We start from the raw sequence: 118,444 nt of genomic DNA, 5'->3' as shown, positions 1-118,444 counted from the left end.
CAGCTCTCTCTAATGGTGTCATGACATTAACCATTCTTTAACTAGGTTTGTAATGAATGAGGAGAAAAGCCATTTAACTTCTGGCCATTATTAAAAAGGGAGCGATTTGAGTAAACCCTTCCTTTTAATATCACACAGCTTGGCAGTTCTAGGTGTTGGCTCCTTTTTCAAAGGGTCAAACAGTAGCAGTGCATCAATGCTCAGGCTCATCAGGCAAGTGAAGGCTTGTGCATATCACTTGGCTCAGATGTACTGAAACAAGATTTTTTTCATTCTGCAATCATGAAGCAAATTTCATGAAAATTGAGCAAAGCAAATTTTATAGGAGATCCTCTTTCAATTGGAAGACAAAAGCTGTGGTAGGTCATCTGTTCTCTCAGTGGACTGTCTTAACAGCTACTGCATGAGGTAGCATCGGTAAATCTGGTTGATTAGGTCTGAATTTTACTTATTCCAAATTCTGCTTGGATGGTTATTTGTTACCTTGTGTACAGCCAATCGTCTGGTGCAAAACTTGGCGCTTTTTTTGGCAAACTAAGTGGAAGATGCATGAGAAGTGTGAGAGGACCAGCCCTGCTATGTTTGGATGCTTTCATTCTCCCGAATCAGATTGCTTCTCAGGCTCTTTTAGAATGTAACTCAAAATATGCAGCTGGGCAAAAGTGACTCTTAAGACGTGGCCCAAGGGTCTGAACATGGAATCTGTGACTTAGGCTGAGTGACTCTACACATCTCTTGTCTTCTCTGCAGGTCAATCTACCTCCTCTCTCTTGCAGAATGTGGTCGAGGTTTGGTTTGTTTGTTCTGAGTTTATTATTGACTCCAAATTTCGAAGAGACATATAAAAAAGTTCTTCCTCTAGGTACTGTTAGCAACCAAGTAATAAAATCTCAATGGGCCTTCATCTGATACACTTCTGAAACCTCCAAGCCATCTGAGCTCTCCCTCTAGAATCCCAATGCCATCCTATGCACTGCTTTGCAGTCTTCCCTTGCCCGTCCCCTTGTGGTTCTCAAATATTGCAGTTGCCTTGTTCTTCGTTGTTTCTCTAGTGCAGATTATCAGGGAGTTAGAGGCCTTATCTACTACTCCACCCTGTTTGCTGTTTTATTCAAACAGCTATCCTTAGACTTGCTCAGGTTCTTCTTCATTTTAATTTTCCATTTCATCTGGGTGAGATACCTTACCTCGTCATGCCCCCACCAAAACGCGCTGCCTCCCAGGCGCTTTGTTCCACCACGTCTCTGTTTTCACAGGGCATTGTTTCTCTGGATCCGTTCTGAGAATTGCAAGGTGGCATCTTAATTGTGCAGGCGTAGAAACACATTGTGAAGTAACTGCTTTTGTAGAGCTTTCCATTAGCAACGTTAAAGCATGTTCATAGCACAAGATGGAAGCCGCTATTCAAGTTTCCTATAGGATATGAACCTCTTGGTGTAAACTCTTGACATGTAAATCCAATGGCAGAGCTTTTAACTGTTTAGTAACAAGGCAAAACTTTAAGTGTAGGTGACTGTCTCAACTTTCCTTTCCTTTTGTTTTTTTTTGCTAGTGCACATCTTAGACTTGTACTACTGAAGGATATGTCTAATCGAAAGGAGTATGATCCATATATATTTGGTTTATATGGAACAATAAGCTAAAATCTTCCATGAAACCGTAATTTTGTTGGAAACTCTATGCAGGCATTTTAAAATCTGGTTAATCTGCTAAAGACTTCCAGGACTGCTTAGATCTCCACTGTGAAATGTTGAATTCTGAATTTATGTCATTTGGGAGAAGGAAGGAAGAATGACGTTTAGAAAAATGTGACCTTTTCTCACAACCTGCCAGTACAGACTATTCAAAAAATAACAGGCTGGGGAGGTAGCTTTCAAAACTTCTAAATTTATGGATAGGATTCCCCAATGTTTTTTAACAGCTACTAGAAATCTAAAGCGCACAAACTTTTAAATCTACCATGCTTTCTGTTGTGGAAGGGATGTGATGTGGTGTTAACCTTTTTAATCCTGGAATACAAATTGATTTTAAAATGTGTTGAATATTTAAAGATGACTTCATGCAAGTTAATAAACCATTTGTAAAGTGTTTGTATACAACCCTTTGTATCATGTTGTTGGTACACCTTACCAAATTTTTTTTGGGCATGTATTCCATTCTTAACTTCTGTACAATTTCTATTGTTGCTGTAAATATTCTAAAAGAGAAAAAAAAAAAATAATCCTGTGGTAACCTTAATTATCAGCATGGAAATGGTTAATTTTTACTGAGCACAATGTATTTTTGAATGGGCCTTCCAAAATATGTCTTTAATAAAAATGCAGATTTTGCACTAGAACACTGGCACTGCTCAACGGCTGATCTTATTCCTGACACATCTCCTCCAGCGCACTTCCCCGTGCATTAGTGTGGCTCGGATGGGCAGAACAGGCCAGACCCGCACCAGGGCTCCTCTGCCCGACGGGTTGTGGCCAGGTCCTGGCTAACTCCCAATCTGAGAAGCCAGCTTGTATCTGTCCACAAGCCTGATGTTTCCACGGGAGCACAGACAACACAGGTCTGAAGCACCTTGTTGCCCACCATGCCTGTAGTCTCATTGCAGACATGGGGGGTTTTCTTCCTTTCAGGGCAAAAATTTCTGCTGTTCTCTCTTCTGAACAGTATCAAACCACCAATCCCCTCAGCAGGCACTACCCAGAAATTAAAAGGCCCTGAAAGTTTCCAGCCCTGAAATTGTCTTTGCTGCAGAAGGAGATCCACCCTTTGGGTAGCATGTTGGCATCTCAGCGCTGCCACACATAAGCTGAGACTCTTCTAGGCAAGCGTTTGGGTGTCAGCAATACACTTTTTGATGGGTTCCTCTTTAGCGTGTCCTGACCATAACTTTTTTTGTCATTTTGTACAGCTTTAAAAAACTTTTAAATATTTCTCTGCTGGTCCCTCATTCTTCAGGGTAATTGGAAACAAACTGAGGAGTAGGGACCACTTTCCTGGGGCCTCCCTTCTTTCCCTCTGTGCTCCAGCAGCAGACTTGCTGGAAAACAGGACTTGCAGTCTGTTCAGATCCTTCGGAAAAAGTCGCCTGATGGGTTGTGCCACAGCTGCTGTGAGACCAGGCTGCTGCCTGGTGCCTTCACGGAGCTGCACCCATCATCTCCCAAACAGGGAAACTGCCAGCCTAAACTAGTGGCTTTCACTTCCACCAGCATTTCAACAGTCCCAGCCAGAAATGCCTTTGAAACGCCTTTTTCCTTGAGGTGCCCAGCTCTCTGGGGACTTGGCTTTACTCCTACAACCTCACTTTGCTCTTACTTTTTCAAGGATCTCGTCGTAGTGACCCCAGGCGCTCGGTGGCCTTTTCTGTACTCCCTGCAGGGCTTGAGAAAATGAAGTGGCCACCTCCTTGAAGAGGTCCAGTGTAGTCAGCATTGGTCCCCCGTGGGACAGGGAGCAGAGTGGGTGTGAGCATTTTTCTCTGACAGCTGTAAAGGCATAATTCCTTCGTGTACCCATTATGACAAAGGGGCTATTGACTTACAAATGGTGCCGCTGGTCTGGAGGCCTGAGGCAGTCTCTTATCACATAGTTTAGGTTGGGCAAGCTTGACTTGTCAGCACAGTTCCCTCACTTCTCCCTGTAAGCATCCCAGGCTAAACATTCAGGTCAAGAAGCTGAAGGCAGTTCTTGGTCCTGCCTCCTATTTCAATCCTGTTGTGTTTTATGCAGTTGCAAAGCCATGCATTGGTCTCCCTACCTTTGCGGGTAAAGACCTGCAGGATTTTCACTCCTAGAAGATAAACGCTAGAAGATAAATTCAGCACTGCTTTGCATCACCTCCTGCAGCCTCAGTTGCTGGCTCTGTTCTGATTAATTGTCATTGAAGGCATCTGTGCTGGTAAATTAAAATAATAGTGATATGCTAGGAAAAGTTAGGCTTTATGAGGAAAAGCTTTGTATTTTTGTGATTGTATTTTGGCTGGTTCTATCCCGCTTTCATGACGCCCTCAGTTGCACTGTTACTCCAACATGCTGTATTTATGCAGAGGTGGAAGTCAAGTGCAATTCTGAAAGCATTTTAGGACCACTTAATTAAGCCTCTCAGCACCCCTCTTTTTAGATAAGAGCCAGAGGTTAAGTGAATTTCCAAAGGTCAATTAGCAAGCAAGCTGCATAGCTAGGATCAGAACAGAACCTCCTGCTTTAGCAGCAACCATTTAGACATTGTAGATGAAAGCCAGAAGTAGGTGTCTTCCCCGTGCAAGCTGGAGAGGTGAACTGAAGGCAAAGGCCAGGGTGAGGCAAGAAGCAAATGAACTGTGAAATTCAAGGGATGCCAGTTAGTTCCACCTTATTTATCGCTGTACATTTTAATCTGGAAGAAGAGTCTAGTGATTTCTTTGAAGCTGGGAGGCTGGAAGAGTGATAGCACCTACCTTCTACCTAGACAATATTTTCTTCATCTAAGGCATTATTATATCCCATGTGTAGGATCAGCCATGTGAAGATACATTATTTAGTATGGTGTCTTGATGTATGATGGTGTGTGATCCATCTACTCAGACTGTGTATTAAGCTTGCGAGCACTTGCAAATTACGCAGGAACTCTTGGCCCTTGCCGTAGGGTGCATTTCCAATATAAGACAACTTGCAAAACCCTGGACTGTGCATGGGAGCTCTTCAGAGGCCAGTCACAGACATGGCTTTGGGTGGTTACAGTCAATCTTAACTCCTTTGAGGTGCTATAGATATTCATCAGCTGGCGCCCATTCTGTCCTTTTACCCGTCCAACCCCGTCCAACCACTCCTCAGTCATGCAACAAAGCAACAGCACCAAGACTCCTCTTCTCTAGTTACCATCACATGGAGCAGAGCTGCCCATGATACTTTTAGGGGAGAGCAGTGTGTTAATGCGATGGCAACTGTGTCCAGGGACTGGAAATGCTTCAGCTTTCAGTGTTGATATTACTAACGCAAAAGCTCTGACCACTGGTGGAGAGCCCTTGTCTCCCTGTTGTATGTGCAATGCCTCCAGGAGGCTCTTACCCCATGCTGGTCCCACAGGTGGGCTACACAGATGACTTGCCTCAAACTCAGCAGACCTTCTCAGTAGAGCTTGCCTGGACTGATACATTAGCATTAGAGAACCACACAGATTCACTTATTTCTTAAGAAGACCTGTCACTGGACCCATTTGTGGAAAGGCAAAACTCATTTGGGTTGTGAGGGAAGCACGGGAGTGATGGTCACATAATAACAACCACCTCAGCAGGTGGGCCTTCGTCTTTTCTACATCTCAGTTGACTTCATACTGTTAGTATAGTAAAGCAGAAGCTTTCAGACTTGCCAGAACAGCATATTTTCCTGGCAGTTATTACTTGTCTCTATATACAGGAAAAAACAAGGTAGAAACATCTGCCCTTACAAATGAATAAAATGTGATGAATTGCACAGACATCCAAAGGCTTTTCTCATGGTTTTGGTCACATCTCACTTTTGGTTTTAGCCACATCTTGTCTCCTGCCCTGCTTACCAAGTGTTCGCCTCTGCCAGTAGGGGTAAGAAGAGGGCATGAGAGGCAGATGGCCTCCCTTGGTGCCATTGTCTTCATGCCTCTCCTCCCTCCACTGCCAATGCCACAACTCTTGGGATGGATGTATGGGTTGTTAAAAAATAGGAAAAAGGCCTCTGGTGTCTGCCAGGTTGCTGCTGCAGATGCGTGGGAAGCCAAGCAGTGGCTGCCACCCCAGAGCCCCACACAACCCTCCCACAAGGGAGCTGCAGGGTCCATGATTCCTGCCTGGGGCGTGCTGGGTTCCAGCTCCTGTGCAGGGGCACAAGCCATAACCCCTGGAGGATGGTCTCCCTGGGGAGATGGGTGCACCATCACAGCTGCCATGCACCCCAAATTCCTCAGGCACTCAGCACCCGGCGGGGAACAGGCCGTGGAGAACGAGTCCCTGTTCCTGTGCCCAATAGCCAAGGGGAGCGATGTGCCCTGGGCTGCCAGGGATGTGTCAGTGCAAAACCCAAGAGGACATGGAGGGGGTTCAGCCACATAGTGCACAAAGGACCGATGCCTGTCCCAAAAACAGCCACAGCAGCTCAGGCCGAGGGGACCTGATACAAGGGGACATGAGGTGATTTCAGAATGTGAGACACAGGTGGGGCCTGTCATATTGGAGGCTGGCGAGATCTGGCCCCAACCCTGTCTCAGGGATGACAGAGATCAGCAGGAGGAGCATGAGGAAAAGCAGGATGAGATGTCTGCCCCAGTGTGAGAGCTCTCCCTGGCCCCGGTGGAGTGGTGGGGTCTGCCCCGACTTGGGGACAAATAATCAAGCACAGACCTGCCCTCCCCGAGAGAGCCCAAGCCCTGCCTTTGGACCCCATCTGCATTTACTTTGGCCTCCACAGCATGCTGTGATGATGATTTCCCCAATCTAACACCCAGGGAGGGCCAGAAGCACCACATCTCACAGGATCAAAGCTGTGGCCACGAGCTGACTAGACTTGCCCAATGTGTGCCCCATAAACACCCATCATCTCCACAGCAGGGTGTAGCTTTATCACCAGGCACAGTGCGAAGCAACGTTTTATTCAAGACAGCCCTTCCCTTTGCAGGCTGGGCATTTACACCGCAGGACCACGGCTGCAGCAGGTGTCGGTGGCGAGGGGGGGTGGCAGCACAGGCAGACACCTGCACGTCCACCCCAGGAGACAGCGCTCAGCCGCACTTGCCCAAGCACTCGAGGAGCTCCATGCGGATGGCGATGCGCACATGCCAGCCCAGCGGGATGAGCCGGATGTAGCGGGCCACAATGGGCGGCCGCAGCAGGTTCTGCACCGAGGACGAGCGGTCTGAGTTGCCGTAGAAAACCTGGGGAGAGAGGTGTGGGCGGGCGATTAGGGGGCTAGAAATCCTGCCCCATGAGTTTGGGGTGCTTGTGCAGAGCAGAGCCGGAGGAAGGTCCCTCTCCCCTACCCCCAAAACAAAAAACCTGAAAATTATCAGGATGCAGATGGTTTTTGTTACACTAACTGGATTTTCTGAGTAAGTCCCTTTCCCCGCATTGTTCCTCCACTTTTTCTGGTTAGGCTAGACTTAATCTCTGCCCCACTGTCTCTCATTTGCCTTCCTCCAGCAGGGCACCGTGTGTTTGGAGTCAGTGTGGCTGGCCTTGGCTGTTTGCAGTTCACAAGTCAGGCTCCCAGACACACCAATACAGACAAAAAAAATGTATTGGGGGGGCCCTTCCCCAGTGCCTGGCTGTGCTGCCATGTCTCCCGCTGCCGTGACCTGTTTTGGGGGGAAATTTCAGCACCTCCCCAGGGCTGTGGGAACCCTGCAAAGCCACCAGAGCCTCCCATACTGGGATGGGGCCATCTCCATGGATGGACGCCGAAGATGCCTGGGAGGCAACAGCTGTGGCATCCCCCAGCCCAGCTCAGTCATGGCTGGGGTTGTGAGGCCCCAGCCAAGAAAGGTGTTTTATCATGGAGGCGCCACTTCCCCTTCGATGCCAGCTAATGCCTCCATCCTGCTGAGTTTATTCTAAACGCCACCATCATCATTAGCAAAAAAATGCGTTTTGTACTTCTGTTGCTGGTCACTGTGGCACTTGCTCTTAGCACCAGCGGGGAACGACACTCCCCTCCATGCTGCCCCTGGATATGCGGTGAGTGATGGGCCCCATCCACCCCGCTTCTCCCACAGGAGCCCCTCTTGGGGCACCTCCCCACTGGGACCCGATGCTTTCCTATCACCGAATGTGCCCCGCCTCCTCTCCAGCAGTGGCCAAAGTATGAAGTCCACCAACCCGGTTGTTCCCGGTCTGATCCTTGTAGTAAACCCAGTTGAGGTTTTCATCGGTGCGGTACTGCACGCTGTACTTGGTCATCCACTCATCAGCATCGCAGCGCCCTTGTGTGAGGATCCCCGAGATCACCTTCACCTCCTTCAGGTCGATCTGCAGCCATTGCCCATTGTCCTGGTACTTGGAGAGCCATGCACACCTGGGGGGACACCACCAGCCCCGTACATCCTCCATGGCTGCCCTCCCATCCTGCCCCTCCTGCCCCCATGCTGCCAGGGGACCCCCAGCCCCCCTCCCCCCCCCACCCCCCTGCCCATGGAACCTCTCGGGGAGGTATTTTCAGACTCACCCAAAGCCTTGGCCATTGAGGCGGGCCTTGTTGGCTGTCCAGGAGGAGTACCAGCCCGTGTACTGCTCAGGGTTGGAGCAGCTTATCTGGTCAGGGGTGACGGCGCCGGACTCGAAGCCCAGGGGCTTGTGGTAGGGGCACTCTGCAGAACAAGGGAAACAACATGTTACCATAAGGCCACAAGTGGGTTTGTGTCCTGGTTGCATTTGCACCCTTGTTGTTAACACCCTCTGTAGTTTCACTGCTCCCTGTCCTCCCTGGCTGGGATGCTGGGGGTGCTCTTAAACCCAGGCCACAAGCCCTGCAATATTTGCTGCCCAGGGGCCATGGGGCATTCGTTTCTAACTCTTCTCTTGTATGAATTTCTGACTGTCCTCTCTATCTCAAACTTCCTAAACCTGTGCTGCCTGCAGCATTTGGGGGGAAAGGTTTTATTCAGATGTTGCAGTCCAAATCTCCTTCTTGCAAGCACCTGGAAGCAGATCCAGATTGGATCCATTGACCTGGATTCAGCCTTCAGGCTGTCAGCCTCTGCATGGTCCTTGAGAAATGCCTGACATGGCTTTTCTTGCTGGGCTTTATTTCCTTATGCTCCTCCATTCACTGTCTTGATTTATGGCTATCCCTGCAGGGAAAAATTGGTGAGCCTGCTCTGATCATCCCTCCACAAGCACCCTCAGATCTTCTGCATTTTCTGCTATAGGGACTATCTTTGTATCTGGAGATGGTCTTGTCTTGTGGAAAACCTGCAGGTACCCTGATGCCAGTGAGGTGTAATGCTTGGCCCTGCCGAAGGCTCAGGGATCTCCATCTGAGTTTTTTGTCTTTAGATCTTCAGGTTACCAAACCTGACCCCGCAGCTGTCTTCTGTGATAGCGAGTTCATCAAGACTCCCACTGGCTGCAAAACCACTAGGGGCAGAAATAGTCAATCATCATTAAAATTTTTATGTGGTGCGTCACCACACAGTGCTCTGGAAGGCAAGCCTTTGGCGATGCTTCTGTGCAGAGCACTTGCATGCTACCTGGACCTCGCTGGGTTTTTTTATTGCAATTTTTTTATATATATATATGTGAGCCGATTATCGCTACATATCTAGATACACATAAAGAAGGTGCTCACAAATGTCAGATGGGAATTGCCTGGGCAAACTTGTATATCATGGGCAGTTTTTTTCTAATTTTGCAGCCTGTGGCCCATGTGTGGTCCCCCAAGGGTGACTGTCACATTTTCCAGTTTAGTGTAGTTCATTTCACGGGTATCAGCAATAAAGGAGAAAGCAAAGCTCTGCGTAGCTTCACACGTGGGTAGGACGTTTCCTCACCATAGCCATGCCTGACTGACCAGCGTGATGCCTTGTGTTAAAAATGACCAACACTTGGGGAGCACCAGCAGGTGCTCAGGGCCAGGTGTAACCATGGCCTTCCTGGTGCAATGCCCCAGCACTGCGGCAGAACGGTCAATGTCTCATTAGCAAGCTCCACTAGGTCAATATCATACACATCAATATCTCATTAACATATCTTGCTCAGTTGGTGCATCATTAACATGTTTTTCCCCATGAAAACACGTAGCCACTGTCCCACCTTCCTCCAGGCACGGAAACATCACGTTTTTCCACCCTTCCTCCCCTCGTGCAAGAGGGCGGCCAGGCTGGGGTGGCCCTGCGTGTTTACTACTCGGCAGGCTTATCTCGAAGAACATGTAACTTTACTTTTAGCAACACTAATCTGCAGACCAAACAACTTTAATGCAATTAGCAGGTCACCTTCTGGCGCGTCCGGCTGTGCCACATGCAGGGACCCACAAAACAGATGCCTGGTGCCCGCCTGCCCAAACCGGCTCAGCCATTTAATGCCGTTACCGCCAACCTGGAGAAAACTCATGCAGCGGCTGCGAGGCCAGCTGCTCCCCTCTGGCTGTGCCAGAGACAGCTCTGCAACACCTCAGCACGGCTGCTCTGCAAACCTTCCCTGAGCAGCAGAGATGCCGGGCCACACTGCTGTGGCTGGGGTGGGTGAGGAGAATGCAAAGTCCCCCCTGCCTGGGGAGAGAGACAGCTGGGAGATACGGTGACAACATTCATTATTCAGGAGAAGAGCCTTCATTAAGCAAGGAAGATGCCTTCATTACTCAGCTAGATAATGCTAATGCGTGAGAGCACCCCTCATACCTCACCTGGCCAGGAAAACTAGAGCTGCTTCTCACACACACGTGTCCCTCAGCCATGGATGGATCAACCAAACCTGCCATGTCTCCTTTTCTTCCCTTCCCTTTCAAGGGGCAACAGTTTTAAACAGAAAGAGTGTAGGTTTAGATTGGACATAAGGAAAGAATCTTTTACAATGAGGGTAGTGAGGCACTGGAACAGGTTGCCCAGAGAAGTTGTGGATGCCCCATCATTGGAATTATTCAAGGTCAGCTCGGACGGGGCTTTGAGCAACCTGGTCTAGTGAAAGATGTCCTTGCACATGGCAGGGAAGTTGGACTAGTTGATCTGTAAAGGTCCCTTCCAACACAAACCATTCTGTGATTCTGTGATTCCTTGGTGCAAGCAACAGCAGGGTGGTACCAGGCTGTAGCAAGGCTTCGGATGGAGAATTATACACTGTTAAGGTTGTTCAACAGCAAGAAAACATTCAGTAGGACCAGGCTGGCATGCCAGGCATAGGTGCTGGTAGGGAGCCACCATGAGAAGATGGACTTCCCAAGGGTTGGTCAGGAATCTCTGCTGGGCCAGCTGTGACTCAGCATTGCCATAGGGCTCTGCGGTGCATGTGGGTGTGACGATGCTGCTCCTTGCACATGACTTCAGGAAGCTGCAGGAAGCAAGGGGATCCTACCTGGCAACCTGGAGTGTGCAGTAATCTCCATTTATCCAAAATACGCTTTACTGCAGCTCCATGCAAAGGGATACAGTTACAGGTGGAGGATGTGCAGGTGGGGCACCTTCTGAATGGAGAGAGATTCAGACAAGGGTACAAGGACTGTGGGGACCTGCCCATGCCAGCTCAGACTCATGCCTGGGGCAGTGCATACGGGTTTCTTTCATAAGAGACTAGAGAAAACTCAGAACAAGAGATATAAAGTGTCATTTCTGGAGCACCTATAAGCACTTCTGCATCACAGGGGCTGTGTCCAGCAAATGCCTTCTTCCTCTTCATACCTCTCCTGTGGAGATACCGGTTGCAGAAACTGGAAGGACAGAGCCTGAGAAGCCATGACCCATTACTGGGGATGTTTGGGACCACTCTGCCCCAGGGACGAGACACCACTCATGTACTGTGGATGAATCCTCTCCTTGTAGTTTCTCTGGGCAGGGAAGAAGCCTGCGGGCAGTGCTCAAGCTGGGTGAGCCCCAGGTGGACATGGCCTCCACAGGAGCAGGGTGCATGGAGGGAGAGCTCAGGGGAAGCAGATGGCCCAGCAAGGATGGCTGGAAAGCTTCTGCGCTTGTCAGCTGCCCCACGCCATGGGAGGGAAACCTTCAGGTCCAACACAAGTGTGGGGTAGAAACACCTGGGATATCTCCCCTCTTATTTCTGTTTGTGTATGCCTGCAAGCTCTGCCAATGGTGTCATATCTTCTTGTCAATACACATTTTTATTTGCTTTCTAGCCTGTCCTGGCTTCCACTCAGAGCTCTTCCAGGGTAACTCATTTAACCTCCTCCCCCTTCAGGGCAGCCAGGCCAAACTCTGAGCACTGGGGTGACGATTTCTCCCATGTATCTCCCCTGGGAAACCCGGGGCAGCAAAACACACCTCAGGTTGTTGCACAACCTCTGGCAGGAGCTGGGAAGAGGTGGTTGCTAGTAGGTATGAGGAAGCACCCAGCCCCAGAGGGGGTGAACACCTCTGAACATCTGCTTGACAGAGGTCTGAACAAGAATACAGCTTCTGTGGGACACGTGTGCTAAACCTGAGGGTCAGCTGGGCACCGATAAAATCTTGCTGGAGTAATACATCAGGGAAAATGTGGCAGTTGCAGAGAATAACAAGGAAAGAGCTTGATCAGAAACCCATAAAACATGATCTGTGCAGAACGGCTGAAGTTGCTGAGTAGGGGCAGCCTGGAAAAAAAATCAAAGGATTGTGGTCTTTTACTTTTTAAAATTATTCTGCAAAGAAAGAATAAACTGTTTTCCTTGACCTCTGGGAAGACATGGACATGTCATAAACTAAACTGCAGCAAGTGAGAATCAGCCTAGCCGGTGCAAAAGGTTTCCTACAGTAAATCCTACACACAGAGGCAGCTGCCGCAGGCAGTTTCATGGAGCACCAGGCCAGGGGCTGTAGGGACAGGGCAGGCAAGTGCCCACTGGCACTGGTGAGCCTAGGCCACCCTGGGTGACCTCCCAAGGCCCACACACGTCCCCCGCTGCTGCTGCCCCTCTGCCCAATGGTGCAGGGTCACCCCACACCTCCCACCAGCGCAAGTCCCCCAGCCCCACCAGCAGCTGGGTTTGGAACAAGTACTGCCGCTGTAAGGTGCCACCTCTGCAACACAGGGTGCAACCGGGGAAGCTGCTGAAGATCACCAGACAAACACGACTAAAAGCACACTGTCCCATTACCTGGCATGCACTCTAAGCTGTTAGTCCCGCTGGACCACACCGAGTTAGGCCCTCCTTGGCAATTGCATTTGCAAGCCTTGCTGTGCCACAGCTCCAGTCTCTCATCCTAAAGGGAAGGTAAAAAAACCAATAATAAATCAACATAGTCATTGGCAATAGTGACATGAGGCTAAATCTGTGTCCTGAAGCTTAGACAGACACTCGCGCCCTCCCGGGCTGCTACACCTTCTCTGAGCCCCTTTCTTCATGCCAAGCCAGCACAAATCATGGGATGACACTCCCTTGAATTTAGAGGTCAAAGCACAGGCCTGGGCTTGGTGTCCCAGGTACGTTCCTTCCTTCATCCCTGAGGCACCAGAGCCAGGCAGTGCCGGGCCCCCAGCATTTACCTAGCAGCCAAACCAGCCGGAGGGACTTACCTCTCCCGGGGAGAGGGCCAGAGCAGCTGCGGCAGCAGGCATGGAGGGAAGAAGAGAGAGAGATCAGAAACGAAGATACGGCAAGCAAACCTCAGGAAATGCAATGAACATTTATGCCTGAGCTGGGGACAAATAAATTGAGGACGAATTGACAAGTCTACTGTGTTTGCCCAAGCTCATTGCCAGGGGAAAGCAAGAGGGCATGGGCAGGAACAGGGCAATGCGTGTGCCCATGCTGGTGCTACTCCCCTACCGTGTTTTCTTTTCGATGTCTTTGGCATCTCTTCTTTCTCGTCAGATACGCCTGAAACTTCCTGAGGAGGAAACCCATGCCGGCCCCTTTGGCCTCTGCTTTACAGCTAATTTTGCCCCTATCCCTTTTTGCTGTCTTCCTGCCTGCGCAGTTTCCCTTTCCCATTTTGCTCTTAAAATGTGTGAGCTGACGAAACCCAAGGGTGAAATCCCAACCTGGCACTACCGCAAATCCCTGGTGCCTTCCAAGGAGATGCAAGGTGTCTGACCTGAGATCAGTCCCTCTGGATGGCATGGAGGAAAATGGAATGTAAACAGGTCTTCCCAATCCATCTTACATACGAGACTCCCTTCTGTTTCTTTCTTAGAGAAAACTAGTTGTGGCCATAGAGGAAAGCTGCTATTTTTGTAACATCTGACCTGTTTTATCTCCTGCCTGTCACAGAGCAATGGCTTTTTTATGAGCTCTTTCCTTGCTGAAAGGGCTCTCCTGCTTCCCAGTGAAGCCCAAAGCAGACTATGTTAATAGCATTTGGACTGGCAGAATAGTGCCCAGACAACTATGGAAATAAAATAATTAAAAAAAAAAAAATAGTCCCATGACTGCTGATAACTCATCACCACAAGTCAAATGTCAAACCTCGTGTTTTCAATACCAGTTACGAATCTGCAAGCCACTAAGGACCACGCTATTGAGCAGGTAAAAACTTGCATAAGAGGAGCCGTGAGAAACCCACCACCTCCAAACAGAGGCTTTGTGAATAGAAAAAGAAGATCTTTTCATCAAATGAATTAGACTCTGAATTATTCACTGAAATTTAGTTATGATTTATTCATTCACACACTGTCACTTTGCTGAGCCTGGGAAGCTCCAGCTAATGCTGGAAATTTACATCTTGCACTTCTATAGGAAGTTTCATTTCAAAAGACTCCCAAACACTGTGCAATTACAATCAGCTGAAATATAAACTATATACAAAGCTCTGTTTATTACTGAAATGCAACTGCTCCTTCTGTGTAACACTGAGCCTGAATGTATGAAGGCTCTGAAAGAAAGACCCCAGAAAAGAACAAAATTATAAAGACATTTAAAAAAAATAATAATCTTTTCTTTAATGCAGAGGTGGTGTCCTTTGCTTCACTGTCCCAGGGCAGCGTTTCTGGCACCAGGAACTTATCGCATTAACCCAAGGCAACGGCCCTTGCAGAAGAAGTAAATGTCGGTCTACAATAAAAAGATGTGGCTTCTGGTCAGGCCCAGGAGGGAGGCAGGGGGGCACCCAGACCTCATCAGGCTCAGCAGGAAGATGTGGGTGCGCCTCTGCAGATCTGGCCTCTTGGAAAGCACAGGCTGGGGGCCCTGCACAACACTGTGCTCCACCTTTCCAGCACAGATGTTTCCTAGCCGAATCCTGTGACTTCTTGTGCAACAGGAAAAGCAAGGCGGAGGTGCAAGCCCAAGGCCACACAGAGCATTGCCACCTCTGTGCTGTGCCACACAGCATGAGGGTGGTTTAAGTCAATGCTGTCTGCCATCAGATCAATACGCTACAAACCAAGACATTATCAACTATCAAAACTGTACTGCCTTTGCCAGTAATAGCAATGTGGCGTGTCTCCTGCCCGCTTGATGCTCTGACGCCGATGCTGGAGCAGCACTGGCACCAGGGGTGTGGGACCTGGGCCAGTGGGAGCCTTTTCTGCCTCTCCAGCCCACGCCACGGTGGCCTTTTGCAGCAGGATGAGTGCCCTGCTCTGGAAGCACTGGCTGCAAGGACTAGCTTCATTACCCTGGGATTTTGGAGCCTGGCTCCCCAGCCAGCACAGCCCACCGTGTGTCCCCACCGCCCAGGTCTGAGCTCACGGGCTGCAGCCTCGGCTCCTCCAGTCTGCAGGCATTCAACTTTCATTTAGAGATGTGCGCTCACTACGTGTTTCTGAAGCTCCTTTGGAAGACTGATTTTTGTGGAAAATCTTTTGTGGGACATTGGGCATTTTCCTCCTAGTGGTTAAATGAACTTTTGCCTGGCAATGACCTGACAAGTGGAGCCACGCAGAGGTGAAAACAAAGGTGCCCTCACCTCTCTCCATAAACACTTGCCATTGGCACCTTGGGTACTGCGGGGAGACTTTAGAAGCTACAGAGAAAACCTCGTAAACAAACTAGCAAATGAATATTTTTGTATAGGAATAAAATATTTCTCTTTTCTCTTCCAGTGCATACCAGCAGCCCACTTACATGTGTCAGGTACATTTGCCCAGCATGAGGAAGCCTGCATTGTGGTGAAGTCTACTCTTGTGTGCTGTGTGCCTGTGGTGGGGAAAGGGGATGGAAATTACCAGGCTGATGAAGGGGTATTGCTTTGGGTCCATGCTGAGCCCTTCAGCACAAATCCTGCTTCCCTGCCCGGGTATTTCAGAGCCAAGATCAAAGTTTGGCACCTCATTGAGAGATGCAGCTGGAAACCCAATGGCTGTGAGCAAAACAACAGAAAAAAAAAAAGGAATTGTTTTCAGGTGGGTGGGTGTACGGTAGCACCTACTCAACCACCAGGAATAAACCCTCCTTCCCTGGCCACCCTGGTGTGTTGCTTGGGTGGCTGCAGCTGGCCAGTGACACCTGCTCCTGAGTTACAGGAGTGGCTTTTAGGGTTTTTTGGCTTGTCAGCCAGGAGACATCACTGCAATTCAAGCAAGGGCGTGGATTTCAAAAGCCCTTATCTGAATGCAATGCGTTATTTGGTCAGCCCTGCGACACACAGTGGTGCAAAGGCAGTGGCAGGGCAGGGGTGCCGGCATGCCACCCCCCCGGCTGTCCCTGGTGAACTGGGGTCCTCCGCCCCTCGCCTCATGGCTCACTGGTTTAAACATCTCCAATAGAAGGTCAGCTTTATTTTTTTGAGTTAAAATAAGTTAACTGCTAAGGGCTCGCTCCTGCAAGCAGCTCGGCCATCCAACCACCAGCAGCAGCAGCCTGTGGCACAGGGGAGCAGCAGGATCAGCTTGGGGTAAGTGGATGGGACAAATGTCCCACCTGGGCAGCGCGGCCCAATAATCCCTGGTGTCGGGAGAGGAAAAGATGCCCTTGCCTGCAGTCGGCCGGAAAAAGTAGTAATTGATATATTGGTGTGTTTACAGCTGTGACGGGCCCTGTCCTACAAAGGAAATGAAGAGTAAAGCTGGCTGCCAATAGTCTAAAAATGTGATGGGGAGCATGCTTTTATAGTGAGCATGTTTGCCTTCAAGGAAGGTTACAAAGATAATTGGTAATTGTAGGTCAGACAGAATGAATTGCTGCAATTCGTGGGAGAGTCATAAGTCCTGCACAGCCGCCGGGGGCTGTTGTTTTAAAAAAGTACATGACTGAAAAAAAAAAAAAGACCCAACATTAAAAAGGAAAGAGACCTATTTACAGCCCCCGCAGCACCCCAGGACATTCAGCAAACCATCAGTTCAGTGAAATAAATTATTACCTGTGTGTGCTTGTGAGAAGCAGGGAGATACAGCATGCACCCTTCCTGTCCCTCCATCCCACCCTGCAGCGTGGTGCATCCAATGCAACGCCATGCACAATTGCCACCCTGTACTGCAGGATTTGGGGACGGGGGCTTGGACAAACATCAGGGGATGATTTTGTGCTGCAGCACCCATCCTGGTGGGGCTGGGCTGGAGCACAGACCCCGGGGCAGCCCCGCTTGTCACCCACCGCTGGGCAAGATGGAGGGGAGAGAAACCCCAGGGACTGGCCTGGGTTTGGGGCTCAAGGAAAAGAGCTGGAAGAGGCAGTGCTGGGGTGCTGGGATGGGGAGGACATGGGTTCTCTGAGGTGGAGGTGGTATAAATCAGCAGCCACAACTTGGGACTTGCTGGGGAAAGGAAAGGGGAAGTAGTATCAAGGAGGCCTAGTTGCTGGCATTTTAATGACAGGAGCAGGTAACTGCATGTGTCCGAAAATTTGAGGTCATTAAGAAAGTGGATAAACAAGAGAAAGAAAGCAGGAAGGTAAGTGTGGGCAGAAGTAACTGTCAAACACTGAGCACATTTTGATAAGGTCACCTCTGAGAAAACATATTGAATATCCTGCCTGTAGGGCTACGACAGCAAGCCATCTTTTTTAGCGGGGCTAGAATTAATGACAGATGTACAAGCACGAGAAAGCACATTGTAAAATAAAACAGAGAAATAAAATATAACACAGAATAAATGTCAATCACTTCATTTACCAGAATAAGTTCACATAAACCTGATCATTGCAAGCAAAGTATGCGGAAAATGTTAATGACTCTGTTTATTGACTTTACGATTTCGGTGGCCTAGAAGCTTCAGCTGGAAAATAGTTAATTTTGCCTCTCATCTCTGCAAGCAACATCTCGGTTTAACAAAGCCCAGAGAGATGAGCAAAATTATTTTCTCTCTGCCTCTCCCAGTGGAGAGAACTCCCTCCGTGATGCAGTGCCTTCCCGGCATGGTGGCTCCTGCTGCGTAGCTCCTCACCTGCTTCCCTTCTGCACATGTGGGCCACAGGGCAAGGGAAAGAAAAAAAGCTTAAAAACCAGAAAAATGTCACTGGAGCACCAGAAAAGCTGTTATAGAAATGAAAGAGGTGGCTGGAATGAATGGCACTGTTTTCTGAAAGGCACAGCATTGCAAGCCCGTGTTTTCCTTGAACGCCACATTAGGAAGCATCAGGAAGCAGAGTTAGGTGAGGTGGTCTGTAAGCAACACAGAGGGTCGAGACACTGAAAAAAGCACTGCAGTACCTCCGTGCCCATAGGGTGCCAGTTTGTGGGTTGCTATATTATTAACCTAGGCTATTTTTACATCCCAGCCCTGGAAATCGTGCCAGGCATGCGAGGTGACTCACATCAGGCTGCACCAGCCTCGGTAGCAAGGTGCATTTGGGGAAGCTGCCACATCCCAGGCCACCATCGCACATGGCATTTTCCCCATCTCTCCTTGCCCCTGTGCCAGTGGCGATAGCCACAGGGACCCCTGCTGCAGCGGTGGCCAGTCCCCGGGTCCCCTCAGCAGGCATGGTACCCTAGCCCAGTTGTTTAGTGAATGCTTTTGCTGTTTTTACCCCAGGGCTTTTTCCATGGCCATGCTAAGCAGGCTCCACGGGGACCTGTCATAGAAACAGTGGCTTTATTTCTAAAAAGTGCAGGTTTTAAATGGTCCTTGGGAGCTATGCTGGCAGGCAGAGACCCCCAGGGCCTATGCAGACCCGTGTCCACCAAAAGATTTTGGGAGCCAGGCTGGCCTGGTGAAAGTAGGGCGTTCATCCAGGGATTCTCATCACCTAAAGCCGCACAGAGCCAAAAGCTCAGCCTTTTCCCCCCCTGTAGATGATATTCTCACCCTGGGACCCCCCAGCAGGGCTTCACCGCCCCGGCACACATCTCTGTTGATCACTGACAGGCACGGCCAGAGCCAGAGATTGAGGGCAAGAGGACCAGCACCAGCATTACCTGCGGAGGGGAGAAGGGCTCACACTTCACGTTAAGCTCCTCTCTCGTCCTTTAACATGGCTGCTGTTTTCCTCATTCACATTGTGGGGATTTTTCATGGTTTGATTATTTTCATTTTCATTTCATTTTTTTATTTGAATGATTTTTATTTTGTTTCCATTTTCATTCATTTGCATTGTGTCTCATTTAATATTTACTGTTATTTATCTGAAAGTGATAAAAACATATTTAAATAATGACAATTATTATTTAATCCATATATATTTCTCTTTTATGCCTGCTGTCTCCATAATGTTTCTACAATTTTTTTAATGTTGTGAAAATATTTGAAAAAAACATAAATAATTTGAAAAAAATCAACCTTTTCCCCTTTTCTTCTTAAGAGATGTATAATTATCTTTTTTCCCAAAGTGTTCCTTTGAAAATTTTTGGCAATTCCTGATCTCATTGACATGTTTGTTCCTTCCAGCTTAGAGCTATGCAGAACATTGCCCACATAGTAATTTCACTAGATGTATCGATTACGACAAAGGGCGGCACTAAAGATGTTATTTACTGTGATCCGAAGGTGGGTTTGGGCCTTTGATTTTGGTGTTTGTTTTTTTTTTCAAAGCTGCAAAAAAACAGAGAGGGAAAAAAAGAAATCCACTCTTTTAAACTGCTGAGACGTTCTTATTCCCCGCCGTGTCATGAGCATGGACGGAGTAATGTGGCGCAGGCATGTCACATTCAATGTGCTAAAAGCATATTCGTGTCAATCCGGGCGGCTCGGGGTGCTCCCCCTCACCATATGGAGGGGGCCCGGCAGCTGTTGCGGCTCTCGTCACCGGAGCCTGCCTGCTGCACCATATGCTGCTGCTGCTGCTGCTGCGGTGGTGTCCCCGGCAAACACGAGCCCAGCCAAGGCGCGGGGGCTGGGGGTGCTCCTCTAAGCCACCTGCTCTGCTGGAGAAAATAAGCTAAGGAGCTTATCACGGCATCAGTGCACGTGGCTCGGAGGACTGACCTAGTGGCACCTTCTCCCTGGTGGGAGAGGCAGGAGTGTGAGGGGGACCCGGGCAAAGGCTCGTTGCTCACTCTTCAGCCAGAAGAAGATACTTGGACCACAAAGCAGTGAAAAACAGTAAACTAAGAAAACTGTTAAATTAAGAAAATAAATTAAATACTGAAGGAGTGATGCCTGGAAAGTGATCCTGCAAGTAATTTTTCACTGCAGGCTCTCCAAAAATATCCTGATGTGTGGGTGTCCATTAAAAGCAAGCTGTGTCTGGGATTCAGAGCAAGGTATGAACTCACTCTGAGGACTAATTGCAGTTACGCCACCCATCAGGAAAAAAATGCTGGGTAAAACCAGCCTTCCAAGAAGCTCAGGCACCAATAACCTTCCCAGGTGAAACAAAGGAGAACGAAGAGATAAGGAGAACGCACAAATATTTGCTGGAAGATTAAAAGGAAAACCTATTAATTAGACAGAGCAGGGTACAGCCAAGCATAACGGGACGAAATGAAGGCATGGCTAGTTGAGGAACACTTTCCTATCCATGAGATTTGGTAGACCAAAATATTCAATGGAAACAGAGAAGAACAGAAAAAAAAAAAAAATAGACAAAGCCAAACACCGAGAATTTAACATCCATTGGGGAAAAGCTGGACTTTTTGATAAATCTGTCCTACACGCTGACAGATCATACTCTATTTACATGTTAGTGTTGGTAGATACTGCCTAGCACTTAGCAAGAGCAACCCCAGCCTTGTTCAAGATAATAGCAGCTTTGCCATTGGGTTCGATGAAGCCAGAAGTTCAAACACAACCCAGAAAATTATCTCCTTGTTCCACAGCTGGGTTAATGAAAATGGAAGGAGACCATGACCCTGAATTTCCTAGCTGCTTCTAGTTCCCGTTTACCTGCTATCATTGCTACTTTTCTGAAAAGTAAAAAGAGAAAGCCTCAAAATTGAGAAAGCCTCAAAACTGATAAATACTTTTCCCATTTTCTTGACTTATGATTGCTTTTTGTTCTTAAAGTGCCTTTCGAAGTTTTTTCCAGGCCAAAATACCTTAAAAAGCCTTTTAAAAAAGGCAGATCTCCATCAGCAATGTCTTGCTGCTAGAGAAAATGAACAGTTTTTGATTAATCAAGAGTTTTGATTAATGAAGGACCAGTCTTTCATGTTATACTGTACCCCATTTTTCAAATCAGCATTATTATTTACTCACTGGCTCAGCTGCACTACAATTTTCTTTGCAAATTCATATTTTGACAAATTATATGGCAATTTTTTTACACTGCAATTACTTTGTGAAACAGTTTTACTACTGAATATTCATAAAGCTGTAAGAACGCTGTTCACTCATATACATAAATTACACGTCTCCTCCACAATTTTGCCTTTCCCCGAATTATTTTGCTTCCATGAGAACGTAGACAAGAGCTTGCTTTGTACCCCACAGCCCCTGGCAGAAGAAAGAAGTGTGGTTGAAACAAGAAATACAAAGAGGGAGATCTGAAAGTGCCTCTCAGGAGGCAACGTGCATACCTTTGTACCAGAAAAGAAGAGACAGCAGGACGCTTCCCATCTTGAACTGCATCTTTTCCTTCCACTTTCAGGAATAGCTCCTTAGTGTGCTGCTCAGCTTGCTGGGAAGGCATGGGATTAACTTAAGCATTGCCTAAGCACCTTACTCTCCTCCATTCTCATGATTTCATCAAGCACCATCAAGCCAACCACACAATTATTACTGTCAAGCTCCATCCTAGAGGATGTGTCATGCGTAACACTCTTTAAAAGGTAAAAAGTACGGAGGTACCTACACTCTGAGTTCAAATCTGATTGTGTATGCAGACATACATCCAAATAAACAAGGATACACCTACTCAGAAACCACATATATCCCCTATACAAATGCAGAAGATGACTAATGCTTATAAAATATATGTAGCGCATATTGTCTATTGTATGTAGTATGTATTAATTATCTTCCACCCCAATTATTTACCTCTACACTGTCAATGCCTTTCCTAATAATAGCTGTGTGTAGAAATCTGCCCTGGCCTTACTGCTCTTTCAGTCTCCTAATTGCAAGGGGCTGAAAACTGCAATTAGTAGATCAAACAGAAATAGCACATTTCAGTTGCTTACTTGCTGAGCTGTAAAAACCTCAAACCAAAAAAGTAAACCTCCCTTTGCTAACAGTTCTACCTATAGCATCCTCTCAACCAGTTTACATCAGAGAGAGTTATACATTTGATTTTAAAATGACTCAAAGATCCAAGACAAGAGCAGACTTCTAGTGATTCCAGTGGATCTTGCACCTGTTCCTCCAATCTCTGTTAATTACGTGCAATTAGCAGTGTATTTTTAATGGAGGTTTATGAAAGCAATGGCTTCGGAAGCAGCTTTCTTTGTTTCAAAAGATCTCGGACTGTATGCACAGGGAATAGATTAAAGCGCTGCATAGATCACGTGGAGCTGCTGTTGAATTAAGCTAGACCTGTCTCTAGTCTTCTGGTCTACATCCATTCAAAAAATGCTGTGCAAACAAGGATGCTGACTTTTCGGAAACAATCCCCTGGGGCAGGATTCATCTCACCTGCCTTTGGATACCCACAAATTTGGGATGCGCTGTAAATGGGGTGTCAGGTATGGCATCCCCCTGCAGTCACACCTCCAGTGCTGATGCATCCCTGGCCTTGCCAGGGCACGTGACATGGATGGGACAAGTCTCCTGCCAAGGGGGCTCGCTGCTTTGCTCAGCCTTGAGCAGTTTAACCTCCTCAGCCCAACACTTTTTCCACTTTAATCTACCCTAAGGGAGAGGGTGGGTTATATCAGGCAGACCCCTGCATGGACTCGGCCATCCTGCTTCATGAACCTGGGCCACCTCACCCCAAACACTGGGGAGCATCAATGCATGGCAGGGCGAGCAAGCAGGGCGGCTCGTCCCAGGCACCAGGAAGGGGGTCATTTTCTTAAGGGCAGGAGGCTGCTCTTGATTTTTTTCTCAGAAGCTTCACACTCATATGCAGCACCCCTCTCCAGGCAGTGAGACCCACCAGAAAATCCAGCCAGGGTGTGAACAAGCGTGAGCCTCACTGAGGGTACCAGGGTTGCCTCTGGGCATTCGCCCAGGTGCATCTCACTCCAGGATCTACACAGTATCCAGGTAAGGCTCTCTCTCTCTTCCTCTCTTTGCTGTCCGGTCTAAAATGGGCTGCCACAGAGACAGATATTTCCAGAGCTGCTGAAGACACTAAGATAGCTATTCCCTCTCTGCATTGATGAGCACCTGGTATCTAAATCCCACGGGCTTGAAAATCCTGGCTTAAAAATCCCCAAATACCTTCATCCACATATCTCTTGGAAAACCAGACCAGGGCTTCAGCCTCTCGCCTTATGTTCTCATAAGCACAGGTCACCAGGAGCCAGAACAGCCCACCCAGAGAGAAATCACCTACCGTATTTTAAAAAAGTGAAATCAAATTCCTCCCCCATCACCCCAAGCAGTTTAAAATCAGCTCAGTTTATGGTCAGCTTCACCCTTCAAATAGGTCTTGATTTCTTGTAAGAAATGCAATAGCTCAGGGATCATGTTCAGAAATAGCACAGCTATTATCAAAGAACATTTCATCCAAAGGGACACCCTCCAGACTGGTGGGTCACCAGTTACAAAATTCCCTCCCCATCAAAAGAAGGGCAGCCTTTGCTTAAAAACATGTCTGTAGTGTTCAAAAACCAAAAATGGTTCACAGGAAGAGTAGAAGAGCCTTAAAATTAAAGTCTCCGTATACGCAGTTCAGACCCTCTGCTTTTAATGTTGATGGTCCTTCATTTTAATAACTGTAAACAGCAAAACTGTGCCGCCACTGCAGACAGCATTGCTAAATGAATCACGTAGTTGATTCCTAGCAGGCATACAAATACTTTCAGGTAGAGAAGACAGAAAACATTTTAAAGCCAGTACACAATACAGCACCAGAAAGAGCTACATTTGCCCTTTATTAAACAAACAAACAAAAAATTTAAAAAGGATAAAAATTAGCCTGGCATGGATTATGGAACAAAACTGTGCCTGGTACAAACAGTCCAAAGCAGGACAGTTTGATGACATCCACACTGCTTCGTAAAACAGGGGCAGAAACTGGTCGGGCAGGTTCACTCTTTTGGCCATGCATCTCCTCCAGGTCCAGCTCATGTCTCATTGGTCCTAAGACATTTTTGTATGATTGTACGGCCCTCAGATATTTTGGTGTGTTTTCTTCCCCCAGATAGTGGGAAATAACACAAATGCCACCTGCACCATTGGGATGCTTTTACTGCATGAAGCTGAGAGCACAGCTTATATTTCCAGGGGTGTGATGTGAGGGTGTGTGGGTACGTAAAGCTGCAAATCCCCTGGGATGGCAGGAGGGGGATCCAAGCTGAGCAGAGGCTGTTCGACACCCTGCCTGGGGATGCTCCCTGGCACATGTCCTTCCTAGCTGGGTTAGCTGGCCTGAACCACAATTTTCTCAGTAGCCATGAATTAAACAGCATGGATGACCAGAGGCCAGTGCTGCAGTCCATACCTTGGCATGGTTTTATTAACAGATACAGACATAGCTGGCCACCATTTGAGGAGCCCATGCCAGCATCTTATGCAGACTTAATGCTTTCTGCCCATAGCTTTCTCCTTATAAGAAAGGAATTTGCTTTCGAGCATGGCAGAGCTGTGCATCCACAAGCTCTCAAAACGCACTCCTAAGCACAGAGCCCTCCCTGGTGCTTGACAGACCAGCAGCGTGTGTGAGCGTGTGCCCCCAGAGGGGAATCAGGAGGTAAAAGCGCTCACGTGTGAGAAAGAAGCGCAATTCCACATAGCTATTTTGTGTTCCTCCCAAAGAGTGCCAGACAGCTAAGTCAGAGCAGTGCGCACGGTTTCATGCGTCTGGGAGCTGAACACACACGACACGCAATGTCTCAGCACAAATGTGTGACTGGCGCGCTTTGGTTTTAGCACAGTTAGGGAACGTGCACATTTGTACATGTACGTGTGAACCACAGGCATCTCTCAGAAGTAGGATACAGACGTGCCGAGAGAGCAAGACTGCCAACACTGTAAGAGCTTGAGTCAAACCGTCAGGAGCTGGATCCCCTTGAAATGGATGGATCTGTGATGGTCTGCATACGCTGAAGATCTGTCTTTTGAAATAAAATATTCTTTCAAGGAGTTTGAAGTGTTAGCTTAAGTCCTTTTCTGAAAAGAAGCCTTTTTCCTAAATGCAACAAAACACAATGCAGCTCGTTGCCTGGTGCTGGCCACCAGGATCAGGCCCACTCCCTGTAACGCATGCACCTACAGGAGCTGTGGCTCTCATTGGCAGGGCAGGCACTGTGGGATCACCATTGCAATTAGACGGGAAGTACCTACACCAAAGGCTTGCATACACTGCATTAGGAGAAGTCTGGCTATAGCTGATTCACCTTTGAGCCTGCATCCTTGAAGGAGGCCGGCTGTGGAAGGCAGTTTACCGGAGAAGTGGGACACATCAGCTGCACCTCCCGTGGGCTGCACGCACACTGCTAACCAAGCTAAGCAGAGGAAAGCCAGACCTGCGTATGCCTGCACTTTCTGGCTGCAGGATACACAGGCCCTTAGTGACATTACAGTGCTTAATGTTATAACTTTATCCTGCTAGGTCTCACTATGTGATACATGGGTGCTTTCTACCCAAAAGAGCTTTTACAACCTAGCCCAGGTATCCCTGGATTGTGCTGCAATCTCTAACTGCAGCTTGCCCATACCCCGGACTGTGTCTTTAGTAAGAGCAAGCACTGACAAACACTAATGGTTTTCTTAAGATGTTGATGATTAAGGTAAGTTTCTTAATAAGATCCTGATTAAAGTAAGTTAAGTCAGTTTTCCTCTTTCATCTTTAAGATAGGCAAATCACACCCTCCTGCTCTGATCCTGCAGAGACTCAAGAGCAAACTCCAGCTCAGCAGAGCTAAGGGACTCTCCTCCTCCTCCTGCAGATATGTCTTGGCCCCAGCGCTTGTTAGGGCTCTCACGCGCAGACAGATGCTGTGGCAGTATCCATGCCCAGAGGTTACCCTTTTCTAAAGGCTTGCACGTGCAAAATGAGACAACACGTTATAATTCAAAAGTTAAACTGCTCCAAGGCAAGCTGAGATGTTTTTTTCTTATCCGGTTAATAAAAACAATGATACCCACAGTACAGGGGAAAACAAGGACTGAATTAACCGTGCTTGCTAGCTGTGGGCTGTGAAAGCACTGGCCTTTCCCCAGTGCTCAAACACTTCTCCAAACACAGAGGTGAAACCAGTCTGCCCTGATGAAACATCTCCTTGGGAACACATCAGGCTGCAGCCTTTGCCACCGCTGTGTGGACGCTCATGCGCCCTTGGTCCCGCTTGGGCGGAGGCACAGGCCGTGGCTTCTACCCGCTGACACCATGGCTACCTCTGGTCTCTGCTGTCTCTTGGTTAGGCAGCTGAGGGACTGCGGTCAGGCAGGGATCCCTCACCCGCACTGGCAGGGAAAGGTTCCTCTTGCAGGCAGGCGTCCAGCCCCGCTGAGGACAAAACCTCTGACCTGCGGCAAACAGAGGCCCCACCTGCACTTAGCCACAGCAGCCAGCCTAGGTCTAAGCTGCACCCATCAGAAGGGGCCCAGAAGAAGATGCAAAATGGCCCCAGATGATGGCCCATAGGTCAGACAGGCTTAAAGGGAGCAGCAACACTTTTATTAGGCTTCCAGCTGCCTGTTCCCCCACCTGGGCGACCCGTGGCTCAGCAAGGCTTTGGCACAGTCAGGCCCACAGCCCCTGGGCTGCCTTGGGCCTCCCCTCTGCAACAGAGGCACTGGGCACCACAAAATGGCAGCCAGGGAGTATGATATGGTGAGTGACCACATTAAAACCTTGTAAATCGTGACACTCAGCCCCGTGCTGGGCAGACGGGCGGAGAGCCCGTCTTGAGGGATGGGGGGGAAGCAAAGCAAGACTCAGAAATAAAGGAAATTATGAAAAACTCCAGCTGAGCCCAAAAATAGCTTGGAGGCGCTGGTTCCACTGGGGCTCGAACCCAGGACCTTCTGCGTGTAAAGCAGACGTGATAACCACTACACTATGGAACCGCCACGTACACCCAGCGCCCCGGCACTGCCCCTATCGACGAGACATGCTGGCGCGCCTCCTTCCTCCGCCCCGCCCACGTAGGCGCGGCGCGCGGGCGGGCAGCCGTTGCGCGGGCGGGCCGCCAGCAGGGGGCTCCCTGCGCTCGCGCTCCCCGCCTCACACCGCCCCCCGCCCTCGAGGCCACCGGGCCGCGGCGTTTGGCCGTTGGCAGCTCGGCCTGTGGTGGGGTAGGTTGTTTTTTTTTTGTCGTCTATGACGTCAGACAATAACTGCCTTGTTTCGTCTGTTACGTTTTAGCGGGGGGGTTCTGCACTCCCTGCATTACCTCAATCCTCACCGTACCAAACCCTCACATCCCAAAAGGAGTGGCTTGTCGAATGTACAAATTAAGGGGCCTGCCTTAAGGTACAAGCAGAAACTGTCATTTGGAATATAAAAGACAGGTTTGTTAATTTTCAGAAGTGTGCGGTGCCTGTAAGCAAAACAGTGTATTGTTTGTTGGTAAATATCATCGTTGCCTTCACTCTTGAAACGAATAATACTATTTTGCTGAAGCAGCAGGTGGTTTACTGTTATAAGGCAGAAAAATTTGCCTTTTTGTCATTAGAAGCAATTTCATTAGGATAAGGTGAAATCAGAGGTGAAAAACATTATTTCCGTAGACTTTGCTGACCCCTTACCATGTACGTGCTCCATGACTGCTCTTAGTGGTTGGCAGTTCCCAGTCTTTAAAAAAACAATAAAAAATAATTTAAAAAATCATTTTACATACTGATCATTAGTGTGTGAGTCAAATCTGTGTGCCCTCCTGACCTGGAGAGCCTGATATAACCCAGAGGCACCTTTTGGGAACAGACAGTCTGGTGGGCTTGAGGCTTCCAGATGTCAGTTTTGTACTGTCTGTGCAGCTTATGGTTCACCAGAGCAACAAAATGCAGATCAGACTGTCGTTAGGCAACTTTTGTGTCCATTTCTTTTTCCTTGTGTTGCTTTACTAAGATTTGGCAGAACTCGAGTGCTGTAGATAGCTGTCATCTCTATAGGCTCTCAGTGGAGGATGACGCTAACTTGTGAGGGAGGTAGAGTGTGCAAATTAGGTCATTAGTCATTGCTTCCCAGAATAATTTGCATTCATCTGATAATTTGGGAAATCTTCCTTTTTTTAAAAAAGTGTTCTCATTTTTCAGAAGGTATCCTGATAATTTTCATAATGTTCTGGTCTAGTTTCTTGGCCTTCAGGAGTTTGGAGGCCCTACAGCTGCCTTTCTTTCACATTCCTGATTTTGTGCTCTTTTTGACAAGGATGCTGCTAGTTTTGGTGTCTTCTATTCATCATTTCACCCAGAAATGTCTGGGGGGGAGAGATTTCTATTCCTGTTCACCCAAATTAACCTACTTCTGATTTGTGAGAACAGATTTCTGCCATCTCACTGACTGAGACAGAGTTTAAAATTGTTCTGGACATTTATTTCTCTCTTCATTTCTTCTGTTCTTTTTATTCTTTCTGCTTGTGACTGGACGTCCAGGTCTCCCAGGCAGGGACTTGTCCCCTGGATAGTACTTTAAAATACTCCATTGGGTCACATGAAAATCCTTCTTTGAGCTTGGAAGGGTAAGAGGAGGGGAACCATGGCCAGGGCTCAGAAGCAGCACATTCCCTTCAATTATGGTTATCTTCAGTCTTTCTGAAAAATATCAGTTACATCACTTTGTAGTGGGTGCTTCTGAGAAACAGGCCTGAAGCAGAATTTGAATTATGTATGTGGAATGCCTGCATGGAGGCTTGCTCAGGAGATTAATGTTTCCAAAGTATTTGGAAAACAGAATACGTGCTATTGCATCAGGAAGGGCTGCTTGTAAAGGGATTTCCCAATTTCTGTGCTAACAACATAACTGGGGTTTTTTCTTGTCATGCTAGACTGCTCAACAACATATTGTCAGATTTTTTTGACCTACTTTCTGTTGCAGCTGTTGATGCTTGCTAAAACCCTTTTCAGCATCTTAAGCATGTGCATGATACCTGACTGCTGAACAAAAAAGCAGTAGTATGTGTGTCCTTGTTGGTTGAACTGGTATGTTCTCTTTGCCCTATGTAGAAAGGAGAATAGTCTTGTTTGGTACAGCCTACGTCCTTGGACTTGAACAGGAAAGGTTAATTTAGAAAGCACATTTGTGTTTCCTCAAGTTGCATGTTATTTTGATCCCCAAACGTAACTGGAGAGGTGGCTCGGTCCAGCAAGACTGACTCTTTATCAGGTTGCTTGGTCACGTCAGACCTAGAGACAGAGGATGAACAACTTCCATGAATAACAAAACACGCAGTGGAGGCTTTATGTCCAACAGAACCTAACAGCTAAGGGTTTGATCCCTCTCCCATTGATCTTGGATGAAACATCTTTGATGGATTTGTTGGCCATTGGAACAAACCTTATAGCCTCTCATTATGCAGAGTAAATCGGTAAATGCCAATATAGATGAATTTATCAGGTACAGTAAATGTTTTATAAATAACGTGTATCCCCAGAGTGCAGTGGAAAGAGGTTATGATGTATTTTTGCTTGCATGCATTTTGGCAGAACAGCGTGATCATACATAAATGATTAGCTACTGTAACTCTGATCAGGGAAAGTGCATCCTGCCAGAAAAACAAACATCAAAACTCTTCTGGGTCATGCAGAATTATCACGCCTGGTATGTATTCCATTTACTGTCTTGTCTCACAGGAGAGGAACAGCTCTGAAAGTGGAAGCTTGTGTCTGGGACTCCAGAACCTCAAAAGGACTAGCTCAGTCAATCAAACCAGTGCATTCACACAGTGCCTGCTGATTTGCTGGTTTGGCACTTTAAATATCTTTTGCACATTAATAAATGTATCCATTCTGTCACAGTAAAGGCAGTTGTCTGTTTGTCCCAAAAGGTGATTTGATCACTCTGTCCTTCACAGTGGTGGTTGATGCCTTTAGAAGTGACGCCAGAATGATGGCAAAAATTTCATGAAAATAAAACATTACAGTGTTATTAGACCTTTGGGGCAGGGACAGGAGGGTGAAGATCTTGCTTTATTTGTCTCTCTTCTCAGAAATCTTTTGCTCCCTACCCAGTCCTGGTGGGACTCCATCACATGGAGAGGCTGCAGAGCAAGGAACACCCCACAGAAGTGGCTGCTGTGCTCTGTTCTATCACTGCACAGCAGCAAGCAGCCCCTCCTGGCTTTCAGAGAGAGGTGGAAAGACAGACTGGGGGTCAAAGTGGTGTATAGGTGCTGAGGACTGGGCTCAAGTCTATACTGGTGATATTACAATACCATACTTCTACTGACAGGTAATATTTTTGAGTGGTTTGGTGCTGTGTGTGTTCAAAACTATAGTGTTCCCACACTATCAATATACTGCCCCATGCCAGAAGCAGCAGATTCCTCAGGGGCTGTTGTGGTAGCAGTGGGCAGTAATGAATCACCTTGGGTGTGACAGCTCTGCCCTTCCTTGCGCACCTGTGTAGTCATTGAGAGCCTGTGTGTCCTGGTTTGAGGACACTGTGGTCAGCAATAGTGAGGAGCTAGGTCAGAGGTGCGGCCCCTGCTGCCAGGGGTCAGGGTTTGATTTCAAAGCATGCAGTGCCATGGATTCCTGACCTCACAGAGGAGCAACGTTGCAGTGTTCTCAGCTTGTCTGATCCTGTTCCAGTAGTTGAACGAGGAGCAGATGAGACAAACCGTGAACCAAGTCCACTGAATTCCAGTCACGTGTTTATGGGGATGTGCATCCACAGGAAGAAATTAAATGTGCAGGCATTAGTGCAGTGCTTATGAGTGCAAGATTTGAGTGCTTCATACTTGTTCCATTATCCGCGTATGACAGTGTTTTGGAGAACACCTATATCACTAATATGCAGATACAATGTCTCGTAGTAAATTCAGTATTTCTTTCCTTAAGGGCTTTCATAACCATGCCAGTTACATCAGATAACCAAATACCTGGACAGCCCTTCTGTTTTTTTCCAGTGTGCTAGATCTGCTAAAATGCAAATCATTGCCTCGACACAGCAGAAAGGCTGGTCCACTTGAAAGAGATCATGTGACTTCAGATGCAAAGCCGATAACTTCAGCCCATCCCTTTCTCTGCCTGAGATTCAGGAGGCATGGTGACAAAACAGCTTTTCAACAGCACACGTACAGCACAGCTGTAGGGCTGCAGTCATGAGCTTTCACATCAGGCTGGACGATGAAAACGCCGTTTTCCCCTGACTATTTCTGAAGAGCAATGCTCAAGAAATTGCCTCTCAGGAAGCTGTATAAATAGGTGGAGAGCAAGTGCATTGCAGCTTCTGAGAGCTCCAGATCCCCAGAGAGAATTGAAGCACCTGTTCTGCAGAGCTGCACCCCTTATTGTGCAGTTCTGCTTCCAAAACGGGGCTGCTTTCTCTTAAAAAAAAGAATCTTCTAAAGGTACTCTTGTGGAAAAAAACTCGGTGTTGCTGAAGCAGAAAGAAAAAACAGGTAATATCTTTGGGTGGGGTGTATATATATATATTTAGCTTGCTTTTAAAGAGCAAATTTACTTCATCCTAAGTCTGTGTAGGGCATGACAGATGTATGTGGGACTGTTTATGATTTTACGTTGAGAAAAATCAGTGTGCTTCAAGCTATAACGTTTGACCTGGACTGGATCACTTATCCAGAACTTCGGAATACAGATGAGGTCAAATAGCTTTGAGACAACTGTATTTTATGTAGTATTTGTTTTAGGAAAAAGTATTTTTATAATGATAATTCTGGACCTTTTTCTGATACTTAACAAACTTTATTAAAACAAATATGAATTTTAGCAGAACCATGAATTTCATCTTTAAACTGGCTCAGATTTCAACACATATTTACTCTATTCTGGAGCCTTGCTTTTTCATCACTTTCCTCTTTCAAGTAAGGAGAATTAAATGGCGTGTCATTAAGACCCTGCTCATTAACTGCAGGATGGTGCGTGATTTGGTTTTTCCTTTTCCTCCAGGATAATAGGCTACAACAGTTGCTGACTTTTATGCTCTGGTTGGGTACAGTGTACTAGAGCTAACTTTGCTTCAGGAATTTTAGTTTTCTCCTTGCTTCCTGAAGGAATCTCCCCCTAGAGGCGTTTAACCTTTCTGGAAAGTAATATGATGGTTTTGCTTATACTTCAAGGTGATCTTCACCCCATTTGTGCACTTGTATTTGCTACTCCCCCTCTCTTTTAAAAACATTCTCCCCAAAGTCTTGCTGCACAAACAATGAGGCTACTTGCTTTGTTTGTTTATTTTCTGCCCCCAAAAAAAGTGTAAAAGTTTTGTGTAAATGTGTCCTTTATTGATTGTAAACAACATGAACTGTTGTTTACAATCAATATCTATCATTTTTCTACAGATCCTCTTTGGATTTGCATGCTGTTCCTGAATTCAGTGATTGCTTGAACAATCTCTGCCTGTTCACACCTTTGCAGCTCTTGCTTTCATTTCTTTTTGCAGTGCATTCTTGTGCTCAGGAATATGAGTCCACCTTAATGAGCTGGTCCATCTTCATCCTATTCTCTTTCAGGCTTTACTGGCTTCCAAGTATCTTACTACATCCATTCCCTATTGATTCCTGGCCCAAACACTAAGATCTATCAACACAGCCATTGCTAGAAATGATTCCATCAGTTCTATATTGAGTTTAGTCATGCTCCTCTGAGCAGGCTGAAGAAATTATCTGTAAGAAAAAAGGCTTTCTCATTTCTTTCTTTCACATATAATTATCACTGAAGGACACTAAACAGAAACGTCAGTTTGTCCCATAGATGTAAAATAACAGAGACCTAAACACATACTCCATTGCCTATGTTTGATGTTCTTATATCAGCCCCTTGGTAGACCAAATTCAGCATTAGTGTCAAAATTACAGCTCTTGTGTGCCATAGCCAGGTTCTCTTTCACTTTGTTAGTTGACTGTGGCTGCTTCGTCCCACTTTCTGCAGGGTGGGTCATTTAGCTAATGAAATCTTTAACTCATCTCTAGATTCCTGTCCTTGACAATCCCAACTCTGGCAACAAGACAGCTTTGAAGACTTGTCTCTCCACAGCTACTAACCTGAGGGTCATGGTTTAATGTCTGGGTTCTCTTCTCTAGGCTATTTTGCTCTTTCCTGTGTCATTCCCTCAACAATGCACAGAAGCAAATCCATCATAAACTCATGTTATAGCATCTGTTTCTCAGTTCTCTGCAGTCCTTATTTCCAAAGGAAAACAACTGAAAAGAAAGTCTGTGAGTCACAAAAAATGAAAAAAATGTCAGTATGAAAGAACACCAAAGCCCCTGTCGTTGGAAGCATCCACCCATCCATCCATCTGATCTTTATGGAGAAAACTCTCCCTTTCTCATCACGTCTCCAACCACATGTACCTTCTAAAACATGTTATGGGAGGAGATTGTAACTATTTGTTCACAAGTACTTTTGAGAAAGGGGTGAGTAGGGAAAGGAGGCACATTGCTGGAGATAGCCATTGAAACAACTTGTAGGTGAAGTAGCATAATTGTGGAAGTCCCATCCCAACAAAAGTAAAGGGAGAAGCCTTTCATTCTTTGTTTATCAAAGGTAAGAAACAAATGGGACAAAGCCGGATTAAGAAGTTAAAGCGTAGTGGCTCTTATTCATATGGCTTCCATATCCTCAGACTTGACCTAGCTTACACTTGTCTGCCAGAAGCACAGCTCATCTAATTTTAAAAGATAAGGTATGCTTGAAAGGATGGCTGGCTGCCCAAAGGACCTGCAGCCTGATTTCATTAAAAGTCAGCTATAAATCTTTACAAGATTTCCATTATTCTTGAGGCAGCCTGGTCTTTACGTGACTGACAAACTGGAGGCCTGATTGATTTTGGGCAGCACCTATTATGTCCAGATCAAATGGTGCTGATTCATTATCTCTGTAAATCAGGCTCTTGACAGCTCAGGTTCTGAAACCTAAATTTCTGGGCACTTGCTGCAGTGTTACCTTCAGTGACTCCTATCCAGAAAAAGAGCAGCATGTGCCACTCCGGCTTAGCTTGGTGCATGTCTATTGGCCTGGTTGGAATGACATTTTATTTTGCTTCAGTGAATGGGCTGTATATTCAATACCTGTCCATCACAAAATTGCCTTTTTGCTGAACTGAAAGAAATGTAGCAATTTCTTGGAGTTATATTTAAAAATGGGACAGATCACTGGCCTGTAGAAATTGAATTACTGCCTGCTTTTTAGTGAACATGACAGATTCTCTCTTAAGGGTAAATCAGTGGTATAGTATCCAGAATGCTAACACAGCATTATGTCCCAAATTTGCATCCAACTACCTTGTATCTCTGAAGCCTTTTTTGATGCTTTGGCAAAAGCCCGGCTTTCTGTTTCATCAGCCAACATTTGGGGGAATTTTGTAACAGCAAATGATTCTTCAGCAGACATTGCTACACTGCATAGTAAGTAGCTCACAGAAATGATTCTAATGTTTTAAATGCTTGGGTTTAAACCTTTGTCCCCATGGAAGGTCTTCATGGCCTTTGCCTGGTATTTTTCTATGCCTTTGCCCAGGAAGGCAGGGTTTGGCATGGGGCAGGAGTTGGCTTGAACCAACATACCTGGGGGCTGGAGGGGAGAGATTTCTTTCTTTGGAGCTTCCTTTCCACTTGTTCATGATTCTTTAATCAGGCAAGAAGGGCAGAAAGTGAATTTGCTGGGCCTGGGTGGAGACCGTGCTTGCTGGAGTCTTCGGTAGGTGTGACTGGTCTGGAGTCTGGACATGCAGGTTGATAGCCAGAGTGGCTCTGTAGCCAGCAGAGAAGCCATCAAGAAATAGGGTAGTAGTTTAAATGTTTGCTATAACCTTTTTAGGATGCAGATATTTGGGACTGAAGGTGATAATTACTCCCCCGGACTAACTCTTTGATGGCCAGGTTTGGCCTTTTCAAGAGGTTTAATGTTAGGATATGTTTGTGCAAGTTTTCCTTCAAGCTTTGAATGTATGTTTCAGGCTTTATTTACTGCTATCACCATAAAATTTCTGTCCCTATGTCTCTATCTTTTTTTATTTCTTTGCTCAAGGAGGTGCTAGAAGTCCACGAATTTAGAGGTAGGTGGAGGGAAGAGTGGGGATGACTGGGAGAAAAGCTTAAGTCATTGAAAGTAGGGTGTGATAGTTAGATCCCCATTTGTTGGGTCAGCCTTTTGTTTGCTATGGCTTGGGTGAAGTCTTGAGAGGTGTGATGATTCTGTTTGGGGCTTCCAATGGCCAGTTGCTGGGCTCATGCTGACCTGCCCTTTAATGGAGATAGTCTTGCTGCAATACGACTTAGATTGTAAGCTCTATTTTGCTCTTGGTCCTAGTCTTCACATCACAATTAAAGTTGTGGCTGGATGGTTTAGATGGACTAATGAAGACCTGAGATTCTCCTAAGAGGCCAGGTGAGGAGATGCTGTTCAGGAAAACAACAATTGTTTGGAGATAAGACATATTTGAGCTATTAGCAATATCAGTGCTGTATTTCATGCTGTCAAAGCCATTGATTGGCTCAACATGAATGTAACAGCACTTGTTTGGATTTCATGGTATCTTCTTCAGAGGGAAGAAAAGCAGTGCATTGTGGGGAAAAAACCCTTAAAACCTTCTTTCCTGAAATAAATACTGATTCAGAAGGTGGCAGACTCAGCTCAAGTGTAGGATACCCTTGTGTTGTGGGACCCTGAAAAAAGTCCAACAACTGTAAACAGTTGTGTGATATTAACATAACTAACATAACATAACATAACAATATATATAAACTATAAATAGTCCCACAACAATAAATGTGTTTAACAATTGAAATTGAAAATAGGCTAGTTATCCATTTGTGTTTTTCTCTCTCCCTTATCCTCCTGTTATTGTTACTTCTACTAGTAAAGCCAACGGAAATGTAGTTAAGCATTCATTTTATGCTGATGAATTTCTTCTTTGCTTTAAAATTCAAGTTAAAAGAAAAGGAATATCAATGAAGCAAAACAGCAAATGCAATAACTTAGATGTGTCAGACATGCTAGAGAGAAACATGTATCCCTGGCGACAGGGAGTGAGAACGGTCAGTGTGATCATATAAGAAATCTTTAGCTGAAACAAAGTTCAGTCTCTCTAAGAGCATCAGTAACTTTCTTGTTACTTAGAAATTGAGCCATTTTGTATCTCAGGGAAATTTGAACATTTGAACTTGTTGATTAGGAAGTATATTGCATTAGTGAATGATACCAGTTAGTGAAGAGATGAGCAAGTGCCAGGAGAAAAACCCAAAGGCCACACTGTAAAAAGTACTTTGTTCATTTTTTTAATGAAACCAAATCTTTTATTTAGAATGTTTCAGTAGAAATGCAACAGAAAATTAGATATTTTATTTAAATGAAATCTGATAATGACACAATTTGCTATGGCACTGTTTCTCCTTGTAAATTCAGTGATGGTGACACTGAGGTATAAAAAGATAAATGGGGTGGTAGGGCACATTTTCAAATCAATGGAGTGTTAGGAGGGCTACCGTTTGGAGTTTTTTTTAGCAATAGTATCAGATGTAATTTGAAGTCTTTAAAATTCTGCAGTTCCAATTTTCAAATCACAAGAATGAAGAGTAACATTCCTCTGTGGTCCCTTGTCCCTAGTAGTAAGGCTTTAAATAGCTATGCTTCAGATTAAGAAATCACTGGTGCATTTTAACTTTCAGCTAACACGTAAAAAGTAAACTGTATTAGTGGGTCTTGAATGCAAGCTGAGAGTGATCAGTCATGAAAAAGAAACCTACCATGGTTCATCAGGTCCAGTTTGTGTAGGATGTGCTGTACAGTAATTTTTGCATGAGCTGTAGGTACTTTAGATTCTGTGTTGTCAAATACTTTCTTTTTTTCTCTCTGTTCCTCCCTCCCAATCCTCTCCCTGTTAGGAGTGCTAGGAAGAGCACATGACTCCAGAGGGGTATAATCCTCATTGCTGAAGGAAGAACACAGGAAATGTGTGTAACGCTAACAGCTAAGAGAAACATGCTTCGTATCAGCAGCAATTAAAACTGATGGGCAGCATCATTGGAACCATGGGGTGCAGCAGTTCTGTAGCTGACAGAAAGTCAGAGAAAGGTGAGTGCTGCCTTTGTCTTCAGGGTTGGTGGTCATTCTCTCTGTAACACCAGAGGAGGATTGCAAGGTAACGTTTCTCCCCAGTCCTGTTGTCAGGGTCCTGACTTGTTCAGAGAAATTTATTTTCTAATTATCCTCTTTTTAAAAGAGTGCATAAAAGAGTGCTGGCTGAGGTCAGAAGGCAACTGTAGACCACCTCTAACATCTACAGATTGGGCTGGAAAAGATTCACAGCATCAGGGACAGAAGCTGAATTTCAGATGTGTCTACGCTTGCTCTGTCACTGGCAAAGCGTGTGTGATAAGGTACTGAGGGGACCTTTTATGGTCTTGCACAACGTATGATTCTTGGGCAAACTACCTAAATTTCCCTGCTGTTGGGTGACCCCAATTATGAAACAAATGTAATAAAGCAGAGCTGTTACAATGTCTCTCAGAATCCATTTTCTGCCATACCAAGTGCCTGGCCTGAAATTCTCTCTGATAGTCACTGAGGCTGTCAGTTGAAAATCTTCACAGTACCTGGTTAAATGTTCAATTAGAAAACTAATGCATCATCCCCCTGCTTTTAATCATACCACACCCTAGGATGAACACACCAGGCTTTGCACAGGCAGGTGGGTTCCAGGATTGGCCCAGATCTTTGCTCAGGCCCTTTGTGTTCTCTTTCAAGGTTTGTTATTAAAGCACAATTTACAGGTCTGCTGAGAGCCATCTTATGTGGCAGTGTGCATAGTCTTAGGAGATTATTATACTGACCAACCATGGTTGAAAAGTAAGGCTCTTTTTGGCTACCAAGCCAGGACACAAGGCACAGGAAACTGGTGACTAAGGAGCAGGAGCAACTTAGTCATGGCTACAGGGATCCAAGCTTACTGGTTTAAGAGTAGCCCTCAGCTTTGTGTACACTACTTGGCTGTCACAGCAGCATCAGTGCTGTAACTCAGCAGTGGAAGTAGAATGGAAACATCTGGAGTCCCAGACCTACCCATAACTGGGAAGCGGTTCTTCCTCTTTGGGTTTGCATGCTATGCATATACGTGCCTTCCAAGGCCTCAGAGATGAGTTTCTGAGGGTGCGAAAGCTTGGAGTGGGCATGAGGAGCTGTACTCTTCTCAGTATACAGGCATCAATACACATTGCTGTGGAGCCAGGATTTGCTACCGCAAAGCTGGCTTATGGTTTTGTGTGCTTATTTGACAATGTTTTGTTCTCTCCAGTTGTTGGATGGTATTGTTTCCACACTTCAGCAGTAGTCAAATGATGCTGAACTGTCATTCTATCTGCAGCCTGAGGCTGTATATCTCTCTAATGCCTTAATAACATGAACTTAACAGGTACTTGCTGGTGTAGAGATCTTCTGCATCTGATAACAATTTCATTTACAGATGCAGTTTAGCGTAGTGTGAAAATCATGTTCTGATTCAGTCCTGAGAATAAAAGTGCTGTAATAAGTACAATTAAAAAGAATGACAGGAAATATTCTGTTAGATTTGCAACATTAACCATAGTGGTCGATATGTATCCATCTTATGTGATACCAGTGGAACTGTGCCATGTTAAGTGCTCAGGACCATTAAGCAACCCATGGGGGCTTTAATGGGAAGTTTAATGGTTCTGATGCTGGAAATCAGTTTCTGTGTTGGTGGCTGTGCTTTGCCCCTTAGGTACTCTTCTAAACAGAAAAGTTGACAACAGCCTTGCCGTGATGTGTCAGACTTTCAGGTCTGTGGTGGTGGTGAATTCTAGAAAGGACAGAAAATAAGAGAGATCTCAGAGTTTATCTAGGGTATGAAGGATGCTCTTAGTCATATAAGGATTACATTTTCTTCAGGCAGGAAAATTTTTCTAGGATGGATGTGATATCTGTAGGATGGGAGTCTTTACTGATTTTGGCCTTGTCTGGACTAGAAAACTTTGCCACTTTTTAACTATACTGTATACTTATTAATGGCAAAATAAGCAAACAATGTGCTATTATGGCACCTGTAAGCATTTTTATTTAAAAGCTTCCTTAACATTCTACATTTATTAATAGAATCACTCATCTATGGAGGTTTTTCTTTACCTGCATAACCGTCAGTTTAAGAAAAAAAATCAATCTTACTCCTAGTCTCAAAATTCCTGGTATTTGTGATTAGCTAAAATAATTGACTGGTGTAAACTGTTGTCCTTTTAGTGCAGAGCTTCTCTGTGCTATTTTGCAGAGAGAAAAAGCATTAGTATGAATTGTTGGTTGTTATTTCTTGTTTTGTTTTGTTTTTCAGTATCAACTGTTCATTTTGGCAACTGTAATAATATAGAAGCATATTCATGTTAAGACATTAGTGTTGGTTTGAGTTTCCTCCTTTCTCTTTCATGAATTTGCAGTGCTGTGAAGTGGTGATTCTGTCAAATTCTGGAATTCAGGACAATGTCAGAGTTTTGTTTCTGTGCTTCTCCTGGTCATCTCTTCATCTGCTCAGAAATGAACTCTAGATCTTGGGAGTGTCAGGAGCTAAGATCAGTGTATTCCTTTGGTCCTTGTACCTTCAGCAGAGTTGTCCTACAGCTGCTTTGATTTGTTCCTTCAAGGTCAGAAGCACAGAGACTTTTTTCTGTGTCCTATGCTGAGTTATTAAGGATTGAGTTGCTTAGGAAACTCCTTGAAGCGAGGTGTTAGCTGCAGGACTGGAGGTAAAGGCTGGACATTTCTGGTCATGTCTACTTGTTTACTGGTATCCTGTTGAGAGTACAGGGAAAAAGAGGTAAGGGAAAAGAGGTAGAGCAACAAGTCCAGAAAGAATTATGTTCAACTTTAAGTGAGTAAATGTGACATCTCGTGAGAGTAGCTTCCTGCCTTACTCTATTTTTTGTTGCCAGACAAGAATATGGTAGTAGCAATGTGGTAGCATTGGGACAGGTGCAGGATCCAATACCCCGGTGCTCTGTCTTCCTCTCGCTGTTGCGCAGTGTCAAATGTAATGCCTCTTAACTGCCCCTGTTAGTGCTCTGTAGGGCTAAGCATGTTCATACAGAGTTTCCTTCTGAGTAGAATTTAAGAAAATGACTAGATTTGGATTTGCCATTATTTCAGCTGCTCAATCTTCAAGGTAGTAGCTGCATTTTGTTCTATTTCGTATAGTGAACGGTGTCCTCCTCTGGATGATAAATCCATACTCACATAGGCCCTAAGTATCTGAAACGTGCTTTTATTCCTCTTTAGCGGATCTTAAAAAAAAAAACCAAACAGTTAACAAGTGACCGAGGAATGCTTTTCTCAAAGTATGTTGATCTTTCTGGATAGGCACTCTTAGAGCACTAGAGAGTCACAGCTCTATGAAGCGGCAGAAGTTACTGCTGAGCTCATCTGTTCCTCCTCTCCCAAGCTCATGGTTATTTCAGGCTGAGCACAGCCCCTCCAGCCTTCTGCTTTCACTCCTCCCTCCAGGTTTATCAGAGCTGCAGTGATCACCTGTAATGCTGAGGGCACCTGTAATGCTGAGGGCACGCCTGCCTGCCTTTTCTCTTGCCTTCCAGCTGGCAGTGCTACTGCCACCCACATTTCACCCCATGGCTCCTGACAGCTGTTATCCTTTGGGTACCAGGAGTAGCAGGGGGGATTGTCAAAGTGGTGGGGAGGGATCAAGTGGGCATCAACTCTTGGAGCTCCTGTCTTCCTGCACATGTCTCACTGGTGGCCGCTGTTCACGCAGCACTAATTTCTTGACATAGGTGTGAGGAGCTCTCCCCACAGGACAGTGCCCACCCCAAGACCTCTTTGTGTGACCAGATGTTCTGCTTGATAAACTTTTATCTGAGCAGCCAAAGGAATGTGATCTGTTTGTGGCGTGACTGAGGCCTGTAGGCAGCAGGCCCTTCACTCTAGGCTGCAGTCTTGGTGATTGTCCTTCAGTGAAGTTTCCAGCTATTTTCCAGACCGGGACAATAGTAGACACAACTTCTTAAAGTGCTGAGTGGGATGTGTATTCAGCACATGGTCCAAAATGGTCTTCTGACATGTCCCATTGAATTCTTGGGGTGACTGTTCATTTCTTCACCAAGCTAGCCAATGATATACCTGTATGCCTTTTGGAATGTCTATTTAAGCAACGTATTCTGCCCTTCAATATGATTTGTTACCATTTTATCCTAAGGTTTGAGTTTTGCTGGCTTGCTGATACAGCTGTGCAGGCAAAAAATTTCTGTTAAAAGAGGCTGTGACAAACTCTGCCATTACACAATGCTCATGTTATAGCTTGCAAAGTCTGAAGCTTTTTACTGCAGCTTGGTAAAGGAATACATTTTGTTGGTAGGCCAAACTGCTCTTCTTCCTTCCCTCACCTCCCCAAAACCCACATACTGCCCATCAGCTGAACATGTCTGACTTCTTACGTGGACACTGTCTTCAGGACAATGAGATGGGGAAGGTTTCTGACAATACAGGCCTGAGCAAGTCAGCTAGTTTGGGATCTGTCCCTGAAGACAGAAACAGTAAATGCATCATGTATTCATTATGAGAAAACACTTTTTCGGTCTCCCTTTTACAGAGTTTCATCTTAATGTCAACTGTGCACAATGGACTGAATTTGTCATCTCTCTGCAAAATTCTGCAAAGGTAGCACGTATGTTTTCATTGTAGATTACACTGCATCCATGTGTACGCCATTGCTTTCTGTTTTGACAGTCATTAGAGCTGCTATCCTTATCCAGAATTGGTACCGCCTTACAATGGCCCGAATAGAGATGAGGCGCCGCTATTCTCTGAGTATCTTTCAGTCAATCGAATATGCTGATGAGCAAGATCAACTACAGGTTTGTAATCTTCAATTCTTCCTGTACAAGCAGTTATGTTATCCCTATAGGACTCAAGTTGCACAAACAAAATGGATATGTGGTTATTTCTCCCTACAAATTTCTGTCCTGTATAATAAAACTGCTTCCCTGCCTCACACATGAACTAAGTTGTGTGTATACATATATATATAAAATTAGATAAGCAGCAGGACACCATTCTGCCCATACAACCATATCTAGGTTAGAGGTTCCTGTGGAACAGTTCTGTTAGCCAGGGATTGCAGGTCATCCCACTATGGGTGATCTTAACTGTGTCTGTGAGGCAAGATATGTATAGCAGAGATATCTGCATGTCAGCATGTCAACCCAGGCTTCCTTTAGGGTCAATTCAGGGAATTAGGAACTTCTAGGGCTTTGTGTTCATTCTAGCATCAGGGTCTAAAGTTAGTTTAGTGCACAGTAGTAGTATCTTTCTATTGACTACAAAGGAAGTCTAGGGAAATAGTCTGGTTGATTGGCAGGATGAATTACACCCAAAAATGTCAGTAGCATTGATACAGCCCTGAAACTTTGTATGTATTCATATAGTGTCAATCTACTAATTCACAGCAAAGAAGGAAGGGAGTAAGCCAGTTTTCTAGTAGGACACAAGTAGTGTCATTATTGCAGGCTGATGCTATGGGAACGTATAGTAGTGTCTTAGATCCCCCAAAGTGGGAAAATGTTAGTATTTGAGTAAGGAAAGAGAATGTTAATGCTTGTTGGATCCCCTAAACTGATTAGTGTGTACTTGTTCTTTTCTTTTCCATACTCAGCTGTCCAACTTTTTCACATTCATGCTGGATCACTGTACTAATCCTGATGCAGGTAAGGATAAAAATCAAAGTAATATGGAGAATCTATTTGAAAAAACGGATGTGAGGGAAGTTAATTTTCAATGTGATGTTTACAGCCTATGGCACATGTTGGGGCTGAGATTTGATTTCCCAAATACTGTAATAAGAATTTTATCCTGTAAGTGTTGACTTTGCTCAATATCTACTCGATGAAGGAAGGTGGAAGTCAGAACAGATACCTGTTGTCCTTATGAGAATACTCAGAGGTGCTCAGAGTGCTTTCTTATATGTTATTGCCCTTAAGCTGTTCTAATGGTAGCCTTACTGATGCCAGTTTTCACAGCTTTCTGTGCATGTTTTCTTAAACTATGAGATGTGATTACCAGAAAGACTGTGTCTAGTTGGTTTGGGGCAGGTGTAGTCAAAGAGGTTGTCTTCAAAGAAATTACTCTCCTTTTTCTATTTTTTTTTCCCTGAAGCAGTTATGGACCATTTTTAAATTTAATTTGTTCTAGATTTCACTGCAAAATATGTATCAGTATGTGGATGATTAAAAATGAAATAAATTTAAACTGCTGGAGATAAATCTTTAGAAACCATCTCAATTAAAGCCCAGTTATTCAAAGGATAACCTTTAATTTTTGAAGTATTTTGGTATCCTTGGACAAAATTTACTTTTGAGGTCAAGCTCAACAGAAGGACAAACTGAAAGTGATTCTTAAGTCCAGAAAACAAACATGACTGCCCTGAACAAATTGAGAATAGATCTAATCCCAGAGGAGTTAAAAAGGAGACTGTCCCCTTCTTATTGAATTACAAGAGAATGTCCTTCCTTTTTCATCTGGTCTAGCCACAGGTTATTACAATTAAAATTTGCACTAGACACTTTGATAGAAGGATAAAACCACCATCAAAACCGTTAAGTGGTTCAGTGTTCTAATGACAACCACTAGAAATGGCAATTTTTCTCTCTTAAATACTTTAGAGGGCCTAATGCTCTGTATGCTCTGCAGAAAAAGAAATTCTGTCTGAGCCTTGCTCCAAAGCCAAGGCAGATGATACAATAGTCCTTCCTTTGTTTTTTTCCATTACCACTGTATTCTGAAAAAAAAAAAAAAATCTGCTTTAGTCATTTAGCTTCCTGGGAAGGAATTGGCAAACTTAAAGACAATCAGACACAGCTCACTTCATCTACTTCTACATGCTGAGAGTGCACCTCGGTTCAGCTTTTCCACCTGAGTGGGAAACACAGTAGTAGTGCTTGGTCTGATGTTTGGAAAAATAGTGTTAATCTCTATTTTCATTATAATATTAAAAGGGAATTTTACAGCTGCTCATTGTCAATCTGATTTATCCACCTTTATTAACAGTGTCTATTGACAGAAGGAACAAAGGTGAGTGAGGTGCCTCAGGTGACTTCCTAGGGCTCAGAACGTGGCTGGTACGGAGCACACTGCTATATGCATGGGCTGTTCATGGGCAGGTGTGGAGATTCAGGCCCCACCTGTGCACAGGGAGGGACGAGGGTACTGTGGGCTGCCCCTTGTCACCACTGTGCAGGTAACCAGTTTCTTGGTCTTGCAGATACTGGGAGTTGTGGATGTGATTAAGGCTGAAACACATGGTGAAGTGTATGGTTTTTGATAAAGCTCCCTTGTCTTGCTTGCTTGAAACTTTCATGTGTTAGGACTGATGTTATTAAGACTTGGTAACTGCTCCAAAGGCTTTATTTTTGTCTTGGTTTGTTACTTCCTGCTTTCAAACACCTCGTGTTACAAATACCAAAATCCAAAATGAAACAGGAAGATTCTGTAAGGTACATGTTTAATACAGAGGTGGCTGAGGCTGCCTACGCAAAGGAGCTGACTTAGGGTATTTTTGAGAAATTGCTTACCAAATTTGTGTTGTGTCATTTGTGGTTATGTTTGTCCAGCTACTGGCTGTGTGCATTCTTTACTTCAAGCTCTTGATTGCTTGCCCCTCTAAGTGATCTTTGCAGCACCCATGCTAGACCCACTGATTTAAGCAAACTAAGTGCTGAATAGAGTGATTCTTAATGAACTGCTTCCACTTCTGCTGAATCACGGTCTTAAGATGTGAGCCACAGTCAGTGTAAACATAACAAGCTTCAAATTGACTTTGCTACTCCCAAGCATTTTCTAAAAGACACAATTATCTGGGATTTTTTTATCAGTATCTACTCACTTAAATTAGAGTGATAGCATGCGGTTCAAAAGCCCTCTCCAAGAAGATAGTATATAATATTCTTATGAGAGAGTAGGTTGCCTGGTCTTCTCAGTATGTGATGAGAAAGCTACCTGAAGATTTTGTGATCTGTGTTTTTCCTTACATTATAAACCACTCAGTCTCCACTATTCATCTTGTCACTTTCCTCTTTTTAATCTTTTTTAGAATATGTTTTTCAAAGAAAGAAAGCAGCCACCATCTCATTAACACAGTAGTGCTTTTGATGTGATTGTTTATCTGTTGTACCCTGAAGCTTTTGTCATCCTCTCATCCTGCTTAAGATGTCAGTGCAGTTTAAGTTGTGACTGGGATATTATATAGCTGTGTTTCTTGTTCTTGTTCTGCTTCTGATTAAAGGCTATTTTCAAAAGGTTTGTGGGAAGTAAGAATTAAAACCTTTTCCACCTTACATTTTTCTCCCTCCCTCCCTGAAAAAATCTGCATACCTACTCAGCCTTCCAATGGAAAGACCTCTGGTCAGAGAAAGCTGGAAACTGCTTTTCCAGCAAAAGGTGACCCATTTGCTCGCTCTTTTGTGGGTGCATTGAGGGTGAGAATGCTGCAAACATGTCCTGGGCAAAGTGGTGGGACTAGGAGTCCAAGGCACACCTGGTTGTGTCTCTCAAGGTCACCAGGGCAGGAGCCACACCTCCTGGAGCCTACCTTCAAAAGGGAACAAAAAAGTGCTGTTTTCTGCAGTTTCACTCCCTATGATGCCTCCCTTACAGCATTAACACCCTTCCAAGGCTGCTTGTGTAGAGTGATTCTTGCAGTGGGGACTGTCACAGCTGCTTGCAGCTTACAGCTCCAGGAACAGAATGAAGGAATAAATGTTTGGAGCGTTATAGAAATCATCATCCTCTTAGTGGTCTCAAGGTCCATCTGGCTTTGACCTGATGGCTCGGGTTCAGTACCTGGCAGATATAAGAGCACTCCTCAGGGTTAGAGGTGCTCTCAGGTACCGCAGTGGTTAGTCTGAAGGTGCATGGATGGTGGCAGAACAGAGAGCTTATTTCAGAGCTGCAGAACTGATTCCTTGTTACCCCCATAGTGATTACATCCTTGGCAGTGGTGTCTGTGACTTGCTTTGAACAACTCGCATAGTGAGGTGATCTTGTTAGAAGAATCGGGTCCCTGGGTTTTCTGTGGCCAAACTGACTCCATGTAGCTCTGGGCTTTTGTATTTAATATGGAATATGGCTATTGTCCTGTAGGGTAGTTGTATGGGATCTGCTAACAGCAGAGCACAGTGTGTCAGAGCACAAAGTAGGTCATTCCCTGTGCTCTCTGTAGAGAGATGCAGACACTGGCACAGGGTATTTCATTCTGTCTTAAGATGGGTGCCTGAACTAGGCATGTCAAGAGTTTTGTCCCTGTCTTTCAGTATGGACTGAAAGAGCCTTGACAGCTTTGACTATAAAATGACTAAAATGAGAGGGGTGCCAAATCCTTCAGAATTAGTCCTGCTTGGGGCTTGTGGTGATCTGGGATACTCGTCGGCCGGCACGCTAATCCCCAGGCTGCATTAGGGCATCCATTACTGACTCCTCTGGCAGCTGAAAGACTGCATGAGGAGACATAAGCACACTCTAAAGCTAATGACCATGACTGGCTTTTGACAACTCGTCCAGAAGTGGAAAATGGGGTGTACTTTGCAGAGATATGCCCTACAGGGAAGGAGATTGGGTTTCTCAGACTGGGCATGTGCCAAAAGGAAGCAAGGCTGTGAGGAGGGCAGGTTCATGTTCAGAGGTAAAGGGATGGGTAGCCTGCTGCATGCAGGAAGGGAGGGCTGGAATAGGAGCAGGCATGGACAGGTGTCCCCTGGCTTGAAATGCTGAGATCGGTGATGCCAGATGAGGAGAGCCTCTGGACAGAACAGGCAATGAGGATTTTTGGGTGGTCTGAGGAACTGGCTCCATGATCTACAGCCACCCACCTTCTGAGGCATAGGGCACAGAGGCAGATGCCATCCAGAGATCCACTGCTAGAGAAGGGATTAGACTTGGGACAAGACTTGGTGCAGATGTGCTTGGCTGATGGGTATGTGGGAACCAGCAGTTTCAGTCCATGGGTGACGTCCTGGCAGCTGGCCAGACAAAGCTGTAACTGGTGGAAGACTGCAAATCAGACTGTACTTGCTGGAAACGGTGAACCCTGAGCGCCTTGCTGTCACTTGATGCCTTAATCCATTTACATGGATGTACACTGAATGTACTAATCAGCTTACAGCAGAAGAGCTGATAAAAAAAGTTGTTTTTTTTTTAATCCAAAGCTGATAAAAGTGTATTTTTTATCTATTTATTTCTTTAATATGAATTTTATCCAGTTACAAGACAAGCTGGCCTTTATGAATCTCATAATTTGAGGCCACATGCCGGTTTTGGCTGCTGTGAGTTTTGAGTCAGAGCCACAGGTATTCCTCCAGCAATAAATCATACATTTTTATTTCCAGTTGCATCTAATCAAGGTTACAAAAAACTTAACTGTAGCCCAGCAAAAAGTGTTTACAACAATCCTCTCAGAAGAGCAACTCTGCAGCAGCAGCCACCAGAACACTATCCTCTAGGGTCTGGTTCTCTCTTTTAGAATAATATACAATAAAAACAGTCTGAAAGAAATAAAAACTGAAATCTACTGCTCATTCAGTTACATTTCAAGGGTATGTCAAGGAAATATTGAAGTAATTAGCAATCTTCCTGCTTGTTCCATGTTCCAGGAAAATTAGAAGCTATGCTCTACTTTTACCACTATGTTTTTGTTTGCTTTATTTCATCCAATGGCTTTATGGCAGCCAACCAAAAGCTGGTATTGTCTCCTAGTTGTATCAGAAAGGAGTGCTTTATCCACTGTGAATAAATAGGATTTTGTTGATGACTTTTGAAATAATCACTAACCTGCTGGTATTTAGTCTAAAAATTTTACGTAGAAAATAAAGCAATAAAAGTGAATCTTTAAAACCTGTATTAAAAGTTTAATATTGAACTTAAAACAGATGATAGTGATTGTATGAGCAGCCATGACTTTTGAATCTCCTTGCTTTTTTGGGAAAGGAGAAGAGAGTCTGTAAGAGGTTATGTTTCTCATTAGCTATGAGAGCAAATTGCTCCACAACTTCAAATGCAAAACAACTGCAAAATGTTTTGCATCTTGATCACAGCTATTGGCTGTTGGTACAGAGTTTTTGCTTGTTTTTTAGTTTGGTTGGGTTTTTCTTAATTTTTGGTTTTGTTTGTTTCATTGGTTTTAGTATTGGGAAACAATCTGGGGAGACCCGGAGCTCTTCCACTACACAAGGCAGGAGTTAGCCACTGTAATACTGCAGCAAGTAAAGCATCAGTTACCAACCAGTTCAACCAGTTCTCATCATGCTATTATGGCCCTATGGGGGGCTGGTGGAGTTTCTACATTGTTGTTTTTCTTCCCTCTTGTTCCAGTTTCTCACATTTTCACCAGCCCTAGTGTATCTCAGGTGGTGGATGAAGGTTTATGTTTAACAGAATTTGAAAAGAAGATTGATGTTCCAGACTCCTATTATGGACCACGACTCTCATTCCCCCTTACTGTTGAAGATGCCAATGCTCTTCTTCATGCTTTCAGGAATGAACAGGTAGGTTGCAACTAGTTTAATTTATTTTTACTTATTTTACATCTCTGTCAAGTTGTAGCTCCACAATCAGTTGAATCCAATGTAAGGCTAAACTGGTACTCAAGGAGGTATTTCACCCTTCCTTTCCATCCTATTACCCTTTCCTGCTAGCCCCATGTGATCATACAGGTACATAGCGAGCTGTCTTGGGAAACTGATCTGGCTGGAAGCTAAAACAACTAAATCAAAAGCAGTCAGTTCCCATCCAGACCAGTTCGCAGATTTGATTCACTACTTGGCTGAATGACCACTGCACTGAGGAGGGGACAGGGACTAGTGGGGACCTCCTCTTCTAACATTGAGATTACAGCAATCAGGAAATGGCAACCCTTAGAGGCTGCAAGGCAGGGGTTATCAGTGAGGGTGCAGGTCTGGGGAAGGTGTCCTAAGCTAACCTAGAAACTAGTTATCATCTTTTTCTGGGTTAAAAGTGCTCCTTGTGTGGTCCTCTTTTTTTTTTTTTTTTTTTTTTTCATTCCCCACCCCATTCATTTTAGAGGAATTGAGGTGTAAATCACCTCGCTCCAGTGTGCAAGATTCCACCATAATGAAAAAGCAAATATAAAGCATCGCTAATGTAGAGGAACAGGGTGATAGCACAAATCTCAGGAGCTTGCTGTCTGCAGCTGCCAAGGCACTGAGAAGGCTGAGCAAGCCCCCTTGCTGCCCTCTTACAAGATGAGGGTGAGGCAGGTAGGCATTACATTACATTATTTCAAACAGGCTTTGTTTGAAGTTGTGGTCATCTGTGCTTAACAATATACTGTACATAAAGGATAAGGGTCTATCTTGCTTTTTAATATACTAAATAATGGTGGGTGTTTTTTTCTGTAATTTTCTGTGGAGGCTGATCTTAAAAGTAGTGAAATACAAAGCGCAAGATAAATGAGCCTACCCAGACTTCACCTTACTCTCAGCTTTCTCTTCTCTATGACTGGCATTTTATTAAGGAAATTATTATATGTAATTGGCCTTTTTTGTTTGCTTTAAAAACATGACTCTTGAAAAGTCAGTCTGTAACTCACCTATCTCCTCCACCAAACTTCCTCAGGAATGTGTTTGAATTAAAAGCCTTAAAAATCACTGACTGACAAAATTTTCATAAAAAGCATTAGCAGAGAAAAACAGAAGCTTCAATGTTGCATTCTCATAACATCTTCACAGAGAACAGGAAGATAACTCTTACCAAGGCAACCCTTGTTGGAGTTTCCCTCTCATTATTTTTGCAATATGTGCTGAAATATCATTTATGGCCTTCAGGGTTTTTTTGGTTGGTTTGTGTTGTTTTTTTTTTACTCACAGCTAGAACAACATCTTTTTTTTTTCCCAGTTACTTTGAACAGATGACCTTACACAATGATTCTGAGTGCTGTATAACTCAGTCACTTATCCTTTCTGTAGGTGGGAAGAGTAGAAACAGTACACTAGAAATAAAATGGGAAAATATGTAAAGTTCATTAAGGGCTCTATATCCATTCACTGGGAAGCAAGTGCAAAGCTATGAATGCTCCTAATTCCTGGCACTAAACCATACAGCCTGTAATCATGTCTGGAGGTCTGTAGTATAAATAATCTTGGCAATACATGTCTGATATTAATCAAGCAGACAGACATATTGCTATTTCTAATAAGTCTTCCTTTTCTCCCTGCATTTTTTTCTCACAGCTGCTTCATGCCCGCTATGTACTGCAGCTACTTTGTGAAACTAGGAGGGTTCTCAAGGAGATGCCAAATATCACCCATCTTTCAACTTCCTACTCCAAGGAGATAACTGTCTGTGGTAAGGTGCCAGAGAAGACAACCACTTAGGGCTATGGGTTGATATTCTAAGTGGTTAGAGAGTGACGCAGGCATTTCCAAATGCTGCCATTTCAAGACAGAAGAAAGTTCTCAATGCTTTCTTTTTTTATCTTCCCCCTGCCCCCCCCTCCCCCCAAATGCATAAATTGGAACAAACAAACAAAAAAAAAGGTTCCTGAGTCACACTAAGTATATTTTAAGAAAGTCCCTCACCTCTTTCTTTTTTCTCATTAAACATTTCTGAATGAGTCAGTATTAATTCAGCTAACACTGCAGTGTAGCTTAAATAGTCCTGCACTTCCATCTCTAAAATGCCACCAAGTATTTTGATCACTGGCTGCAAGTCTTTCTGCTTTTTCCTCTTACTGAGAAAAAGACTTTACTATCATAATTTACTCAGTAATGATTTTAATGAGGGCTTAATAGGGGTGGCAAACAAGACCTTTCATTGACAGCATGACTATCTAGAATAAATTGAAATTATAATAACCCCTCATTTCTAAAGGGACCCAAGAGGATGGATCAGTCTTTATACAACCAACAAATTAGTCTCACAGAATGATGTGATGTGTCACAAAGTAAAGAACTAAGAGCTCGTCGCCCATCTATTTTGTTAAGCTTTTGTGAATTATGGATAAAGGGATGCAATAAACTGACTTGCCACAGAATGCAGTAGCTGCAAAACAGAACAGTAATGGTGACATTAACTTTTGACAGCTAGCAGTGTGTGCTGCATGTAATAGTAAAGTGATATAAAGACAGGTACTATGACACGTGCAAAACAAATAATGTATTTTAAGATGTGGTTATGCACCTACTTTGATTGCCAGGAAAGGGTTTATTTAAATGAGGTTGTATAAACAATAATTTGTTAACCAAACCACCAAAACCTCCCTGCAAACCAAGGAAACACAGATTCATACTTGTTCGCTACACAGCATGTTCTTACTAAGCAAAACATACCTCCTCATGTTTGTATTGCATTTGCACTATGTAAGCAGTATCTAAAGGGGTCCCTTTCCTGCCATTGAAACTAGTAGCTTTTGTAACCAGAACGATCCTCTGCAGAAGATGAAAGATCAATTTTTAGACATAATTGGTCGAAAATGTTGATTTTCTTAAAATAAGGTATCCCTCTCATCATTTTCTTTTAATTTCAAATTAGTAATGCAGATTAAATATGCACCTGAAGTGTTTGCATCCACATATGTGATGAAAATCTATTGTAGCTTGAAGGATTCCTTAAAATGAAATCAGCAGGCTCAAAATTAATAAAAAATTGCATGGAAAACGTAGTCAAGGTAAAATTGTCACTTCTCTTTTTCTACTCATTGGTGTTGAAAGCATATTATCACAAGATAGGTTTTGAAACTGTTCTGTGGCTTTGTGGTGGTGAGTCACAGATGTGAGAAGGTTGGTTCTGTGAGCATGAAATTCAGTCATATGCAGAGGGGAGCTATGCTGCAGTGATCCTTTGTGTTGGGGTGAAATTCCCCTGTCTGTTCCGAAATAAACCTCTCAGAGAGGGTGAAACCTGTCATTCCTCTGGCCTTAGCACTGAAGCATACAAGCATGGACAGTTCTTGACACTGTCCATCAAATCCTGCCTGTAGTAATCAAAACCTGGCCCTCAATGAAACAGATGTTCAATTGTGCTGTATATCTGGGCTATTTAGTAAAATTAAACCTGCTAGGTCTAACTAATTCCAGTTTTATAATTCCATCCATCCTTTTTTTTTTTTTTAAATAATTATATTTTTGTTTCCCATAGGAGATTTGCACGGAAACCTGGATGATCTTTTGCTGATATTCTATAAGGTAAGTAGGCAGTCTGTGATGTAGTGTTTTCACTTCATGACTTGTTGTTAAGAACACATATTTACATCTGATAGATCTATCACTGTTAGAACTGTACATGCGGTATGCATGTACCACACACAAATCCCAGAACAATTGTAATGGTGTCTTTGTTATAGCTTTTCTTTCTCCATATCCTCCTGTTCACTGTAAAGGAGGAGATCCAGGAGCTCTTTCTCTTCTGAAATGTTGAACTGGAGCATGAACCAAAACTTCAGAGGGTTCCTTGCAATGTCTCCAAAGTCCTGCCACTGTTTTATATTCCATGTTGACTAAAGTCTTCTAAAACCAGCAGCTAACTTAGTTCATGATGTAACACTACACCATAGATAATATTGGCCCTCCAGTAAAAATGCAGAATCTTTCATTTAAGCCTTCCATTGATACATACAAAGTGTTTTTATTATTATTTGTTTACAGGAGACGAAAAAGAGTGCTGCCTGTTTAAAAGCTTTTTAAGTCTTGGAAGCAATCATGTAGTCTGCACAAAATGGAAATAGCTTGGGCACCCTTTACATATCCTTGAACAGCTGCTCACTTTGTAATGTTAAAAAAACATAGCTCTGTTTTACTGATGTGAAAAAAAATAAGCTCCAGGCTATCTTTTCCACAATTATATACTTAACTGGATAAGCGCGAAGTTTCCTATATTTACATTCACATTTATCTTTAGCATGAATCACCACCTTTCATTTAGCAGATACTCTCTTTGATTTGAGCTTTCCAGGGGAAAGGGTTTGTGTCTGATCCTTAGACATTCATCTGCACTGAATGGAGACTGAAGTGAGCTAAACCAGGTGTTTAAATGATGTCATTCCCCCCTGCTTCCAACTTTGTTACACTTCTGACACTTGTTAAATGGAAACTTGGTAGTTTTCCCCAAGTGTATAACTGAAGCCTGTTGAAGTATAATCAGACCTTTTTACAGAGTTCTGCTTTTCTTGTTAATCAATCAATTACGTTTAGCTGGTCCTCAGCTTGCAGTCTTTTAGCTGTTATTTTAATTAGACAATATCTCCGTTTTTGAAACTGGAATAAGAGCATGGTACAGATTGGTTTCATACACAGGACCTGGAAAGGGAAAAAGAACTATTTTGAAGATAAATGCTCAGATGCAGTTGTATTTACAACTGCAATCAGCCTGAAATTTACTCTTTTGGAGTAAACAGAAGGTGATTCTTTTTCCCCTCTCTAATGGATGTTATGAATCAAAAAACCCAAACCTCTAAGCAAGGGCTAAATCCTGACTTCAGTAAATTCAGAGCCAAAACTTGTACTGGCTTCAGGCACTCAAGTTTACCCCCAGTCATTCTCTGTTCTCTCTTCTAGGGGAGACCTTCCACCAAACCAACTAAAATGGGCAAATATTTTGTCATTTCAAAGTCATTTGAGAAGATAGAGAGCACATGATAGAGCTGCTTAGTTGTTTAGAAGCAAATTAAATGACACAATATTTTCTGTCCCCTCTGAGCAGTTTACTCAGCTGAGCAGTGAACCCAGTCAGCCTCTGGGATCCATTTTTTAGTGCTTTCCTAACTCTGTTGCAGTTAGAAGGGTTTTCTTCCTCTGAGTTGGTATGAACCACCCATAACCTTAAACAAGAAGGTACAATCCTAAACAGTGCCATGAAGAGTATAGTGATCTCAGGCCTGTGCAGAGCTGTGCAGAGCTGAAATGGCTGCTGAAGCATTTTGGAGGCCTGCAGGCAGACCAGGTGCCTTGAGCATGGGGCTCTATCCAGGGAACTTTTATCACAGCACTTTTACAAACTGCCAACAGCAAACACACAGAAGCTGGCAATCTACAGCTTATCAGTACAGTGCTGATTGTAGTACTGTGTATAATTCTTAAACCTGGTTTGGGTGAGGCTAAGATAATTACTTCTTTCTCAATAGCCAGTTTGTAAGGTTCCTTCAGTCCCTGCATTTATCTCCATTAAATTACAGCATTTCCTTAAGTTCCTTGAAACCTTTGAATTTTAAATTATGTATTGCTAAGTTAGATTGTTAAATGGATGCTATGGATAGAAATAGCCTGAAGCTCAAGAAAATGTGAACGACAAACGGAAGTTAATTAATCACTAACCCAGCAGATACAGTAATGATGCCCAGCAGCAAGTTGCTAATCATTAGAGGGCCTTGTTCGCCTCTTTGACCTGTCAGAGGCTGCAACAGCCTTTAATTTAGTTTTGCTCTTATTGTTTGTCAAAACCACAGAAAAGGAAATAGAAACTTTGCATGAGTATGGAACAAAACTAAAATGTCACATTGAAGTTGGAAGTCCAAAACAAACTCTCATTTAAAACTGAGAGTTGTGGGTAAGCTTTTCCAAAAGAAGGATAGAATCTGGAGAGTGCTTCAGTAGATCTGTCTTTCCACGAGGACTGCAGTTACAGAGTCACTGTGTGTATACTGACAATCTGCTGGTGATTCACATGCCTGTTGGTTTTAAGGCAAAGCTTTTATCTTTCCAGGAGCTGTTCCACTCCTGGAATCCATCCTTTCGTTTTTAAAACCACTACAACCCACTGCTAATAGCAGAATCTCATAAATTGCCATTCTTGTGAGCACAGAGCAACCACACACCTCTTCTAAGTTAACTTGGAGAGAGCTGGAGAGAGGCTATGGCAAAAACCAAGCAAGCTGTATTTATAGCAGTCAGGATTGTGCCGCTATGGGCATCAAAAGACTGGGATTCACTACTGCATTCTGACATAACAGTGTGGGACACCAACTGGGGCAAAAATAGAGATTTCCTAATGGATTCAAATTAAACATTTAATTGAGTCTTTCACCGAATCATGCATCCTGCAATAAATCTGCTAAGACGGTACACCAGGGAGTGCCGTAGGAACATAGGAAGTGCTGGACACTGACGCAGTAGCTATATTCAGGAGGTGGGATGTCTTGCAATGCTGTCAAACCTGTTAAGAGTGGCTTCCATAGTTGTAATGTGATTTTATAGATGTTCTATTGATAATTCTTGTGCATGCCAATTGTGAAAACAGAGGTTTCTTTTTTTTTCTGGCAAGTGAAAATTGAAATAATATTTCTGATTGGAAATAATGAAGCTACCTGTAATTGCTGCTATACTTTCTGAAAGCTGATGGCACCCATTGACATGTTGATAACTAATCTAATGAAACACACTGTCAGTTCACAATACTAAGTCACTGTTCATAATAAAGCATTGATCTATATCTTCAGAAAAAATAAGGTAAGAAATACCTGTATGTACAGCCTCTCAGGTTTGTGAGTGTTCAAGTATATTTTTGCCCTGGGTTGGGGCAAAGAGCAATGTGAGTAAAATTCAAGTAGTGCTTTCAGGATTAAAGCAACTGGAATCAAGATTCTTCAGAGTTCTGTATTAAGATGTTATGTCCTCTGGACTACAGTCCTTCTCAGGAGTTTTAGAAGCATACACTGCAAACAATATAAATCTATGAAATCCCTTTTCTTACTGCATAAGGAAACATAAGACCTTCAGACTTGTGTCACAAGATCATTTTTCATGGATTTCTTGTCTTCTATTCAAAATGAATGACTCCTTTCTATTTGCAAATGCATAACATCCTGGCAGCAGCTGCATTAACAGAAAAGTATATTTTATTAGAAGAATAATGTTCCTATTGGTCCCTTTCAAATTAATTTAATAGATAGAGGAAAGGATTAGATATGGCATCATAAGAACAGCCAGAGAGGTCATCCCTTCTTTGATGGCTCATACAGGTTGTCTGATACAGAGATTTTTGTTCTAAGCAGCAGAAATAAAGAAATGCTGTGATTTAGATCTCTGTATTGTGCAGGGGTTTTTTCAGACTTCCTAGCAATGTGATCTAATTTGAAATGCTATTTCCTTTATTACAGTAGCATAGAAGCGTCTCTAAATGTCCTTGGTTTTGTTTCCTTCTGCAGAATGGTCTGCCTTCAGAACAAAACCGATATGTCTTTAATGGTGATTTTGTTGACAGAGGGAAAAATTCTATGGAAATACTTATAATCCTGTTTGCATTTCTTCTTATCTACCCCAATGATTTACACTTGAATAGAGGAAACCATGAAGACTACATCATGAACCTGAGGTAGATTTTTGGGGGCCGGGGGAGGGAGTATCTGGTCTTTCACTGGAAATGTTTGAGCTTTTGAATGCTGCTTTAGCCACTGTGACACTCTAAAACAGAAATAATGTTTTATTAGGTATTCAGGTGTAGCTCTGCATCTTCAAGATGTGTGAGGGGGCAAAGAACATCATTACACACAGGCACTTGAACAAGAGTTACGTTTTGTCTCTGACCTAATCACAATCCATTGAAGTCAATGGGCTTAGTGCAGTTCCCAGAGTACCAAATCTGGGGAAGGGGAATGGATGGAAGGACAATATATTAGTTAAAGCATTGGCTTTTTCCACAGCATAGCAAAAGACGTAATAGTACACAATATAATGGACCCAGTAAACCAGGAGCTGGTATTTCATTTAACTGTAGACTAAGATGTCACTTTTGTCGCAGATGGAGTGAGACACCTCACTTGTAAGAGAGAAGCAGTGGAATATTTATTGATGTAAACCAGCAATTTAACAAAGTTTGATAGTAAATGTGGCAGTGTTTTAACAAGACTCAATGGCAAGGCACACTTGGTTATTTACTGCATAGAGGACAGGGTCAGACAGAACTGTCAGGGATACCCTCTTGTTGAGTCATAAGGTTCAGAAGGGACCCTTTTGCTTTCAAAACTCCTTCTCAGGGACGAGTTTAGGTGTGCCTGGATCCAATCCTAGCCCCAGACTTGACCAACGGTTTATGTCTAAAGGATTATATATACACAATCAATCCTTTATATCACTTAGCTAAAATTTCAAAGTTTAGCACGCTAGAAATCACTTACTGAGGATCTGTTGTGGCAAAGACTCTCTGAGCCTTGAGGAGTAACTTTGAGAGGCATCCCTACTCAAGGGGAGATCCTGGTGCACAGCCCGCTGCCGTGCAGGAGAGTGGAGAGGGGTGGGGGGAACACACCACTACAACTTCCCAAACACAAGAGGTGAGTAAATATCCTAGCTTCTATGCAGCGAAGGGTCCATCTGTTGAGAGCTGGCAGTCTGGCCCATTGCAGGAACAGCCAAGACACTGTTTTCTAATACAAACATTTGTATTCAGCTGTGCAGCACTGCCAAGAGAATGAGCACAGCCGTGTCTCAGGCTGTAGTGAAAGTGCGACTTGTAGATAATATCATCTCACAGACATGAGAACTCCTCCTCAGTCTTGATGCCTACAATTCCAAGTCGCCTCAGTAAGTCTTTGGGTGACTGGCTGGTGGGTAACCTGTTGCACCCCTTCAATCATTTGATGCATACATACAGAATATATTCCTATTTTAACACAGGCATAAACCTAGGTTAGAGGCCTGCATTCAAATCCTATTAATGATCCATGTAAGAGAATCAGTTTCACATGATAATTCCTTTTTCATCACTTAATTAAAAACAAAACAAAACAAAACAAAACACATAAAACAAGATCAGTTACTTTATCTACAAGGTAGGAAAATTCCCACCCAAAATAGAGGAAAATATTAACTCATTCTGTGATGGTTTGGAGTGCAAAGATGCATACCTGTGTATGGCTTTTTGCAGGGCATTTTGATAAGCTGTGCTGCTCATAGGTAAAATTGAAAGCTGAGAGTTAGGGTGTTGTGAAAATGCCCCATGCACCAAGGATATATCGGTGTTAAAAGAATGAGGTATCAAAACCCTTGTCCCTTGTGGTGGAAAAGACACGATAAATGACACTGTCTAATAAAGCAAATAATTTAGAACAAAAACTCTGTGGAGGTTTTGTGGGAATTTTTTCCCATCATCAGTTATACTCCTTTGAAATTTCTTTCTGGTATCTAAAATGTAAAACTGCTAAACTATTTCATTTAGATGGGAAAAGGGCCGCTTAATACTTATTTGTCTGGATTCTGTTCCTGATCTCTTGTATGTACAAGAAATTAGTTTAACTCAATTCTTGAGACAGAGCAAAAGAAAGCACATTTAAACAGAGGTGAGACAGAATATCAGGAGAAAAAGAAAACTCTATAGAGCGGCAAACACTATAGAATATCATGCAGAAGGGGTGTACTGGAAACCAGTTCATGATGTTGTCCTGTTTTCAGATACGGCTTCACAAAAGAAGTTTCAAAGAAGTACAAGGTAAGATTCCTCCTCCTTGCCCTGTATTTTCTTTGTAGTCTTGCATATGTAAAATGAAACCATGTAAACAAGGAAACTTCCAACCTGTTTATTTAGGTGTAGACAGAATGTAGTTGAAATTATTTTCATTTTTCAGTGGAATAACTGGCAAAACAATTTTAAGTGTTAGCCTTTTATGCTCAGAGATCTATGGGATGAAATAAATAACATTCATAAGGCCACTCAAGAACACAAAAAGAGGGGCATGTGAAAGGAAAACGAAATGCTATAGAGACAATCAACTGGCCCTAAAGTAAATGTCAGAACATGTTTGTCAGTGTTGCAGTTTGGGGTGTCACCTCAATGGAACTGTTCACAAAGACTGTGGCAGACACTTCAGCAAAATCATGAATTTACAAGCAACAGAATCTGCCACAGATAGGATGTAATATAAGAGTATGTTTTACAGGACCATGGGAAACAGATTTTGTGTCTTCTGCGAGATGTCTTTAGCTGGCTTCCCCTCGCCACTATAATTGATAGCAAAGTTCTTATCCTACACGGAGGGATTTCAGACACCACAGATTTAGATTTCCTGAATGCACTTGAGAGAAATAAGGTAAGAGATCATATTCATGTGGGGGTAATTTTGTTTTCTTTAAAAAATTCAGCAATCCTAATGCTAAGATCAAGTTGTTTGCATTAGGAAAGGAAATGGCTGCTGTATAAGGCACATAAGGAAGAAAAGTCTTGTTTTTTTTCAAAATCAGTGTTTAGGAAGGAAGGTTTCAGTAGGAGTTGGGAGCCAGTTGTTTGACTGCTGTAAAATAACATGGGTCTTTTGACTTTAGAATAGCTAAAACCACTTCAGATAACTCCTTCCTGCCATGATGACGCATTAGCCAGAAAGTATGAAAAGTACTTAATTCTCAGGCATTTCTAAACACTTTAGAAATCAATCTAAACGCATCTCTTTAGCACTGCCTTTTGTCTGAGGCCGTGCTTCTGCCATCTATAGTGTGGGGGAAGTTCTCCACCTGTGAGGCACTCCCTTGGCAGCAGCCGAACTTGGCACATGTGGGAGAGCCTTTCCAGCAGGATCAAACTTCAGGGCCTGGCCTTGAGAAAACAGAAACTACCACTTTTCAGGGATTTAGGAGACAGAAACATCCATTTTTTTCTGAAATGGTAGCAAACACGGCTCTTTCAAATCAGAGGAAAGTGGTGTGGGATTTGGTCAACTAAATTGAGATGTCTGCTTGTGACTGGGATGCTTAGGTTCCTTATAATCAATGGAGATCCAGGAGATCTGGTGGAGATACAGGTCTTATCATTGCTCAGACAGTCTCCAGTGCTGTTTGTGGAAGCACCCCTTAGCCAAGGGATGTCCCCTCTGGCCTCTGGCTGCCACTGGAGAAAGTCTTCTTTGCAGGTCTCCTCCACCAGTCTCCTTTAGGTCTGGTTCATATCTGCCCACTTCATGCTAATTCACAGACATGGTAGAGCATACCAGATGGCACAGGATACATATGTTTAAGCAACCTCGTGTACCTTGTCATTAGCGTCTGCAGAATCTAGAGCTATTTCTCTCATCCTCATGTTTTCTAACACAGAAAAAAATGCTTTACAGTGCACTTAGGTGTATCTCTGTTTCTTAAAGATGTGAAAAAGGGCAATGAATACTTCTGTTCATCAGAGTTCAGTCCCCATTGGCTATACCACTGTACACTGAAATTGGGTGCCTAACTACAGATGTGTATGTCTTAACTGTCAGCTGAGTTCTGTCCACCCTTTCACCAAGGCTGGGCTCAGTGTGTTACTGATGCAGTATTTGTGAAATGCAGAATTAACAGGTCAAAGTTGCTGCCACAGGAGAGCGTTGCTAATGAGACATGTGTGGGCCACAACGCAGGGCGATATCACTCAAGGCCAACTGATGTCTTTTAATTGGTACAGCTGTCAACTGACAGGTCTCAAATATTGGTCAGTGCACTGGGGAATAACCCAGTGTTTTGCATTGTGTTTTGCATCAGTCCTTTTCTTTGTTAAAGAGGGAGGAAAAAAAATTGGGGGGGTGGGGTTTGGGGGGGTGTGCTAATGGGGGTTTGTTCAAAAAAGATCTAGTATGAGACAATTTCAAATGGGAAGAAAAGATACCCCCTGGAGAAGAGTCTGTATTAATGGGCATTCATGGAACTATAGCTTACAGCTCCAAAAAAGCAAATGCCCATGCATATTGGAGAAGATTGATTTAACAATAAGAGGGCCCGATGTAATATTTCATCAATTTCACTGTTACCCTCATAATATTCCATTGTTATCAGCCAAATTAACGTAGCGTCATGCTGGTGTATCAGAGCAGTAGTGAATGCCATTTCATTTTCAGTACAGTATACATATATTTCAGTTTCCAGTGAAGCTGAGTTCTAAAGTGTCTGCCCTGAGCCCAGACTGTACTTGCTGTATAGTGAGACCTTGTGATTGACTGTGGCTTGGAATCAGTCTGTGTGTCTTGACCAGAATATGAGAGCAGCTCTGAAGAGGCTGGTTGCTGATAGATATAAAGCAAAACTTCTGCAAGTGAAAACACCTGCAGCTTCCAACCAGACTGTGACTTCAGGACATGATGAGAGTTCAATATTGAGGACAGTAAAAGAGGAACTGACGTGCCTTTCAGCTGACATCTGTGTATCATCTTTATGTTCTGGTAACTCTTTCAATGCATTGTGTTATTGGTTTTGTTTAAAGTTGAAATCTTTGATGCGGCCACCAAAGTCAGTGAGAGACAAACAGGACCAAGTGAATGAGATAATTCCCACAACCAGACCCAGTAAACACATTGCCAACCGGAATGTTGCAGGGAAAACACAACACATCTCTTCATTGGGCTCCACTGAGCCTTCAGGCTCAAGTTTGCCTCCAGATCCTGCCCTGAAGGAATGGAAGCAGGTAGGTGAAACCGAAGACAAACTGATACCAGCACCCCCCTCCCTCCCCTGAACAAACCCAGCAGGTGCTCTGGTCAGGCAGTATGTTTGAGTCTGAGAGGACTGCCTCTTAATAAGAAACCTATCTTTCTTGGGAGTATACTAGCCAGCTGTTAATTCTTTGGATACTTTTTGTAGACCAGGTAATAAAGACTTGTGATTTTATACCTTACAAGTACAATTTACCCAGTGTTTTCTCTTAGCTGTTAGTTTAGTGGTAACTTGGCAGCACTAAGTTAATGGTTAGACTTGATGATCTTAAAGGTCTTTTCCAACCAAAACGATTCTATGAGTTTATGAGGAGGAAGCTAGCTGCTCGGTATGAGACGTGTTTGCATGCCCTCATGTGGTTGCATCTGTTGGTACACATGCGGTTGTCAGTTTAGATCAGACTTTGTAATTGTCGGTGATAAGTGCGCACCTTTTTTTGGCTGTGGTTTTGGCAGCTGAATGCTGAAACTGTCTAAAAAAAAAAACCCAACTCCTGAGACCTACAGGCTGATTACTCAAGAGTAGGAATTTTTTATCTGCTGGCTATTCTTTTCCTCTTGAATATTAGAGGCAATATGAAGCTCTTGTCATGCTGTAATTTAATAAATTGTGACAATTTGGAAAGCTTAATTTGCACAGCAATTTAGAAGCTCGAAATTGAGTTGTGTATAAGTTTATTTTTCTGAGCTTCTCTTCAGACAGCTGCTTTAAGGGACATACACTTTTGTTTTGCTTCTTGAGAAGCAAATCTGAAAATGTGATTTTCCAAGATACCTATCTGACCTACAAACTAATGTAATGGGCACAAAACCCTCAAATTTGACACTCCCCCAGCTAACCAAGCCTCCACTAAGCCATGCTTACAAATGTGAAGCAGAATGTGTTAGTGTAAACCTCATCCAGTGAGGTTTAAACAAACACATTTTGCCTAATGGCTGCTACTGAGTAGAATTAGGTTAAGTGACTTTAAACCATAGTAATTCATCTTCTTGTCTGTAAAATCTTGTTTTGAAACATGAGCTAACTCAAGATAATAAAGCCAAAGGCAACTCTTGTCATGTTTAGAGCAGGCACTTCCAAGCTTAGTATAGGTAAAACCACCGATTCGTGGTTATCAGGTCTGTGCTGGGAAATAACAAACGCCTCTCACACCTACATGCAAAAAAGGCAACTATTGCTCTCATTGAAATAGCCCAGGTACTATTCCTGATGCACCTACCCAGGTCTGGAAACGTCAGCTGTAAAAAGAGGTACATTTCTGAAATAATATTTCATCTGAAAAAGTTCATCCAAAATCCAGATAATGTCTCTTAAGAAAAGTAGAACAAAAGTTTCAGCCCAAAAGAATGCCCTGTCGAAAGGAAGGAAGAAAACATGAGACCTACTTGTTAGCTCAGGTGTGTTTTCTCCCCATACTGCAGGGCTTTTGCCATGGCCAGTGCTTTAGACAGCCATAGCCTGTCAGCCCTCACCTACTACCAGTCCTCACTTGCTTGAGTTTACTATTTACAGATCCTTGACATCCTCTGGAGTGATCCAAGAAGCCAGAATGGCTGTACACCAAACAAATGTCGAGGAGGAGGTTGTTACTTTGGCCCTGATGTCACTGCCAAGCTGTTTGAAAAGTATAATCTGAAGATGCTCATCAGGTCTCATGAATTTAAGCCAGAAGGTTATGAAATCAGTCATGATGGGAAGGTAAGATGCTTCCATGTAAAGTAGAATTCTGTGAATTTCAGAGGTACATCCACAGTAGATTTGTCTGCAAAGTTAATTAAAAAAAATGAGTGCCGCCTTTAAAATGGGTGGGGGGGAATTGTATGCTAGATAGATGTCAGAAAGAATAATGGAGTCCTGACAAACAAAATTCTTTACAACTCCAGGGAGTGGGGACTGGCTTATTACTGATGTGAAAACAAATGAACATCAACAAAATCCCCGAGGAGTCTTATGTGTAAATACAGTGCAAGAGATGCTCTAAGGCTCTAGAAGCCTTTTAACTTAATCATTTCTCTTTGGCCCTGCTTTCTGACATACTGTATCAGGAGGCCAGCAAGAATCCTGAAAACCAGGTCTATCTTAGAAAGAGGTTTCTGTTAAACAGCATGTTATACCGCACTGCCTTCTGAACTGAAGTCTTCCTGTGACAGCCTGAAAATACAGGCCTGGAGCTCTGACTCGAAAAGTGCAAGCAATCTGGTGAACAACATAGTTGTTCGTCTCTGGTTTTATGTGTGGACAATTTTGTAACCTGCATGTTTTTCTAAGATCAGCTTCAGACATCAGTCTCAGGAGGAGTTGTTCTAGCCAACCCAGTTTCTTTGTTTCCTATGATCAGGTTATCACCATATTTTCTGCCTCTAACTATTACGAAGAGGGGAGCAACCGGGGAGCGTACATCAAACTGAATCCTGAACTGATTCCTCGGTTTGTACAGTATCGAGTCAGCAAGTACACACGCAGGCAGAATCTTCGGGAGAGGTAAGGCTGTGCGTTGTATGCATTGTATGCAGTGAGTGTGTACTCTCTCAGCATGCGAGTACCTGCCACAAATCTATAGCTTGACTGAATAATTGAATAGGTATCTATTTGCCTTGGGTTTCCTTGTTTTTCTATGTTAAATTTAAAAATTAATACAGTAAACAAAACATGTTCTAAGTGCTCTTAGTTTCAAGTGAAACTTGGTTTCCTGAGAAACTCCCAAAGGTAATTAGATGTGGTAAGCGGTTATAACAGACAATTGCCAGGGACTCCTAAACGGTCTGCGCCTGTCTGTCAGGGCTGTTTTAAGGCTGCAGTGCTAATCTGGACAAATCCTGTTATGAATTGACTCCAAAAAGTTTATCATGACAGCTTTGCCATACCTAGCACTGTGGTCAGATTTACTAAAGCAAAGCATCTTAGAATTACCTGCACAAACTGGATTATCTTGTAAATTCAGATTATTCTTATGGGGCTTTGTTTGTTTTGTCGGTTTTGAGGTGTGTGTCCCCTCCAGTGTTGTCTTTTAGGATGACCTGAAACATACTACATGATAAAGGATATAAGAATTTGATAATGAATGTTTAAAAGCATAAAATACTAGAGGATTTAAATCCTTTAATGATCTGCTCTGCATTTTTTTCCTCCTAGGGTGGGTACAATTGAATCATCTGCCCTCAAGTCCTTACGAGAGAAGATTTATGCCCACAGGTCTGAACTCACTAGTGCTTTTGCACAGTATGACTTCAATGGCACAGGTAACACTACCACTCTGACCAGTTGCCACTGTGTGGGCATGAGGGCAGAGGGGACAAACCCCGTGGAGAAGAGTCCTGCCTGCCAGTGTAAGGCTGGAGGGCAGCTGAGGCTGGTGGATCTTACGTTCTTCCTGCCCACAGAGGAGGGTAGATGTTAGCAGGTGCTTAGCCCCAGAAACCAACTTGTGGGGATGAAGCTTTAAGTGGGAAGAAGAAAACAACTGAAACAAATGGGCAAATAAGGAAATAGTGTTTGTTGCTGGGCAGAAAGTTTGGGCAGGCAAATCCAGCTCCAGCAACTCAAAGGTGACCACTGTTACTTAGAAGTGTCATCTGCCATCAGACAGGGAATTGGGTCTCAGGTGAGGGGGAACTGGTCTGCTTCTGAGTCTGGGAGATATTTGAGTAAAGTTGACTGGCTTTGGTGCTAGGACACCCATGCTCACCCATCAGCTGATTAAAAGTCAGTCGTAAGTTGATACATGAACCTTTTATGTAGGAGCAAGGACTTTGTGATTTCTAGCACAAGTGCAACTTTTCTTCATGACGGTTTCTGACTTGACTGGGTTGTCATTGGTGCCCCTAAAAGGGCAATCAATAAGTGATTGTACTGTTTTTTTGGCCACTGAACAACTATTTAACATATTTCTGTCTTGGGTTTTCAGCAACATAGGTCTCTATAGTTGCAGCTCAGCTCAAATCTGAAGTACTCTTCATGGCATAATCTGGTTTTCTCAAAAGGCATTTAGACATGCTGAACATCACAATAGAATCGCAACATTGTTGAGGTTGGAAGGGACGTGTGGAAATGTCTGGACCAACCCCGCTGCTCATTGCTATGAGGGTTTTTATCCCAGGGTTAGAAGAAAATGTTTATGTTTTGCAACTGGTCTTAAAAACGGCAGAAGGCCTACTGTTGACTGATTTGTGCTGTGCCACGTACCACTTTTAACCATGAACTGACCCCTTCTGGCAGGCAAAATTTCTGTCAATGACTGGGCTGCAGTGATGGAGTCTGTCCTACAGCTGGATCTGCCTTGGAGGATGCTGCGGTCTCAGTTAGCACAGATGAACCCAGATGGAGAAGTTGACTTCATGTCATGTTTTTACGATTTGAAAATAGGTCAACCTGTAAAAGAGGTAAGGAGGAAAACGCCTCCTTGCAAATCTTGGAGGGACAGCTTTTGGTGCAACTTGAGGTACAAGACAGTATTTTGGCCAATCAGGTAGATATCTACAGCTGAACTAGTTGCCGAGCTTCCTTTTATAGTCACTGGAGGGAACCGAGCACTGCTAGGGTACGAATCATCATTCGCTGCTAAGGTAGATGCCTAAAATAGGTTGGATGAATCACATGCTAGAACTGCTTCTTACTTTCCGTTGACTCTCAAGGGTGTTTAGATAACATAGCTGAGGAGATGTGACAAATCCTACCCAGAGCACTCCCTCTTTGAGATGAGCTTTCCAAATGTGCTCCACAGCCAATCCAGGCACCTATAGGAAGAAGTCACTTTTGTAGATGGACTTTTAGATGTTTCATGGTAGCTGAGGTCTCTTCTAGAGTCCAGTTGTGACCGAGTGGCTGCATAGCGCTTTGGTACTTGGCTGTCTCCATCATTTTTCTAAACAGCAGGATCTTCACATATGCACAGCAAAAGCTTTGTATGACCACATGGCATACAGCATCTTCCCTAGATTATCCATATTTCCGCAAAAAATTACTGAAGGTAGGAGGTGTGAAGGGCTCCTCCCCCTTCCCCCTCACCCTGCCATCTGAAAGTGACAGGTTTTAGCTGATTATTCCTAAGGCCAAGACACAAAGTATCGTTCCAGGGAACTCAAGCATAAGGATTAAAAAAAAAAAAAAAAAACAAACCCAAAACATTTGACAAATTTGACAAGTTAAACTGGGAAAATAGATTTGGATAGTACAGATTCTGTTGGCTAGACTAACTCAAACCAAGGTCTGAATGGTTTCCTGCATGTGATTTCAAAACCAGGTTCAGCCAGCTTTGGTGGAAACACTGTGCAGATACAGGAAGGATCTGGAGATCATCTTTAACATCATTGACAAAGACCATTCAGGTAAGTCTAGGTACCTTCACTGTGCCAGCTCTAGGAAGCTGATACTAGTCTTTCCCCACTGTGCTTCCTCCTTAAGGCTTCTAAATATAGAGGAACCAGAGGTGATGTCATTTTTCCAGTTTAGTGCAGACTAATTTAAGCAGTCAGGCTGTAACCATATAAGGGACAGTGCACAGAGCCTAACTTGAGAAAAAAATTCTCACACATCCCCTCTCCAGTACTGGCTTCACTCTTTTGGGGGCTTTTTCTCCCTTCCACTCTCACTCTCAGTATTTACCGCTTTCTCAGTTCCACTGTTGAAAGCATTAGATTGTTACCTGAAGTAAAAACGTACTTTGGCCATGAAATCACAAAGCACACCCAAGCCATGGCAGGCAGCGAACTTCCTTGCAGTGAAGGAGTGTGTGTACCGGCACGCGTGTGCATGCGTGTGCAGGGAGGGGAAACGGCACTGGAGAAAGCAATCTGCTGTCTGTCTCCTTTAGGTCTGATTTCTCTTGAGGAGTTTGGCCAGACGTGGAAACTCTTCACTTCTCACCTGGGCATCGATATACCTGATGAATCCCTTGACAAGTTAGTCCTCAGCATAGACTACAACAGAGATGGCCACATCGACTTCAATGAATTTTTAGAGGCCTTTCACGTGGTTCATAGACTGGAGAAAAAGGCAAATTCATGAAAAGGCAGAACTTCTTGTGGGCTGTCTTGGAAGCTCACCTTCCTGTCCTTAGTCATAAGCAGTCTGGGAGATCAATTTCCAGCCTGGCAAACAATAAACGGGCCACTCGATACGGTAAGCACTGCCATCACTGTGTAAGCCTTTATTTAGTCCCTTCTGGACGACATATACCTGCTAGTAATGAGACAGAAGAGATGAAAACCTGCTACTTATACTACAACCGTATCACTGCCGCATCAGTACCTTACAATTTATCCTCCCCCTTGGTGGCATCTCCCCCATCAATCTTACCCGTGAACACTGCCAAGGTCACACCTACAAGCCCATAGGAAGAGAAACTTTGGTCTGTTTCTTTCAGCAGTCCTCAGCGACAGCTGAGAAACGGCATTGATGGCCACAAGGAACATATCAGAGCCTCCCTGGCGATGGAACAGGCACAACAGAGGCCTTCTGTGGACTATCCAATCCAGGAGAGGAAAACAGGGAAGAACCATCTAGTTAAAAATAGGTAGTTCTGCATTTAATCTTGCTCTTTGCATGATGCAGTGAAATCAAAGCATTCCAGGTCACTATCTAGCCTTCTTGAAGTTTACAGGCACAACCTAAAAGGATCTCGGTTGAAAGGTGTTTGTTTACACTTGCACTAGATTTGCTCTTGCCACTGGTTACTTTTCCCTACATTTGTTGGGGTTTGGAGCTTAGAAACCATCATAACTTGTTCCCTTAATGAAGGCTAAATCCATAGCATGGTCAAGTAACACACAATAGAGCACAAAATAAAGCTTTTGCTTTCACAATAACGTGTGTGATGTTTTTTGCCTGAATTTTGGTAGCCTACACATACCAGAGTACAATACTCTTTTCCTGAAGATGTAAGAACATGGAAGTAAACAAATTCTGATACTACCGAACGTAAATATTCTTGCATATAGTTAAGCATAAATTCTTCACCAAGTAAACTGAGACATTCTGAAACTGAGTTTTTGGAACACAGCAAGGTGGAAGAGTGCAGTGCCCCTGGCCTCCCCCAAACTGCAACCCAATGTTCCCATTCCTGCAAGTGCCGCCCCGTCCACTCCTGTGGGGGACAGCAGGGAGACCTGAACCCAATTCTCTTGCATATGACACTCTGAAAGCAATACACCCGTATTAAGTGAAGTGTGGACAGGTCAGAAGCTGTTTGAAAACAGTATTACCTAATTCAGCCTTAGTAAATACAGTGTTCACAATGTGCTTTTTGGGCTGGAAAAGGTTCCAGCCTTGCCTGTCTTGAAATTTTAATAACGAAAGAGCCAAGTAAAGTAGACGGGTTTTATTTATGTATGTACAGAAAAAAGCATCCTTCCCAATTTATCATCACAGAATGTAGCAGCTGCCCCACCTTAAGGTACTGCTGTCTTTCTTAAATCTTATTTTCTACAATTAAGTACAAAATACTTTTCCAGAAGTATTTTGTAACTTGACAGATGAATGAATAAAGATGTACACACTTAGTTTTGTTGCCCAGGGGGGAGAAAGAAAAATCTTTAATAGTGCAAACAAAATTTACAGTAAAATTTTAATGGCATTGGTAATATCCAATGTGTATTTTTAGCATGCATTCATTCTGCACTGAGAGCATCGGTCCCACCTTATTCCAGTGGAGTGAGAGAAAGGCTCCACCTGAGACGGCCAAACACCTCGGTGTGTGGTGGGATCTCGCTTCCCACTATCAGTCTCCTTGCTGTGGGCACCAAGCAACAAGGTGGAATGGGTCAGTGCAGCTCTGGAGTCCTCCTTTGTCATGACCCCCCCCACACCCTCACCCCCTCCAGAAAAGAGGACAAAGTCAGGCTGCTCAGTAAGACATGAGAGCTCAGAAACATGGCCGACAGCCACCAGCTTCGATGTCCCCCTCTAACGACATGCTCCTGAAGCTACCCAACAAGAAGCTGCAGGATGCCCGCCTTGAGAGATCGCTTCACGAGAGGGGCCATAAAGGTAAGGAGGCAACACAGCACGTCCCTCAGCAGGCGGAGAGAAGAGGCTTTCAGGGATGCAGTACTGAAGTGTGAGAGGAGCTGAGTCATCAAGCCAAAAAAGAAGCGAGCCTGCCCTGTCAGCTGCTAGTGGCACACAACAGCCCCTTCCTTACCCCTCACAGAAGAAGGGGGGCGGCAGGGGGAGTAACTGTGAAACATCTAACGCCAGGAATAAAAGCCACTCAAGACTAAAACTGGAAGTGGGAGAGAGCCCGGCTAGTTGTACTTAAATCCAAACTGTTCAAGCTGAAGCTTTCCTTCCGTAACCCCCACATCCAATCTTTTCTTTTTTTTTAATCCCACTATTTTTGCAGCAGCTACTTAGTATTGCAGCTGTGAGCGGTCCTCTGAGCAGAGACTGAATCAACCTGCAGCCTTGTGCCCAAGCTCTTGCCCTACAGGTTTGGATGCCACCAGTGGTGTCACCTTTCTTTCTCCCACCTTCTTGGCAACTCTGCTCCTACCTCTGGACCACACCAGAAAGTGCCCAGTGTTGGACCTGGACTGAGCCAGGCTCCTGCTTTGCCCAAGCCCCTGGCTGCTGCCAGAGGGGTAACACAGCTCCACAGTGGCCCGTGCCTGTGGGGCTGCAGCCCAGGTGTTTCGCTACCCGCCATGGAAAGCGATCGCCTTGTTTTAGGACTGGTAGGGACTGCGTAGCTCCTCTTCCCCTCCCAGGAACAAGCAAGGCTCTTTCTCTGAGGAAGGAGACCACAATTAGCAGGACAAAAGCCAGACAGATTGTGTACCGCAACCATTAAGTTTTCACATCTATTTGTAGGAGCAGCAGCCGAGGGGGTGAACACCACTTTTGATCTGTCTCGTTTGACAAACTCGTGTCCTTCGCGCTGCGGCAGGGAGAAGGGAACAGGCGCAAGGCAGCGAGCAGGAAGGGTGCTGGCCTGCAGGAGCTGGGCTGGGGCCAGCAGGCGGCGTGTGCTCCGAGCTGGACACAGCTCATTATTCTGGCCAAGTGCCCCGGACCAGCGCCAGCATGCCTGGCTGACCCCCAGAGCTCTGTCCCCACAGCAGCAAACTGCTTACGGCAGCAGTGTCTGCCAGACTGGAAAGACCAGACCAGATCAGATCTCAGGTGGGTCTATTTTAATTCATTAATGCCCTTGTTTCCGAGGCACAGGATGTGTCTGTTTACCTTTGCCTCCTTTCTGTAAATGAGCTTCCAGGGACTCAGAGTTGGCCGTGCCATCCTCTGCTGGCTCCCCTGGGCAGCGTGACAGCCAAGTCGAACCTCTGCCAATTAGCTCATCCCCACACAAACTGCAAAGTCGTCAGGTATTTTAACTGGGAGCACACCCTTGCCACCGCCAATGCTAACTCTGCTTTCCAACAGCTTAACACACACACACACACACACACAGAGGTGAATCCTCAGCAAAGCAGGGGGGCTATATGAAGCCTTATTTGCTTAATTAGGTTTGCACTAAAGTGCAACTTTCCAATTGGAATGGTTCTTCGGGCTGAAAAGTAACACTGTAGCAAGTTACAGATGTGCCCGACCTGGAAGTAACACCAGTTTCCCTTCCATTGGTCTGGTGTTTCAGAATCTCACCCTTCACCACTAGCTACCTAAACTCTTCAAATTACCACACAAATACGCTCCATGTGATAACTGATCGTGATGATCATGAATATACCACACCCAAGGTCATACTATGAATTTCAAATCAAAGACACCAATGATACTCCCATTGAAAAAACCTGTTCAGAGGTGTCCAGGTATGTTTGGCCGTAGGCTTGATTGCTTTAGACTTCAGTGCAGCTGCATGGAAAACCAACTACATCGCCCTTGTTTCTGAAAACAAGATCACACTATAGGTAAAAAATGAATAAATAAATTAAGAGTCTGAGGGAAAATCATCTTGCATCCCTCACAATCTAGGATTCAACAAGAAAAGCAAAAATAACTGCTACTACTGACTTTTTGTATGATACCGGATAGAACAAGACACCCTCACAGTGGCTCTTGTGTGCTCACACTCTGCACTGTCCCATCTGGCGGCTTAAACCAGACAAGGGATTTTACTGGGAAACAAGCCAAGTGATCTCTCACAATACATATGAAAAGTAAAAAAAAGAAAAAGAAAGCAAAAAACATTCTGAAGGCAAAACCCTACAGAACAAGCACCGTGCCGATAAAATGACTTCCACATCCAAGTGCTGATTGTACCTGAACCGCACCTTCATAACAGCCCCGCAGCAGTTTTCATGGTGGTTAACACAGCACGTGCCTCCCTCCAAGCATCCAGTCCAAAGGCTCCCAGGCCTTTGGGCTGCCAAACTCTCCTGGTCTCTGCAAAAACATGAAATCACCGCCTAAGGCCTCCCACACCTTCTCTCTCTTGAGCCAGTGTCCAGATGTTGCTACAGCAGCAGCGGCTCTGTGGAGGGGCAGCAGCCATGGTGGCGCGGCCATCAGGAGAGAAGCCTCTCTGGGACCATCAGGGCTGGCGACTGGCAAGTGAGACAAGAGGTTTACTTCCCTCCTTTCATTAACATATTTCAGGTATCTGTATAAAACTGGAACCAAACCCCTCGTTCTTAAAAGCACCACATATTATTGTTACCACAAAAAAAAAAAGTTTTCAAATCCTGTAAAAAAGGCATAGTTATGTTTTGACAGAGTGGAGAGGAATTTCACAGAAGTATCCTTATCAGGCTTATTAGTAGAGAAAATTCTTATTTTTTTTCAGGCCATATCTACTCTTTTCCCCTCTACCTGGCAAGGCAGAACCGCTCTGATCCTCTCTGCTGGCACAGCGGCAGTGCCGGCATACCTCCACTCTGCCGAGGGAGCCTGTGGCCACAGGAGAGGCTAAAGCTACAGCCACTTTCCTCAGCTGTCAGCCAGATGCGTGCTGGTTGGTGGCAAAACCAGCAGTGCCAGCACAAGGAAAACGGCAGCTGGTGCCTGGGGTAAGGCAGGGCTTTCCCCTCCAGAGGCAGCCTACCTCTGTTTTCAGTTTAAATAGCCCCAGAGCCATTCCCCTGCAGCACACACCTATTCCCCTTGCAGCAGCTCAGAGCAGCCACAGAAACTGGTTTCCAGTGGGCAGATTCAAGGCACAGGCACTGACTTGGGAGCTGTCTGAAGGGAGACTTCCAGGCAGCACATCTCTAACTATGTGTGAAAAGTACAGCTTTAAATTAAATAAAAAAAAAAAAAGAAAAAAAAGAAAAAGAGAAACATCAAAGCCTTCCATAAACTCATGCTGCCCTACACGGGGGACAATTACGCCATTCTTAACTTTGAGGCTGTTTGCAAGGGAAAGGATCAGCAGACTTGGAAAGGGTGCTCAAGCAAAAGAGGTTTATCTTGCTCCATTCAGAGGAAGGGATTACAGGCATAAAACTGTCTGTCACCTTGGAGAAGCTGGAGTCTTGAGATTTTGCCTCCAAAGCCTCAGGGATGCAGGGACGGAAGCTATTTTGTTCCGATTAAAGACAGACGCAGCTTCCTGAGAGAGGCTATCCTCTCAAATTAGTGGATAATGTAAGACACTTGTCTCTACCGGCATTAGCCCTGCACTGACTAGGTGCAAATGAGATGAGAATCAGGAGAAAAGTGTATTAGAAATATCACCTGGTTATTTCAATTTATTCCTATTCCTCTGATTTACATTTCCCTGGATGTTTCACACTGTGCATTAGTGATTCACAATGATGTACATTTACACACAGCAGGAGAAAAATTAATGAATTCCACCACTTCCCTTATTTGGGAGACTATGCCTGAGATACAGCTCCCTCGTTTTATTATGCCTTTTGATCTCCACAGAGTAATCTGTTTTCCCCTTGGCAGAACTGTATAATTCTTGCTAATTTAATATGAATTACATTTATGCACTTTGGGCAGAATAAGCCTCATTATTTGTTATTTCTCGCACACTCTCTTAAAACCGGGCCAAATTCCACTGACCTGTCCCCCGCAGGTAGGCGTGCACGTAGCATGACGACTGGTGTAAAACACTGAGGTAGTGCACAGCACACACACACAGAGCAACTGAACAGGAGGTTCATGAGAGGGAAATGGGGAGAAAGAGCTTCTGAGCCTCTCCTCCCCCATGAGGCATCGCTTACTGCATCGCACAGCCCGTGCTAGGCAGGAAATCATGTAAATAAATAATTATGGCTTTTGTTAGGTATGTCATGGTGCCATAGGCTCCGCTTGGAGCGCTGTCATAAAAAAAGTGGCAAATTCCCGTGGCTATGTCTTTCTCCAAGATACTGCCAGTAGCTCCGAATGATTTCTGAAAAGACACAAGCAAAGAAGTAGAGGAAGTCAGGAGTGCATGCTTATTATTGGAAAAAAACCCGCCACATGATAATTTTGCATTTGTGCTGAATACTAAAAGCAATTCTCCTTTCCCTCATGAAAACCTTAATCAGGATTATTATAGGACCCACATGACTTAGTTGGATCAGTGTAAGTAAATGAGGAACATATAACTTCACAGATTTTTGTCCTTTGGGGTGGGGGTGTGGGATTACTCAAATATTGGTAATTCTAATGCTTTAGTGAAGGAAAACTTCACTTCAACCTACCCACTTACTTCAGAGCTTGTTAGCCACTACAATTTTATTCCCTTTAAATCTCCCACAATTCTTAAATTAGTTTTCCAAATATATTTCCAGAAGATACTTAAGTGACTTGGTCTGTCTTTGCAGGGGAAAGCATAAGGAAAAAAAAAAAAATCTAGCTCATGCCACGTATTAACAAAGGGGCAGGGGACAATTTTCAAACACAGAGGCTTTCCACCACTGCCCTTTGAACTCACCAGCTCCTGCAGAAACAGGTCATTGGCCATGTGCACGATTCGATCCACGTGGATGATGCCCCCAATGCTGTTCACCTCGATGTCGGAGAGGAATGTGAGCACGAGAATAGCTTCCACCAAGAGCTGCCTGTACTCGGGCTGGGGTACGTGGTTCAGCACCGACTCCACGTGCACAGCAAACTTGATTTCGCACGGGGTCATCTGGCAAGTTTGAGGAGAAATGGGAAGAAAAACTGACAAATCCAAAAGACTAGTTCCCCACATCCTACAAGCACTTGAACATATGCTCCTCTCTGCACACGGGGGTAGGCTGACTGAAGCGAACAAAATGTTTGTGCGGCTTTAGCACTTACAGAAACTTTTTGTGTTGCTCGGCCCTGATCCTGCAAACAGTTATGCAACTTCCAGAAGACTGCTCCAGCCCTGCAACCCATCACACGCACATTTGAGTTACATACCGGACTGCTGATGATTCTTAGCTGGCAAATTAACTCTTTGCTCCTCGTGGTACAGTCTCACACACACTGCCTTGTAAGTATCTTTCTGGCATTGCAGGTTAGTTGCAAAGCCAAAATTATTGTCGAGTTTTAAAAATAACCCCCTGCTCAGAATGAATGCTTTCCCACACAGAGACAGCTATACTGTTTGTAGAGCAGCCTAACTTGCACTGGCATAGCTCTATGGATGTTATGTGAAAGGCTGCTGCCTTAGGAGGTTTGTGCTTATTTCGTTTGATTCCTTTAAACAGCAAAATTAGATACTGTCTAGGTCTGACAGGCTAAAAATATAAGCCTATTTATCTACACAATAGGAATAAATAAAGCTCTCCATTCTGAAAAAAAAAAAAAGGTTTAAATTTGGCAGAAAATTCCAGCTCCTCTCCTTCAGCTGCTACCACCATCCCTCAGAAGAGAAGGAAGCCAAGGACAAATCTGAAGGAACCAGACAGGAAAACAGTCTCAGGCACACAAGAACCTCTCTTGCACTGATGGATTACTGTTCGCAAGAGTTTGTTTTATAGATGTGAATTCAAAACTTACCAGAGTGCCTTAAGATAGAGTGGCAACCCAACTAAGGACAAAAAAAATGTAAGGAAAGGTTATGGATTTAAAGTGTCAAAGCTTTGGTTAGAAACAATCATCCTTAATTGGTATTTACTTTTGAGACTGTGATGCCAAAATACACTGGCTCCTGTTGCTGCATATTAAAAAAAATAAGTGGCAAGCAACATGTTTGAATAAATCAGACAAGGCTGTGCTTTCTCCTCACCCTACCTGAAGGACTGCCATCACCCATTCTCTTCCAAGCTCTGTTCCATAGGCACATGGCATCAGTGAAGGCGCACAGAGGGCAGGCTCGTCAAAGGGGAAGACCTGCCACAAACCCACCTCCAGGCCTGCCTGGCGGAAACTCATCTGCACAGCCCCGGAGAAGCTGGCACAAGTGCTGGAGGGAAGGTCCAGATCTTCTAACCTTCTTAAAACCAAGGATCTGCAACAGCAGCCCCACTGCATCTTACGCTGTCAAACCAAACATTCAGTCATGGGGCTAGAAAAATGTTTGCATTTTACTGTACCTCTCTGGTGGTTGAGGAAGGAAGGACGTATCCATCAATGGACAGACCATGGCACTGAAACAACAACATTTTGACAATGAACAGACATTGCAGTTCTTGCAAGTAAATCGAGTGTTTTCTGATACCAGCCAATATGTAACAAGCCTCAGTTTAAAAGAAAAACATGCAAAAATCCACAAAAAAACCCAAACAACAATAACAAAACCTATTAAAAATATTATTTCACCTTTGCTGAGAAAGTTATTATGTAATCTGGCAAATGTCATAAATTGCCTGACATGACACGTAGAGAGCTGTGTTCCAGTCCAGAGACTGAAGGGGAGGAAAGTACTTAGAGAGCCACGGCAGCAAGCAGCACACAAAGGAGGAAAACAAATCAGTGAGAACATTCTCCGGGAAAGGATGTAGAAATAAAAGATAATACAAAAACACAGCAAGAGACCACGAAAGTCAGGACCTTTATTTTTCATTTTCACTAAAACAACATTTAGTTAAGTGATTTATATCCAGGGCACCACAACTCAAGGATGTCGACATGTTGTGGTGCTTGGACATGGGCCACCAACAGTGGGGGAAAGGTAGTGTTAGAAATACCAAGTGGTATAAAAGAAAAGAGTGACAAAACCCAAATGGTGGGAAGGAAGGCTAAGGAATGACACATCAGGCTACCTGAGGTATAAAACCACACCAAGCAGAAGAGAGAGCTTTTATGAATAGTCCAAAGAGACTTTAAGAATGAAATACTAAAGACAACTTAAATAAGTACAATTGATTTTAATACCCAGAAACCCATTCCAATACTCCAAGCTATTATATTAGGTCAGGACAAAACTGATGCTCACTCTACTCAAAGATCCCATTAGTAAATAGCCATATATGACTCATCTTGGCTGACATCAACACTAACAGCTTCAGCATAAGTGATTTTAGAAGGACTGGTGATGCAAATTTTTCCCAACTGTGTAGGCACAAACAGCTCAGTGCTGCAAGGTACTGAATGCTGGCTTTCATCCAGCAAAGCAGAGAAGCAGGTGCATAATCACTCTGAAATGAGTAAAAATTCATAATTCCCCTCTACTCCTTCCTGGAGAGCTGCTTCAACACATTTCTACACCCCTGATATCCAAGGTGTTGGCAAGGACTTATTTTTCACTTTAAAACAAACAAAAAAATGTTAGGAATTCCATGCAGTTCAGAAGAGCCAGCAAGAGATCTCAAGACATTTTGGAAGAGTCAGTGCAGTTTCCTACTTCAGTTCTCCCAGCCTTTCTGAACTGCAGTGCACAAACTGCACTGCACCCTCAGCGGCACTGACCACAACTTGCATTAGGCCATGGGCGATGCAAAACAGACAGCAGTGGAACAGAATCTTTCAGGTGAAATTCAGCATCGGTGGTTTCAGAGAAAAACATACTTTCAAGCAAACATGTGAACTTGTGTTAATGGAGCCCTTTATGTTCAAGGGACATACTCCTACTAATGATTCTAGTTTCCACCGGTCTTCCAGCTGAAGCCCAACTTCAGCTCCCGGCAACACGCTGCTTCTGGACCACCACCTCCCCAAGTCACCGTAGAGCTTGCTTGCTCCCTGCCCTCCACGGCTGTCAACTTACCTTCTGGAGGATTTTCCACACTTTCTCATAAAAGCCAATGGGAACCCTGTTAATAGCACCATCAAGCCTCCTTCTGCGCAGCCACTGCCCTTTTCGGTCACCCCAGCTTGTGTCTCCATTGGAGCCAGTAGGAGAAGTACTAGTGGGAGATGATGGAGTACTGCCCCTCTGTAAGAAACATTAAAGCCTCGGTTAGTTGCTTTCTACCACCCCAAGTGCTACTCCTGGTGAATACATCATTCTGTTACAATGCTACCTCAGAACCAGGGGAAAAATATGGGCCATGATGTCATACAAGATGACGGTGCAGGACTGATCCCCTTCTCTCCCCGTCACAAGCAGCTTCACTTCTCCAGTGGTACTTCAATCATTTCTCAACAAAACATGCAAGCAGTTCAACAAGGCATAACCCAGTAAACTTCGCTGCTCGGTTCAACACAAGGCCTGACTATTTTAACAAGCATGAGCTGGCTGCCAGGGCAGTGCCACTGGTGTGCAAGATGGGGGGAACCAAAGGTTCCTTGAGTCCAGCCAGAGAGGTCCTCCATGCGAAAAGCTCCATTAAAGTAAGCAGATTAAAAATTGACTTCATGTGGTCACATAATCATCACGCCTGCCTCTCTGTAAGTATCAGTCTTGTTTCCCTTATTGTCACTATTGCTCTATTATTTTACTCTACCAGACTTGGAGATTAAATTTGGCAGCAAATAATCTTCAAAGTTGTGACACTACCACCAAATTCTTGTTCCCATTTCCACACATACAGTCTGCATACTCTTTGCACTCCCAGAGACCGTGCTCTTTTGTTTCCTCGTTCCTTTTTGCACACATAACTACTTTCAGCCCAGAAAGGACTTCACTGACAGCCACATCACAATCCATCATCTCTAAGTAGGAAATTGCCTGAGCAAAGTACTGGGGAAGGTGGGAAATAGGAATGAACACTGTATGTTTGCAAAGGATAGGCTCTACACCGCCAAGCTCTGCAAAAAGATCAAAAAATGCAAACAAAGTCCATATTCACTCCTATTGGTGTCAGTAAGGCACAGGTGGTGTTCCCTTGATGGCTTGATGCATACTATTCCTTTCCACTGCACACTGGCAACAGACAGAACTTCCTCCACCTGGCTGAGCAGAACTAGGGGATGCAGGAGGTCAGCAGGAGGGTGGGTGCCAAAGCAGAGGAATCCAACTGCATACAATAATTAAGCTGGCTACTCAGCTGGTTCAGAGAAGCAAAGAACTCACTGAACAATTCTGCGCACTTGAATCAAACACGCAGCTGAAGCCTGCCTTTCTGCACTGGTGTGTGGGAAGAGAGAGGCAACAGCAACCTGTCAGTCGTCAGGCCAGGCCACAGGACTAGCGGTGCTCTGCAGCTGTGTACTTAGGACACTTGGGAAATGTGCCATCAACAGCAAGCCTGCAGATGTGGAGAACCACGAATCACAACTGCCAGTTTAAAGTGCACGTGTAGCTGCAAGCTTTCTGGATAGATTTGGAGCCTCAGGCTTACTTTAAATTCTTGAGGCTTCTCTTGGTAAAATATTTAAACAATTATCGTCCATCTTAACAGCAAGAGCTTAAGAAGAGCTACAGTTTTCTGCCTTGAAAGAAGATGACTGCATGAGGAGACACCCATGCCCATAAACCCCATCTCAGCAACCTGAAGCTGTTCTGGGTTCATTAATGTCCATAGACTGTCAGCATTTATCAATGTTTCATTACTTTTAAATACTGATGACGCCTGTAACGTAATCCACTATCAAGTAGCTAAATCTGCTGTAGTGCTTTATCTGCTACAACTGCAGAAGAACTAAGTGGATCTAAATGCAAGACTCAACTTCTATTAAAAGACTACTAATGAGAATTGGTTTCCAACGAAGATGAACGAAACAAAGAGGTAGGGTTTGGAAACAACTTTTATGCAGGAGAAGCTGCTGGGAAGTGTCTAGAGCTAAGAGCCACAGGCACACACACAGGGTGAAGAGCAGGTGCAGAGCTGCAGACGGTGTTTTACCGTGGAAGCGAACATGCTGCTGGACATGGAGTGGCCCTCATGAGAGAACTACAAAACAAAAACAGACACCAACACATCATACAGACAGCCATGACAGAACAGGATGCAAACAAGGCTAAGTAACTCAGGTCCGTGCAATGGTAAGAAACGTGGAATAAGCTCGGGTACTCAGGGGAAAACTGCGACAGCCCCTGGGCTCTTGCAGTGCTGCACCTCAGCTGACTTCAAGGCAGCTGCTGCCGATTGCCACGGCCACCACAAGGCAGAACCTGCCGTGCCAGGAGCCTCCTTGGTGGTGGTGCAGCCAAAAGCTCCAAGCATGGTCAACACAAACCACTGCAGTTTAAGATGCATGCAAAAGCTTCCCTGTGACTCGGGGCTGGGGAAAATAACCCCAAGCTGCTCCCCTTCCATTCTCCATTCATCGCAATGTCAGCAGCTTCTCTTTGGACAAGAAGGTCATCTTGCTGCAGAAAGTCTGCAGGCTGCCAACTGGGTGGGCAGTGCTAAACAAACAGCTGCAAGGCAAAATTTTTGCTGAAATGTGGATGCAGCACCTCAGACTTACAGCATTTTTCCGTAACTGTCCACCCCAAGCCATGCCTCCTAATTAAGTGCTAATGGTTCAGACCCAGGCAAAGGCTTGATGTTCAGACTCAAGAAACAACAGCAGCAAACGAGACAGCTGCAGTCGCTCAGCACCTGAGCTCTGGTGCAAACAGATGTTAGCGCAAGTACTTGAAATGTTCTTTGTAACACGAAGATGATTCCCCTCTGTCAAAATGACTTTAAATCAGTAGTGAATTATTCAGGGAACGCAGTGAGATGCGGCAGTAAGCAACATCAGTGGAAAGGTGCGGGAACAAATATAAAACCAGCCAACTCCTCCTCTGAGCCAAATACCAGGTTTCCATCTAATGCAAAAACAATGCAGGAAGCCCCTTTCCAACCTCAACATAAGTCCAAGGGTTTCAGCTCAAGCCTACCCTCTGTATTTTAAAACAAAAAAATGCTGCCACCTAGTGCCTAGTACCTCTTCCTTCCTGGAAAGGCCCTGGAATCAGACATCCGCAGTATTACTGGGAGTAATTGATGACTACCTTCCTATTTATCTACAGCAAAAGAAAATTACTAATAGAAACATTAAAAAAAGAGAAATCAAAACCATATAATAAAACTATCAGTCACATTCATTCATAACATTTTGGAGGTATTTTCTGAATCTCTCCATATGCTCATTTGTTGTGTACTTTAATATACAGGACAAATATATATATTCTAAAAGTAATCATCCTCCATTACTGAAGAAACACAACAGGAAGAAAAAAAAAAAAACAAGATTTCTTTTCCAAGCATATCTTTTCCAAAAGGCATGTGGATAACATTAGCAACTTGTGCAGAGTATAAAAATGAACACTGTTTGCATGAAAGCTTCACTTTGTACATCTGGCCTTTCCTTAGCTAAAGATGATTAAAAAGCTGTTTTAAAGTTGATGCCATGAATGCATTAGAGTGTGTTCAAGCTCTTCTATATTCAACACGTGAAACAAGAACAAAGGAGTAAGGACATTTGTGTAGGAATCATCCCTTTACTGCTTTCTATTTAGTGATCAGCTTTAAATCAATGGGTCTTTGGAAACATGTCATTTACTGAGAATCTGTCTGGCATTAAAAATGGTCTCCTAAAATTAACACACAAAAATTTAACATAACACAGTACCAGAACAGCTGCATTTTCTGATGAGCATTGACAGAAACCCCTCACCTGCTTCAATTCACTCTTCAATTTAGTAATACCACTTCTTTCTGTTTTGGTTGCTCCAGAATGCCCCATTTCATGAATAGAAATTGCAGGGCTAGAAGAAGAGGAATCTACAGGTCGCACTAAAAGAAGCAAATGAACATTTTTAAAATTCTAGGGGGTAGAAAAACAGATGAATTTTTATCTAGAATTTAAGATAAAAGCATATCCTTTCACAAGCGTACAATGCTCTTGCTGACAGCATCCTTTCAAACCATGTCAATAGTTCAAACCTGATTGCATCAAGTCAGGGGCCTAGATCCATTCTCAGATATTGGGACCTAATTTTCCAGAAGACTGAGCAATCCTAGCGTCAAAAGACATCAGAGTTGCAATGTGTCTGTGAGGGCTTAAGAATGAAACAGAGACAGCTGAAGTGCCAGTTGGGAATACCTGACATCACAGACATGCTCCTTGAAGGCAGGTGAGATATACCCTTTTTATGGTCTTCATTCTGGTCACAAAAAATTTCTTCATTATAGAAGTTTGCTTTCATGTCACTGAAAACTTGATGCACCCTTATTTCAGTGCAGGACAGCTTCCATCACATGTGTTTTGTTTATTCCACTGCAGGTATACACAGGTACTGGCCACCCATGATTAATACATCACTTATACCTCTATTTTACATGCCACGAGAGACAGTCTAATTTTGTATTTATAGTTCTCACTTAACATATACATACGCAGTTACCCAAGTGGACAACTTACAGCTTCTTTCCACACCAAACTCTTTTCCACTGAGAATATGGTGTAGGAGATTTTTCATATCAAAGGGACTTAGGTTCATCAAACTCTCTGAAGCCTCTTCACCTAGTTAAAACATAACAAAAAAAAAGATAAACATCCCTATAGGTTGCTTTATAGGTTGTTTTCCTAGGTGAACTGCTGATTGAATGAAGTTCAGTCACACTTCCCTTGTGGCTAGCGTTTCCTTTAAAAAAATAAATACACAGATTCACATTTCAAAGAAAATACATTTCAAGACTAAACAACAAACGCTGCATGGAAAAAACTCTATTTGCATTAGTGAACAGTATGGTGCACCTTGTGTGAAATCTCACTGAAGCTGATGATGAGAAAGCAGTTGCTCCTTTGTAGAGCAAGATGTCTTGGAAATGGCATTACAGCCATCTCCAACAGCAGATGACATGCAGATCTAAATTACAGAGCCAGAGGTATCCCATAAAGAAACGCACACACGTGGAAGGCTTGTGTTTTATTCAATTGAAGGATCATGCTTTTAAGTGAGAGAAAATGCAAATCTCCCATAGGAAAAGGCAGCCCCAAAGCTGAGGGCAGAGTACAGAGCAGCTGCTGTTTAAGGCTAAGTAATAACAAAAGGGACCCCAGGAAAGAGAGGCTTTGCTCTGTGAATAAAGCAGTTTCTGCTATTCAGCTACGGCTTTGGGGGAAACAGGGCTTTCTGTGCACTCTTCACACAGGAACAGAATTATCCCAGAAAATTAGCTGGTTCCTTTTGCCAACTTCTCACAAGGTAGAAACATGCCACTCCCCAGTGGCAGCCACTCAAGTGAGTCAGAGAGCAGCAGCATCCAAGGTGGGCTCCATCTAACCAACTACCAGGGACCCCCACTTCACTCCGGGAGGGAGAAAACCCAGGGGGACCAGAAAATGCACTTCCACAAAGTTATCCGCTTTAGGGTGTGCTAGGGCATTAGAAATGGTAACAAGAGCTAAGCCACAAAAATACGGCCCAGATCATGCTCCTAAGTGTCAGCATTTGACTATATATTTGTCACATTAACTTGATTACTTTTCATGACTGCTCCTTCTTAAGACTTCCGACCCCTTTCAATTCCACTGATGTAGAAAATTCTTCAATGATTTTTAAGATCTCTCTTCAGTCATGATTCCTCCGGTTTCCCTTTTCTCTTCCAAAAGAAGTTTTAAAATATTTTTGCCTTGCACCACTTGTTTGTTACTTAATTCCTGTTTTACTGTTATGTATGTTATTTATGTGCAACATCTTGGGGTCCTGTAAGCGTTTTTTTACTGACCTCCTGGCAAAATAACGTACCTCTATAACAAATCTAAACAGCAAATATTTTTCAACTAAGCATATTCCAGAGAATACGGAGAAGGTTTACACATAAAATGAAGAAGATCAGAAGTTACTTTGAATAAAAACTACCACAATTATGAATTAAGACTCAAATATTCAGATGATAGCTAGGGTCCTAATTCACATTGACATTAGTGGCATTGGGTCCCTAAATACACACACATGTGCAATTTGACAACCTGAACTTGAAACACTTGTAAGTCAGGGGATTTAAGTATTTAATATCCACTTCAGTTTGAATAACTGGGGGATGGGGGAGTGGGCAGGAATCTTTCATTAAGTCAAAAAGAGAAGTTATTTTCAAAGTTTGTAACTGCATGATGAATGAGGAAGTTAATAAGGAGATTTAACATATATAAATGAAAAAATCAACCACCGAGGTGAAGCAGAAATAACGCCGTAAGTACCCTTGTGATAAAATTGCTCTTACCTGAGCATTTCAGACTCCGAGCCAGCTCAGTGGCCATCACCTGAATTATCAGACCAATGCGGAGCCTGAGCATCTCCATGAAAAGACTAGGCTGTGACCGGACATACATCGCCAAGTACATAATTATTTCCTGTAAGGACAAATCCATAAGGGCACCCATTCAGAGTGGGTCACCTTGGCTCCCCCAGTCACAGAGAAACACTGGTGCCACACTGGGCACAGCTGGAAGAACCCTTTTTACACGTGCTGCATACCTGTGTCAGGACTGCAATACTGATATCTTGGCCGCTCGCTTCATAAATAAGATCTGTGAGCTCCTCAGGTGGCAGTGGGCTGCAAGAAGGCAAACCACAATTAGCAGTGATTCAGGTACCTGCTATTAATTTCTTGAACAAACACCACAACCAAGTCACCCAGAAGTATCTTTGCACCACTGAGGGGGCCTACGATTCTGCCTGGGTGGCGGCAATTCCTTCCGAAGGTGAGGAATTAGTTTTAAAACGAGAAGCTGAAGGGCAGGCTGCTGCTGTAACAGAAGCAGAGCTTCAACTTACGTGGTAATGATTTTCTCGCGGGGTTCTGGTGGCAGGCCCACTGTAAGTTGCTTGTGGTGTGACAGAAGGTCTGTGCATGCCTACCAAAATGCGACAGAAAGCAAGAGACATTTCTCTCAGTCATGTGGAAGTGATACAGCTTTTAATTCTCAAAAATGAAGCATTTCTTTAGCAACTTCTAAGTGCAGGCATTTCTACTAATCACCAGACACAGATTCAGCAAAATGCTGTTAATGAGTTGCCAAAGATCACCTGAGGTCAACAGGGCTATGAGAGTCTGCCCAGGCTGGAAGCCTGCTTCCCCGCTCTGTGAAATCACCAACATAATGATTAGGGATTCCAGAGAGGCTGGCAGATCAATAAAAGACTTTATCCTTTATCATAAGATAAACGTTTATTCTTTACTTAAGACAATAAATATTTTGACTCAATGAAAAACTTGGTGTACTGCTACAATCTATCTTAAATAAATCTCTCGAAAAAAACCCAAAACACAGAACATATTGCATCACATTCCCGAATTAGCCACCCTGATACATTCTGAAATTGGTGCTTCCTCCAGTGTTTTACTCTTTTACATCGACCTCCAAAAATCGGTGTTCAGCTTACCTGTTTTAGCATCCTGAATCAAAGACCTCACAGAGCAATGTCCCTCTGATTTTTAAGTCTATTTTCCCTCCCTTAATGAGGAAGAAACCAGATCATCTCTACTCTCTTCCTCTCCAATTCGTTTCCAGATTCTTTGCAATTTAACATACACAGCTTTCTGTGAGCATGTCTGTACTGCTTGTCCATCATGTCTTGAGGATGCAAAAGGTTGGGCTTAATGAGTTATCATGCAGGGAAATTATCAGAAATTGCTTCCTTCAGATATGACTGTCACCAAAATAGGGTATCCTAGGTGTGACAGTCAAAGCTTTGAAAATGGCCAGGAATTAAAGAAAGCTCTACAGAAATATGCAGGTGTAAGTAGAAAATTAAACAAATACTTTGGAGTATTTGAGATGAAACATTTTCATAATGTTCAAAATCAAATCTGTACCCTTACAATGGGCCTTTCTTGTTACCATTAAATACTCGCAGATATATTAATGCCTCTGTACATCCACATACACTCCCACGGCAGACTGTCTGCCCAATGGGACAGGTGTCATCAGGTCATGTTTTAGCATCATTTCTAGCACCATGACATACTGCTGCTGCAAAAGCGTTCATGCTATCACAACAGAAATAGACAATTAGCAATGACAACTACAACTTTCAAAGCGTGTAATTAAGCTTCTCTGATTAACAGAGATGAAACGAAGCCTTCACAATCGCTTACAGCGTGACATTCTCAGCCTATGCCAACATTAGCACAGGTCGCAGTACAGACGAAAGGTAAAGATGTTGTAATAAGATTTTAGATCAGAAAAGTAACCGACATTTGCACATGACGTAAGAACAGAAGGCAGCAAACATAAGCCCCACTGGCAAACTGGTAGTTTTATTTCTGGCAGGAAACTGAACCAGCAGTATTTATATTTCATACCTCAGCCAGGACTTCCACTCTCTTTTTGAGTATACCGGAAATATAACGGATCAAGCCCCACTCCTGATTAAGGCCTGCCTTTCTGTAGAGCTCGTTGAGGAGGCAATGAACAGTGATGCCGTACTGTCCATCCAGCTCTGTGTCCCAGTCAGCACCTCTGCCAGAAAAAAGAGGGAAGGTAATTTTCCTCAGATAAAATACTACACTGCTTGACCTTATCACACAGCGAGCAGCCTGATTTGGATCAAATTGATCATTTTGGTGACAGACTTAAGAAGTACAAAGGACACATGGGCGCTAACCAGAGATCGGTCATATATAGACAAAACCTCTTGATACCAGGAACTTTCATATTAACCTGAGCACTCACTTAAGCATGAGCCTGTGACTTCAAAGCAACCACCCAAAGGATTTCCCACTAGGTTTTAAATCAAGCACACACGCAGACAGTTTGCTGGAGGAATGATCCATTTTCAGAGCAGAATGCAGCAATGTCTTCATTACTGCGAAGACTGCACTCATTTTTCAGATGTCTCGGAGGGGCGCTACAAGTTTTTCGCCCTGCCTCTTTCTTAGCTATTAACTAAGCTTCCAAGCTGCTTGTGCCATTACTGAAAAAGCAAAGGAGATTTCTGTTCCCCTCCTGGTTTTGAAACTCACTGCATTACGGCTTCTTGTTGACAATGTTTTGAAGAGACCTTTTTCATGACAGAATGACCTCTCAATGCCCATTAGAGGGACAGAGTCCACCAGAAGCCCACCTGCCTGTCCAACACAAACTCCCGCAGTGAAACAAGTCCAGAACAGGAAATTAAGGGTGTTACATGTAGATAAATAACAAAATGGTATTTTTTCAGGATTTCCTTTGCTCTTTAAGAGAGGCTGGTAAACGTTTTGCTTGGAAAAACAAGATCAAAGAAGAGGTCCTCACAGGACAAAGACTAAAATAAACACAAATACAATCTTTGTAGCAGCAAGGAAGACAATCTGTGATTAACACATGCTTGTCTTTGCGCCTAAAGCTAACTTTCTGCCAGGTTCCAGCAGTGTTCTCTTGCACAATGAAAAAAGCCCAATAAAACACTCCAGAAGATGATTCTGTTGGTTTGTATTTGCATTTTCTTCCCATCAAACCTATTTAATAAGCAGCTGTTTACTAACCCAAACAGCTTGTGTCAGATAATTTCCAAGAACGTGCCGAAGTGAGTGTCCTGGTTTGAGCCAAGGATGCACTTAGTCATGCAGAGGGGTGAGAAGAAAAAGTAGTGACTACTCATTAAAACTGCATTTTGCTTTTAGTTAGAAAATGAGAAGATGAAGTTACCCTCCACTTCCCTTCTTGTGTATAAAAAGTTCACAAAGATTTAGTGTGATTAACAGAGTGTCACAAATATAGCAAGGTGTGTTGTCATTCATGGAAGGATTTGTGCATTTCATTTGCGAGTCTTCAAGCCTGTAGGAATTCACAATTGTGTGCAAATCAACTGAAATTTGCACAAGTATATTTTGTATCCATTTATTTCTGTAGTCAAGCAAACTGAAAATATCCCCAGTAAAGCACAAAATATTTCAACCTCTCCCCTCAAAACACAATCCTAAGCAGTGGAAAGCCTTTGCACAAGAATAATCAGACAGTTGTGACCAATTATAAACACGCTGAAGTTTACAGTCAATTAACTCACTTTAGTATATGCAAGATATACAAGATATCTGCTTGATCATGGAGCGTTGGACATTCCTTTAGCTGCTCAACAAGCCGCCTGCAATCCAAATCACCATGAGCATCTTTAGGTAAGTGCAAAGCATTTTCACAGTCCTGATAATAAAGACAGATGAAAAAAATCAAAGAAATGATCTTGAAAAAAGCAGCAGATCAAATTCAAACTGCAACTTCCCACTAAAAAATATAACAGCCAAGCAACACAACTCTGCACTTGAAATACAGACACATCACATAGTTCTTGCCAGATTACTGCAGACGTGAAAAGCAGACTAGCCCCAGGAAATACAACAGCCAGAATAAAACTTTGTCTCTAGTTTCAGTTCAATCAACAAGGAAATATTTGTTTTTGACAAAACAAAGAATATTTTGTAAAAGAAAGAAACCAAATTATTTCCACGCTCTCCCTGTCACTTGCTGCTACTTGTAAAGAGAAATGCAGAGGGATACTACCTTTTTTTAGTTGAAATCATTTAGAGCTTTTTAAGTTCCATCTCTAACCTGTATATATGTGGTGCTTTAGGAATGCAGATGTTGCCATCATAAATTTTCCAACCTTATGTAACTACCATGTTAGCACAGGATTGCATTATCTGATTAGTTGAGTTCTTGGATGAAGAGAAGTTTTGTTTAGTAAGATATCCAGCAATTATATGACTCTAAAATACTATTTCTACAGACAGAGCCTGTAGGGCATAATCCTTCAGGAGGCTGGATACAACCTGTGTAACCACTCTCAGCAGCTGGTCACATATACTAGGACAAAACAGATGCCCAGCACAACCCCATTTTCTTGCCTTGTAATGGGATTTGGCTGGTACCTTAAGGACATCTGTCCTTTCACACACTTCCCTCCTGCCCAGACATTACTATAAGTAGCATTTCTTGGAGAACATCTCTAAAGGTTATGGACATCCCATCCTTCCCTTTGTGTGTTCAGTTAGGACTAAAGATGATGATTTAACCTTTGGCCTTTAAAATAATCACCTATTATATTATTTTCTCTTTTGCACATGCTATTAAAAAAATTCCATTTCATACTGTCTAGTTAAAAGAAAAACTCTCACAGAGCCAAAAAATAAATCAGTTCCAAAACAAGGGAGTAGCTATCTGGTGCCTCAGGCGGAATGGCTTGTCTGTGAAGAAATATGAGAATGAGCACAGGGTTTGGCTGGGAAACACAGGAAAGGCCACAGTATTGGGTCCTAAAAACACAAACAGCATAAAAATTCCCACACTTACCTTTGTCTCAAAGAAATGGGGATTATCAACAAGATTGAGAGATTTCCGGTGCGTGTTCAAAACTTTAGTGGGAAGAGACATAGACACAGCTGGAAAGCAAAGCCAACAGGAAAAAAAGCAAAAGTCCACTTCAGTAATATGAAAATTGAAAACACCTACATGAAGCAACTATACTAGGTAAAAATAACAGAAATACCTCTAAGGGCCAAAATATATAGGCAATGCTCTGAGCATGGAGCTCGGAGCCAAGCTCACATGCTGAACTTTATCTCCCTGCAGGCTTGCTCTAGGAGTTTCTGAGATCAGCATGTCAAAGGCTGTAACCAGTGGTGTCCCCCAGGGGTCAATACTTGGACCAATTTTGTTCAATATATTCATTAATGACCTGGATGAGGGGGCAGAGTGTATCCTCAGCAAGTTTGCTGATGATACCAAACTGGGTGGGGTGGCTGACACCCCAGAGGGCCGTGCTGCCATCCAGCGTGACCTGGACAGGCTGGAGAGCTGGGCAAAGAAGAACCTAATAAGGTTCAACAAAAGCAAGTGCAAGGTCCTGCACCTGGGGAGGAAGAATGCTAGGCACCAGTACAGGTTAGGGGCGGACCTGCTGGGAAGTAGCTCAGAGGAGAAGGATCTGGGGGTTGTGGTAGACAGTAAATTATCCATGGCCCAGCAGTGTGCCCTTGTTGCCAAAAAGGCCAATGGAATCCTGGGCTGCATAGGGAAGAGTGTGGCCAGTAGGTCGAGGGAGGTCATTCTCCCCCTCTACTCTGCACTGGTGAGGCCACAACTGGAATACTGTGTCCAGTTTTGGGCTCCCCAGTTCAAGAGGGACAGGGAACTGCTGGAGCGAGTCCCGCGAAGGGCAACTAAGATTATTAAGGGATTGGAGCATCTCCCTTATGAGGAAAGGCTGAGAGAGCTGGGACTCTTTAGCCTGGAGAAGAGAAGGCTGAGGGGAGACCGTATTAACACTTACAAGTATCTAAAGGGTGGGTTGAAGGAGGATGGAGCCAGGCTCTTTTCAGTGGTTCCCAGTGACAGGACGAGGGGCAATGGGCACAAGTTAGAACATAGGAAGTTCCGTTCAAATACACGGAAAAACTTCTTTATGGTTCAGGTGACAGAGCAGTGGCACAGGCTGCCCAGGGAGGCTGTGGAGTCCCCTTCTCTGGAGAATTTCAAGACCCGCCTGGATGCAGTCCTGAGTAACGTGCTCTGGGCAATCCTGCTTTAGCAGGGGAGTTGGACTAGGTGATCTCTAGAGGTCCCTTCCAACTCTGAAAATTCTGTGATTCCGTGATTCCATAAAGGCCCAGGTGCTACACGCTCAACTGGCACTTCTTATGACAGCCCACGCCTCTGAAATCCTACAGCCCAACAACCTGCCCCTGCTAAGTGCTTTAAACTTTTTAACAGGAAGTACGCAGAGAAAATGGTCTAACTTGTAAGATATCATAATTAAAAGTAATAATGGTAAATGCAGGCTAATGTTAACTTCATATATTGAATTTAATAGAGGATCAGACAATACGGCATATGAAAGATGGGAGAAAAGACTACTAAAAAACCTGAAAGTGAATATACACCAGTTGAGGGAAGCATTCCTTTAACCAAGGCATTGAATACTACATACCTACATATAAACCACTGCATACATTGGAATCTATTTACAAATTCAGTCAAAGCATTATATTAGTGTAAATCCTTCAATCAGTCTATTAGAAATATAGCACAATAATGAATACTGTCTTCCCTCTCTACTCCATTTGTTCTTACAAATTTAGAAAGTACATGTGCATACTTACGTTTTTCTGGCATTGAAACATTTCATTTTACCACAATTTTATTGAAATAAGAAAGTACATTTGTCTGCCTTTGTTTATACAAAGACAAAAAAAAATGAATTCACCAACTCCGATTCTAAAATTCTATCCAACCAAGAAGCTGCCCCAGTTTCCATACCATAAACTTTGATTAAATGTTACAGTTCATAGTAGGTTATCTAGGTATGCACCAAGACATGGGATACTGTGGGAACACTACAGGAACAACTTTGGACTCATTCTTATTTCGTGATACCTACGATGTACTTGAGCCACTAGCTCTTTTTAAATTGCAGAATTTTGAAATACTGGAAGTTACACCTTTTACCACCCGAAGCAGATTTTTCTATTATTATCACTAAATAAATAATAGGGATAAATACCTGGAACCTCCAAGCCTTTTGTCTTGGCCATTATTGACAGTATCTCTTTTGTGGAATGGTTTGCACTGAACACAGGTGGCTGATTAGCAGTCTTTGAAGTAGGAGGGAGGTATGACTTCAGTGCTGTACTCTGCAGGATGTCATTTATATACTGATCCAGCTCATCCTGGCTTTCTAGTGTGACATACACAACAGAAAAGGTTTATTAAAGCTAAACCCATAATTTATCAGTTCTTTCTTTTTCAAACACACCACTCTATTATTGCTTATACAGAAGGGCACACAAAAATGCAAGAATATCATAATTCAGATTTTTAAGCTGAAGAAATTAGAAAGAAAAAAAAACATAATCAGTTTTTGACACTTCGAAAACAGTTACAATAACAAGTTGTTTTTCCCTTTGAAAGGGAGGAAAAGGTTTATCATCTTGCTGGTAGTCCACAGATCAGCTCTTCCACACAAAGTCTTGTCTATGACTCCACTCCATATTTTTCCCCCTCTAGCCTCTTCCACACCCCACATTCCCCTATCTGCTGACTCTTCAGACTCAGTTTTAGTGCAGTAGTTACTGGTCGACACCATACTACAAACGTGGGAAGAATACGCACAAACTCCTTCTCCAAATCAAGTCATGCATGTACTGTTTGCAGATTGATGCATGAGAAACCAGAATGACTATCAACTGCGCACAAAACAGCTTCTGCATCATAGGTAAACCCAGGCTCTGCTGGTAGAACTTGACAGAAAAAAAAAAAAATTGAAGGGAAAAAGCACTACCTTTTTCACAGAAGTCTGCTGGATAGCCTCCATATTCACTGTCAGGACTATTACGGCCTTCATTAGGGTCATCAAATAGTTTTACGTCACAGTCTGGATCCAGGAAGCTCAGATACGTATGAAAAGAGGTGGTAAGAAATTCTGATAGCTTGCCTATCTTCACCCTGCAAACAGGAACGCATGCCAAAGAGCATTAACATCCACCATTTTGATACTGATTAATGCCCACTGAGCTTTAAACAACTCCTCCAAAATTTATGAGACCTACTGTCAAATCCACCTTTGGTAACTACAAAGCATCAGATAATGGATACTGAAAAAAACAAATGCAAAACAACAGTTGCAGATCCACCTGGGTACTTACAGCTCTAGCTACTAATTGAACTTAACTGTGTTACATTAACACCTACAGACCTAACTCAAAACCTAATTATGCAGGGTGTTGCATGTTTATATGAAGAGAGACCCTGAACAAAGGCCTAAACTCTAAGGATAATGCATGAGAAACAGGGGCTGAGAAGTTCCCATGAACAGCAGTATCTTTTCACAGAACTGCAGTGCTGCTAAAAAACAGAAAGAACATCTGATTGTCAGAGGAAAAACTGACTGAAAGAGGGCAAGCAGAAAGAGAACAGGGAGATACTGAGGCATCATATTAAATTGCTTTTATATGTAGATGAATGGAACACATAAGCTTATAAGTACTACATGTAATCCATGTTTAAAACATGTACAGTAACTGTGAAAGATAACTACTTCTTTGAAACAGAAGGCTAGCCAAGACTGAGGTTTGTATTTCCAAAGGTTTGACATTCATTTTTCCTTATCCATTAAGGGCAGTCAGAGATGGTACACCTCTTGGGAGACAGATCTTTCCCATTGCATCTGAGGTCTAGCAACCATCTGATTGCCATATAATAACTAAACCTGAAACTTCTCTCTCTGCAGAGTTCCAGTACAAGGTCTGTGCACTATCACAAGCTCGAAATTGAGACTTGTATAGGATTTAATTAAAAAAAATTATGGAGAGAATCATCTGGGGGTTCTAACATTACCTTGCACCTCCAAAATAACCATCCTCTAATTTTCTTATGGTGGCAAGGACTGCTGGGTGAATGTCAGTACCATCATCAACTACAAAAGAATAATGGAAGGGTTGAAGCTTACCAACACATTCTTAAATTATCATGTCCATATAAAGTCTATTACTGGGTGTTCTCTACAAAGTAAATCAGACAAATTTAAACCAGAACACACAACAGCTATCAATACTAGCTTACTGAAAAAATCCCAAATAAGAAAGCAAAGAAAAAAACAAGCCCAAGACAAGTTCCAAAGGGATTTCTCAAGACCAAAACCAATCCATTAAAGACAAGTTCCAAAGGGATTTCTACCCCTTCTTTGAACAGAAATAGTATGGAGATGATGGGGAGATGCAAGGATATAAAGGGGGAATAAAACCAAAATGAAATATTACCACGTCATCCAAATTCAGCATGCACTTGAGAAAGTTAAACTGTACTTTTGATGTTAAAATTCAGATGTCATGCCACCTGTCTCCTCTCAAACCAACTTCCATTCTACTCCCCTGCAGCAATCTACTCTGCTTGAAACAGAGAAAATTGTTTACCAAGCATTGTGTGGGTGATGGGAAACGTCAGCGTTGGTCTCCCTGTCATCCTCCAACAAGAAGTGAGGTAAGCCAGCTCTATCTTGAGCATCTCCACAATCATCTGATTGTCTAGAGCCAGATAGAAGTGATGCTGGTCAGTAAACTAGAGGACAGAGAAATATGGCATATCAGTAGCTGTCAGTGCTGTCCTTATTTTTTTCCATTTCCTCCCTTAAATCATTCACAAAAGCCATATGAGCTATTTGTGACCACAACACAGACTGCATGAATTAACCTAACGAGGCCTGCAGCTGTGAAAAAAAACCATACTTGGGCAGAGTCCATTTTCTTACGCTTGTAGGCCGACTGTGAAAGAAGCAAGCCATAGAAATGAAAAGACAATCACACCCATGAAGTAGAATCTTCCCAATGAATTACAGTAACCTACGATCTGGAATACAGAAGTACTCTGAAAGTGGAACAAAAAACTAACAATAGCAACAAAAACAATAAATAGGCTTAAGCGCACACTGGGGACTGGGAACTAGTAACTGTATGTCTCTTGGGAACAATCTGAAAGTCAAGCAGAATACAGAAAAGCTGGCAGTTACTGTGGACAAAAAGGTACATTAAATGTACAATGGTAAGAGTGTACTGTTCCCACTACAGAGGAAAGTCAAGAACAACAGCAAAGAGACTATTATGGCTACTTCAGGATGGCTACTTTTGGAAACAAAAAAAAGCTGAACAAACAATGGAAAGTACATCAAAGCGGCCACGACAAAAGTTAAAGAAGCACAGAAGCCTTGGGGAGGGATGGAAAAAGGAGGCTGGGATGTAAAATAAACATGTTAGTAAGACACACAACGGTCAAGAAGAAAACATCTTGTAAACACTTCAGAAGTAATAGGAAAACACAGAAGCTGTAGGTCTGTCAATAAAGAAAGAAAGGAGGTAGGATGAGAGGATACAGACAAGCTGAAACATTTGATGCTGTTTTTACTGACAGAAGAAAAGTAGTGAATTATGACCTGTAATACTACTTTTAATGAACCAACAGGACTCCAGCCTGGATACGGGACAAAAAGGTTAAAGAGCACGTAAATTCAAGCTGGCAAAGTCCAGAGAAATTACTTCACAGAACTGAGGAACTAGCCAAAACAATCCCTGAGCCACTCACAATTAGTTCTGATAATTCAGGAAGAAAAAGTCCCAGAAATCCAGAGAGAAGCAAACACACTGCCTGTCTTTAAAAAGGAAGAGCCAGGATAAGACAGACAAATCAAGCCAGTTTCAGTGCCTGAAAGCACAGGAAAACAAAGACAATTTGAGACTGCCAAGATAACTACAAAATCATAAAGCAAGATGGCCAAACAGCCATATCAAAAACCAATCTCAGTGAACCAGTCCAATTTCCTTTTTTGGGAGCAACTAGATAGTAGGTAGTAGAAAGTGGCTGACGTCTCTCAACTTTTGCAAATTTTCACACTAGTGAGCTGAAGAAAAAACATCTGAGGAGGCAGAACAGCTTGAAAAATTGTTCTCAAAAGGTAGTTATTAACCATTTTTTCAGAATGAGAGGGTATCTCAATGGGGTGACAGCCTTTGCCCCACACCTATCAATGTTTGCATTAGAGAACAGGATGAAATACAACCTACAAAAACACAAAATTTGTGGACATTACTCAAGATCAACACAGATGAGTTGACTGCTAACCTTACAAAGGTGAAATTAAACATTAATTCCATGTACACCCCCAAAAAAAAAAAGTCAGGGAGAAATGTCTCGCTACAAAGTACAACGGAAAACGTTACGGAGGTTTTAGTCAAACATGGAATAAGCAGGAACTGTCAGTGTGTTGCTGATGCAAAGATAATTGCCATTTTGGAATATATTAATAACCATGTCCATATTTGATATATGGGGGGATTTCAGCTGGAATATTGGGTCCTACTTGCATAGTAAAATGTGGACAAAGAGATATTTTGAAAAAAATCATGACTTTAAGGAATTTTCCCCGAATTTGCAAAAGTGAAAATTGGTGTGAGGGAACAACACAACAAATAAACAATCTGTTATAAAGCTGCTTGTGATCAATTGGCATGGGGAGAATGCGAAGGGAGGCACATTATTTGCAGTAAATCTGATGTTGTTTGGACATCACAAAGCACTGCAGAAGCCATCTGTGGATTCCACTGATTATCTTCCACTGGAATTAAAAGACTACATTAGTCAAACATCTATTTAGGAGAGTGTGAGCATTTTTTATCTTGCTCTAGTTCTACACGTTTGGAGTAGGTGATCCCTCAGCCTTCTAGTACCAACTGCTAGAGTAAGTCTACAGCAGCGTGTCGTATTTCATTAAATGTATAAATAAGAGCCATTAATTCTGGGAGAATCCAAATTTCCAGCTACATTGAAAAAGGCACTAAACAGAAAACAAAGGAAGAACAACCATTTCTCAGCACTATATTGACCCTTTCAACAATATAATGAAAAGACTACATCTTAGTCTCTTGGGGGTTATAGTACTTGGCACACTTATGTGAAACTAAATTTTCCATCAAGGCAATCAGTAGGAAGATATATCAAGTGACTTACTTCTGCAGAAACTATTTCATTAAAATCTTGGGTTGGGCAGAGATCAGGAACAACTTTGTACTATTGATTTGCTGTGTTCTCCTAAGCCAGAAGCCAAAGAAGCCAGACTTTTATGACACAAGAGAGATTTATCAGCAGTCCTAGCATGCTGATCACCCAACCCTCTTAAAAACCCCACAAAGCAGAGCACATCTGCTTTATCAGCCCTGCTGTACTTAAAGGAGAGTGACAGCACATAAAAGCAAAGTGCTTCACTAATGATTAGCCATTAAGTAAGCAGTGATTTCTATGCCAGATTTACATGCTCACCTGAGGGGTAAAAGCAAATATTTGATTTCTTATCATGTATAGCTTGGAGGTGCCTAACACTCCAATGTGTCGGTGTGGCCGTCCACTTAATTTCATGTTCTTGTTCCGGCCTGTAAAGAAAAGAGAAAGAAAAAAGAAGTCTCGCCTAACATTTCCTGTGTGGTTTACCACAACAGCCATTTTAGACAAGGAGATCTACTTCATTCATATCAGCAAGGAAGAGGACACATAACAGAATGAGAAGCTACAGGCTGGTCCGTTTTGTAGCAACCACCAATATAGTAGCTAGAGTCCTTCAAAAGCCTGATTAAAAATAAAAAAATTTGGCTTCACTGACCATGGGATCAGGTCTTTTGATTATAGTCATTGCTCAGCACCCAAAGCTTCCCCACCAAGGACAGGAGGTATGCCCTTTCAAAAGCCAGGCCATCAATATCCAACAGAGATTGCAGTGCTTTCACTGTAGATCCTTAAAAATTCTTGCCCACAGAAGGCTAAATCCAAATAAAAAGTACATCCAAATTCAAAGACAGATTTTCATTCTTTTCATCAGGCTAATAAGCTCCACTCTTCTCAGTAGAGCTTATTGGCAAATGATCCACACCGCACCCTTTGCTCCAGCAGCCAGGAGCTGACTTGATTCTGTCTGACAAGGAATATGAGTCAAACAACCACATGCCTGAAAAAATATCACTGTGAATATTCCCAAAGAAGTCACTGTTAAAAACAATACAACAATATGTTAAATCATCCTTCTCACTCCACTAGTGAAAAAGCTATTATGAATTATTACGAAATAAATGTAAGCTTCAGCAAAGCCCTGCAAATGTTTCATTGGCTAAGAGTTCTTTGTGATAAAAAGACAAATTCTTTCCCAAAAGCAATATATGCAATTTCCTTTCTTCACGTAAAGGGCACACTTTCTAAGACTTATTTGAAGGCCCTGTTACTTTGAATGCTTCCAAAAAACTTCCTGTTAAAACAAAACAAAAAAAAAACAAACAACAAAACCCAGCACAACAACAAAATAACCCCTTTACTAAAGACAGTTTCTCTGTGGAAGTAGTTCCTGCAGGAAAAGAAGAGTCAGTTCTTGCCTAACTCCAAGTGTACAGGGAAACTTGTATTTTGGTTACCTTTTCTACCAAGGAAATTTTTTTTTTCCTCATTGAAGATCCTTTTTTAGGACCAAAGTTCTAATCTTGTTAAGCTTCTTTGCACAAATGCATTTTTTTACATCAAAGAAATTGATTTAAATAAAATTAAATCAAAGAAATTGAGGCAGTGTGAAGCAAGAAAAACAAAAAACCAAAACACTACCCTCAAAAAATATCTGGCAGAGCAGTAGAGAGAGGCTTCCATGTTCAAATACCTACCCAGCATTGTGTAGAGGTTACTCAGGATGCGAGCTGGCTGCACTCTGAGTGGATGGATATCAGCAATGCTCTGAACATTGATTCCATGGTCTTGCAAGAGATTCTTAATTTGATTAGATTCTGCCAAAACAGTTACTGCATAACAGAAGACAAAAACACTAGTAAGAACCAATGTTCTTCATTTTTTAACTTTCTACTGTGACCTCTCAACTACTGCACAGTTGACTAAAAATGCACAAAGGCCTCACTCCTTTCTTAACTTACGAGCCTGTGAGATCAAAAGGGATTTTAAGATGGTGTCAGACAGCTTTGGGCTCTCTGATTCTCAATACGTCTTGCCATCCTTGCCCAATTCAAGTCAGAAGAGTGCTCCCGAGGTCTCTACTCCAACCTTCTGCTGAAAGCAGGGTCAGCTCTGAGGTTAGACTAGGTTCTTTGGGGCTTTGTCAGTTTCTTCAGCTTTCTTTCAGTACCACTAGTTTGGATCACACAGTCTCTTTCAGCAGATGGTGCTTTTACCCCATAAAACAAGGGGAAACCCAACTTGAAAATCTTCATTGTTTTAATACAGCGCACCACATAACAACACAGCTGAGCCAATGGGGAACAGATGCTGTTACTTATATAGCAATAAATGTTACAGAGCCCATAAAATGGCAGAGGTAGGAAAAAAAAGAGTCCCCAAATCAGAGGAATTTACAATCTAGGCCTTGACCCAACCTCTTCTCCTGCTTGAGGTTTTGCCCATGTTAGCTGGCTTATTGGTTTGGGACTAATAATTCAGTTTTCTTCTTTGCATTATAAATGCTTGTCAAAGAATGCCAAAAATAAGTATTTATATTTCTACTAGAAATTAAGCACTTCAGAATAGCAAAATGCCATCCCTGTGAGACACCAACAGGGGGTAAACAAGCACCTGCCCACGTCCCAGTATCATTCACAAAGGCTGCCCCTGATAAATGAGCTGGTTGCTTTTCCAGAGCAGTATCGGCCCTTGAAATGTCTTTAAGTCCTGATCAGCTGGTGTTTGCCCTCTGCTTAATTTCTGGGTTTGGCTGTTCCTTCACTGACAAAAGAAGCCACTCCCCTGCAGCAGCCAAAAGATAGCTCAAAGTCTGGCTGCCTCACCTCTGTGTACGGAGATCTGCCTCACTCATTGCTCTTTGGTTCCTCTGAAAAGGGGCTGCACAGAAACCTAACTACACTGACCGACCTCCTGCCCCTTCTTGCTAGAATCTGCCAAGATTTTCCTTTTCGCTACAAGATTAAGTTTGCCGCTCTCCAGTAATCAGTCTTAAAATTTTAATAAGTATTTTTTAAAAGTTTGTTAAATCTGATCTTCCTTCTAGGAAAATAGCTGCTAGGAAAACAACCCCTTTCTCCTTTTTCCAGTAACACCAAAGCATCCACATCCCATGCAAAAATCCACATGCTTTTAAACTTGTCTGTCTTCTCTCCTGTACATTGGGACTTTGCCATCACATGAACCAATTTACCCAGAATGTTCAAAAAACTCCCTCACCTTGTACCACAACATCAGGTTTAAATCCAGTGGAAAATCTCCTGTTTAAGGGATCAATCTCACCTGCAGCAAGAAATCCCTAGAATAAATGCAAAAGAAAGAAAAAAGAAAGGAAACAACCAAAATTCAGTAAAAGGGTTCTGATGATATATAGAAGGAAGCTGAAGCAATTTTGATATTTTATCAGGACAGCAGGACTAAAAGCCTGGTTTCTCTACCTCATCCACTAAGTAGTACATTCAATAAAAACAATGGCTATGCTATTTTGCAGAACAACAAGAAAACAGTTATGACTGACAAAATCTGCATGTCCACATTTCTTATTTTAGAGTTGCAGCAACTGACATAATTTCACCAGGCCAGTGATTTTTTTTGTAGCTCCACAGAGATATTCAGTGGTTCCTTAAAAAGTCCATAGCTAATACTTCTCATGCCAAAGAGTAAGGCACAGCCTACTGGAACTGAAACAGCACAAAATCTGGGACAGTCAAGTCAGCCTGGGCATATTCCTCTAGCCTAACTGTATATCCAGTCCATCTGACAACTTATTCAGCTTAATTAGAAACAGACAGTTGCATATCTATATACAAAGAAATGGTCCTGAAAGCTGAGTCACCCCTCTGTGCATGTTTCTACTGGAAAACCCATTGTCCCCTACCTGTCAACCAAATTGTAGTTAAAGTCCAAGCCATGTCAAAACAAAATTAAATACAAGCTCACCTACTACAAAAGAAACTATTACCTCTGCTAATAGGCAGCTAAGGACATACAATGATTGGCCCCAAAGATGAGGCAACTTTCCCACTGGGACACGATCCACTGAATGCGGATTTTCATACTCCTCATCCACCTGTAAACAAATGCATAAGCAAGAAAAATTACCCTAAAGTTGTGAAGAACAATCAATAACATGGAAGTATTTGAAAAAATATGATCTATCATCTACCCTTTCCAACCTGCCATTATTACTGACATCAAGATCTCTTGGTTTTACTTTTAAGGCTGCACATTTTCTGGGACAAGAACTATGCTTCCTTTTCGTACACCGCCCCACCCTTCAAAGCTGGAGGTTGAATGGGGACTCCGTCTGCAATTAAAGCTTTGGTGTTAGCACTTCCCCTTTCTTCTCACCATACCTTTGCTGCCTTCCCTCTGGGAAGCTTGTAGGTAATTGTGTGTCTGCCTTCCAGCCCCTTGCAAGATGTCACTTGAACTTCACTGATGTCTAACTAGCTTTCTGAAATAAAGGTGCTTTCCAAAAATGAAAACTTTTCTACCTTTCCTGTGTTAGTAAGAATGGTCAATGGAAAATTTAAGAGCAGACTCTCACTAAATTAGAAAAACTGCCTTGGTTTTGCAGTATTAAGATCTACTGAGGGCGGGGGAAAACCTCTCCTAGGTAACACCTTTAAAGTGGCCATTGTAAAATTTATAAGTGACAGAAAAAACCTACACTGGTTATTTGGCACATTCATCAGATCATTATCATATCAAAATTCACAAGAAGGCTCTCAACTCTTACATGCTTGTTCCCACTAGGAAGGCAATTCAGAGTTTCCACCTCAGATCTGCGAGCAAGACATCAGCTGTCGACACTCCCTGCCCAAACTCAGACCAGCCCAGGAGGCTCCACACCCCTTAGTGAGTGAGGACTGAGAAGTCTGGAGTGGGAGAAAAAGTTATCGGGGAGGGATACGAAGGCAGATAGCATGGAAGAGCACATAAGCTCGTTTGAATTTCTGTCACAATGGGAAAAATCAGGTAAACAGTAACAGCAAAAATAGGGGGGGGAGGGGAACAACAGTCAATCAAACCAAACAAAAACCCCAGTCTAAACCCTAATCCACCTGAAACCTGTTTCTCTCTCACATACAAGCTCTGGAAAAGAAAGAGCACAATCAATCAATAGGCTAGATAGGCAGGACAGTCTATGCTGTCTACGCTTTATTTCTCCTTTGAGCTTCCGTTCCTAAGTCCACATTAGCACTTCGTAAATATATGTCTTGCCATGAGGATTTAAAACTTTAGACCTCCTCTAATATTTCTGTTGGCCCTCAGATTGCCAAGTAAAAAATGTGACCATTTGGAAGCCTAAAGTTTACCATTTCTCAGCAGGAGCTGCGAGAAGTCTCTTAATTTTTAAATAATGTGCAGTAGTCATTTTTTATTGCTGGTTTAGATTTATCAGCTACAGGAAAACTATAAAACCAACATTCATCTTGATATCTATGCTTTGCATACTGAAGTGGAGGCTGCATTTTCACAATACCTTATCTGGAGGGACTGCATACAGTTCAGGCATTAGCACTATTCCATTCTTCTCTCTAATAAGTATTCCTTCCAGAGCCTCTCTATACTCTTGTACCTGAAACATATAAAAGAGTGAGAATTCACATTACAGTCAGCAAAACCAAAACAGTAAAGTTAAACTTTTAGTACTTTACAACAGCACTTTTCTGCTGAAAGTTCATTTGAAAAAAAAAATGGGGAGAGGAATCATGATTTGCTGATGGAAGATGAGGGCTCAAATTCTCGGAGACTGTTCTAGCACCTCAATACTATCAGCCTCAGAAGCATGAACACACATCTTTAATCTATAACACATCACTGTGGTACAAAACTTCTAACATATTCCCATCAAGAAGTCACTGGAACAAATCCTATACAAAATTTTCAACAGATGACAATGCAGTGAAATGGATGTTAGGACCGCAAGTATCCATAAAAGTGTAAGATGCACTTTTGTCTATGATCTGAATTCTGCTTTGCAGGATCGGGAAATCAATTTCTCTTAACTGATTTGCTTAAAAATTTGCCCCATGGAAAACTTAAAATAGATTTAAACTGTTTAAACATACCTACGTTAACTGAACAGAAAATGCCCTTGTTCTTGAGTTGTTAGACAACATCTTATGAGCAGGAATACCATGCTGATACAAAATAAAGAACATTATTCTTTTTACCAGATCCCTTATTTTGTTCCATTTCTTAACTATCCCATTCCAAGTTTTTACTGACAGGGAAGCTGTTTTCAAGCACTGCCAGCATCTGAATGTGAAATACTATTTCTACTATTGCTTTCCGAGTACAGTGGAACACGCAAGGTAAGGTAACCACAAGGTTCATATTATGGCACACTGATATTATCAGCATCCTGTCCTTCTCCACTCTTTTTGAGTCCTCAGCATGCTTAGTTTTCTAACAATTGCTGCTATTGCAACCACTTGTTTGCAGCAGTAACTGGCAAAGACTAGACACTCACCTGAGTGTCTCAGTGACTCATTCAGCTGTGTTTAAACAGTGGGAACTGGGAGCAATTGCCCAGTCTGACCATGCCCTAGCACAGCCTGTCTGAACACCATAAAGGCAATCAGGTACATACTGTTCCAGATAATCCAACTAAGTTCTAGAGACTGCTTTATGCTGTGTTATTTTATTGTCGTGACTGAAGTTTCAGTTAACTTTCTGATTTTCCTCCTCACGAAATAATGCCATTTCTGTCTCCAACAGACTGTTTTTACTGTGTTCAGGAAAGCAACTTGCATTTCTAGCGTCGCTAAGTATTTCACTTGATTTACAACATCTGGTATAGAAAGAGGGCTTTTTGGTCTGAAATTCTGTTTTGTTTCTGATGCCATTTTATTTTTTTAAGGGGTTGTGTTTAGGAATCTCCTCTCCCTCTGCATAACAGGCGATTTTAAATCATATGTATTTTTTACTTCCAAACCGCCAATCTACAAAAGTCTTGGTATGAATACATTTAATCCTGGCTACTTGTCACTCTTTAATTCACCAGCACACTCCAGGTGCCACTATAACCTTTGGAGGGCTACAATCAATTTAGTTGCCCTGGCCACTGGATGCTTGACACAGTAAAGACATGAAATAACTTAGGGAATTTGTGAAAATGAAATGGCTCCTCATAATCCAACCCTAAATCTCCCTGAATGTACAGAAGGACTGAAAGTACTATGAATCTTGTTCTCAGCAGCCAAGCCACAGAGATCAGGGGAAAAAAAAGCTGGTCTCATCCTGAAGTAATTGGGAAAGGGGCATCAAGGTTGGTGATAAGACAGAAGCAGGCAAATAAACCCCATTCAGCTCAGTTTGACCCTACCAGATAACAGAGCCACTCAACTTGGTAGAAAGAAGGCAACAAGGCCCCAGTGTGCACAACACCACAGCCTCTACCACTTAATAAACCCCCCAGGAAGGTGAGATTGGGTGAAGACTATTCCCATCCTGTCGGATGGGATACTATATCCAATGGATACCCAAAAGAAACATGGAGCAAAGCTACAAAATACTGTGGCTAAATGGCTTTACATTTCCATTAAAAGTAATTTCTTCTTTCCTCACCTGAACTTTGTCCTCATTAAATACTCCATCAATTAGGAAGTATGTCCAGAATACTGGCCACTCACATTCAATATTCTCAAAGAGCTTGAGCTCAGCAGGATCATAGTGCAGCCTGCTTGGATCCTAGAAATTCAATCATGCTTGTTTAGTCACAGTGCTAAATCAGTCACTCACATTCCAATCATAACAGCAGCCTATTTTATACAAGTAATTAAAACAAAGAAACCAGTAAAAACACCAAAACCAGTTTCCATGCAGTCTCGACTTCTTTTTCACATTCGGTCTCAAACTCATTAAATAGTTCCCTAGACAAATCAACCCTTCCCAGTGTCAGAATCTAAGTGTCACCCAAATAATCTTGGCTCTGCCTCAGTTCAAAGGTATTTTGGGATGCCTCAGAGACACTGCTTCCGCTTAAGCGCCATAAGCATATCTAAGGGTTCATTTCTTACAGAATTATGAATTAAGTTCTATCCTTAATAATTGGTTTTCAAACCCTTAGCCTCCTTCAGATATGTGTAATTTCTAGGGTGGATACCTGGATCACCTCCAAATCCACTAAGATGACTTAACAGCGATACAGAACCCTTCATGTAAATGGGACAAAAAATGTCTATAAACAAGAGAAAATTCTTCCTAATGTCTACTGAAAATATGTATCAGAAGTACCTCTCTGGGTGTCTTGTAACCATCTCGGAGAAAGCGACAGCAGCCATAGCGGCCCTGTAAAAACAGACAAAATTACAGAAAACTTCACGTACTGTTCTTCCTCACAGACTAACATCAGCATAAAAGCATGTGCTGAATTTTTAAGGGTCATTTAGGGATTTTCCGCCCTCGCTTCCATGCATAGATGCACCAAGTCTGGCAAACCTTCTTTAATTAGAATTCTTGATTAAGAAAGGGAGGTTCTGCTTCTCTTTCCCTCTGGAAAATAAAAATAAAGGAAATCCTTACCTGCAATTTGGATATGATTTCACTCTTGGTCTCATTAACAAGGTTTAGATCCTCCACTGCAAAAGCCGGGTAAGAAATAATAGAGAGAAGGCCAGCATCTATCTCCTTTGACGTGGATGCCCTTGGCAACATGGAGTATAGAATAGACTGAGCAAAACAGGAACAGAAGAGAGGGATGTAAACAATTTACCTACTTCAAAAGACTATGTCAAGTGCAACATGGAATAGACTATACTATTTGCAAACCGACGGAGAACTCACTGCATAATTATTTTTTACTGAGTTAGTACAAGACTGCTTCACACCACTCACCTTCACATGATCTACTAGAAACAGTGTGAACAGCGCAGTCTGAAGCCATACTTACTATATTAAGTTCTTGGTTCAGTTAATCAACATTTCATTTAAAAATCAAAAGGGAGAGGGTGTTGGGTTTTCCCCTAGCAAAGGAAACAGAAGACTAAGTTTTACCTGACAATGTTCTACTTCGTCAGGAAGAACATGAATCACTGATTTGTGTCCTCCATGAGCTCCAAAAAGATCTAGTTCATCAATTGCTTCCAAAGCAGCCTTCAAGAAAACCCAAATAACAACCCAAAACCATTAAATACCTTTTAAGCCAAGTATACACCCTAGCACCTGTGCTTATCCTTTGAAGGAAATCACGTAAGACAGAAGTTTGCTTCACAGACATGTATTTCATCTTTTAAAGGGCAGCTTGGCAATATTTTAGAAAAAGTAAATATTTCTGCCTTTCTGCTAATAGGATACAGGACTGATGTGCTGGTGACCCTTATTACAATTTAAAGGCAATGCAAAGCAATAGGGAGCAGGGCTTCCACTGAAATAATATCTAAAGTACTTAGTAATAAATGCTTCTCTTCCCACGTTCAGTGGCCTTTCACTCCTCCTGCCTGAAGGGCTGTTCTAAGAGGAAGGCTTCTTCAAGGTGCCCCTGAATCAGCAGAGGCCAGTACCCAGAGAGCGTCACCATCTCTCCGATACTGTCACTTCCTGAGGGAAAGAGAATGAGACATCTGCTCTCTCCACAGGCAACTGAGGCACAGCACGCTCCACGTCAACAGATGAATCCCCACATCTCATACCTCTTGGCCATTACACATTCGCCAGTTAAGACACTAGCAGCCCAACCACTAACTCCATTTGGGCACTCCTACTTTAACGTGGCAGGCTACAAAACCTGGCTTTGAAGAAGCAGGGTGTGCAGCAGTGCACAGGGAATGCGGCAGGAAGAGAGCAAGGACCAGACAGCCAGAGCCAAGCCATTAGAGCCTTCCTTTACAATGTATATCCACAGGGTTGTGGTAGCACTGAGCGTCGCTCCATGCCCATTTTTGTCCTGCAGCTTCATGGTAATGTCAATCTCTGACAAAGGAAGGATCGTACAGAGTAGCTTGCCTTATCTCTCTGCAGAAGGGTAAGAGTATTTTTCTTGTTCCATCGCAAACATGGGTTTACTGGCTCTGCAGAGCTCCTCTCTCTAGCCGAGTGCTAGAGCAGCAGATGTTCCTGAGAGCAGCAGAAAGCCCCATTACGGAATTGATAGCTGGGACCATGGGCAGTCTTAATGGTGCAGTAAAAGCACTGAGATCCACACGATATGCTTGGGATGTACTGCCGGCCGCCACGGGTAGCCATGCAAAGCAGATGGGGGAGAGAAATGTTAAGAGGGAGAATTCCTGAGGCAGATTAAAAAAAAAAAAATAGCACTCATCTCAACCTCTGCAGCAGGGCCTCCAGCGTGCTCCCCGAGTCCCCACCCTGAACAGCACTTTTATTGAACTCAGATCCACAAAGAAGCAAAGCTGTGCAGCAAGTCCTGCAGATTATCCTGACATCAACGCACTTGGAACTCATGCAGAGACCACAGCAACCCAGGCCAGACTGTTCAGCACAAGAAAGATCGTACTGGACATCTAAGGAATAACCTCCCCTATGGACGCTGCCCCATGGCTATTCGACTGAACTGGCCAAGACCAGCAGTTTCTCCCTCCTGCAGTCACACAAGTTCTTGGTAACTTGGTAATCCTGCTAAAATGCAACTACACCTTTGACCTTAATGATATTCTGTCAGTTGCCCAGACACCATGTAAAAACATAGTTGTCAATTGCATATTTACATTTATGTCTTTCTGAGCTTCATTTAGTATCTCCGTGACCTTGTGCTATGGTGGAAGCAGAAATACCCACTTTCGGTTAAGTACATCTTTACTCATTTTTCTCTCTAAATTATTTGTGAATAATTTCTTAGACTGACATTCTGCTGTTTTCCAGAATTTACATCTGACTTAATCTCACCATGAACATATCACATATATTCCGGGGCTGAAGAATTAAGAAAGAAGGACAGAAAACCAGAGGCCATGTTACGAGCCTGCACCTCACCGAATCTATCAGATTCATGCCTCAATGAGTCTGGTGCCCTTCTTGCAATCCCTGGAACAACTGTGCTGAGGTCCTTCAATGAAAGTCATTATCACAATGATTTTACACTGAAAAATACTCACTCACACCCAAACAAAAATTCTTATACAATCAGTTAACTATCACAGTGGCCAAGAAGACTATGCAAAGGAAGTCATCAGGTTTGTCAGAGCCCTTCAGCATGACAGAACAGCCACAAGGAAGGTGTCAGGAAGACATTCTCACTTTGGCCATCCCTACGGAGCTCGCGTTCAGTTCAGGGATGCCCTGGTTTGTCTTATCACCACGTTCCCAAATTCCATAATCCTGCAACAACAACATCATCAAGAAAAAATTGGCATGATTATATACAATATTTTCCCCCATTGCCCCAAAACAAAACCAGACCACTGCATGAAATTAGTTTGTTTGCCTTAATTTAAAAAAAAAAAAAAAAAAAGTCTCCAAAGAGCTCCTCCTCATGTTTAAACAGCAGCACATAAAAATATACCCCAGCAAGATCAGGTCTACAGTCACGAATCACTGTCTTCAAATAACAGACACAGCTCTTTATCCGTCCCCCTGTGCCCCTTCATCTTGTCACTTTCCAAAAAGCTTGTTAACACTGCTCTTTTTAGAAAGGCTCTTAAGATTTTAATGAGACATCAGGAAAATATTATTAATTATCAATAAAGAAAAACTACTATATTGATAGAAAAGGTATACTTCCCCCAGGTAGCAGTAAATCTTCAACAGCCCTCCAACTATTTCCAAAGATGCTGTTCACAATGTAAAGTACTGATAGGTTCTGATATCTTCTCATGAAAATAGAAGCCCGTATTTTCCTTCTCCATCAATAAATAATTTTCCACCCACATCTGAGCAGTGTTCGGGTGATTTACATATTAATAACTACTTACAGCAACTTTGTAGGCAGCTTCTATATAAAAAACAAGATTCTGAATAAAGGTAACTTCATCGAGGGTGAAGATAATACGTAACCCTGAATAAAAGAAGGGAAGAGAGTAATTATGCTGTATCAGAACTTAAATATTTACTCTTCAGTGAGTTTCATGCTTTTGTTTATTTGCCACCAACTACTGGCCACTGAAATCAATGGAAAAATTCGTGCTAATTTCAAAAGATCAGGCAGCAAGCCTCAATACTTCCTGCTGATAAAATACTTCAAATGCCACTAATACATACTGTTTCAAAGACCAACCAAAAAAACACCCGTGGGAGGGTGGCATTCAGACACAAGGAGTACAAAGCAGAGACATCTGAGCCAGCTCTGGCTCCTGAGAGCAATGCATCCCAATTCCCACAGCTCCACACCCCTCCACCCACTTAGCACTCAATTGAGGGACCACCAGAACGACCAGGCATCTGCTCTGCAGGGGTTAATTGCAAGGAGCTGAGGGAAGAAAAACACTAAAGAAACAAATCCTTATCCTCACAGGTGGAGTACAGTTCAGAAGAGTGCAAGATAAAACAGTGCCAGCAAGAAGAGGAACACAGACTGCACTAGTGGCTCCTGACTCAATGTCATCACTCTCTGAAGCAACCTGGTTGTCCTTTAGGACGTTCTACGTAGTCTTCAAACATGAAACTCTTCTCTGAAACGAGTCTGAATACCTGATTGTCATGGTTTCAGAATGATGATATTTGTCTTCCCAAGTAACTATTACACGTGATGGAGCCCTGCTTTCCTGGAGATAGCTGAACACCTGCCTGCCCATGGGAAGCAGTGAACAAAATTCTCATTTTGCTTTGCTTGTGTGCATGGCTTTTGCTCTACCTATTAAACTGTCTTTATAAATGAGTTTTCTCACTTTTACTCTTCTGATTCTCTCCCCTGGGGGAGCGAGAGAGCAGCTGCACGGTTCTAGTGGCCGGTTGGTGTTAAACCACCACACTCATGTATTTGTATGCCAACAAACACAAAGGGAATGGACACTGCCAGTTACTATAAACAGGAAATCCTAAGTCATATCTCTTTTCCAGAGCAATATTACTTTCTTCTGAATAATAATTATGTAAAGGTTTTTGAAGCTAGTTATACTTTTTTTCCTTTTTAAATGAAAGCTAGAAGAGAAAAAGACTGCAACAGTCAATATCTTCTGCTTACCTGACGCAGTCATCTGTGCCAAGAAGAGGAGGTAAAGGGAAGTTGCATCCACTTGTAGATGCCCCCACTGGTCATCCCCAACCACTGTGGCACAAGTTGCAGAGTTGTACTTGGCATGTAGGCAGTCTCTGGTACTCTGCGTGCGTTTGAACTTCTCTACCTTATCTACCTAAAAAACAACACAGATCTCAAATCTGAAACATTTCAGAAGAAATTTTCCAAACCATTTCAAAATGAACAACTTTTCTTAAGTGAGGAGAAACTTGAGGTCCTAATTCCTGTTACCGCACTTCAGTGCCTTTTGATTGATCAGAGTGCTTAAACACAACTCTAAGTTCCAGCTAAATCACATGTCTTTGGGAAAGAATAAGTTAAAATTACCTTCTTGAGTTCAGATCTTAGTTACAGGTATGCATCTTGGTGAAAATCAAAGGCAAAACTGTGATTTGCTACAAGCACAATCTCAAAAAGGTGCAAGTAAGATCAGAGTTTCGCTCAAGAGTTTTAAAGAGACTCCCCACACCACCATTTACACACATGCAAAAAAATCAGTCTACAGAAATAGCACAGGAAACACATTTTGGATGAAATGCTTTGTAAATACAACACGTACTAATTCAATTCATACTTATGACATTACCTGTCTCATCATGCACTGTAGGAGTCCCCGCATGAGCTTCACAACGTTCTGCAGGAACAAAACAGACCAGTGACACCCTCACAGGGCCTCATCAGCTCTTACAAACAACATTTAAAAGTGACAAAGTTCACACCCCCTACTAACCTCCTGCCAAAGGTAAACAAATGTGGATGTGGCTGAAATGCTTTACGTGCCTTTTTTTTTTTTTTTTTTTTAATATACTGGTTGATTTTGATTCCCACATCCCTATCTAGGAGAAAAAATCTTTTTCCAAAGGCCCTCTCTGAACAGTGGAGCAATTCTCTCTGGTTCTTCTACCCAGCTAAAGAAGCAAGAGGAATGATATGTCCTGTAAGAATAATAATAATGATGACAATTGGCCAATTGATAGAAGTTTGACTCCTACATGTTTTTGTTTTGTTTATACTTTAATTCAGATGTTAGCCTCTCTGCCACCCAGTTCTCCAAATCCTGCTTGCCGGAATGCTGCCAGGAACACTGCACACCACATGCTGCATTGATGCTGCTGTCAGAGGAACAAGACAGGTACTCCAAGCTAGGAAAACCCTGCCAGATCCTAGACAGCGCAGCAATGCGAATGCACCATTCAAAACCACTACCACATGACAAAAAGCGAACAGTATAACTGGTTTATGCCGAACTTTGACATACCTGCTCGAGCTCGTAGGCTTTGGCCTTGTCCTCATCCCGGTCCGCATTCTTCCGATAAGCCATGCCCAGCCCCCACACAGCCAGGATGCTGTAGATGTTGTCTCGTACCCAAGCATCTTTATGGTCCCTACCGGCTGAAAGCAGCCCAGTCACTGGATTCTAACCACAGCAGAAGGAATAAAGAACAAACATTACTACCTGAAATCCCACCTGTTAAGAAGCACCAGTTCTTTCCATATCAAAGGGTAACAAAACAAAAGAGGGAGCCAAAGACAATTTCACACTGATTACACGCTCTGGTTGCTCACGCTTTCAGAAGTGAGGGCCCATCTTTCTTTCCCAAACTCACATGAGAAATTTATTTGAACACTTCAGGATGTAAAGCTTATAGAGTCCAGCTGGGCATACTCATCCACATATGATTATTAGCGAAGTCACTGAGTGAAATTTGAAATACACTGAGGAAATAGGAATTTAAAATTTTACATATTTGTGAGGAAAAGAAGGTACCGAGTTAACATTAGAAATTGAGTCTGGGATCTGTTCTCTATGCAACTGGTCTGTGGCATAATCTTGAAGAAGTAAAAAAACACTACTTCCCTTCTAGGAAATTAATGAAGTATTTCTATTTATTTACCTGCTTGGTTTATGACAGCTAAAGCATGAGTGCATGCAAAGCCTTTTTATATCCTCCTTTGGAAAATATACAGAAAGAGAAATTCTGATGGTGTTGAAAAGCAGCAATGTCTGAAAACCAGCACACTGAGTAGTCTCCTGTGCCCCAAATACTCCATTAAATTTTTAATAGCTTCATTAATTCCCATCACTTCATTATCATTAAATTTTTAAGACTTTCTCTCTCAGCTGTATGTTCCTCCCCAACAAAAAAATGAGGTAGAAAGTCAAAAGGTCAATAGAGCTTTCAATCAAGTCAAGCCTTCACAGCAAATTTCAGTGAATGAAGACCAGTTGCCAGGGCTGGTGTGACAAGGGGCAAGGACTACAATAATAAAGATAAGTAAAATTAAAAAGAATACGTGCACCAATTTTTCATTTGTGCCACACAGTGGTTCACGCAACTGCTTCCGTAGCTAATTTTAAGAAAGAAGTTTTGAGGGGGAGGAGCTTCAATTACAATTTCCTGGGCTTTGTGTGTGACAGCCTGACAGGCATGACTGGGCACAGTCAGTGCTATTGTTATGGTTTAAATACAGCAACGTCTAGTGGCTCGCCAAGGGTACAAACGTGTAGTTCTGCTGAAACAGTCCCTCAGTCTTTACAAACCAAGTAACAACCAAAGGACCACCAACTCAAAAAGAACACCTATGAAACCAAAGAGCTTAAAAAACTTCTTTCTGAACTTCAAAAGTCAAACCAAGGAGTAACAGAAGAGCAAGCAAAGAAAGGAGACCCTGCTCCCAGTTCAGCACTCCGCCCACGCAACAAAAAACAGAACCTCAAAAGGCAGACTGCATATTCCCAGTATTTTTAGGGAGCACTTCGCTTCCCTCCCTGCCATGCGGAACAACAAATGTCTATGTACCTACAGCCCTGACTTGACAGGGATTGCCCTGCTGTCTGAGACATGATCACTTTGGTTTATTTTTCCCCACCCTCCGTGCCGGGCTGGCTGCCAGTTGCAAAATAAAAATGCCTCCAGGTACCAAAATGGAAATCCCGGAAAAATGGCTCATGCAAGACTTAAAAGATCATTCAGTCCCCAGGGAGGGACCCGCCTGCCTTCAAGAGGCTGCATTAAACACATCCGAGGGCAGCTATCACCATTTCGGCACCTTTGGCTCCTCTACTAGAAGATCGCAGCTCTTGGGGCACACTGGGGCTGGCTCTCACGGCCTGACAACACATTAATGTCCTTCCTCATGCACATTCAAAATGTTGGCAGAACAACACAATATATTAATATTTTAATTGGTGCGTGGTGGTGCTTAGGAAGTGCTTACTTTTAAAAAATACAATTATTTTCTTCTGTGACCTGCTAACACCATATGAAAAGTACAACCCTTACAAGGTGCTAAAGAACCCAAAGAAAGACTAAGTGGGCTTAACCCCAAAGATGTCAAAGGGATTTTAGCTCAGCTAGTTCTTCAAAGCATTAAGTCTATGCAGTGATCACTAATTGGACTAGCTGGTCTCATCCTGCAAATCACACCGCACATGAAGCAAAGAATTTTACCAGCACCCATGGGCTCTGTGAGCTGCGAGCACTGCAACAGAAAGCTGATTGCTGGACTAAGACTTTAAGCTGTTGTATCATGTCCAATCCTATTTTTAAGTCTACCTGTTAGTCTGGAGACCAAAAAAAAAAACCAACAACCCCAAAACACAACACCAATTCCTACAGGGAACCAGACACCAATAAGAACTTCAGCAATACAGGCACAAAAATAGCGGGGTTGTAACCAGAGCAGCAATACAAGCAAGCCCATATTTAGCATCTTGCTGAAAATCTATTTAATTTGCACCTGTCTCATTGATCCGTCAGATGAAAACTGATGTAAGATCTAGCAAAGCTTGCAGATAGATTGTTTGTGTGAAACCAGACCTAACACAATTGGGGTTACCCATAAATGTGTGCAATGTGCTTTCTTTGTCAGCCGGATGTGCTTTTCTCTTATAGTACCCTAGCAATACTTAAAATGTATACAGACATTAAGTTTTGCTATTTTACAGACATATCTTAAGACTCATATTTTTTCTTATCTCATTCGAATTAAGAAGTGTAATCAGCAGCTGAGAACAGCCTCCTGGTGATGCTCTTCAGTGCTTGCTCAGCTACAGTACCGAAGCATCCCTCTGGCCCCTGGCCCCAGGGCCGCATGCAATAGCTGGCAAACCCCACACCACAGCAGGCTACTAAAATCAATGCAGGGGCACGAGACAGGAGCCAGTAGTTTGGTCTTAGCCAAGTCTGCACATCTGGCACGCTTGTGGATGCGAGGTACAAGGTCACAGTCACACATCATCCCTGTGCTGAGCAGTGGCACCTCAGAACCATCTTAAATGCCTCCTGGCTCTTCTGCCAGGCTTAAATTACCCTCCCTGGCTCTGTCCTGAAAGGCACCGGGAAGGCGGGAGCAGCAGTGAAGCAGCAGCCCAGCCCAGCCCGCCACGGGCTATTCTGCTCCCAAACAAGACGGGGCTGCACATGGCCCAAAGACAGGGGTTCTAACTTGCCCAAGTAAACACTGCATCTCTTCACTCAGCTGAGCAGGTCATTTTCAATCTATTTCAATGGAAAACTGTGAAGAGTTTAGATATAGAAAACAAATCTAGATATCCACCTTGCAGCACCTCTGTGGGCCCTCTTGTGATATTTTGGTCCCTCTGCCTTGCTGCTGGCCTGTGACTTACTCTCCACATACAGAAGAAAACTTATTTATCTCCTTCCGCCACCTCTGAATTCTTCCCAGCATTGAACACTTAGCTGAAAAGGCAGCACTGAGCTATGAACACGCATCCAAGCACTGTAAATAGCAATTACAAAATTCTGGCTCACACATATGAACTCTCTTATTACCATTAGGGTACCCTTTTTATTATTGTTAACTATTAATACCACTAAGGTACAGCTTTCACAGGGCAAGTTTGATCTCTGGATCTCAAGAGGCTTCACGTCTCCTCTAATGGAGGCCGTTATCAGCATCCTCATCCTATAAACATGGAAATCAAGACAGGCACTGGAAGCCAAAGTGACTTGTCCAAGGTCATCCCACAGATGAAAGGCAGAGACGGGAGCACAACTCAAAGCATCTCCTGCACCCCAGCACAGTGAGACAGCAAAATGATCTTCTCACTCCACTTATATCATGTTCTTGCATTTTCCTCTAATGAGTTTGCAATAATTAGTACACAAACATTAATTCACAGGTGTCTGGACCCTGTGCCCACAACAACAGTCAGTGACAAAAATCCTACTGACCTAAGTGGATTTGGGAAACTCTTCTTTCACTGCTTTCCAGTTTCTCAGCAACTAAGTATATTTGGGAACTGATTTGTGCAAAAAAAAAAAAAACCAAAACCTGTTGCTCTTATCTTTAAGTACTGGACTGTTTTAACCGAAGCACAACACTGCAGAGCACACTGCGAGTCCTCGGAGCCCACCTGGCCGAAGCGAGCACACGAAGCAGAGAGCGCCATGCTACACGCTTATGCATATTCGCTGGCCAAAACCCACACAGTGGCTAATAGTTTTGCCCCTCCGGCCCCAACATCTTCGTTCTTTTGCTGCTCGCACACGCAGGCAGCCCTGCCCGACAAGCCATAGCCCATGCAGTGGTACCGCCGGGAGAAGCGGCTCCGCTAAAGCCAAGGCCGGACAGGCCGGACCAGCAGCAGGCCGGGACGGGAATCTCTGGGAGGTGCACCGCTGCGCACACACACACACGCACCGTGCAGCGGCCACTGCCAACCCTGCCCTGTCCGGGATTCACACCCGGGTGATGCCGACAGACATATTTCAGAGGCCCTGCCAGGGACCTCCATGTTACTGGAGCTTACTTGCATTACAGGCAGGTGTATATATAGTGTTACAAAGCATGAGTGTATATAGTATGACCATGAACACATTCTATACACGGTATTGCTTTTTCCAAGATCAGAGTTGCTAATTTTCCACGTATTTTCCACCGTGCATGTATAAAAGCGCCGAGCGAACACCCCCGGGGACCCGCACCGCCTCAGCCTTCCCCGCGCTCCTCCTCAGGCGGGGGAAGGCGGCGATACCGCACGGAGGCCGTGCGCCGGGGACAGGAGCTATTTTTCTTCCACCGGCCCCGTCGCGCCCCTTGAGCAAGCAGCCTGGGGTCAGCGGCGCCGGCGGCTCCGGCCTGAGGTCCCCCGTGCCCCGGCCGGCCCCATGGCGCCGAGCAGCCCCAGCCCCGGCAGGCGTCCCGCGGCGGCGGCTGCCCTCACCTGGTGGCAGAGGATGGTCCGCTGGACCAGGCGGGCGTAGCCATCCAGGCGCACCCCAGAGTTGCTGCGGCTCCTCATCGCCTCACGGCCGGCCCGCCCGCCGCCTCGCGCCTCCTGCTTCAGCTGACCCGGCTGCCAGGCCCGCCCCCTGCCCCCGGTCGCGATCGGCGCGGCAGCAGCCGGAAATGGCGGCGGCGGCGGCGGTGACAGCGGCCTCCTTCCTCCCTGCCTGCCCGCCTGCCTGCCGCTGGCGAGGCGAGGCGAGGCGAGGCGAGGCGAGGCGAGGCGGGGCCGGGCGCTCGGCCTCCTCCCTCCGGCGGGGGTGGGCGAGGGCGGGGGCGGGCTGTCTCGGTGGTGAAATGAGCGGGATCCCCAGCGGGCAGGGCTGCTGCTGTGCAGGTGGGGTGCTTGAAATCCAAAATTCGGCTTCTCTGAAGAACCAGCAGACGTGGGAAGCGGCAGGAGGGGGGAGGGATGGCACCGCAGGGGCACCGCGGGGCGGGGCGGGAGGGGGTGTGTCAGTGCCGCAGGGACAGGCGAGGAGCAAAGGCAAGGCCGGGCTGCAGCAGCCCGAGCGCGACAAAGTGTCAAAAGTCAGGGTAAATGGTCAAAAGGCAAGTAATTTTGTAAGATAAAATGCAAAAGGCCAGAACATTTGTTGGAACCGTTTTTTTTTTTCCATCCTTAAAAAATACTGTTTTGAGATCAGGTAGAATGAATAGCAAAAAAAAAAAAAAAAAAAAAAAGCAAGACTTTATCAGGTGTCTTCATACCCCAGCCTTGGCTTTCCAATAAAGAAACAAGATTTAGACATTTCTGATGGAAATGAACCTTCTATTCCCACAGAGCACTCACGAGGGGCGTTTGGCAACACGCACGTGTCTGACCCGAGTTGCCTTTGCGTGAACTCCTGCAGTCACCCAGTCCTTCCCAAACACGGACGGGACAGGAGCCAGCAGAAAACAGGGAAGTCGGGCAGAGAACCAAGACTTACACACTTGACAAAGACTTAAAAGAAAAAACCAACCAAACAAACAAAAAAAAAACCCAACCAAAACCGAAACACATGTGTTAGACGCAGTTTCAAAATCTTCAGTGAGTTCCCTCTGTGCTCCCGGGGACGGGTGCTGAAGATGACTGCATACCTGCTCTTAGGGAACAGGTTTGCTGAGTGAGGTGGTGCCAGCTGTGCACAGCACCGTTGCTGTTTATCTATGACTCAGCTTAAAACCAGATGTGCCCAAGTTGGCTTTGCAGCCACAAACTGATGAGCAGAATTCTACTTTGCGCTCTGGGAAGGGGCTGCAGCTTTCACCCAGCTCTGGGCTGCCCTGGCTAAACTGCTAGCAGTGCGCACGAGACCCAAGTACCAAAAGATTACTACGACACCCAATATGCAAACACTTTTTCAGCTAGTTTAATGATGATAATTATTCACTGAGCTAAAATAATATGCTGCTCTTGGTGTAAAATTGTACCGCTTTCTTTGTGTGTGCTTTTAAGTGGCAAAGTCAGAAAAGACCCCCTCATCCCCAGGAATAAACCAAGTGACACTGCCAGTGACAGTGGAATATGCATTTCCACAGGGTATTTAATTACTGAAGCCAAACTCAGCTATGTGCTTTTGCTTATAGCATTCTTGTGGAAGAGCTTCGGCAGAATAGAGGGCAAGCATTGACTGGGCGGACTTACGTCAGGGTTTTCTCTGATAAAAACGGATCTGCTAGAACCATGAATGGTAAAATATGTGGAAGACAAAAAAATGCAAGGGGTAGGTCAGCATTTCCTCCAAGAGGTTACGTACTGCAGCTCTTGTAATCTGAAAAATTGTAACACAACCCAGTATAATGACACGTTTATCTAAAAGACAAAAGTTTATGTATTTTGTGTTGTACTTGCTGTAAATTTATTACTTTTTTACAGTTGAAAATATAAATACAAGAACATTAAATAAATTTACAAGAAACAGTGCAAAGGCAATTAGCCAAATAGTTAAAGCATTCACAGAAATGCATTCCAGCTACTAGCATTCCAGTACCATCTTTTATTGACATGCAGTTAAAACCTTGTGGATAAACACAACAAATACTTTAAGTTCTCACTTTAAAAGCAGAGTAGTCTCGGACATAGGTGACCAAAAGAACCCATGTGTTGCATATAGAACCACTGGAGGGTTTGAGTACTGAAGAGGTTCAATTGCTGAACTACAACAAAGCCCCAGACAGGAGGCATTTAACGGATGCATTTTGTTGAGAAGAGGGTTTCCAGGGCTCCCCACCGAGTGCTCTGGGAAAGCAAAACCCTTGTTTCCCTCCAGCAAGCATCTGCCTCAAAAAATCCCCTTTACAGGGTCTGGCACTCTGTAGTGCCAAAAGCATCCAACCTTTGCCCAAGAACGCAAGGAAAAAAAAAAAAAGGAATGGCCCCAGCTGCACACCTCTGTGAGGAAGAACAGGCAAAACCAGAGCTCATGCTAATTTCTGTTCATGAAAAATCTTCACAATGTTGTATAGGCACTATTTTCTTTCAGCTGTTGTGCACAAAGAGCCAAAATCCAGCTTTTTCAGAAAAATATCACAAAGTGAATGAAATTTTGCTTCAGGAATTACTTAGCAAGGGGTTCAGGATTTGGCTCACCAACCAAGGGCCAAAGTACAAGCAGAAAAACTCAAAAGAATAGCCTAAGAGCTGCCCCCTAAAAACCAGCCACATAATGAAACAGACAATTTCTCAGCTACTAAATACAGTAGCTAGCATGTATTCTCTGTATTTTTTCTTAAAAAAAAAAACACTTCTCTACTTTTCTTTACCATTGCAAATGAGAAATAGCAGTGTGTTTAATCTCTGAAACCACCTGCTGAAATCAATGGCAAAAACTTCCATTGACTAACTCAAGCCACTAACATAACTCAGTTGTATTTAATAACCTACTGGCTACTTTATTTATCACTCCCTCATTCATGGCACTCTACTTTGAAGATACCCAGTTTCCATCCTTCTGTGGTGTACTAAGAGGTCGCTAAAGGTTCAAGATGGATAGTGCTTGTATTTACAGTTCGGTATGTAGTGAATATAT

At 43.5% G+C, this 118,444-nt stretch overlaps 3 protein-coding genes across 4 annotated transcripts; 1 reads left to right on the top strand and 2 right to left on the bottom strand.

Moving 5' to 3' along the window:
* Nucleotides 1–6,724: 6,724 nt before the first annotated feature.
* RS1 (retinoschisin 1) lies at nt 6,725–21,467 on the bottom strand (the record flags this gene model as incomplete). Its single annotated transcript, XM_082496550.1, has 6 exons — nt 6,725–6,877; nt 7,818–8,013; nt 8,164–8,305; nt 12,739–12,844; nt 13,158–13,183; nt 21,416–21,467. The coding sequence occupies 6 exons, from the start codon at nt 21,465–21,467 to the stop codon at nt 6,725–6,727; spliced, it is 675 nt and encodes a 224-aa protein (XP_082352676.1).
* Nucleotides 21,468–37,078: 15,611 nt separating this feature from the next.
* On the top strand, nt 37,079–67,459 carry PPEF1 (protein phosphatase with EF-hand domain 1; the record flags this gene model as incomplete). Its single annotated transcript, XM_082498759.1, has 16 exons — nt 37,079–37,142; nt 41,808–41,935; nt 42,733–42,784; nt 48,438–48,610; nt 50,315–50,429; nt 52,221–52,267; nt 56,221–56,387; nt 58,463–58,499; nt 58,948–59,097; nt 61,227–61,427; nt 62,969–63,154; nt 63,795–63,937; nt 64,589–64,695; nt 65,672–65,835; nt 66,696–66,780; nt 67,266–67,459. 16 exons carry the CDS (start codon nt 37,079–37,081, stop codon nt 67,457–67,459), a joined length of 2,013 nt encoding a protein of 670 aa, XP_082354885.1.
* A 5,777-nt stretch (nt 67,460–73,236) lies between these two features.
* PHKA2 (phosphorylase kinase regulatory subunit alpha 2) lies at nt 73,237–115,457 on the bottom strand. 2 transcript variants are annotated; one of them, XM_082498312.1, is made up of 32 exons: nt 115,369–115,457; nt 110,437–110,595; nt 109,765–109,812; nt 109,125–109,293; nt 107,917–107,999; nt 107,243–107,323; nt 105,044–105,142; nt 104,573–104,719; nt 104,285–104,338; nt 103,616–103,738; nt 101,526–101,621; nt 99,999–100,106; nt 99,257–99,335; nt 97,735–97,869; nt 96,359–96,468; nt 93,466–93,610; nt 92,891–92,969; nt 91,836–91,999; nt 91,059–91,232; nt 88,850–88,938; nt 87,570–87,703; nt 85,888–86,044; nt 84,357–84,436; nt 84,057–84,135; nt 83,803–83,932; nt 81,998–82,099; nt 81,251–81,369; nt 79,486–79,533; nt 77,466–77,633; nt 75,853–75,906; nt 74,277–74,477; nt 73,237–73,748 (listed from the first exon to the last, which is right to left on the bottom strand). In XM_082498312.1, the coding sequence occupies exons 1-32, from the start codon at nt 115,444–115,446 to the stop codon at nt 73,575–73,577; spliced, it is 3,666 nt and encodes a 1,221-aa protein (XP_082354438.1). In that variant the 5' UTR covers nt 115,447–115,457; the 3' UTR covers nt 73,237–73,574. The 2 variants fall into 2 exon arrangements, with proteins under 2 accessions (XP_082354438.1, XP_082354439.1); XM_082498313.1 differs by lacking the exon at nt 79,486–79,533.
* Between the last annotated feature and the right edge of the window lie 2,987 nt (nt 115,458–118,444).

Source organism: Vanellus vanellus (assembly GCF_965231255.1).
Source record: "Vanellus vanellus genome assembly, chromosome: 1".
Classification (NCBI taxonomy): domain Eukaryota; kingdom Metazoa; phylum Chordata; class Aves; order Charadriiformes; family Charadriidae; genus Vanellus; species Vanellus vanellus.
Note: the sequence above shows the minus strand (reverse complement) of the source record. Positions and strands in the feature narration are given on the sequence as shown.

Excerpts from the sequence above, each read along its gene's own strand:
- PHKA2 (XM_082498312.1), bottom strand. The coding sequence starts at position 115,446 with ATGAGGAGCCGCAGCAACTCTGGGGTGCGCCTGGATGGCTACGCCCGC. Across the intron at positions 83,933-84,056 it reads GTATTGCAGTCCTGACACAG|GAAATAATTATGTACTTGGC; the intron begins GTATGCAGCACG and ends TTGTCCTTACAG. Across the intron at positions 81,370-81,997 it reads GTTTGGTGTGGAAAGAAGCT|TGCGACCTGTAGATTCCTCT; the intron begins GTAAGTTGTCCA and ends TGCTTCTTTTAG.